The 144,179-nt window shown below is 38.0% G+C and overlaps 2 protein-coding genes and 7 long non-coding RNA genes across 20 annotated transcripts in view; 2 read left to right on the top strand and 7 right to left on the bottom strand.

Annotated features, from left to right (window-relative positions):
- Positions 1–1,032, top strand: part of LOC106088325 (uncharacterized) — a 1,230-nt gene extending 198 nt beyond the window's left edge. The window contains exons 1-2 of the long non-coding RNA XR_001221421.2: positions 1–103; positions 174–1,032. The exon at positions 1–103 is cut by the window's left edge and continues 198 nt beyond it. This is a non-coding gene — a long non-coding RNA (uncharacterized LOC106088325). The remainder of the gene's footprint in view (positions 104–173) is intronic.
- A 7,296-nt stretch (positions 1,033–8,328) lies between these two features.
- On the bottom strand, positions 8,329–9,722 carry LOC106088326 (uncharacterized). Its single transcript, XR_001221422.2, has 3 exons — positions 9,631–9,722; positions 9,474–9,564; positions 8,329–9,303 (listed from the first exon to the last, which is right to left on the bottom strand). It is a non-coding gene; the product is annotated as an uncharacterized LOC106088326 (long non-coding RNA).
- A 29,001-nt stretch (positions 9,723–38,723) lies between these two features.
- LOC106095751 (uncharacterized) lies at positions 38,724–45,749 on the bottom strand. 5 transcript variants are annotated; one of them, XR_009397183.1, is made up of 8 exons: positions 45,539–45,749; positions 45,400–45,480; positions 45,232–45,332; positions 44,899–45,153; positions 43,931–44,112; positions 43,531–43,862; positions 38,996–39,177; positions 38,726–38,888 (listed from the first exon to the last, which is right to left on the bottom strand). It is a non-coding gene; the product is annotated as an uncharacterized LOC106095751 (long non-coding RNA). The 5 variants fall into 5 exon arrangements; XR_009397182.1 differs by having other exon boundaries at positions 38,724–39,177; positions 45,539–45,744; XR_009397181.1 differs by lacking the exons at positions 38,726–38,888; positions 38,996–39,177 and having other exon boundaries at positions 43,378–43,862; positions 44,899–45,132; positions 45,539–45,747.
- A 530-nt stretch (positions 45,750–46,279) lies between these two features.
- On the bottom strand, positions 46,280–49,582 carry LOC131995129 (uncharacterized). Of its 3 annotated transcripts, none has more exons than XR_009397177.1 (6): positions 49,500–49,582; positions 49,357–49,437; positions 49,188–49,288; positions 48,870–49,109; positions 47,902–48,083; positions 46,280–47,833 (listed from the first exon to the last, which is right to left on the bottom strand). It is a non-coding gene; the product is annotated as an uncharacterized LOC131995129 (long non-coding RNA). The 3 variants fall into 3 exon arrangements; XR_009397178.1 differs by having other exon boundaries at positions 48,870–49,088; positions 49,496–49,581; XR_009397176.1 differs by having other exon boundaries at positions 49,496–49,572.
- A 6,620-nt stretch (positions 49,583–56,202) lies between these two features.
- On the bottom strand, positions 56,203–77,666 carry LOC106095803 (DNA polymerase iota). Of its 6 annotated transcripts, none has more exons than XM_059362242.1 (4): positions 77,510–77,666; positions 58,782–59,763; positions 57,176–58,715; positions 56,203–57,046 (listed from the first exon to the last, which is right to left on the bottom strand). In XM_059362242.1, the coding sequence occupies exons 1-3, from the start codon at positions 77,524–77,526 to the stop codon at positions 57,366–57,368; spliced, it is 2,349 nt and encodes a 782-aa protein (XP_059218225.1). In that variant the 5' UTR covers positions 77,527–77,666; the 3' UTR covers positions 56,203–57,046; positions 57,176–57,365. The 6 variants fall into 6 exon arrangements, with proteins under 6 accessions (XP_059218225.1, XP_013118631.2, XP_013118634.2 ...); XM_013263177.2 differs by having other exon boundaries at positions 56,203–57,066; positions 77,510–77,631; XM_013263180.2 differs by lacking the exon at positions 77,510–77,666 and adding an exon at positions 65,939–65,957.
- Positions 65,924–133,052, top strand: LOC106095804 (uncharacterized). Its single transcript, XM_059362244.1, has 2 exons — positions 65,924–66,308; positions 132,616–133,052. Exons 1-2 carry the CDS (start codon positions 66,016–66,018, stop codon positions 132,932–132,934), a joined length of 612 nt encoding a protein of 203 aa, XP_059218227.1. The 5' UTR covers positions 65,924–66,015; the 3' UTR covers positions 132,935–133,052.
- Positions 70,929–72,075, bottom strand: LOC106095805 (uncharacterized). The gene is made up of 2 exons (XR_001222791.2): positions 71,524–72,075; positions 70,929–71,465 (listed from the first exon to the last, which is right to left on the bottom strand). It is a non-coding gene; the product is annotated as an uncharacterized LOC106095805 (long non-coding RNA).
- On the bottom strand, positions 77,785–78,412 carry LOC131994959 (uncharacterized). The gene is made up of 2 exons (XR_009397005.1): positions 78,244–78,412; positions 77,785–78,185 (listed from the first exon to the last, which is right to left on the bottom strand). It is a non-coding gene; the product is annotated as an uncharacterized LOC131994959 (long non-coding RNA).
- On the bottom strand, positions 103,303–103,728 carry LOC131994960 (uncharacterized). Its single transcript, XR_009397006.1, has 2 exons — positions 103,474–103,728; positions 103,303–103,411 (listed from the first exon to the last, which is right to left on the bottom strand). It is a non-coding gene; the product is annotated as an uncharacterized LOC131994960 (long non-coding RNA).
- Positions 133,053–144,179: the final 11,127 nt, after the last annotated feature.

Below are 144,179 nucleotides of genomic sequence, written 5' to 3'. Positions count from 1 at the left end.
AAAGTGGAAACTTATATACAGGTTCTAAACAGAACTTTAATTTAATCGATTGTGCTTGGTTGTGTGTTACATATACATAAGTTTTTGGTGCGTGCAAAACAATGTAAGTTTTATAAAACCACTTAAATGTAATTCATGTTTGTGAATGTGTTTTTTCTTTGTGTTCTTTAAAGGTATCGACAAATTCAAAGCTAACCGCAACTAAAGAGAAGAAAATACCGATTCCTCCCAGTATTGGCCTGGTGAAAGTCAGCCAAATTTATTTTATGCCAAAACATTGATCCTGTGGTAAAACCAGCCTTATCGTGGTTGAACCCGATTGACCCAAGGTGCCGAGAGAGCTCACTTATATTTGGCGAGGAAAACCGTGTAGAAAAATCTGAAATGGGACGAAATTAAATAACCTATAAATGTATGGACACAAGATAAAATAGTTATTCAATAAATCAGTTCCCACCAAAAAGTATCAATCGGCTATCGAACCGATTTATTTACAGTAAAATAAGAGAGGAATGCGCGCGAGCCCCTTGGTGATATCCAACTGAAAGAAAAATAAAAATGTTATAAAATTTTCTTTTTTTAATCCAAAGAAAAAAATATCGAAATGATTTGTGTCGTTATGTTAAGTTGTGATTGTTTGTAGCTAGTGTGTTAGTTTGTAAGTTCTTATTTTTTTCTTTTTTTGTGCGGATTTTTTAACGCCAGGAATTGAGTGAGTGTAAGGTTATCAAAGTATACGGAAGAATTCTAATGCTTTAGATTTCATTTATGAACTATATGATAATGTTCATTAAAAATAACCGAGCTCGTTTAGGCAGTAGTAAATATGAGTGAAGTGGCCAGATTTGTCAGTAACAGTAATCTCCCATTTCGTATGTGATTGGTAGTCTGATGTATTGTCTCACGTTAAAATAACAAAATGTGTTAAGAATTCCGTATTTGTTCTTTTAATATGTTTAAGGTTTTTGACCCTAAACGTCAATGAACTATACAAATAAATATTGTAAGTTTGATTGTTTATTATAATTTGAATTGATAAATGTTTTTCTGTGAAAAAGGAAGATCGGGTTGAAGGTTACAAATGAGGTGAGTTTTCGTGGATACGGGGACCTTTAGAAGATATTGTTTTAAGGGCATAATGGTCAAGATTGGGCAGCAAAGTGAGGGAACAAGCAACACCATCAGCCCTATTCTGAATAACAATTCCCTGGGAGTTTATTCCTTACTCCCTTTACCCCTATTCTGAATAACAATTTACTGGAATTTTTTCCCTAATCCCCTTTCCCTTATTCTAAACACATTTCGATCTCTCCCAGGGAAAAAGTAGCTATTCTGAATCGATATAAAAGGGAGAATGAGGCGATAAAACTTGGGAAAAATTCCCCTAAACAAATGAAAGGGAGTTAGGATAAAAAATTGTGAATTTTATGTTTTAAAAAAAAAATAAAAACTTATTACTTACGAACAATTTGAAATATATGGAACTTATTTTTCACTTTTTCATCAAAAACAAGTACAAATTTTGTTAGGTTCTCCCGGTTTAAATATGTCATGTACACACCATAGAAGATTTTCTTAAGTTTTTATTGTTTATATTTTTCATTGGCACTCCGTTCCGAGTCGGATACTTAAAGGAGGACCCTTATCATTGAGCTTAAAGTAGAATCGGGCGGCACTCAATGATGTGCAAGAAGTCTTCTGCCTGTTCCTTAATGGACTGTTGTTGTTGTAGCAGTTTATTGTGTACTATCTTTCGTCTGCTTGATTCTGTTGAGTGTCAAGACCCAGGAACTCCGCGACTAAGATGGGGTGCGTCCACAGGGATCTGGGTCTGAGTCGAGTGGGTCTGGCCGGGCAGTTAAACAGGTGACGTGTATCGTGCGGTCCCTGGTTACAATCGGGACATACATCTTGCACGTCGGCATCAATCCTAGCTCTGTGGGAATTGAGGCGGCTGCATCTGCCGGAACGTAATTGAGCCAGAACCACTCTGGTTTGCCGGGGGAGGTCGATTTCTTCGAATGCAATGGGTGGCGGTCGTTCTCCAAGGACTACATTCACCCGGTAGCCAATTAACGCGTCTGCTACCGTGTCTGCATGAATGTTGTTCAGACCCGCTTGATCTAGAGGTTCTCTCTTGTAGAGCTGGACCTCACGCTCTAGATCGTGTAGATCAACCTTAAGGCTTCTCGGCGGTGGGTATCTATCCACAAGATGATGATTTGGATGATTTCTGCGATAACAGCCCAAAAGGTATTGCTTAGACAGCATGTAGTTATGTCTTCGCACTGGTAGGATCTTTGTCTCCTGATGGAGGTGGTCCACATGAGAACTAAGGAGACAGCCCGTCGCAGTTCGGAGGGCGGCATTCTGACAGATCTGAATATTATTCCACTGCGTGTCACAAAGTTGACGAGACCACACACTGGCGCTGCATAACTTACCACAGACTGGCCAATTGCTTTGTACGTGGTCAACAAGGTTTCTTTGTCTGCACCCCAAGTGCTGCCAGCGAGTGACTTGAGGACCTTGTTTCTACTTTTGACTTTATTGCAGATTGCTGTGGCATGTGGGGAGAAAGTGTAGGAGCTGTCAAATGTGACGCCAAGTATTTTGGGACACTTGATGGTCGGAATCATTTCTCCATCGACCATCACAGTCAGCTCAGAATTCACCTCACGCGTATTTGTAGTGAACAGTGTGGCTGAAGATTTGGTGGCGGATATCTTCAGATTTCCCTGCAGCGAAATATGAGGCAAGCTCGTTGAGGTAGACGTTCAACCTATCGCAGATGTCATCAATGGGTGGGCGGCCTGATGCCATGATCGTACAGTCGTCCGCATATGATACGATCTCTATGCCGTCTGGAGGAGGTGGGATGGAGGATAGGTAGAGGTTAAACAGAGCCAGAGATATCACCCCACCTTGGGGAACTCCCTGTTTCACTCTACGGTGTTTTGACTTCTTATCCCTAAATTCCACAAATGACTGGCGGCCACACAGATAATTCGCGACCCAACGTTTCAGGCCTGGCTGGAGGGACGTGTTGGCGATGTCCTCAAATAATTTGGCATGGCTGACCGAGTCGAATGCCTTCGATAGGTGCCACGAGGACCGTCCTATCACATGGCCTGGGTTGATTGAAGCCACGGCAAATGTGTGTGGTGATGGCATGCAAACCTGTTGTTGTGCTGTGCAGTCTCCGAAATCCGTGGTGATGCTCGGCGAATGGAAATTCTCCTACGAGGCTCGGGAGGAGTAATGCCTCAAGCGCCTTAGCCACTGGTGAGAGAAGGGAGATCGGTCTGTACGACTCCCCCAAACTCGGGTCTTTACCAGGCTTCAGTAGCGGGATCACTCTGCCCATTTTCCAGACATCGGGAACTATAAGAGTGTTCAATGACAGGTTAAGGACAGTGGTAAGGTACTCAACTCCAGGTAAATCCAGATTCTTCAGCATCAATGTAGAGATTCCGTCGGGGCCCAACGCCTTGGAAGGTTTGGCGCCACGGATGACATTCGTAACTTCGCCCACGGTAAATTGTGATGGCTGTTCATCGGCTCGGAGACCACGAATGCGCCGAATGGCTCTCCTCCTTGCCCTGTCTCTCTCGGGATGCACAATAAATTGACGGTTGAACAACCTAGCGCATCTCTTCGGATCAGTCACGATTAACTCGCCAAAAGTGACAGAGGTCCTGTCGTCCCGTCTACCGGGGTTCGAGAGAGACTTAACAGTGGCCCACAATTTGCCTGCACCGGTGCCTAAGTTACATTGCTCCAAGTGTTCCAGGCACAAATTGCGCTTATGTTCGTTGACTACCCTGTTTATTTCCAGATTCAGCTCGCTGATTCTGGGGTTAGCGGGGTCCATAGCACGAATCCCATCACGCTCGTCTGCGAGTACCACTGCTTGCGCCGGGAAATTGGGTCGCACTTGCGGTATTCGACCGGCTGGTATAAACCGAGCGGCTGCTGCGTTGATGATGTCTCGGAATTTCCTCTCGGCCACAAGCACATCAGAGGGGGGTGGCAGTTCATTGAAGCGGCGATTGGTATACTCTCTGAAGCCAGTCCAATTGACCTTCTTGTAATTGATGAACGTCCGGCGCTCAGAGGTTATGAAGTCGGGTGGTCGGTCGTTGGTGAGGATTATGGGGAGGTGGTCTGACCCCAAAGAGATGACGGCTTGCCAGGATAGGGGATGCGATTGAGATGTCTGGCGAGCTGCTGCACCTCTTCGTAATCCTAGTGGGGGCATCCTCATTCACCGTGCAAAACGTGGAGCTATCTATCTGCTCTGCCAAAGCTATGCCACGCTGGTCGTTACCTAGGGGAGAATGCCATGACAAGTGATGTGCATTAAAATCCCCCAGAACCAGACGACTATGGCCAGATAGCAACCCACTTATGTCGGGGCTATAGGCCTGGCCATTAATCGGGACACAGCTACCAACCGGCGGTATATACACGTTGTATATCTCTATCTCGGCAGTACCAGACCTGACTGCTACCCCCATACATTCCATGTATGGGTCACTAGCGTCAAGCGCAGGCGAGATAGGTCTATACTGCACGGAATGGTGCATAACGAAGGCCAATCCCCCACCTCCTGTGGTTGCATAAATTGCCGTACGGGAGAGGTCGGGGGGGTCACATAGTCCGACGACGAGGACGCCAAAGGCGACGCTTGTGACCCACTGCTGGCTATGTTCGCACAGCACCTAGCGACATAGCCAGTATGACTGTACTCCCGTAGCGAAGTTAGGCCAGAGCAAGAACGGAAATGTACCCACTCCAAGCACCGGTTATACCTCACCGACACTGGCCGATGATGAAGGCAGTTCTGGCAAACGGAACAGAACCAGGGTCCGGGGTTCTTTTCAATCCCGGCACGGACCAGAAGCATACGGAGAAGGCACTCCGGGATGTGCCTCTCCCAAGACGAAAAAAGACGAACACGTACACTGAGGCGGCAGCCCTTGCCGATGAAGATTCCATCGGGTCAATCCGGTGCGTACAACCGGCTGCCATGGGATTGTTAATGGACTGTTAGTGGGCAATTATTTAAAGATACTTGGGCCCACATTTGGCAGCATTTACTCCACAGGAGTAAGAATAAGTCCATAAGCCGCTTTCCGGCAGCACTGTTTCCCAACCACCAAAAAAAGCGGCCGCCGCCCGAAAATGTCGATTAGATCTTCAAGTTCTAGTTCCATAAAAGCAGGCCTTTAGATAAAACGGCGTATCAGACAGACTACCACAGCATTCATTCGTGTGTTTGTATATTCCTTCATTTCTGTAAAATTTTATGCCTGACAGCGTAGGGAACCCCCCTGGATAAATATGCTACGACTGAACGAGACGGAACCCCACCATAGGGCCGCATTAAGCTGAGTATTCTGTTAAGCTCTTCAAGCAGAATGCTGTCAAACTCCATATAAAAAAACGTCGGCGAAAAGTTGGCTAATAGTAGGCGAAAAAGTAGTACACTGCTTATAGTGAGGAAAATGATAAAAAAAAAATCAATGTGGCAAGACTTTAAAGCATTGCGGGCATTGTTTTTGTATGTTTTATTTTCTTCATTTATTTGCGATAAAATAAATTATTGTAAATGGAGAAAACAATATGTGCAGATAAAAAAAGTTTTTGGGTATGGAAACAAAAACATTTGATTGCTGTCAAATTCCGCTCGCGGAACATTTACAAATTTCAGTGACTATTCCGAAAGCCGAATAGAATACCAACCCTAAGGCGGTTGCATAACAGATTATCAATTATCAAAAATGGAAACAACGTTGACTACGATTCATTTTAAAATATGTGTGTATATAAATTATATTGTTCATAATACTCTTTATAGACGGTGTCGCCGACAACCAAGATAGTCTCGAAAATGTTTTTTTTGTTTAGAAGAAATAATAGAAATATTTTTAGTAATATTGTTCATGTTTTATAAGCAACTAGCTGACCCGGGCCCGCTCCGCTGCACCTTCTTTTACTTTATATCGAACAAAAGTTTCCTTGGAATATTTATTTTCGACAATTAAAGACCTTTTAGTGAAATACCATGCTACAAAAATAGTATACGGCTGGACTAACAGTTTAACGATATAAGAGCCTCTATCTGAATCCCATATGATCTTTATTGGTCTACGAATTTAAGTTTGGATGTAAGGTGTACTCCATTCTTAAAATATTTAATTTCAGCCCGATATTCTATGATGTCTGATTTAGTGGTGTTTTCGGGGGAATGGTGGTCCCCCAGATACTTGGCCCTGAAAAAAAATCAGCATCGTGCTCTTCTCCCAAATACCATTTATTTAAACCCCATATTTCCATAGCCGGCAAATATGACCGGCTTGGGGGGTGTTTTGGGGGATGGGCTACAACTCAGTGAATTGGCCTTGAAAATATATATCGGATTCGTGTTCCACTTTAAAAACCCTCTTATTTGTGCCCCATATTGCAAAAGTCAGCAAATACTTACTATTTGGGTGGTGTTGTGGGGGTGGGGTGGCCCCATAGACACTTTTCCCGAATATTGATATCAAATTCGTGCTTTACTTCCAAAGACCTTTAATTTGAGCTCCATATTGCTATGGTCGTAAATTTGTCCCCTTCGGGGGTTGTTTTTGGGAAGAGGGCCCTCCAAACACTTGGTTCCATTTGAGGATATCAGATTAGAATTCGCCACTCAAATACCTTTTATTTAAGCCCCATATTCCCATGGTCAGTAAATAAGTTCAGTTTAGGGGGTGTTTTGGGGAAAAAAAAACGTGGTCCCACATTTGGATATTGGATTCGAATTCTACTCGTAAATGCCTTTCATTTGAGTCCCATATTGCCATGGTCGGCAAATATGTCCGATTTAGGGGTGTTTTGGGGGTTGGGGTGGTCCCCCTAGTACTTGGTCCGACAATTGGATATCAGATACGTTTTCTAATCCTAAATACCTTTCATTTGAGTCCCATATTGTCGTGATTGGTCTAAATATATGTTTGGTAATTTTTAGGGTGGGGCAGCCCCCCTAGGTACCCCATCCGAAATGTTGACACCAAATTTTTATTTTTAGGGTACAATATGAGAGCACACAAAATTTTGCTTAAATCGCACCACCCATCTCCGAGATCTGGCGTATCTGATAATTAGGGTAGAGGGTAGGGTCCGCTCCCCCTTCATATATCAAAAAATTTCAAGAAAATCGGTTCAGCCGTTTCTGAGTTTATAAGGAACACACAAACATACAAACAAGCAAACAAACCTACAAACAAACCTACAAACACAAATAGATTTTTATATTTAAGATTTAATTCAATGAAATAAAAAGTTTTTTATTAATGTGAAAAATATCAATTATTTATTTTTATTAGAGGCTGGAATTGTATTAGTTTTTTTGCGATATTTTTTGCTCACTAAGGCTAGTACAACGTTCTTTTTTACAAAAACAATTGCCGAAAATCGTTTTTTCGGTGGTTTGGCAAAGTTGATTTTTTTTTGGGTTTGTTTGGCCAAGATGTTGCCATTTACATATAAAAAAAATAATATGGCATCAAACAGTTTGTCAACTGCTTACGAGCTTGTGTACACACAAATATGAGTGTATGGGTCGTAATTAATATATAATGAAAAACAAAACAATTTAAATAGAGACAAATTTGTAAAAATAATTAGATTTTGTAGTATTTTCACTGTTATAAGTTAAATAAGCACAACTTTCCAAAAGCCTTTGCCTGCCTTTTCCACTTTTATCCAAATATTGTTGTTGTAACTGCAAGACCAAAAGCGCAGCACATTCTTTCACAAAACTTATAATTTTGTACATATTGATTGAGATGCATGTTGTGAATGAAAAATTAACACTTTATTTTTTTCCAACCAGAGTACATGTTAGCAACATCACTAACACTAACACGTTCATTTTGCGTTTATTTTGCGTAAGAACATGACTTGTTGCCCAGCGACTGTGGTTGTGTCTTCAATGGGCGTCCCGAAATGTAAACACAAACAAACACATTTTAGCATATTTTTCCGTTTATTTTTTTTATATGGAGTTTCAACGCGAAAACTGAATATAGTACCGGCCTTTACTTATGGTAAAATTTTAATAAAATAGTTATTTTATTAATATTATTTTCGTAATGCTTCAAAAAGTTAATGGCGAAAAAGGATTTTCAACGGTGAAAAACGAACATAGTACCAGCCATAAAACAGCAAAAAAGCTATCTAAAAGAAATGGCAAATTTGAAAAGAATGGTTTATTGAGTTTATCATAAATCCAAATTGCAAAGTTGTTAATCAATAATATAAATTCCTTTAAAGGTCCGATTTTAGCAAATTTTTTTATTGAATGTACAATTTTTTTTATTGAACAAAGTTTAAACAAAATAATATTTATAAATAACACGTCTACCTTCTGCCATGTCCTCAAATTTATTTCGTTTGGAATGTATCTTTCTCATTTGTTCACACCCTAATTTTTCTGTTTTATAATATTTCATCATAACACGTTTTAAAATATATTGTTTTAACTTAACAATTATTATTTAACAAATTATTTATAAGGATATAAGTAAAAACCACACTTTCTATTTTTCTTGATTTTTTTTTTGTCTACCCACGCCACTATGTGTTTGTATATGATAGAAACTAGACATATATTTGGCTCATTCGCACTTCTTCGCATTACAGAATGCAGAAATTAAAAATATGTTTAACGTATGCCTACAAAAAGAACGTGTTTGAATGTCAAAAACGATTGAAGCAATTAAAAGTTTGTTTATAAGTCAATTCCATGTTTAATCGGTAAAATTTAGGTCGATATTTTTTCTGTGTAGGTCACAGTGGAGCTATTATTGATATACCAGGGACACGTCGCTTCGGCCCTATAGATATCGTTCTGGATAAAGTCTAGTGCTAATTTCATTCGCTCGAAAATTGGCTTTTAATTGATTGCGAAAATTGAAGCATTCTAGTGAAAGGCCTAATACGAACAAAAGTCATTCAACGACACACAACGAAGGCTACAAAATAGGGACAGAGTGTCTGAGGCTCAGTTCCAAACCAGTTCCAAGCGCATAATCTGCTCCGTTTAATTTTTTTTGTATGAGATGGAACCCGTCGGTACATGATACGACGATCTGCCCAATAAGTCCGTTGATTTAAATTTTGAGGTATCAGAGTTGATTCTAAGTAGGCATAAACAATAGTTGATGCCGGCCCTGCGTTTGAGCAGAGAGAGAAGAAAGAATGAAAATTAGCATTTGGCGATTGTCTGTATTTGTCTGGCAGCCGTCCAAAGGCCTGAAGAAGAAAATAAACAAAATTTAAATTTCTAGTTATAATTACCACTAAAAAAACAATTCTTAGTTAAATAGAGATAGAAAATAACATACAAATTTATAGAAAAAAAGTGTGAGGAGAATTTGGTTTGGAAGTAATTGTTATAGTTGTTGTTTTTTTAGCTTACTGACCTAAGATTTTCCAAGCTAATAAAACATTAAGAATTATTGCTTTTTAATCCCAACGTTTCGTCCCTTTTTGCGTGACTTCATCAGGGGATCTCTATTTAAATAAATAAAAAAATATAAATATAGTAAAACGTACAATATTACCTTTAAGATGCATTACATTGGTTTCACACTAAATTAGAAACACGACTTAAAAGCTAATATCACAGTTCTTTTACAATATTGCAATTCCACAACTGGCGCTTATGTTGTCTGTGTCCTCTTTTTGGTTCATCGTTCTTCAAATGCTTTTGCTGCTTCCTATCATCAATCACTTTTTTTCTTTTCGCTTTTCGTCCAATATTATTACATTGTCAAAGTCGGGTGATTTGCCTGTACTCGGATAGTGTTGTGATAGTGCTATTATTACTTTTTGTTTTTCAATGGCTGTCTTATGTTCTTCCATCCTTATGCCCAAAGTTTTAATTCTTAATGTGTTATGAGCTTAGAAAATCTAAGGTCAATAACCCAAAAAAAAAAAAACAACAACAGTAATGGTTTCGCGTTTAATAATGCTTAAGGTAACCAAGGAGATTAACAAATTCGCTGCGTTTTTGTTGTAGTTTGATTCTGCAGTAAACGAAGGGGCATATAACATGTTGCAAGAGAGCTCTTTTAAGAGAGTAAATAATTCGCCCTACCTTACATAAAGTTAGCGAAAAAAATCAATATTCACCAGTATTGTTCTTTATTTGTTTTTTTTTGTGTTTTGCTATTGTAACTATAGTTTAAGGAGTAAATATCAACAGCCTTATTCACTGAACGTTGTGTATTATTTTAAAGCTTCATAGAGTGTAGCATACAACGCTAGGTCTAGTAAACCCCAAGATGGTCTGAAATGTTTGAGCTGAAATCAGCAGCACGCAGCTAGCTTCCGGCTTCTGTCTCGTCGGCAATGGGGAGGTTCTTTAAGGCTGAAAACTCAAACTATGGGATGTCTACACTATATTATTTTAAAAGTGTGCGTGCGAAAGATAGAAGAGAGGGAGAGAGAAATAGAGAGAGGAAAGTAAAAAAAAAGGGGGAATTTTCAAGAGAGGGTTTTGTCTACCACCGATGCAGAGATGTTCACATCGTAATACGCCCGCCCATCCATGACCAGGACTAAAACCCAAAGTTATATCATATTTATCCATTGGTCCCACTGTACCTACCCTTCAAATGTTTGTAGCCCCGGAATCACAAAACGGAAATTTAGCTAATATTCATTATGTTGTTTATTAAACAAAATCCAAAATAATCCATTAAAATTCTAGAAAAAGCTAACTTGAACTTTCACATAACCTTAATCCTAAACAGCATTAATAAATTCATTAAAACAATTTCCAGATAATTAACGTTCATTGTGGCCTAGACCAAATCTAATTCAAGTAACAATAATTATTTAGATAGCAACTAGTCCAATAATAATTTAGGCAACAATGATTCTAAAAACAACTATCCCTTTACTTTAAAAACAGGAAACAAAACTAAAAGGCTAACAGCCTAGCTAAATGACAAATAAACCTAACCGGTGTATGTGCAATTTCAAAGAAAAAAAAAAGCTGAAAGAAATATATCCCATTCGGATATCATGGGGTTAATTTAAATCAAATGTGCATGCAAAATTTAAATATAAAAGAAAATGTAAAAGAAAAGTTAATGGCAAAAACTTTAATTAAGAATGAAAATCCATTTAATATTTCATTCTGGTTCGGGGATATGAACCTGCGACCCACTGTGCCGTGGTGGATTACATTCGAAATGCATTGGATGTATGTATGTAGCTTTAATCAGAATTATTTCTCTGTATGGTACATTAAAGTGCACCAAGTGCTTCCTCTTCCTCCCATATACTGCCTTACCCACGAGAGTTACCAAACAAATATCATACAAACCAAAATGGAATTATTTAAAAAAAACAAAAATTATTGATCTAATTAATTAATTAGACAAAAAAAATAAATTTTGAAAAGCAAAATTAAATGACCGAACCCGGGCTCGATCCCACGACCTCTCACTTCAGAGTCAGCGACCCCCACCACTGAGCCAACCAACCACTTGATGGGATGATGGCTAAGCGGCCATTTGATCACTTTGAATGATATTTGCTTAGTTACACCAAAAAAACAAGGTGAATACCACGTTGAACTTCGGTGGGTATTAAAATCTAATCAAAAAGGGTGTTTAATTACTCACTTTGAAAAATGTCCCCCGTTGAAAGATCTTTCAAGTGTTCCGGTTCCGGGATATTTTCCAACACAGCGATTCCAAGGAGGTATTTAAAAGCGGATATGGACAGGAAATTGGTGAAATCAGCAACAAAGCACTTACACACTCACGCATTCAATGTCTACGTTTTTTTTTCCTTTTTTTTTGTCTTTAACCACTGTCTTTTACTTTCTTTTTAAAAAAAAATTTTAATTTTTAGCACAACAGTTTTAGCTAATTTTCTTTATTTTATTTGTCTCTAGACTTTTTCTTTTTACCATTGAAATTGCACAACACTTACAAAAGTTTGAGTTCTAATTTTTTTCTATCAATATTTATAGCTATTTTTACTTTAAATAATACTTTTTTTTTTTTTTTTTGTTTTTTTTTTTTAGACAAAAAACTTTCCGAATTAATTCAATTTTTCCTTTTTACTGTTTTCTTATGGTCTTTGGGTTTCTTTCGAAATATGTATGTTCTTTTTTTTTCCTCCCCGAAACCGTTTTCTTTTATGTATATACGTACATAATTTTTTTTGTTACAATAAAATGGACAAAAATTTTTTTTTTTTTACAGGTTTTTAACCAATTTTGATATATTCTCTTTAAAAATTTTAGTTCTGGACCTTTGAGAGACTTAGTCAACAAAATTTTACACTTTCTAAAACACTTCTTGGTCTGGTAACCAGACGCAGGGCCAAGTTTTCACAATCTTCACAAATTACTCGATGAAATGCCCAAAAGCCGTCGGCGAATTTCTCCCAAATTCATCATCGAAAGGATATGCGGGTTTGTCGATGAGGGTTTCCCGTTCCCAAAAAAAAGAATCGGCCTTTGATGGTCCAAACAGCTAACATCAATCTCAAACAAAGCTAGTCCAGCCAGGCGAATGGGGATCAACCAAAAAAAAGGTTAAAAGTTCCAAAAAAAAATTGCAGCAGGAGCAGTCAAGATGCAATAGTAAAAGGCTCCAATAAGTGCAGCAGAAAAAAAAATATATTGCTGAAGCAAAAAAAAATCAAAAAGAAAAAAAACAACAAAAAATAGAATCTAAAAAAAATCATTAGCGACGGGATTCAATAGTCTCACCCCTTAAATGGCTCCAGAAAATTTATTGAAATAGACAATTTCACTGAGCCTAACTTCTATTTATAAAATAAAAAGCCTTGGAAATAATGCGCTAATTCAGCTAATTTTTGTTAAATTGTTGCGGGAACTGCGTATACGGATACGTACTAAAAACCAATACAAAAATAAAACCTTCCTCAACACAATCAAGCCAATGCTAATATGGATCTCAAGGCCCAGATCAAGCCCCACGGAGGTCCTATACAAGCACTTGGAGAAAAACCACAACTCCGACAGACCCACCCACACTATAGGAATAGCCTAGCGGTTAGTGACGTCGCCTTGCAATCCGGAAGCCCAGGTTCGAATCCCGGACCGGTCGAAATAAATTTTATTGTTCTAACGCCTGATGTTATTCAAACGCGTGAAAAAAAAATAAAAAAAATAGAAAATAAGAAAAAATAGAACAAAATTTGTAGCTAAATTGTAGCAAAAAAAATATAAAGCAGAAAGCAGAAAACCAGCGACAAGTCACCCTACAATCCCCCCCACCAAAATCAGGTTTGGGGGTTTCATAGAAGACCACAAAGCTGACAATGCCTGGAGCTGATTGGAATTTCTCTTACATACGAAGGTCCTTTGCATGATAAATACCAATTTTCTTCCCACTTAAGTCCTCTATTTCGTAGTAGCACGTTCCTATCTTCTTCCGGACTCTAGCTTTTAAAAATGGTGGTGCCAATTTGGAGTTATACCCCTTTTCAAAACAGCTTTGAGAAAAATTTCTCCTGTAGACCTCTTGACCTACAATGAAGTTAACAAGCCTAGATCGCAAATTGTAATTACGTTCATTCTGCTGCCGCCGTTTCTCCATATTTTTAGAAGCTCTATCTCTGATTATATCGAAGTTATCTCCACGATCAAATTTAATAGCCCTGTCTTCTAGCATCTCCAGTTTTCTGAGCAAAGAATAGGTATGCCCATGAGTTACCATGTGTTGACCGAAAGCCATAAAGTAAGGTGTAGTGCCTATCGAAGTGTGTATCGAAGAACGTAAAGAGGAAGCGATGCTGCTGAGGTACTCATCCCAATTACTTTGATCGTGTTTCAAGTAAGCCCTTATTGCGGACAGAACTGAACGGTTGACCCGCTCAGAGGCATTCGATTGGGGCGAATGAACAGCCGTAAAAACATGACGGATTCCGAAACTTGAAAGAAATTTGGAAAAATTACTCGACTTAAATTGGGACCCATTATCTGAAACAATTGTTTCAGGCGTTCCAAATACATGAAAAATCTTCTGCTCCAGATACTTGGTAACCACATCAGTGGTGAACTTCTTAACGGGTTCTAAAAAACAGAATTTGGACAAATGATCGACGGTAATAAAAATACCAACCTTTCCAGACTTCGATCTAGGGTAAGGACCCTAAAAGTCTATAAACAGCTTTTGAAAACATCTTTCCGTTTCCGGTGTCTTTCCCATCGGTGGACGCATAACGATGTTCGGGTGTTTAGTTCCCTTGCAAATTTCACACTTATTAACGAAGTTCCGAACGTCATTTACTAGATTCGGCCAAAAATAAAATCTTCGAATTCTTTCCAACATTTTGTTTATGCCGCAATGAGACGATATGGGGTCGTTATGCGCTTTAATTAACAAGTCGTTAACCATTTCCTTGGGTATCCATAATTTCCAGGCGAAGTTATCCTGTAACTGCTCTCCGGTGCAGTGCTCCGCGCGTCTATAAAGGTAACCGTCAATAACTCTCAGATCCGGTGTCTTTACAATCGTCTTATTGACCGTTTCCAACAACCCGAGGTAATGTTCGCTCTTGAAGTGAGGCGATTCTAGATCGACAAATAATCCGGACCCATCTAAAGCCGTAGTCTCAATTCCGGACAGATCCTCCGTGTTGGCACGGGATAGTGCATCTGGAACTACATTTCTGCTACCTTTACGATGCTCTATATTGAATCTAAAGCCCTGAAGTCTCAAAGCCCATCTTGCCAACCGAGAATTGAGGTCAGTTTGGGACATGAGCCACTTCAATGACGCATGGTCAGTGATCACTGTGAACTCATATCCTTCCACATACGCTCTAAACTTTTTAATGCTTAGCACGGCGGCTAAACATTCCTGTTCGGTGACAGAGTATTTGCGTTGGGCTTGATTGAGCTTCTTCGACTTGAAGGCGATGGGAAACTCGTCGCCCTCCGCAGTTTTTTGCACCAGCACGCCTCCTATACCAGTACTGCTAGCATCACAGTGTATGTAAAACGGCTGTGAGAAGTCAGGACTATGCAGCACTGGGGCAGTGGACAAAATGGACTTTAATTCATCGAAAGCTAATTGCGCATTATCGCACCATACAAATCTACGATTAGTTTTGAGCAAATCAGTTAAAGGAGAGGTAATAGAAGCGTAGTTCCTAATGAACTTCCGGTACCAACCGGACATACCCAGAAACCGTCTTATTTGTCGGACCGAACGCGGCGGTGGAAATTCAACAATGGCAGATATTTTGTCAGGATCTATTCGTATTACCCCGTTTCCTACGACGTGGCCAAGGTATTTGACTTCGGGAACGCAAAATTTCGACTTTTCAATATTAATAGTCAAGCCCGCCGACCGAATTCTATCCGCCACTTCCTTTAAAACTTCCATATGCCGATCGAAGGAGTCAGAGATTATCAATAAGTCATCCAGATAAACAAACACTTCCGTTCTCAAATGCGCCGGTATCACCTTGTCCATCAACCTTGACATGGTCTGTGGCGCGTTACAAAGGCCAAAGGGCATGACCTTGAAGTGGTACAAGGGACGGCCAGGAACGGTAAATGCTGTTTTATCTTTCGACGACTTATCGAGGGGAATTTGCCAGAACGCATCTTTGAGGTCCAAGCTCGTTATGTACTCGGCGCGAGGAAGTCTACTCAGGATGCCGTCTATGTGGGGCAAAGGATAAGCATCCTTGACCGTCACTGAGTTTACCTTCCTGCTATCCAAGCACAAACGAACTTTCCCAGGCTTGCGAACTAGCACCATTGGCGAAGACCAGGCACTTTCCGATTCTTCGATGAGGTCCATCTCTAACATCCTATCGATTTCGGCATAAATAAGTTTTTCTATGGCTGGTGAAACCGGAAAGTGTCGTTGTTTAATCGGAGCTACGTCTCCAACGTCTATAACATGCGATATGACATTTGTTCGGCCCAAACCTTGCTTCGAAAACGATGGAAAGCTATTAATGGTAGATTGCAAACGACCACGTTCAATATCTGTCAAAGTTCCTAAGGTAGAAATCTCCGAAAGAACCGGTGAAAACAATCGGGTATTAATTTCCGATACGAGACCCATAGGTAATAAATCAAAAGCGCGCCAAAAATCGATGCCTAAGTACAAATCTTGCGACAGACCGGGAACAATATATAGTTTAATTGGCTTGGAAAGGCCTCTAAAAGAAATGGGGGTACTGATGACACCAGAAACAGGCTGACATTTGTCAGCTGTCTTTACAAAAGAGCTAAATTTCTTAATATCCTTACTTGACTGTAAAGCGTATAATGCAGCATTTGAACCTAAGCAACTAACAGAAGCTCCTGTGTCTAAAAGGCCGTTAATCATCTTACCAAGCAGTTCAACTTGCGCGTAAGGTCTTATATCATTAGGTTTGTCATATATGGAACTTAGCAGCAAATGCCGCGTATGATTAATTTGTCGCCAAAAATTCCTCATATGTCCGGTGGACCTCACTCTTCTAACAGATCTAACTGCCTTACCAAAAATTTCGGCTCTTTTCGCATTATATTCCGCTAAGCGGACATGAAATGGTTTAAAATATGTTGGGGGATGTGGAGAAGATTTAGGTGGCGAACTGAGTTTTGAATCAGAAACAGAACGTAAAACTTTAACATTGTTGTTCGGGACTAAATCGCATTTTCCAGTCGGACTAATTGGACTATCATTCAGAGTTGTCAAAATAGAAGGTGTAGAATTGGGTTTAAGATCAGGTTGATTGTCGACAGTATTAACAGGGCTTAATCTGTGCTCGCACAAGGATTCTTTAGGGGTTTGCACGCAACTTTCGGTGCATTCGCTGAAGAGTTTTTTGAACTACAAACAGAACACTTTGGTCTATAAACATTTGAAGCACCGCATCCGTAGCAAAACACCCTGCGATCTTCCATACAATCGTGGTAGCGGTGCCCAGTTTTCTGGCAATTCCAACAAACCAGAGAAATAGCAGAAACCTGCTCCTCATTTTCCTCAGAAGATTCCAAAGGGGCATCCAAAATCTCGTTAATTTTGCCGCGATGGCCAACTGGTTTAGAAAAAGTCTGTTTCCTGGCAACATCTTGCATGAAAAACTCCCTACGGCGACAAATTTCACGTAAATGAGAAACAGAAGAAATGTGTAAATTGAGAATTTCATGTTGAATCTCCGGCAGAAGATTCCTTCTTAAAATTTCGACTAAAACATTCTCAGATAAAGGTTCAGTTAATTTATCGGCAATGCTAACAATGGCCTCATAAAAGGTGTCAAAGGACTCACCAGACCGCTGCTTCCGGTCCCCAATCATCTCACGGAAGTCGACATCGGTGCGAGTGTCACGGTACTGTTTCCGTAAAGCCCTGCATAAATCCGGCCAACGAATCCTAGAAACCGACCTGTGGTACCGCCAGTAAAAATCACTAGCCTTAGCATCAAAAAGGGTAGAAATATGGCCACAAAGTAAGTCAAAATCACCATTCAGGGTTTGATTTGTCAATGCCTCAACTCTATATAAGAAATTGTCGATGGACATGCCATTAGAATCACCTGTAAATTTAATTCGCCAATTAAGAATAATATGTCCAGCCTTATCTGGACGTAAAGAAACATACGAATGGGATGATGGTTGTCGATCAGACGTAGGACCATGCCTCCTATCCTGGGAATGATTCAAAGGATTACCCCTATTATCGTCATTGTTATTCTCTGGCAAACCTAATAACCTTTCAATGGTTCGAACTTCAACAGGGGTTGAGGGTGGAGGAAAAACATGTCGGGACGAAATATTGTCCTGGGGAACAGTATTCAACCTACTAAAGCCTGCAGCCAAATTAGTCTCGATGAGACTCGACAATCTTTGACTAACAGTCGCCAACAGCTCATCATGCTGTGCCCTCACTGCCTCTTCAACCATGCTCCTAATTGGATCAGTCTGACCGGCATCAAAATTCTGGGAAGTAGACGGGTTATCACCCTGATTCATTACAGTCGCAGCTACATCTGCTTCCTCATTACTGTGAGGAGAAGTCGTATTTTGAATCCCAGCTCGAGAAGAATCAAATTCCCTAGCTCTTTGTGTCTGTGACCTGGTACCCATGGGTGATGGAGCAATTCCTGCATGTGCCGCTGTGGACATACTAAGTGAAGTCAAAACGGTGTCACAAACAGGGCAATTGGGGCACGTCTTAGTGTGATTTGTGAGACATGACTTATGAAATACGTGTCCACAAGCTGTAGTGTAAGAATAGGCCGCCTTAGCCACCGATGTACAACATATGCCGCACTCTGGATGACGACCAGTGTTCGACAAATCTTCCGAACTATGACGTAAAGGCATTATAAAAACCAAAATGTACGCAAAAAAAAAGTTATAGTATTGATCGACCTTCACTATTCGAATCCGACTACAAATTCTAAGTAACTGCCACAATATTTCGACTTCGTTCAAAGATAAATAAAAAATATACAGTAAAACCACCAAGAAATAGCTCTTTCCTGATCCCGGGGAAATCAAAAAAATTTTGAAGGGTATAAAAAAAGTAGAAAAATCACCAATCTCTTAAAATTCAGAAGAAATAGAAAAGAAGAAGCAAGAGTTGAGTTTAGACGGTACTAATTTGAACTTAAGACAAATAGTCTATTCCGGACTAAACTAAAAGAATATTTAGGGTATCAACATCATTAACAGCACCCTAACCGGTCTGGCACTAGCAAAAAAAAAAAAAAGTCCAATGACAGCATTTCCAGATTAAAGAGAAGTCAATGTTGAAAATACAAAGGGATAGATTGGGGGATGAGTTGCGAATAGGTCGGCCTGACAATATCTTTCAAATCCATAGACAGCTTCCAAACCTATACAACAACCAACCGATAGATATAAACTGAAAAAAAAAGATCTCTAGAGGGAAAATGAAATATAGTTAAGGACCCACACTGCCTATTTGGAATAAAACCCAAAGATGGAAAAAAAAATAATGAATAATTTGTGTGTCGGGCCCCACGTTGGGCGCCAAAATATAATGTAGCATACAACGCTAGGTCTAGTAAACCCCAAGATGGTCTGAAATGTTTGAGCTGAAATCAGCAGCACGCAGCTAGCTTCCGGCTTCTGTCTCGTCGGCAATGGGGAGGTTCTTTAAGGCTGAAAACTCAAACTATGGGATGTCTACACTATATTATTTTAAAAGTGTGCGTGCGAAAGATAGAAGAGAGGGAGAGAGAAATAGAGAGAGGAAAGTAAAAAAAAAAAGGGGGAATTTTCAAGAGAGGGTTTTGTCTACCACCGATGCAGAGATGTTCACATCGTAATACGCCCGCCCATCCATGACCAGGACTAAAACCCAAAGTTATATCATATTTATCCATTGGTCCCACTGTACCTACCCTTCAAATGTTTGTAGCCCCGGAATCACAAAACGGAAATTTAGCTAATATTCATTATGTTGTTTATTAAACAAAATCCAAAATAATCCATTAAAATTCTAGAAAAAGCTAACTTGAACTTTCACATAACCTTAATCCTAAACAGCATTAATAAATTCATTAAAACAATTTCCAGATAATTAACGTTCATTGTGGCCTAGACCAAATCTAATTCAAGTAACAATAATTATTTAGATAGCAACTAGTCCAATAATAATTTAGGCAACAATGATTCTAAAAACAACTATCCCTTTACTTTAAAAACAGGAAACAAAACTAAAAGGCTAACAGCCTAGCTAAATGACAAATAAACCTAACCGGTGTATGTGCAATTTCAAAGAAAAAAAAAAGCTGAAAGAAATATATCCCATTCGGATATCATGGGGTTAATTTAAATCAAATGTGCATGCAAAATTTAAATATAAAAGAAAATGTAAAAGAAAAGTTAATGGCAAAAACTTTAATTAAGAATGAAAATCCATTTAATATTTCATTCTGGTTCGGGGATATGAACCTGCGACCCACTGTGCCGTGGTGGATTACATTCGAAATGCATTGGATGTATGTATGTAGCTTTAATCAGAATTATTTCTCTGTATGGTACATTAAAGTGCACCAAGTGCTTCCTCTTCCTCCCATATACTGCCTTACCCACGAGAGTTACCAAACAAATATCATCCAAACCAAAATGGAATTATTTAAAAAAACAAAAATTATTGATCTAATTAATTAATTAGACAAAAAAAATAAATTTTGAAAAGAAAAATTAAATGACCGAACCCGGGCTCGATCCCACGACCTCTCACTTCAGAGTCAGCGACCCTCACCACTGAGCCAACCAACCACTTGATGGGATGATGGCTAAGCGGCCATTTGATCACTTTGAATGATATTTGCTTAGTTACACCAAAAAAACAAGGTGAATACCACGTTGAACTTCGGTGGGTATTAAAATCTAATCAAAAAGGGTGTTTAATTACTCACTTTGAAAAATGTCCCCCGTTGAAAGATCTTTCAAGTGTTCCGGTTCCGGGATATTTTCCAACACAGCGATTCCAAGGAGGTATTTAAAAGCGGATATGGACAGGAAATTGGTGAAATCAGCAACAAAGCACTTACACACTCACGCATTCAATGTCTATGTTTTTTTTCCCTTTTTTTTTTGTCTTTAACCACTGTCTTTTACTTTCTTTTTAAAAAAAATTTTAATTTTTAGCACAACAGTTTTAGCTAATTTTCTTTATTTTATTTGTCTCTAGACTTTTTCTTTTTACCATTGAAATTGCACAACACTTACAAAAGTTTGAGTTCTAATTTTTTTCTATCAATATTTATAGCTATTTTTACTTTAAATAATACTTTTTTTTTTTTTTTTGCTTTTTTTTTTAGACAAAAACTTGCCGAATTAATTCAATTTTTCCTTTTTACTGTTTTCTTATGGTCTTTGGGTTTCTTTCGAAATATGTATGTTCTTTTTTTTTTTCCTCCCCGAAACCGTTTTCTTTTATGTATATACGTGCATAATTTTTTTTTGTTACAATAAAATGGACAAAATTTTTTTTTTTTTACAGGTTTTTAACCAATTTTGATATATTCTCTTTAAAAATTTTAGTTCTGGACCTTTGAGAGACTTAGTCAACAAAATTTTACACTTTCTAAAACACTTCTTGGTCTGGTAACCAGACGCAGGGCCAAGTTTTCACAATCTTCACAAATTACTCGATGAAATGCCCAAAAGCCGTCGGCGAATTTCTCCCAAATTCATCATCGAAAGGATATGCGGGTTTGTCGATGAGGGTTTCCCGTTCCCAAAAAAAAGAATCGGCCTTTGATGGTCCAAACAGCTAACATCAATCTCAAACAAAGCTAGTCCAGCCAGGCGAATGGGGATCAACCAAAAAAAAGGTTAAAAGTTCCAAAAAAAAATTGCAGCAGGAGCAGTCAAGATGCAATAGTAAAAGGCTCCAATAAGTGCAGCAGAAAAAAAATATATTGCTGAAGCAAAAAAAAATCAAAAAGAAAAAAAAAGCAAAAAAAAAACAACAAAAAAATAGAATCTAAAAAAAATCATTAGCGACGGGATTCAATAGTCTCACCCCTTAAATGGCTCCAGAAAATTTATTGAAATAGACAATTTCACTGAGCCTAACTTCTATTTATAAAATAAAAAGCCTTGGAAATAATGCGCTAATTCAGCTAATTTTCGTTAAATTGTTGCGGGAACTGCGTATACGGATACGTACTAAAAACCAATACAAAAATAAATCCTTCCTCAACACAATCAAGCCAATGCTAATATGGATCTCAAGGCCCAGATCAAGCCCCACGGAGGTCCTAAAAGCACTTGGAGAAAAACCACAACTCCGACAGACCCACCCACACTATAGGAATAGCCTAGCGGTTAGTGACGTCGCCTTGCAATCCGGAAGCCCAGGTTCGAATCCCGGACCGGTCGAAATAAATTTTATTGTTCTAACGCCTGATGTTATTCAAACGCGTGAAAAAAAAAAATAAAAAAAATAGAAAATAAGAAAAAATAGAACAAAATTTGTAGCTAAATTGTAGCAAAAAAAATATAAAGCAGAAAGCAGAAAACCAGCGACAAGTCACCCTACAAGAGCTATGTGAATAAGGCCGGAAATTAAAGTTTTTAAATTTTAAAACCATAAATTTCTATAAATTTTAATATGTCATAAAGTTTAATAGAACAAAATACGTGTTGGGAATTTTGTGAATTCGAGCAGAGTAATGAGGTGAATGTGTGAGTTTATGTGTGTGGTGGGTATGGAGTCCAAAATGATCGTAAGTGAAGGGCTTTTTGGACCATGATTGTGTGGGCTAGAGTGACATCATTCCACCAAGATCTCTGTGTCGATCTTTTCCTGTTGTTGTGAGTTAAGAATTCTTTTGTTTTGATTGTGAAAATTTCCCCTCTTTCAATGTCAGTGCTTTTGGTTTAATATTGGCGGATTGAGACTCATATCCACTGAGATCGTTAACAATCAGCCGAATTACCATACTGAACGCCGGAAACGCACATAATAAGGACCGCAGACTTTACAACAGAGGACGTAGTAAAAAAGCGGAAGTTTACTGGGATGCGTACTATGCAGGAAAATGCTCCAACGTCTCGTCATCTTCTCCGCATGCCCTACACATGCTATCTCTTGCTGCACCGATTTTAAGTGAGTTTGAACTCCTATGTGTCCCGTCATGATACCAATAGCTATGCTGACATCCTTCTTGCTTCCTTTCAGTAATAGCCTCGTCTTCTCACGATCTGGATCCCTCATAGGATTTTCGCCGTCCGTCCGACCGTTTCGCTGCTCCACAGGGTTGCATGTACATTCATCGCACATGCCCTTACCTCGGACTTATGGCCCCTTACTCCGTTATGGCCCGATACCCAAACGATGCGAATTTTGCCATCCTCAGAGAAGGCGTTAATCTCCTTACACTGCAAGACCGTTCGTGACCTTACCGTCTTGGTTGTTATTGCCCTATTGGCAATTTTACTGTCCGTAAAGATGTTTACGTTCTCGCATTAGTACACTACCTTATCCGTGATAACCCCGATCTCCGCCTGTAGGACCGTATTATAGTCAGGCAGTCTATAGTAGATCTCAGTCTCTGGGCACTCAATGTAGACCCCAGGCCAACTCCGTCCTCTTACTTTGATTCATCCGTGTAACATGATCTTCTAGGTGGCAATACAAGGGTTCCGTCAATTAAAGACTGTGCCGTTGGCAGCATTGTCTCGCACTCGACCTCAAGGTTCATCCCAGGTATCCCATTGGAAACTCTCCAGTGCCCTATTGGGCGTGGTCGTCGTCGCTCCACCTATGCCAAGAAAACAAGTTCTCTGAACCTGTTGTATGGCCCTTCTGTTGCACTTTTTTCCTGAATGTAACACTTCCAATTCAGTTTCCTGTCCAAGATCACACCTTAGTATTTGATCTTGTCAGATATCGAAATCCTCTTATTTGAGCATTTCGCTGGATATCCTACTCTTAATCATAGTATCTACAATACGTTCCATGGTTTTGAGTAGAAAGGACGAACGGCTTATGGATCTGTAGGCCTTTTGTGCCACAAAACTTGCCTTGCCGGGCTTGGGTATAAATTACACTCTTGCCTCCTGCCGGCTTTCGGAGTATAAGCAAGTACCTGGCACGCTGTGAAAATATTGGCCAGCTAGAGTGCCAGATAGTCTGCCTCTATCTGTAGTAACGCCGGAAATATTCCATCAGGTCCGGGTGACTGAAATGGTTTTAAGCTCCTCAAGGATTCGTTCGCTATAAATCGGTAATTATAAACATTCGATAACATCATTATTCCATAATTCCGGTGTCTCCGTGAGTCCCGTCGTTTTCGTCAAAAGCCTCAACATGTCCTCCGTTGTTCGTTCAGTTGGACATGAGTTTTTAAGAGAAACTTTCTTTATTTTGGCGTCGTCATTAACGAAATTGAAATTTTCGCAGAAAAGCTTCCAGCAAGCACGTTTCGCCACTCTGTTAATTTTATTGTATTCCTTCCAATAAACGTGTTTACGACGTGTTCTGTTAAAAAGACTTCGAACCTCTTTCCCAATATTGCGAATCTTTCGGTCATCCAGGTTTTTCTTGGGCTTATCTCCTTTCCCGAAGAGGAAAACTATCTTCAAAGGACCCCACCAGTGCAATCGTAATCCTGTTGACATTTTCGCCAATATCTTCTATGCTTGGCCTTTGTGGGCTGCGGGATGTTCATCTTTCTCACCAGATCAACTTTGCGCCTTCCCAGGGTGCGTGGATACCTCTGACGAGCTTTTTGATGGCATTAATACATTCCGCCGACAAAAAACGCAGCGTAAAGATTTTCCCTCTATACTCGCAGCTCATCATTTTTATGGATAGACCCTCTTCGAACATGTGTGGGACGCTGTGTCCCACACAAGTTCGAAAATCCGTTCGTTGACCAGATCCTCCACTTGGGGCAGATGATTTGGTGGATGACTTGGGACCGATGATCTGGTGCAATCCTACCGGATGCACAGCCAATTTTGATGACTGCATCATCTGTGTTGTGCTTTCTTGCCACTCTGGCTTCTTACAATTTTCAGCAACCATCTTTCCCTTCCGTGATGACTGTGACATCCTTTTGGAAGTCACAGTCCTCCATGAAGACTCATAGCCCGATTTTCCCAGAGTACTTGAAAGCGGGGAGCTTTTTTTCTTCTTCAGCGTTTTAGCAGTGTTATGTTGATCTGATTCTTTTTCTATCTTCCGTAGAAGTGTTGGGATGTCAGTTCTATCCCTTCCAGTATCCTGTTTTTCGCCTGATTGCGCTGCCGGTACATACCCCCCTGCCTCCTTCGTCTTGTCCCGGATCGGTTCTTGATCTGCTTGTGAGCTTAGCAAAGCCATCGCTCACTTCTGCCGTCATCCCGCTGCCCTCATCTCTTGATTCGGCTGCGATGACTGTTTCCTTGAAAATGTCGTCTGAAGTCGGAAACACCACCTTTACTTAAAGGCTGGGAACGAACTGTGCATCCCTCAGGTTTATCCGTCTCTTCCTCATCTTTTAGTCTGACGACTGGTTGTGCGCTTGAAGCATTACTCTCGACTACACGTGCCAAGGCATCCTCACCTATAGGAGGGGAGAACAAGAGATCCCATTTCTAGCCTACCCCAAAAATGCTTTAAAATTTTTCGTAATATGAAGTATCTATTCCGAGATACGGATAATTTTTTCTTTGAGGAGCGAAATGAAAACACGTCCGCTCCACTCAACGCCTGCAATAATGTATGGGAATAATATAATTTAGATGAGAAGCAAATATAAACTGTGAATGAACACATTTCGAACCGAACACTGATTTTGGTAATAAAATTCAATGATTTGCAAGCGTTGCTCGTTAGTAAGTCTATTCATGATGAAATGTCAAAGCATACTGAGCATCTTTCTCTTTGACACCATGTCTGAAATCCCACGTGATCTGTCAAATACTAATGCATGAAAATCCTAACCTCATAAAAATCACCCTTTATATATATTAAAGGGAGGGCAAGGAAAGGCAAACGGGATTAGAAGTCAAGGCAGACATCGGGAAGCCAAGGAAATATCGGTGAGTAGAGTGGAAAAGTGGTCAGCAATATAGATAAAGTGTAAAGACAAAAGTGACTTTGCTCACGAATCCGTGGTAATAACCGTCAAGTACCGTTTGACTGAACATTGCACATGCGTGATGCTGCCCCGTATAGCTCCAATTTTGCTCCGATAGCAAGTGCATTTCCGTAGTCACTGAGCCATAAAATTCCGTGCAACCTCCGATTTTCACCTGTTCATCAGTGTACTTTTGTGGTTACTGCATCATAAAGATCCGGGAAAGTTCTGTAAAGCGATCGCCGGCAAACAGTGTGCTTTGGTTGTCTCTGCACCGCTAAAGCCCCTTTAACCAGCGACACGTTACACGAGTTTATTTAGTAGTCGTTGAAATACGAGTAGATCTAATAAATTACAGCAATTTGTATAATTGACAGTGACAGGTGTGATAGAACTACAAATAACAAACAATGTAAAAAAAAGACTCCTATTAAAATTTGCATCTTCTTAATTACAAAACTCCCACGTTTTCTCCTGGTAGCAAATATGTACAAGAATATACTTTAGGTTGTTAGGTTTAAGTGGCAGTCTGCCATCAGGCTTACTTAGGCGTTTCCGTCCATTGTGATACCACAGGAACAGAAGATGGGAGATGCCTTCTATTTGCTACCATTGAACCATCCAGATCGCTTTAAAAAGCCAAACAAATCGCGAGTGTTCACATCTGCTAATTAAGACTGTAGAGTGCGCTTGTAGATGTGTTATTCAATTTCCGGTGTTTCGATGTGTGCGTAAGACATGTATATGTCTTACTTTCTCGACCTTTTCTTTCGACCACAAACCTTTTTTTTTGTTTATACTCCACTGTGGGAGCGAGGCAGGTATAGAGTGCTTCGCCGCTGCAGTTGCTTATATTGTATTGGGTTGCCCAAAAAGTAATTGCGGATTTTTCATATAGTCGGCGTTGACAAATTTTTTCACAGCTTGTGACTCTGTAATTGCATTCTTTCTTCTGTCAGTTATTAGCTGTTACTTTTAGCTTGCTTTAGAAAAAAAGTGTAAAAAAGTATATTTGATTAAAGTTCATTCTAAGTTTTATTAAAAATGCATTACTTTCTTTTAAAAAATCCGCAATTACTTTTTGGGCAACCCAATAGTTGCATTTGTATGCATAAAGTTGCTGCCAAGATACACAGGACATTAGCACGGTGTTAAGATATCCGCTTAGTAATCAGGGGGCCAAGGTTCAAATCTCGGTCAAGGTAGTTTTTTTCTATATTTTTAAATTATTTTTTTGTACTAAAATTTGACGAATTATTCCCCATTTCCAGTGCAAATGGAAATATGGATAATGTATCTGGCTGAGAGTTTGTTTCACATTTTGCAGGTGTATAGTAGTATGTTTCGTATAGTGTTCGTACCATTCCAAAGATCTTACCGGCCGTGTTGGTTACATGATCGTTCTAAGTAAGTCGATCGTTGAAAGTTATTCCAATTTTTTTTGCTTTATCGACTACCTAAATTTGTTGGTTGCCAATGAGAATTTTCTGAGCGGCTTGGAGTTTTATGGATTTCCTGACAATTACGATACATATGGATTTACCTGGGCTTAAATGCAGTTTGTTGGTTAGTGCCCAGTTGTATATTCTTTCCATATAGTTGGAAAGTACAGTTGTGGTAAATCTGGACATCATCAGCATACATATGGATACGTGAATACTGAAGTTGCTGGGGACGGTAATTAATATACATAGAGAAAATAAGCGGGCCTAAAATATATCCTTGAGGTACGCCTTTGTGAACTGATAGGGGTGAGGAAGCAGTATAAAGTAATTTCATAGCAGTGGTAGAAAAAATAAATTGTTCACGGAGTTCAAGGCTCAAAATTTTATGATCCACACAGTCAAATGCCTTTGATTGACCTAGTAGAACAAGGAATGTTATTTGGTTGTTGTCCATGTTACTTCTTATATTGTCAGCCACATCTAACAGGGCTGTAATACGGCTATCTTTAGGCCGAAAGCCAGACTCTTTATGAGTCAGAATTTTGTTTTCGTGCAAGAATTCACTGACTTGTGTATGCATAAGATTTTCAAACACTTTAAAAAATACGGCAATATCGCGATAGGTAGGGAACTGCCGGTGGAATTACCTTTTGGTACGTGTATTATCTTAGCATGTTTCCATGCACTTGGATACTGGCTTGTAATAAGTATAGTATTAAATATGTGGATGATGTGACGTAGCATTATAATAAGCATAAAATTATAATTAATATAGAGATTCGATTTATAGGTGTAAGGATGTTGGGCCAGGAAAATAATTGTTTAACTTGCTGATGTCATCAATTAGAGCAAGTTCATCAGAAGGAGCGTCGGATCTTGGAGCTATCGGCTCCATGCAGTTGGGGCGCTGGGCCAGTAACCCGCCCGGAAAATTATGGAAAACAATGGAATAGTAAAAACGGACCCCCAACGTTGACGACCCACGCAAACGAAAAAAGGACCATGATTTGCGGATCTGCACCTGGAATGTCCGCACTCTCTATGGAGAAGGTGCAGTATACGCGCTGGCGGATGTATTAGCTAAGCACAAGGCAGATATTACCGCCTTACTCTGAGACATCTTGTCTCCAGCTTTACTCTAGTGTATGAGAGGCTAGCTACAATCCGCATAAAAGCCAAATTCTTCAACATTTGTGCTCATGCACGACGGAAGACAAGGACGAGCAGAACAAGGATATTTTCCTTGACCGCTGCCCCGCCCATGATATTTAAATCGTTCTGGGAGATTTTAATGCGAAGATAGGGAAGGAAGACATTTTTGGTCCAACAGTCGGAAAGTTTAGCCTCCACGAGATAACGTCCAGTAATGGGTTGAGGCTGATAGATTTCGCCGCGGCAAAAATCATGGTAGTTAGTAGCACAAAGCCACATGGCTGTCACCCGATCAAAACCGAGGAACCAATTTGATCACGTTGTGATAGATGGAAGGCATTCATCCAACGTGTTAGATGTACGATCGATCCGTGGAGCGAGAATCGATTAGGATCATTACCTTGTAGCAGCTAAGATTTCCGTTTGAACATCGCGAGGAAAGTACGATCTGACACTGCACGGAGGCTCGACGTTGAAAAGCTGCAAACACAACAGATAGCAATGGCATACTCCACTCGACTGAACCAATTGCTTGATGAAAGCACTCCTTGTTCAGATGATACAATGGCGCACTGGCAAACCATTGCCCACTCAAAGAAAAATGCAGCGATATCCGTACTCGCGGAACGAAAGCCTCCCCCAAGAAACCCATGGTGCGACCAAGAGTGTCGAGATGCTACTGAAGCCAAGAATGCGGCATACAGAGCAAGAAAAAGGAAATGGAAATACGTGAGTGTGAGTGTGAGTGAATTGAGATGTACAGGAGTCAGAATGAAGTCCGGAAACTCTACCAAAGAACTAAACATGAAACCGATGGCTTTTTGCAGGCACATCCTCCTGCAGAGACAAAGAAGAAAATCTGGTAACTGGCAAAGATAGCATGCTGAGGATATGGAAAGAACATTTTACCCAACTGCTAGGTTCCTACGTTGGCGGCGAAGAGGATACCGCAGAACTAATCCCTGAGGATGGTATAGAATGTTTACCTCCTAGTCAGGATGAGGTTCAAGTAGCAGTGACCCGACTAAAGAACAACAAGGCAGTAGGAGCCGACGGGTTACCCGCTGAACTATTTAAGGCCGGAGGCGACACGCTGATAAGGCGCATGCATGCCACCACGAGGTTTCAAACAAGGAGACAGCCTATTGTGTGATCTCTTTAATATCCTGTTGGAGAAGATTATGCGAGATGCAGATTTGAATAGATATGGCACACTAATCAGAGGACACATGCTACTCGCTTATGCCGACGAATTCGACATCATAGGTCGGTCACTGGAAGTAGTAACTGCTGTCTTTGAAAGAATCGAAAGAGTCATTGAAAATGGGTCTGGCAGTAAATGAAGATGAGACGAAGTGAATGGTTTCAACTCCCAAAACGCCTTGTACAACCGAACAGATAAAGAAAATGGAGAAAATTGGGAACCACAACTTTGAGAGACTCAGTAATTTTATCTACCTCGGCACCGCCATAATCGAATGACACCAGTTTGAGGCTGCGTTGGCTAGGTCATATTGTCAGAATAGATGAGTAAGCTCCAGCAAAGAAGTCTTTTTAAGGTAAACACAGTGGTACACGCAAACCGGGAAGACCAAAAGCCCGATAGAAAGATCAAGTGGTGGGAGACACCCCGAAACTTGGTGTCAGAGATTTTAAAATGAGCGCAGAAGATCGGGGCACTTCGAACGCTACTCTATGTTCGGCCAGTGGAACAGATGTTCTGTCATAGCCAATTAAAGAAAGTAAGTAGGTCATCAGAAGGATACGCTTTTAAATAAAGAGTGATTATTTAGCTATTATCATTTTAGCACAGCTCACGCACGTTTAGTGTTTTGTTTCACGGTCAAACATCTTTAGTTTGGTCTATAATTTAACAATGAATCGTCTTACAAACGAACAACGCTTGCAAGTTATTGAATTTTATAATTAAAATGAGTGCTCCGTTCAGACATTTCATCGCGCGCTTCTTGCAATTGACGACTAAGCTCATTTTAGGCTCAATGGGTACGTAAGTAAGCATAATTGTCGATTTTGGAGTGAAGATCAGCCAAAACCATTGCAAGAGCTAACAGTACTTCCAGAAAAAGACGCAGTTTAGTGCGGTTTATAAGCTGGTGATATCATTGGACCGTACTTCTTCAAAGATGATGCGAATCGTAACGCAACTGTGAATGTTGAGCGCTACCCTGAGATGATATCCAATTTTTTTCCCAAAATGCAAGAGCTTGACTTGCATGACATGTGGTTTCAACAAGACGGTGACACATGCCACACAACAATGGATTTATTGTGAGGCGTGTTCGGTAAACATTTAACCGGTCCTTAACGTGAAATAGTTAAGAACCGGTTAAATGGCCTCTTGGATCGTGCGATTTAACGTCTTTAGACAATTTTTTGTAGGGCTATGATAAAGCTCATATCTAGGCAGACAAGCCCGCTTCAATTGGCGCATTGAAAGACAACATTGAAGCATTTATTCGTGAGATGCCGGCCCAAATGTTGGAAAGGGTATGCCAAAATTGGTCTAAGATGGACCATTGAGGGCAGTCACGATCAACATTTGCATGAAATAATCGTCAAATATTAAATTATATGGAATGTACTTCGGTTCAAATAAAGATTTCATGCATTTTTTGAAATATATTTGAGTTCTTTAAAAACTTTCCTAAAGCTCTTAACTATCACCCTTTTCAAATACATGTTTCTTGCCTTATGACATGCCACTTTTTATGTATCATTGGTACTTCATTATGTGTGTCAAAATTGCCAATTTACATTCCCATCGCCGTTTTTGCTATCACGCTAGCATGTTATTTTTTATGATATAACATAAAAATGTGAGCAAAAGCTGATTTTTTTTCTACAAATTGCTAAAGTTGTCAAAACAATTTGATTTGGGGTTGCCTTCATTTAACTTAGAACCATCAGGGCTATTAGACGTTTTATGGTTTTGTAAACTGGAATTTCAACGTTTAAAGCCGTACATATTCTGTTTAACTCTTCCTGGAAATTTTCATTATCGTAGCACGGAATACAATTTTTTCTTAAATCACACTAAACAGCAAAATTTTCTTGCCTGTTTATTTGCGACTTAATCGCTTTCAGTTCTCCCTTCATATTAAATGAGTTTTCACATCATGTTTCGATTTTAAGAATATGTAAGGTTGCGTATGTTGCGTGGATTAAAAGAAGAGCGAAGAGAAATAAAAACACCAGGTTTGAAGTTTTGAATTAGGCGTTTTTATTGTAGTAAATAATAATGTTACCTTTTAAACAATTGGATGTTTTTCGTGCGCCATATTTTGAACGAGTGTCAACATAAAAAACAAAAACAAACGAACGATCAGGACGGGGAAGGCGCAAAGGATGTAATAACGAGGAGTTAATAAGATTTGCAGTATGCAAATATACCTGAGGAATCTATCAACTATGATTTGAACTTAAACAAATACTCTAATTTATTTTGTTTATACCTTATTTATTATTTGTGTTCGTTTATCAATAACAATTAAGAGATTAGGTTCAAATCATCTATTCTCTTATTTATTTCAGAAAATATTTTAAATCCACTCGCTTTTACTATATGTTTGATTGTTTCAGTTGGTTTTTCGAAGCGTGGGTCTATAATTTGAATAAAACGAAAGGGAGAATCGGATTGTATAGGCGAAGAGTTTGAAATACCAGAGAGTTTTCAGCAGAAGTTCCATTCATTTTGCCGGTTGATTCTATTTATGCACCCAGCGAGTTTCTCCTGAGTTTACTCCAAACAAGAATTTTTGTTGTTTGTTTTAGTTTAGTTTATCTTCCGCACTCTCGGATTTATTTTGTGCTTTTTATGTTTTTGAGTTGATGAATGTTCAATTATGTATATTTTGTTTCGGGTTTGATTTGTGTTTATTAAAGTCACATATTAATAGTGCACACAATGAATTAAAGGTGTATTTTGTATTGAGAAATATTTTGCGTTCAGTTATTATAAATGGCAAAAATACCTTTTTCAACGGTGCTTATAAAACACGCCCACTCTCTCGAAAATTTCTTTTTTTCTTTAACTATGCGAAGTTATACAAGAGAAGGATAAAAAAGAAGTAAAAGATGATAACAAGTTTTAATGTAAAAGTGTGTGACAGGGTTGTAATCAGTATGGCCCGATTTTTCATACAACAACACCTCTAATAGCTGGCTACACAGATGTAAGCCCAGCGCCATTGCGCATTTGCAATGCTTCTCTTTCGTGACTCGTTTTGTGAGAAAATTCGCTGCCATGGTCTCCGATGTTTCATGTTTCGAAAATATTGTGTCGAACATGTATATATTTCGAACTAGCGTGGTATGGGTCTGTCGTAGCCATGTTTAAAGCACAGGTTCAAAGCTCAGTGGCAATTATATGTGTATGGATCACATTGTAAGTAGCGGTCTCAAAAAATGCATTATTTTTTTCTCTAATTTGTTATGACTGTAATTTTTTTACCTGCAATTGTTTTTTGTAGCTTGGAAAAGTCCTGTTACAACTTCAGGTAAACACTTGAATTCAGTTTCGCGCCGCCTTTTAAACAGAATCGTTCGACCTGCACTCCCAAGTGCTTTCAGTGTTAGTTAACGACAAGTGATCAAACGTATACATATCTATACATAACCCTAATCGTTACTTAGAAAGAAAATACATAGTTAACGAACAATAAACATGAACAGCGTTAAAACAAACTTTTTTGTAGATATAAACAATAAGTGACAAAAACACCTACATGACTCTCAACGAACATTGAATTAAACAAGAAGTGCGGGTCACAACAACAACAAAGAAGTGCGGGACTAGATATAAAGATGCGTCTTATAGTAGCAACTCAAAAGCATTACTTCGTCGATGAGTACAATGCATTAACCCAAAAGAAACGACCTGGTAGCAGCCTTTTACCATTCAATCCATTCATAGAGGAGAAAAGGAGTAATTAGAGCCAATGGTCGTCCTGTTCAATCACCAGCACTTACCTATAGCGAAAGACATCCAAACCTTATACCTCATGAATCAGGTTTTGCTCATTTATTAGTAGAATTTGTCTATAAGATTACGCTACATGGCGGAAATCAACTCATGACCCGAGTCATTCGAGCTGGATTCTGGATATTCAGACTTAATACATTAGTAAAAAGATAATATACCATTGCCGAACGTTCACATTATATCGTCATCAGACCCAATCTCAAATCATGTTACCACCAGAACGTACCACCCTGACTAGACCCTCGCAAACGCAGGAGTAGATTTCGCAGGACCCTTTAGTATCAGAAATTTCAAAGGCAGAGCTGGTCTTGTTACAAAAGGGTACGTTTGCATATTCGTATGGTTTTCTATTAAAGCCGTACACTTTGAACCCACCAGCGATTTATCGACCCAGTCTTTCTTAGCAGCCTTAGCTAGATTTATAGGAAGACGTGGCTGCCCAGCGAAAATCTTCTCCGATAATGGCACACATTTTGTCTAGTCAGAACGTACCCTTCGCAAACACAGGAGTAGATTTCGCAGGACCCTTTAGTATCAGAAATTTCAGAGGCAGAGCTTGTCTGGTTACAAAAGGGTACGTTTGCATATTCGTATGTGTTTCTACTAAAGCCGTACACCTTGAACCCACTAGCGACTTATTTACCCAGTCTTTCTTAGCAGCCTTAGCTAGATTAATAGGAAGACGTGGCTTCCCAGCGAAAATCTTCTCCGATAATGGCACAAATTTTGTCTAGTCAGAACGTACCACCCTGACTAGACCCTTCGCAAACACAGGAGTAGATTTCGCAGGACCCTTTAGTATCAGAAATTTCAGAGGCAGAGCTTGTCTTGTTACAAAAGGGGACGCTTGCATATTATTTACCCAGTCTTTCTTAGCAGCCTTAGCTAGATTTTTAGGAAGACGTGGCTGCCCAGCAAAAATCTTCTCCGATAATGGCACAAATTTTGTAGGAACTGCAAAGCTTATAAGAAAAGACATAATCCAATTTATGAAATCACTTCAAGATCACGCCACATAACCTAATATTCACCAAAACCTAGAGCAGAGATTTATTCGTCCAGGGGCACCCTATATGGGTAATCTATGGGAGGCCGGAGTGAAATCTTTTAAGACCCATTTGAAAAAGATCATACCGCGGCCTCTCAACCCATCCAGCGAAGATCCAGCCGATCTATCACCCTTGACCCCCGCCCACTTCATAGAAGGCACATCAATGCAGACTCCCGCAGAACCCGATCTATCAAGCGAAAATATTGTGAACCGTTGGAAAAGACTACGAATCATTTCACAAAACTTTTGTATGAGATGGAAGGTAGAATATTTAAACGAGCTACACCGTCGTTATAAGTGGCAGCGACAGCTAGCAAACCTTGCCGAACATGATCTAGTAGTTATCAAAGAAGAGAGACTAGCCCCCAATTGGTCGAAATTAGGTCGTAGACCCATAACGAAAATTGTTTTCCAAAAATCAACAGCCTTTCACAGGCACACAATAAAAATACGGTACTCACGAGAATTTAATTTCAGAAAATGGCAGGATATCTCCCTAGACCCGAATCTTCACCGACCCGATCACGACTCAATGACCACTTGCATTACGGCATCGCTTGCCCCAACAGGTCTGCATCCCGGCATCGTCACCCGAACTGGCAGTTCTCATGTGGGCTGTGCCAGGAGGACCAACATGAAAATGGAGGCCACCGTGGCGCAGAGGTTAGCATGTCCGCCTATGACGCTGAACACCTAGGCTCGAAACCTGGCGAGACCATCAGAAAAAATGTTCAGCGGTGGTTTTCCCCTCCTAATGCTGGCAACATTTGTGGGGTACTATGCCATGTAAAACTGCTCTCCAAAAATGTGTCGTACTGCGGCATGCCGTTTTGAATCGGACTGCACTCATTGATATGTGAGAAGTTTGCCCCTGTTCCTTGGTGGAAAAGTCCTGTTACTTGAGTTTCGCGACGCCTTTAAAACTCCCCCAAGTGCTTTCAGTGTTAGTTAACGACAAGTGATCAAACATATACATATCTACACATAACCCTAATCGTTACTTAGAAAGAAAATACAAAGTTAACGAACAATAAACGTGAACAGCATTAAAACGAACCTTTTTTTTGTAGATATAAACTAATAAGTGACTCAAACACCTACATGAATTAAACAAGAAGTGCGGGCCACATCAACAGAAACAACAAGTGCCACCAAACCCATCAACATTAAATTATAACAAAAATAACTTATATGAACTTATACTTACTATTGCCTCTTTCCCCATTTGAATTCTATCTAAATCTATTGCCAAAACCCCTTGAAATAAAACCTACCTTAAACCTAATATTGCTTATTTTCCCTTTTTTATACCTTATATCTAAATTGCACAAAACCCCTACCAACAAAAATGAAATAAATGAAAACATTGAATTTACAAATCGAATTACAAACAACATATATGAAAAGGTAAAACAAAAATATAGTTTAATCCCTAAACAGCACTTTTGTTGTCATAATAAATTAATATGCCGTCATTCCAAGCGCCAGGGAACATCTCATGTTGAACTTGCCAAAGGCAATCGCCTTCCTGTACAGCAGCTTCCATTGCCATGTATGCGGCTTCTGTGGTCGAAAGACCCTCTGTAGTTTGTCGCTAACCCACTGTAGTTTGTTCCAGCATATGACGCCATGGTGAATAAACACGTACCATATGCACGATCATTTCTCCGACACGACACGACACCAGCGTAGCCAGCATCATGATATCCAAGCCAAGATATATTAATTTACAGGTAGTGGCAGTTGCCCAACAGCAAAATATTGAGTGCACTATCGGTCAAAATCAGTGATTAGTACAACTCTGATTTTGAGTATTTTACTAATTTGCGCCATTTTTCGTTGTTTGTGCATTGTATGGTTCTTAACTATAACACACACACACAACCAAAACTCGTTGACAGATGGTGCACTTGGCGAGAAAAAATTGTACTCGGCTGTTTACGGTCAATTAGTTTTGTCATGATCCAAGCATTCCTAAATTTGCATCTTTCTTGTAGGTAGTACTCGTGTTAATTGTACCCTTAAGGTACCAAAAGTCACGCTTCACAGCGGCCCAATGCGACTTATCATAGTTATTGTTGAAATTACTCATGTAATTCACAGCGTAAACTTTGTCTAGTATTGTTCCTTGAACCAAATAATGAAGACAGCCAAAAGCTTCTTGATATGGGATGTTATCAGGACATTTCGAATCAGACTTAGCATTTAAATCAAGGAGTGTTGAAACCGGGTTGCAGTCATTCTTTATGAAACGTTTTAGAAATACCTCGGCATAAATTGACTGATCAATATAAATCTCACCTTTATCTCAGTTTCTTTTTCTTTTCGACTCTCCCAATTCCTTCATAGAAAAAATATTTAACAATTATGCCTTCACAATTAATTTAAATGGTGTGTTGTTTGTGAAAATCAAAAAATCATCAACATAAACGGAGATGATGAATATTTTGGTGCCACTTATATCAAAATAAATGCATGGAACCAACTTCGATTGCTTTAGTTGAAAATTCTTTAAAGCACAATCAAACTTCTTATTCCACTGTTTACTATTGTTTTGCTGCACATTCTCTCTGGTGTCTCCATAATTATTTGTTCTTCCAAATCACCTTTCAGAAAGGCCGTCACTGCATCCATCTGCTCAATATCGAGATCATATTTGGCCGCTGTCAACAACAAATAGCGTACTGGTTTAAAACGCCCGATTAGCGAATATGTCTCCTGAATTGTCGTCGCGGTTCTTCTTGAACGCCCATTATTTTTTTATTATTGACTAGGTTGGTGAGAGCTGAATGACCCTCATACTGCCAGGGTATCCAGAAAATTAACTTCTTCTTCCATTTAATGCGGCAGTGATGCATTAAGTGTCAAAATACACGATTTCATGTACAAAATTCGAACCACGCCAAGTAGATTATAATCCGAATACAGAGTTATGTGTAACTGTAATCTACCACTATGCAATATGTAATCTACCAATATGCAACCATAAGCTGCACACCGACCCAGCTGTTCGCGGCTGCTCTTAACGAAATATAAATGCAAATTCAACCGTAGATTATTGTTATAGTCAACCAGTTATTATTGTTCATTAATGACTTGTATTCGATATCCATCGCTTGCCTCCACTGTTTACCATCACTGGCAATTCATGCTTCATCCGTTGAGGACCTTCGTGTTGAAAAATGCAATTCTTCAAACCAATCAACACGCCAAAAATCAAACAATCCAAAAAATCAACACGCAAAATTTAAACAATTTTCAACTTTGACGACTTTAAGCATTATCTACATGTGAGAGCACTGTATAACGCTCTTTCAAGTGTCAGAGTTGAAATTTTCTTAACTTTACCGTGTGGCTTTCGTGGGATTAGTGTGCAGAGTTGCATTTTTGCAATGCGACACTTGAAAACAAAGCTCAACGTGCTCATTCTGTTTTGTCCTTAAGAGGTCAAAAAGACAGTCAGTCTTCAATAAAAATAAATAATAGTCATCCTTTCGAACAGGCTTTAGAGTGCGAGCTGAACGACGTACGCCACCATTTTCATTCATTGCCAATTCGATTTCGACTTTACTTTGCTCAAGAGGATCATAAAATATTGTACCAGCGAACTTCAGCGTTAGGCGTTTTTGCAGTAGACGCCTTATTTTTAGAGGTGTTTGCGACGTACCTATTTCTGGAGATCGTCATTTTATTCTGCCGACGCCGCTGTTCGTATCGATCGAGACGATGGATTAGTTCATCAACCGTGTTAGGGCCTTCTATGTCCGAACTGTCATCAATCGTTTGAATTGAAATGAAATAGCAGACACAAGATTCGTGTGGTTTCAAGTGAATGTGGTACACTTGAGGACGTTTAGCAGTCTGGCCTTTAATTCGTCATATGATAATAGGCCCACATTGTCGACATACCTTTTTGCTGTTCCTTCCAGTCTGCGACGCAATCCAACACATTTTTCTTTTTCGTTAAACTTATAAATAGCTGCATAGTCGTCGTACAGCATTAACCATTTCCTAACGTCGATCATGTGCAGCCTATGTATATACCCAGCGCCACCTTTACGGCACTAATATGACTCCAGCGACACCTGCTGTCTATGTCTGGCCCCCATCAGGAAGAGAGAGAGATAACCAGCTGATACCAACCTGTCATTATGGCTGCCCCATATGTTTTGTTGGTGCCGCCTGGAAGACCTACTTCATGATGGAGGTCAAGCTGACTAGAGCTCTCAAAATTAAGAGTCCTTTTTGGTTTGGATTCGGCAGAGAAAAGGAGTTGGAATTGGCGTCTACACAACCAAGAAAAAAAAAACGAACATCAAAGTTTTAAAATTGCTTTATTAGACTTTTGTGGTTAGATGTACAAAAAGAAAAAGGCTTAAGTTTAATTAAGTGAAAAATTTAAAGAAACGTTAAAGAATAATAAACAATTATAAAGCCTTAAAAGCTAAAGCAAAATAAAAATAAAATAAACAAAGCTTGAAATGTTTAAGTGATTGAAAGTCAAAGGGCAAAGAATAAAAAGTTGAACGGTTTGAAAAGCCTAAGTACAAAAGAAATAAATAAATTGAAAAACTGAAATGAAAGAAAAGTTATTAAGATCTGAAATGAAAGAGAAGTTAAACAAAAAACCCTGAAAATAATTAAAAAGAACTCAATAATAAAAAACCAAAAAGGAAGAATTGTTATGTTATGTATAATAAAAATAAATATATAAAGTTAACCGAAAACTAAAATTACCAAACGCCTAACATAAGTGTCTCCACCTCCGCTGTCTATCGTGGGAACATCCGACTACTGGGTGACATCGTAGGCACTGGTCAGCCGACAGTGCGCCAGGTTCCCCTTTCTTCTTACGTACATTTACGGGATACATTCCAGGACTCCTACGGACGGACAGAACTTGTAGACAGTTTGCTCTCCTACGAATACAAGAAAGAAAAGTTAATTTATTATTAAAGCGGCTAGACAGACAAAAACTATATAGTTTTTTAAAGGACTGAAACGTGTCTTAGTGCCCACTGAAAGCGGATCAAGGCGGTAAGTGTAAGCGAGGACAATTCCAGTATGATTACTTAAATTTATGTGTGAAGCTGTTTTTCTGTTCCATCCAGAGCTGGTTTAAATTTGGTTTTTTTTTGTCAACTGTCTCTGGACATGGTGTGTTGGACAGAAAATATGGGCACCGCTGCCGTCTAGTTCATAACATAATTACCAGATAGTGTACCGTATACAGCTGAGTACAATTTTTCCTCGCGAAGTGCACTATCTGTCAAAGAGTTACGAAAAATTCAAAACACTCAAAATGAGAGTTGCACTAATCCCTGATTTTAACAGATAGTGCACTCAATATTTTGTTGTTGGGCAACTATCACTACCTGTAAATCTTGGTCTAGCTCTGCCAAGTAAATACGTTATATACTTAATTTGCTTTGTTCGTCTAACTCCAACTCACGGATTCTTAACCTGTGTATTTCCCCTTCCTCAGAAAGCAATGATTGATTTCTGCTTGTATTGCCACTGTCGACTAGAGCACTAGTAAGTGTGTCGGCTTCTTGGCCACTGACGGCGGGGTGTGTTTCATATAATCGGCCTGTCCAGGGATGGATTTGTTAGCAGCATATTTAATGACATCAGAATGTAATTTAATGGCAGCGGGCACGGAAATAACGGCAGTGGATTCGGTGGCGGTAGAATTGTTGTCTATGGGTTCGGTGTTAGCGGGTTTGATGGCAGTGGCAGCAGTATTGATGACCATGAAGTCAGTGTCATCGGTTTCAATGGCAGTTGCAGCAGGCTTGATGGGCGCACATTTGGTGGCAGCGGATTTGACGACAGGGGACTCTTTGGCAGGAGAATTGATGTCCACAGATTAGATGTCAGAGGGTTTGATGGCAGTGACTGCAGGATTGATGATCATGGATTCAGTATCATCGGTTTCAATGGAAATTCAATTCCAGCGGCAGTCGTAAATCGATTCTTATCTCTCGATATGTAAGAAATCTTGTAATTTTCTCCGTTTCAAAATGTATAGGTAAATAAGTTGCACTCCACACCTGATATTTGTAGTGATCCCTCTTTCGATAACTGAGTTGTTTGTAATAAATAAAACGAGTGGTCGTTGTTCAATACAAAATCACAAACAATTTTTTTATTAGCGGAAACAGCATTGCTCTGCCATCTTAGAGTTGTCATACTATATACAGATCTATATTACATTACCATATTGCTACAATCTATTATACACAGTCGTACCCACTACAACAATTCTGCTGACTTTATGTTTACCCAAATTCATTTGCTCCTCTCTTAAGGCTGGTACTATATTCGCTTTTCATTCTGATATATAATACTAAAAACTACATGGTTGAAAATAAAATTACATTACAGAGTTGTGCTTCAAGTTAATTAAAATTTATCGATATCTAATCATGCGAACAGCTAAGAACAATTTTTTATTCTTGTTTTGATTTTTGCAATAAACCTAAGTGTCAAATGCTTTTTAACTCAGATATGATTTTCTAAGATATTTAAACAATGCTTTATTTGATATGATATTCCACACATATGCAACAAAACAGAGTTATAATGATGAAAATACCACCTTAAAACACATTTAAACAAGATGAATTGTAAACAACATTTATTTCTAAAACCATTTTGACATTTGCATTTACGGCATTTGTCAATTAAGGTGGTTTTCTTGGGAGTTAAGACACTACTTTGCGTACGGCAACACAGAATGACACTCGATTTCAGTCGTCAGGTCGAACCCTGGACTTTGTGCTGATCAGACATTCTTTTTTCTACTGCGTGATATTTTTACAGTTTTTACTGCTAATTTATCAATACTATCTCTCCAGACATCCTATTGCATAACTGCAACGCGATGCCAGGATCCCTGCCCCCCGACATGGATTGTGATGTCGTGGAAGAAGTGGCCTCAACTTCAAAGGTGCTTAAGCCGGCGAAGCCAATTCAAAACAACAATAAATCTACAAGCCCGCAAAATGAGCGCAAAAGACAAAAGCTTGAAAACCCTAATTTGCCGCAAAATGTCGACTTATCGCAACTTAATAAAAATCATTTGAACAATCTACCGAATGATCAAAACAAATTCGCAGTACTAGGTGTTTTGAGTGACAAGTACAAGCCAAACCAAGCAAACGACTGATTCTAAGATTGCAGCTGAACCTAAAAGGAAAACTTGGTGCCCTCCTATTTTCCTATATGACGTCAACGTAAAAGAGTTAGTGGATGATCTGCGCTCCAAGATCCCTGATAGCTCTTTTAAGGTAAAAACGTTAACAGAAATAAAAGCAAACTATACTTCACTGACGTAGCTACACATACTTCCATGATGGCTATTCTTCGTGCTAAAAACATCCAGTCTCACTCCTTTACTCCGAAGGAACTGAGACAAGAGTCAATAGTCATACGTGGTCTACATTCCGAAACTGAGACTGACCAAATCCTTGCCGAACTGGAGGCTGTAGTTCCTGAAACTGTTGCTACTGTTTCAAAATTCAAAACTCCTGCTTCAATAAAAAACAATGTAGACACTGGCTTGTTTTTAATTTCCTTAAAACCTGGTAAGAAAATTGGCGACGTATCTAACATACGTGGAATTCTTAACCAAATTGTTACATGGGAAAAACCGAAAAGAAAAGGAGAGCTACAATGTCATCGTTGCCAAAAATGGGGCCATATATCGCGTAATTGCAATGCGATGTATACTTGCGTCAAGTGTGACAAGCAACATGAACCTGGGGAATGTGCCCGAGTAAGGACAGATACCTCAGAACCATTCTGCGCAAATTGCAAACAACCGGGTCATCCAGCAAACTGGAAAGGATGCCCCATTTTTAAGAAGTATATGGCTGCTCGTTGAGAGAGGATAAATAAGGCGATACAAACGAACTCCATTGCAAAAAACAACGTGAGTAAAGCAATAAATATTCCATCTAGTTGTCTTGAAAAACCCTTCGCAAGTCTTTTCCAAACAACTACCCAAACCGAAAAAATCGTCTATCATTGATCAATTCCTTAGTCTTGCCAATTTCTTCTTGGAACCTGAGGAATTATCAATCGAACAGGAAATCAGTATATTCCTAATGGATTATCAAACTATGTCAAAGGCTGAGGCAAAAACTGAGTTTTTGCGTCTTTTCAAAAAAGTTAAATCTAATGATCCATAGATCATTAAATCTGCTCACTTTCAATGTAAGGTCACTTGTAGACCGAAGCCGTCAAATTGAACTTCGTAACATTCTTATGAACAACAAAATTGATATTGGTCTAGTCCAAGAAAGCCATTTGCGCAGAATCAGGAATGTGAAAATTAATGAATACAACTTTATTTATGATGGCTCGCCATTGGGTGTAGCCATTCTAGTTAAGAACAATATTAAGTATAATAGGATTGTGGTTTCAGATCTTGGAATGCACTCTGCCTTTATACAAATCGACTCGCTTTCTAACAACACACAAAAGAAAATCATAATTGGCTCTATTTACTTTCCATGTAACTATGCTGCGCAGAGACTACAGGCAGATCTTGATAGACTGTTGGATTTGCTTTCTAGATATGATGGATTCATTTTAGGAGGGGACCTAAATTCTAAAAGTTTATCTTGGGGTGACAGTACTGAGAACTCTAATGGCAAAGTCCTTCATGCCTGGCTGTTAGACCATGCATTGGATGTGGTTCGCCTCTGTGACTCCTCTCCCTCATATCCGAATGGCCCATCATTTCTGGACCATTTCCTTGTCAGCCCGAATCTCATCAATCCATTAGACTTGAATTACAAGGTCTCAACTCTCTCCACTTTTTCGGATCATTTCCCACCCAAAATGGAATTGAGTTTAATCTCATCGGAAATACTTACGTAATCGCCGCGAATGTACACTTCTTATAAAGACACCAACTGGCACAATTTTCGCAATGATATAGACGTCTCAACATTAAATATTATGCCACCTGTAAACAGAAATCTGGAGACTAATGAAATTGATGACTTCATTGCAGAATTCAACAACGTTGTCATTTCTGTTCATGATGCCCATTCGCGAAGAATTCCTCTAAGAAAAGATCATTTTCCACTATCAGAGAAAGTTAAAAATTCTTTAAAATAAAGCACAATTGGCAGAAAGATCTCAAAAAGATCTTTCACAGAACCGGCCATAGACAAAGTCAGGAGTATATTATTCTTTCGAAACAAATACAGCTTCTGAAAACAATAATAAAAGAACTGGTAAACATTGAGCATACACACCATTTCAATAAAAAAGTAAAGAACATCAAGCCATGACCCACGGCTTTTAAAGAAATCTACAACATAGTTGGAAGGTCGAAGTCTTTCCTTTGTCATAGTATTTCGCACGACAACACTTTAATTTTCAACCGACCGGAGATTGCTGAAAAATTCCTAGTATCGTATGAGGCAACTTTTAGCCAGACAACTCCAGTCATAGATTTTGACTCAAGGGTGGCTGACTTCCTTTCTCCAACACCTCGCCAAATATATACATTCAGCGACAGCTTCCCGGCAGTCCAAAATCCTGATACCCTCCATTTTACTAGTGTCGATAAGATTAAAGGAGTAATCTGCAATATAAACAATAAGAAGTCAAGCGGGGTTGACGGAATTTCTAATTTCATCCTTCGACAATTACCTTTATCGTCTCTGCAGTTCCTCGAATGCATTTTTAATAACTGCATAAACTTGGGTTACTTTCCATTGGGGTGGAAAATGGCCAATATAATCCCCATAAAGAAGAAGCCAAGCAGCAAAACGGTGGCGGAATATCGGCCTATCTCCTTGCTTTCAAATGTCGGCAAAATATTTGAGCATATCCTAAAAGAAAAAATTTAAAACGATTTCATTATTAATCCCATTTCAAATTATCAGTTTGGGTTCAAAAAATTCCACTCTACCCAACATGCACTTTTAAAATTTCATACGGATATTATTCAAAACCTAAGGGCTCAATCGTGTACAATCGCCATTGCGCTGGACATCGAGAAGGCTTTTGACTCTGCATGTCATAAAGTAATATTGTACAAAATGGTGGAACTTGATATGGATCCTTACTTAGTAAAGACTCTCAACAGTTTCTTCACAAATCGTCAGTTTACGGTTCAAATTCAGGACACAATTTCGTCACAGGGCCAAGCTCTGAGTGGAGTTCCTCAAGGAAGCGTGCTGGCGCCCTTATTATTTAACCTCCTCTTATGCGACTTCCCCCATATCTGCCAGGACTCACAAGCCATCCTTTATGCTGATGACTGCATGATTTATGCTCATCATTCCTCACCTCAAGAAGCGTTAAATATAGCATTAACACATTTTAACTTAATAAACGGCTTCTACAGAAAATGGGGAATCAAAATAAATGCAGCGAAATCAGAAGCCATCTGCATCAGGAATGCCTCGGGAAAATGTCCGAGGAATGTAGTACCAGAAAGCAAACGACTTAATCTCTCACTGGAGGGCACCAATATTCAATTTAAAACGTCAATTAAGTACCTAGGCATTAACTTCAGCAACCTAATGAAATTTAATAAACACGCAAGGGCCACTCTACAAAAGGCAAAAAAATAGCAGGGTACTTTTCATCCCTATTTAACAACAAGTACTTACCACAAAATACCAAACTGCTTTTATATAAAGTGGCCATTAGGACTGTGCTGCTTTATGGATTCCCAACTTGGTTCTCCATCTCACCAGTAGTTGCTATGGAGATGGAAATCTTTGAACGCAAAGTCCTGAGAAAGTGCGTCAACAAAAACTACCAGAATCCAACGAAAAGATACTCCAACGCTTCCATATATGATGCTGCAAATATCCAACCACTGCGAATATGCGATGCATCACCTAAAAAGTTTCAGTGAGAAACTTTTAAACCACGAAAACTCACTTTTGTCCGATGTTTTTAATGCAGAAAAAAACATACACTGGTCTGAATCTACTTACTTGTCGCCAATTGCCATTCTCAACGAAAATATTAGCCATAATACAGATCAAAACGCCTTAACACAATTTTACGTAAAGACGTCGCCCGGCTCTCATAGGGGCTAAGGGGAAAATGCAATATTAATTACCTCTTTTCTTTATTCATATTTTAATATGTATTTTACGAACCACATTCACCTAGTTTTTGTAGTTTAATTTCACTTATGTACCTGAGATTAGAGGACGACTCTTGTTTTTTTTTCCTTTAATCTATTAATAATTATAATTATTCTTTAATATTAAGCCGCAGACAATAATTATTACTCACTTACACATCTCGCCTGTGATATCGTGCTTTGCACATTCATTAATGAAAACATATGCTGTGTTTTAGTACATGTATAATCGTATACATATGTCATAGTCTCTTTGTTAACAGACTCGTTGTTATTTATTATAAGTGTTATCTAGTTGTAGTTGTATTATTTATTTTAACAGACACTTAGCTCTGAATGAAAATGTTAAGACCGCGAGCAACCTTGTCTCACTCAATCTCATTGTATGTTCATACATGTATACTCTCTCAAATAGCAAGAAGCTTATATACAACATAATCGAAATTTAGAACAAGACATATATAGTTCTAAGGTTTAGCTGTTAACCGTTCGTTAAGCATTTAATGTCAAAGTAAGAAGAAGACTCAATAAAGAATTTACTTTACTTTACTTCAGTCGTCAAAGTTAAAATTTGTTCCACTTTTGCGAGTTGCATTTTTGGCCTTAAGAAGGATAAGTCCAATGTTCACTTGCCCAGCTGATGAAATATTGCAATTCAGAGTTGTATCCAAACACACTCTTATGCCACAGGGTTTATTTTGATTTTAAAGTTTTTACAACATTTTGTTTATTTTTTCACATTTTTGATGTTTTAATTTATAATTTACACGTTTGTTATAACATCATCTAATTTTTTGGTTGCTACTCGTGACAATGCAACAAAAAAAGTAGAATGCCAATTGACAGTGTACACAGAAAAATATAGACCTCAATTTCACAGATTAAACACGGCATTGACTTATAAAAATTTTTCATCAAGGCTTTAATTGCTTTATTTTTAATATAGGAATTCGATATGTTTTTATCACGGCAAGTATTTGCAAAATAAGGCATACGTTGAATATAATTTTACTTTTACGAATTAAATTGTTGTTTAATAGTATAAATTGTTTATACTATACAAGATTATATTGTGTTCCCTTTCCCACACATAAGTGTGAATGAGTCAAATATATATCTAGCTTCTATCACATACAGACGCTAAAATAAAAAAAAATATCAAGAAAATCAGATATGTGGTTTTTATCTCTACATAAAATGTAAACAAATTCATTGCAAATTCATATTAAGTATTTGTGGATGCATAAATTAGCCATTCTAGTTAAGAACAATATTAAGTATCTGCACTCTGCCTTTATACAAATCGACTCGCTTTCTAACAACACACAGAAGAAAATCATAATTGGCTCTATTTACTTTCCATGTAACTATGCTGCGCAGAGACTACAGGCAGATCTTGATAGACTGTTGGATTTGCTTTCTAGATATGATGGATTCATTTTAGGAGGGGACCTAAATTCTAAAAGTTTATCTTGGGGTGACAGTACTGAGAACTCTAATGGCAAAGTCCTTCATGCCTGGCTGTTAGACCATGCATTGGATGTGGTTCGCCTCTGTGACTCCTCTCCCTCATATCCGAATGGCCCATCATTTCTGGACCATTTCCTTGTCAGCCCGAATCTCATCAATCCATTAGACTTGAATTACAAGGTCTCAACTCTCTCCACTTTTTCGGATCATTTCCCACTCAAAATGGAATTGAGTCTAATCTCATCGGAAATACTTACGTAATCGCCGCGAATGTACACTTCTTATAAAGACACCAACTGGCACAATTTTCGCAATGATATAGACGTCTCAACATTAAATATTATGCCACCTGTAAACAGAAATCTGGAGACTAATGAAATTGATGACTTCATTGCAGAATTCAACAACGTTGTCATTTCTGTTCATGATGCCCATTCGCGAAGAATTCCTCTAAGAAAAGATCATTTTCCACTATCAGAGAAAGTTAAAAAGTTCTTTAAAATAAAGCACAATTGGCAGAAAGATCTCAAAAAGATCTTTCACAGAACCGGCCATAGACAAAGTCAGGAGTATATTATTCTTTCGAAACAAATACAGCTTCTGAAAACAATAATAAAAGAACTGGTAAACATTGAGCATACACACCATTTCAATAAAAAAGTAAAGAACATCAAGCCATGACCCACGGCTTTTAAAGAAATCTACAACATAGTTGGAAGGTCGAAGTCTTTCCTTTGTCATAGTATTTCGCACGACAACACTTTAATTTTCAACCGACCGGAGATTGCTGAAAAATTCCTAGTATCGTATGAGGCAACTTTTAGCCAGACAACTCCAGTCATAGATTTTGACTCAAGGGTGGCTGACTTCCTTTCTCCAACACCTCGCCAAATATATACATTCAGCGACAGCTTCCCGGCAGTCCAAAATCCTGATACCCTCCATTTTACTAGTGTCGATAAGATTAAAGGAGTAATCTGCAATATAAACAATAAGAAGTCAAGCGGGGTTGACGGAATTTCTAATTTCATCCTTCGACAATTACCTTTATCGTCTCTGCAGTTCCTCGAATGCATTTTTAATAACTGCATAAACTTGGGTTACTTTCCATTGGGGTGGAAAATGGCCAATATAATCCCCATAAAGAAGAAGCCAAGCAGCAAAACGGTGGCGGAATATCGGCCTATCTCCTTGCTTTCAAATGTCGGCAAAATATTTGAGCATATCCTGAAAGAAAAAATTGAAAACGATTTCATTATTAATCCCATTTCAAATTATCAGTTTGGGTTCAAAAAATTCCACTCTACCCAACATGCACTTTTAAAATTTCATACGGATATTATTCAAAACCTAAGGGCTCAATCGTGTACAATCGCCATTGCGCTGGACATCGAGAAGGCTTTTGACTGTGCATGTCATAAAGCAATTTTGTACAAAATGGTGGAACTTGATATGGATCCTTACTTAGTAAAGACTCTCAACAGTTTCTTCACAAATCGTCAGTTTACGGTTCAAATTCAGGACACAATTTCGTCACAGGGCCAAGCTCTGAGTGGAGTTCCTCAAGGAAGCGTGCTGGCGCCCTTATTATTTAACCTCCTCTTATACGACTTCCCCCATATCTGCCAGGACTCACAAGCCATCCTTTATGCTGATGACTGCATGATTTATGCTCATCATTCCTCACCTCAAGAAGCGTTAAATATAGCATTAACACATTTTAACTTAATAAACGGCTTCTACAGAAAATGTGGAATCAAAATAAATGCAGCGAAATCAGAAGCCATCTGCATCAGGAATGCCTCGGGAAAATGTCCGAGGAATGTAGTACCAGAAAGCAAACGACTTAATCTCTCACTGGAGGGCACCAATATTCCATTTAAAACGTCAATTAAGTACCTAGGCATTAACTTCAGCAACCTAATGAAATTTAATAAACACGCAAGGGCCACTCTACAAAAGGCAAAAAAATAGCAGGGTACTTTTCATCCCTATTTAACAACAAGTACTTACCACAAAATACCAAACTGCTTTTATATAAAGTGGCCATCAGGACTGTGCTGCTTTATGGATTCCCAACTTGGTTCTCCATCTCACCAGTAGTTGCTATGGAGATGGAAATCTTTGAACGCAAAGTCCTGAGAAAGGGCGTCAACAAAAACTACCAGAATCCAACGAAAAGATACTCCAACGCTGCAAATATCCAACCACTGCGAATATGCGATGCATCACCTAAAAAGTTTCAGTGAGAAACTTTTAAACCACGAAAACTCACTTTTGTCCGATGTTTTTAATGCAGAAAAAAACATACACTGGTCCGAATCTACTTACTTGTCGCCAATTGCCATTCTCAACGAAAATATTAGCCATAATACAGATCAAAACGCCTTAACACAATTTTACGTAAAGACGTCGCCCGGCTCTCATAGGGGCTAAGGGGGAAGATGCAATATTAATTACCTCTTTTCTTTATTCATATTTTAATATGTATTTTACGAACCACATTCACCTAGTTTTTGTAGTTTAATTTCACTTATGTACCTGAGATTAGAGGACGACTCTTGTTTTTTTTTCCTTTAATCTATTAATAATTATAATTATTCTTTAATATTAAGCCGCAGACAATAATTATTACTCACTTACACATCTCGCCTGTGATATCGTGCTTTGCACATTCATTAATGAAAACATATGCTGTGTTTTAGTACATGTATAATCGTATACATATGTCATAGTCTCTGTGTTAACAGACTCGTTGTTATTTATTATAAGTGTTATCTAGTTGTAGTTGTAAAGGGTGATTTTTTTGAGGTTAGGATTTTCATGCATTAGTATTTGACAGATCACGTGGGATTTCAGACATGGTGTCAAAGAGAAAGATGCTCAGTATGCTTTGACATTTCATCATGAATAGACTTACTAACGAGCAACGCTTGCAAATCATTGAATTTTATTACCAAAATCAGTGTTCGGTTCGAAATGTGTTCATTCACCGTAACGTTGCGTCCAACAGCATCTTTGAAAAAATACGGTCCAATGATTCCACCAGCGTACAAACCACACCAAACAGTGCATTTTGCGGGATGCATGGGCAGTTCTTGAACGGCTTTTGGTTGCTCTTCACTCCAAATGCGGCAATTTTGCTTATTTACGTAGCCATTCAACCAGAAATGAGCCTCATCGCTGAACGGTGAATGAACACATTTCGAACCGAACACTGATTTTGGTAATAAAATTCAATGATTTGCAAGCGTTGCTCGTTAGTAAGTCTATTCATGATGAAATGTCAAAGCATACTGAGCATCTTTCTCTTTGACACCATGTCTGAAATCCCACGTGATCTGTCAAATACTAATGCATGAAAATCCTAACCTCAAAAAAATCACCCTTTATTATTTATTTTAACAGACACTTAGCTCTGAATGAAAATGTTAAGACCGTGAGCAAGCCTTGTCTCACTCAATCTCATTGTATGTTCATACATGTATACTCTCTCAAATAGCAAGAAGCTTATATACAACATAATCGAAATTTAGAACAAGACATATATAGTTCTAAGGTTTAGCTGTTAACCGTTCGTTAAGCATTTAATGTCAAAGTAAGAAGAAGACTCAATAAAGAATTTACTTTACTTTACTTCAGTCGTCAAAGTTAAAATTTGTTCCACTTTTGCGAGTTGCATTTTTGGCCTTAAGAAGGATAAGTCCAATGTTCACTTGCCCAGCTGATGAAATATTGCAATTCAGAGTTGTATCCAAACACACTCTTATGCCACAGGGTTTATTTTGATTTTAAAGTTTTTACAACATTTTGTTTATTTTTTCACATTTTTGATGTTTTAATTTATAATTTACACGTTTGTTATAACATCATCTAATTTTTTGGTTGCTACTCGTGACAATGCAACAAAAAAAGTAGAATGCCAATTGACAGTGTACACAGAAAAATATAGACCTCAATTTCACAGATTAAACACGGCATTGACTTATAAAAATTTTTCATCAGGCTTTAATTGCTTTATTTTTAATATAGGAATTCGATATGTTTTTATCACGGCAAGTATTTGCAAAATAAGGCATACGTTGAATATAATTTTACTTTCACGAATTAAATTGTTGTTTAATAGTACAAATTGTTTATACTATACAAGATGTTCCCTTTCCCACACATAAGTGTGAATGAGTCAAATATATATCTAGCTTCTATCACATACAGACGCTAAAATAAAAAAATATCAAGAAAATCAGAAATGTGGTTTTTATCTCTACATAAAATGTAAACAAATTCATATTAAGTATTTGTGGATGCATAAATTAGAAAGAAGTTGTAAATAAATATACTTGTAATATATCGTTGTTTTTTATTTTATTTTTCATTTTTTTTAAATAATTCGCCCATGCTTTGGTGGGCATTTTCAAGAAAATCTAACATAATACAAAATATATAAATATATATATCATACTTTAACTAACATAAATGTTGAGTAACGAAAATACAAACAAAAAACTAAAAGCTATGCGACCATCTTCGACGGCCGTTGTCTGTTTTGATACTGTAGTGCAGCAGTCTGTTTGCTTTGTATTTCATACGTCTAGTTGTTGTTGTATTGATGATATGTAACGTTTCCAACGTCAGCCTCTTGTTGTAATATATCTCGTTATCTATGACTCTCACTCTCTCTAAGTCTGGCTCATGTTGTTCTGCAGCACAGTGTTCTGCTAGTGCTGCTTTTTGGTGAGTATTTTTGGCTCTTAATTTAATATTTTATTTATGTCCTGCTATTCTAGTTTTCAATTTATTGTTGCTTGTTCCAACATAGATCATTGGACAAACAATAGTCCCATTGACGTTGCATTTTATTTCATAAACTATATTTGATTTTTCCATTTTGTCAATCTTAGATTTTGTGTTTGTGAATAGTGATCCAAGGTTATTTGTCGTTTTGTGTGCAATCTTGTAATTATTTTCATCTACGCAATTTGAGTGTTCAAACCTTTCCGACAATTTTGAGACATAAGTGACGGATTTGAAATATGTTGGTTCTTTTTCGTTTACCGTGATAACTACCCTTTCCTTTGGGTAAGAGTAGTTTCATAGTAGTTTTAACACCCTTCCCTTTAGGAAAGGGTAGTTTTAATACCCTTGCCTTTGGGTAAGAGTAGTTTTACTACCCTTCCCTTTGAGAAAAGGGTATTTTTAGTACCCTTCCCTTTTGGGAGAGAGTAGTTTCAGTACCCTTCGCTTTAGGAAAGGGTAGTTTTAGTACCCTCCTCTTTGGGAAAGTTATTAATTGCTTGAGTTATTTTACACATTGAAATCCGATTTTTGTCTGTATCATGGTAATTGATTGGCAAATATTCATTCGTTGAACATATTTTTAATTGTACGAATTAAATTTCACACATATGTAATGCGAAGAAGTGCAAATGAGCCAAATATATGTCTAGTTCCTATTATAGTCAGACACATGTGATGTGGGTAGATAAAATAATTTATAAAATAATAACTGTTAACTAAAAACAATATATTTTTTAAAAGTGTTATCCTGAAATAAGTTCATTCCAAACGAAACAAATTTGAGGACATGGTGGAAGTAGACGAGGTATTTATGAATATTATTTTATTTTAATATGTTTTTATCCCTATATTGTCTTGGAAAATTTGGATTTTTGAGTTTGTCATAAATCCAAATAATAAAATTGTTAATTAATAACACAAATTCAAGCGAATTTTTTAATTGAATGAACAAATTTCTTAACTGAACCACGTTTTTCATTTTTTCTGTGCAGACAAAGGGAGGTGAAGGAGATTCATACCACTTATACACAGGGTTTGAATTCTTACATGTCTGAAAGCTCTAATATTGTGTGCCATGGTGAAAATACTCCAATATAATGTTCAGTCGCTAAACAGGAATAAGAATGCGGTGGAGTTCTTTTTAAAAATTGTGCATTTGATATTGTTGTGCTATCAGAGATTTTCTCTTTTAATAAACTTCAACCTTGTACAACAAAGGCCAAGGATTTGGAAATGGCTATCAATGATTCCAGACTGAAATGTTTGAACAACGGGGGTTGTACGTTTAGGAGGAATGCTGAGATTGAAGGATCTGTTCTTGATTTAACCCTTCTAAGTGCAGATTTGACTGGTGTATGAGAGGCTTACCTGGGAGGTAGCAGACACTTCCCTATAACCGTTGAGTTAAATGCATTTGGAGTAAAAAATGTGAAATTCCTTTCCAAGATGAAGCTTATGGAGTAGCTGAGGAATCTTGAATTGGAGCCAGATATTTCCCACATCAAGAAAACAATAATGGGCGAGGTAGCGTATGCTATAAATGATATAAAGGCAGTTGGCAGCGACAAAAAGGCCAGAAAAACCCAGCTAACTCCGAACACGAAAATGCTTGGAAATTTATTAACAATGTCAGAGGCAGAGGTAATCCTCAGAGAGTCATGTAGAATGAGAAGAATAATAAGGCATATCTTGATCTTTTAAGGAACCAGGTGGTGGTGTTTAGGACCAGAATATAAATATTACTTTGGTGGAAAAACATGAGTCTACTGATCCTCTTGAATTTGAGGAGGTGGGCATGATGGTGTTACTTATGCCATGCTTAAAGCCTTGCCAGGAATACTTAAGCGAGTTATTCTGACAACATTAACAATGCATTTCTCAATAATTCAATCTGTTACAACTAGAGAATCATCAAAGTGGTTCCAATACCTAAGCCGAACAAGGACATCAACAGCTTCCGAAACAAACAAGACAAGCAGGAGAGAAACATGAAGAGGCAAACAAAACAAAATCATATCAAAAATATGTATTTTAATGTAGAGAAATGGGGAAAAAAAATCCCTAAGACCAGGATTTGAATTTCTTGACGATTTTTCAATGCTAGACTATTTGCTTTAACTGTGACTGTGAAAGATAAGCAAGCAAAAGCAACAGCTAAAGCAAATAAAAAATATATTTAACTTGACTTCCTAAACAAACAGTTAAATCATTCAAAGTAAGCCAAGCAATATGAACTTGTTAACAGTGTGTATTCAGTTATATTATGGTGTGTTCTGTGATTCACTTTCACTTTTCACTTCAAATCAATTTGTTGTTATTTCGCAAACAAAAAGCCCAAATTAATTCTTTGTTGTAAGATCCTTTTTTGGTTTTTGGCAGATAATTTCAATGTTATGTCCTTCTATAGGGACTTTCATTCCGCTCTTCAGAACTTGAGAAGCAAGTTTGTCCTTTTTTGGAATAAATGCAGGAGTTTGAACTTGACTTTTAACCCTGAGAAATGTCACACCATGTATTTTGCAAAATCAAGCAACAAAACTATTAATCTGGCAAGGACCATTATAGCACAGTTGCTGCTAATATTCACGGGAGGGTGAACATGCTGTCTGACGTCCATAAGCGGAGGTTTATATCCAAGGATTGCTCTGAACGTTTACAGACGTCTGGTAAGGTCAAAGCTGGAATATTCCAGAACATCCATGACCATTTTCCGCAATATGTAATAAGAAGGTCGCGAAACTGCAGAACAGTATGCTAAGGAGATGTCTTGGGGTAACGAGGTCCACACTTGTTCATAACATATATGCTCTGGCTCATGAGTTGCCTCCTGATCAGAGGGCTGCCGTTGGTGCAATCCGCCACCGTGCCATCAAGCTGATCGTCGTATTGCCAACACACGCAAACAAATTTGTGTGCGTGTGTGTAAACGTGTGCGTGCATGAGCGGAGAATATGCGAGAAAGAAGATAACAACAAAGAGAACGCAAACAAAAATGTGATATCTTAATACCGTCAAACCTGGCCGGCTGTTAATAGCTGTTCGCGTGAGACCACTTTTTTAAATTCGCCTTGCTAACTGCTAAGGAACTTCTTAGGGTTAACGCGAATGACTATAGGTTATATAATATTGTGGTAGACAACCCTAGGGTGAAGTCAAGCTACAGCCAAATTTGTTATTAGTTCAAGGTAATCTTCGACAGCATAGGGTACATCTCCCAGCTATGCCATATAATCTGGGTTCCAAGCCATTGCGGAATTGACTTAAATGAAATCGTGGATGAAATAGCTAAGTTGGACGCAGAATGATGTGTACCATTGGATGTAATGCTTTCTCATAGTGAGGCTCTAAATTCTATTAAGAATAGATTGTGGATGAATTAGAACTCTGCCTTTAATGCTATTTTGAGGGACAACGGGAATTTTGTCCATCAAACTGATGGATAATGTCATTAAAAGCCATGGTTTCTCAAAAAGTTCTGCGGTCCTGTAGATTAACAGGCTTTATAAAGGACATACTGTTGACAAGCGTTACCTACACATGTTAAGAGCCACCTCCACACCAAGACAGGCGGTGGAAACCTGACTCGACATAACACGACATCTTTGAGTGTGTTAAGTTTGAAATTCATTGGAAAATCTATGAATTTTTTGATTGCCGCAATAACTACGAAAGTATTCTAAAACTAGGAATATGGATTTGCATATATCGCCCGTTTTATTTATAATAATCACTAGTCATTGATTTTGACAGATAGTGCACATGATTTTTTGTTGTTGGCCAACTGCTCCTACCTGTTAAATTTTGTCTTAGTTTTTCCTTTATAAAATCAGCTGAAGATACCTAAAATCCGCATTTAATGAGCAGTGTAAACGGGGTTTAATTCGCTTTGCAGCTGCTGTACTGCGTAATAACATAACACTCATCACTGATTTTGGCAGACAGTGTACTCAATATTTTGTTGTTGGGCAACTGCCACTACGTGTAAATGAATATATCTTGCCTTGCAAGGACTTTCCAGAAGGATTTTAACAAAAATAAGAAATGAGACAATAAAACCATTTTTTTGCTATTACCTAAAAAAGTAATCAGTGTAAAATATAGCGAAAAGCGAACTTAGTACATCCATTCCAGCGAAATCGGATAATAAATGCGGCTGTTTTGGTCTTATCGGCAGATCAATCTATATGGCAGTTATATCCAAATAAAGTCCCATTAGGCCCAAACACCTGCGTATGAAAAAATATAGTTCTGTCCCAAATTTCAGCCTAATATCCCAATTCTTGACGGATTCTGGGCAGACATCATTAAATCATCTTTGAATTTTACAACGATCAAGAATATAGGAATATATATTTTAGTGTCGCAAATGGATTTTTCCATTTGTTATAAACAGAATGACTAAATGAATACGCATCCTATCTTATGGTAGTGGTTATAAAAATACAATTTCGATAAAAATCTATCAAAATCGAAATGGGTCGTCTCTCCGTCCAAACCCTTAACATTGAAAGTACATCCTACCAAATTTGGTAGAAAAATCCCAAAACGATAACGCTGGCCACAAGATCAAAAGATTTATGATTATAAATGTGAAGAATATAAATTAAAACAAACAAAATGTGAAAAAAACAATAAAATATAAAAAAAATTACAATCCAAACAAAGCATTTGACGTTCTTTTGGGATTTGGATACAACTCTGGAATTGGAAAATTCCAGCTGGGCAAGTGACCTAGCCTTCTTAAGTGAACCCTGGTACAAAGCAATTGGTCGGTCAGTGGTAAGTTATCTTGTTGTTCTTATAACCACATTTGTATGTGGAGGTGATGATCCTCGTCAATATCCATATGTAAGCATGCTCGTTCCGGTCCATAGGACCGATCGCTGCGGTAGCGTGATGGCCATTGATTATTTAAAGGCGCCAAGATCTCGCACTGTCGTTTCGAGTATGATGGGCACTCAGTGTTTAAGCATGAGCTTGTGCCGGCCAGCTTCTCACTGCGACTCTCCACTCGATACCGCTGATAGTTCGCGACAGCACTTGCAGCTACTCCGTATATGGAGCATCATACTATCCCATCTAAGCTTTTCGTAATGACGCTGAACACTACACAAATTGAAACTGAGAGTTTCAACCCGTCTGGTGCTCATAGCCATCCCGTGCCGGAAGTGGTAAGTTAAGCTGCTCCAATGTGGTCTCGAACTGTGAAAGGCTGTCTTCTCAATTCTTACGTGAACCACCTTCATCAGGAGACAAAGATCCTACCCCTGAGAAGTCAAATACAAGCTTTCTAAGCAACACCTGAGCTGTTATGGCAGGGACCAACCAAATCTTCATCTTGTATTGTAGATAGGCATCCACCGCCCAAAAGACCGAAGGTGGATCTTCATGATCTAGAGCGAGAGGTTTAGCGCTACAAGAAAGAAACTTTTGATCAATCGGGTCTGGACAACATTCATGCAGAAACGGTGAATAGCTATCGCGTTAATGTTGTCCTTGGACACGATTTCCGCATATCATACCTGAAGAAATTGACATTCCCCGGCAAACCAGAATTTTTCTAGGGTGTTTTAAAATTCATTTATTTGCGAAATATTTTAGAAATTGACGTACATAAAAACGTAAAAAATATGTGACAGGATTCTTTTTTATTTAATAACAATAGGCATATGTGTTTCAAGTGCATGCAAAAAATTAAAAATAATGCAAAGATCACTTATTTCTCAAAAAGTACCTATAAAGAGTATTTTTTTGAGTACAGTTCGGATTAACGATACCATTGGAAGATTGAGTTTGTGATGTAGGAAGTGTACTAGCACTACCTTGTGAAGATGAAAGCGGTGATTTCGTACCATTTGCAACAGCGGCAGCTGCTGCGGCCAATGAGCTTCGCCATGAGGCAATTAGTTCGTTTTGCACTTCTACTGGAAGTTCGTTGAAAACTTGTGGATCAACGCCTGCGGGGCACGGAATGTTCGAGGTATTCCCTGTTAAGTTTTGTGGTTTATTCGATACCTGTTTTGCAGCACTTACATCGGATCCACTGTCACTATATTCATCCATTGTGGAAATGTCTGGCGACTGCAAAGAGGCAGCGCGTTGACGTGAAAATATTAAAGCATTTGCTCTGAAATCTTCTAAATTATCTCGTAAATCTAAAGATGCCGGAGAAAACAAACGTTGAGTGGCACCAGATTCTTGTGCAGTTAATGTTATAGTTGAAGGGGAATTATTTCGATTCTGATTATCAGAGGTACTAGAAAACGACGTTGAAATTGGAGAACATGTGACTGTTGGAAAGTCTCTATCACTATCTCTGGAATTCAGCCTGAGATCACAAACTCTCAACTTGCTGGGCGATGCAACATCTGCAGCTGTATCACACGTTGAGTTAGGTATAGCAGCGCTACCAAAGCAACGTCGTTTATTGATAAGCAAACGGCTTATCCTGCTTTTCTTTGGCGAAGGTTCAACTTCGGTTTCAGAGAAATCAGAAAAGTCCGAATTAGTTGCTCCTGATTCTGATCCATTATCTATTAGCATGGGTATGGGAGATGCCGCAGCAGTACGTCGACGATAAAACTGGTCACTGGGTTGAAATGTAGTAGGCGAAGATCGAAAGGCTTCATTATCGTTGTTAGATGCAAGTTTTGAAATTACACCTTGAGTGCAATCTGTAGCAGCACCAACATCAGTATTTGTTAGTGACGTAATGGATTGTACTTCTAAATCGGTCTTTTTAATAAGAAAATTTGCTATTGAAGAAGACCCCACTTTGCGTTGTTGGAATTTTGAAAACGCCAAACCTATGAGTGTTATATTAAATGGTTTGTTGAGATCAACAACGCGTTCAAATAGTCGCATAATAATTTTCAAGAGTTTTTCTTGAGATCCATCCGCGAGTATCACCTTTGGGGCTCCACTATCAGAACAAGGGAATGATTTAAATAGCGACGGGAGTATATTGGCTTGTTTGGTTTCGCGATGGCTGCTCTTCTTTTGAACATCAAATTTTCGCAGGACCACTTTAATACATATTGGTATCCTACCATCCTCAGCAACCTATAATTTGCCAAAAACACAATTAGCATTAGTACAATCAATTAAAAAATTAAATTTCTGTAATACTTGTTCCATCAACCGAAGCAAGAGTAACCGAAATCGTTCCTCAACTTCAGTTCTAACCGAAATTGGTTTGCAGGAATCCTCTAGTCCTATTGATTTGGGCTTTCCAGTAGGACGCACGGCGGAATTATCTCGGCCAAATGCAAGATCTTTGAGTTTTAATGCCGTTTCGTAACCAAATTTCTTTTTCAAAAAATCCATGTCACATCTTTGTAGTTCTTCGATATTTGCAACTCCACTTTCCAGTAATAGAGATTCTGTTTTCTGACCAATGCCAGTAATGCGGCTCAACTCAAATAACTCCCTCATGAACTGTTCCGCATGGGAAGATACGAGTACAGATTGTTTGTTTGGCTTATTTTGAGAACCAACAAGCTTAGCCAAAAGCTTGTTGTACGATATTCCAGCGCAACATGTAAGCCCCAATTTAATTTTCAACTCTTCTCTGATTTCTGCAGCAATTTGTGCGCCAATGGTAAGGCGATGTGCACATCCACATCGGCACGCATTCAAAGTTGTCCCATCTGCCGGGTATATGTGACCAGTAACGGTAGGAATGTCAGTTTCATCATTGTTTAATTGTATTTTTTGCTGTTCGCGTTTTGCAACTAGCAAAGACACATCCATAAAATTTTCGTCAAATCCCAATTTTTCCACCAATGGTGTATAATTTAGCAGTATTTCAAAAATTTTCTGAGACATCTGGCGATAAGGAGTTAGGTCTTCGCCAGGAACCAACACTATATCCGGGCAGAGCCGTTTAGCTTCCGTTATAAGCATAAGTTTTTTAACGCCCTGCGCCCTTGCAATATAATTGCAAGTAACAACAATATTTTTCTGCTGAACTCCCAATGGCCGCACTTGCAATGATGGTTCTTTTATTTCTTCCACTTGTGCGTAGAAGTAATCCATATCCAAGTGAATAATAGTTCGTTGATGAGGCTCATTTTTTTGGAGCACACTCGAAAAGTCCATTGTCTTTTGGCTGTAATGGAAAAAATATTGAAAATCACTGTGTATATTCAAATAACAATATGAAATTGACGTTGGTCGGTGCTAGTGATGTACAAACCACGAGCTACCTAAAACTTAATTTATGATGCATAAAACCAAATAAAAATGTTTAAAATCCATCCATCCATTCTAATGCAAATGTCTTACTAGTGGTTAAAAACATACAATTTGTTTTTTCATAAGCATAGTATTTAGTATCGTATAAACGCTTCCACACATCTCTAATTGCGTCTTACGGACGCAATATATATGTACATACAAGCATCTGATGTTATTTTGTATTAAAATTGAGAAAACAATAACTTGGTATACAACACATTAGTCAAATATTTAGTCTATCTCCTTACATAAAAATAAATACTAACTTCAATATATATACATAAAATAGATTTATTTTCTACAATTAGCTATGACCACTATGGCAAACAAACTCCACCACACCATAAATTTGACATTTTGGATTTCATAATCTAAATCAGAGCGTGACAGAAATTGGAGCCAATATACACTAAACAAAAGCCAAGGTAGATCACTTAAAGTACTTTCGTACCAAGAAAATTTTTTCTTTGGAAAAAATTTATTGAATTTAAATGTGCACATTTTAATTTCTTTTCTTACCTTTTTAACAAATTTCATCATTTTATTTTTATAATTTTTATCAAATACTGTTAACACCCTACTACCAGTAAAATACACATATTATAATTATAATATTTAAAATCTTGTTGTGTGTGTAACCAAAACAAATAAACAAAACAACAAATTTATTAGCAGCTTATCATTACAAACATTTCTTTTTGGAATTTGTCATTCTTTTTTTGTATTTTGTCTTTAGTATTTTTTTTTTTTTTTTTTGTAATTGTGCCTTTAGATTATTTTTTGAGAATTTTTTACTGTAATTTCGTCTTAAAGCCTAGTACTGACTTCATTCACAGACAGACTCTTATTTTGTTAACACATACAAAAGTCAAATAACACACAACAGCTACAACAATATTGAAGCATGGTTGATTAGGCCCATTTTGTGAGCAATTAATTACATTTGCAATTAAAATTGTACGAAATTTCTTTAGATGTAGCGACAGTCTCTACCATTTTGCTCATAGAACTCAGTACCATGACATAACTACCAGGTAGTATACGGTAAACAGCTGGGTACAATTTTTTCTTGCGAAGTGCACTCTCTGTCAACGAGTTTTGGTGTTGTGTCTGTCTGTCAACAAAAAATAACACGATTTTGTAACACACTCAAAATCAGAGTTGCATCAATCACTGACTTTGACAGATAGTGAACACAATATTTTGTTGTTGGGCAACAGCCACTACATGTACATTAATATATCATGCTCAGTACCACTTGTACGGGATGTGTTCGCATTATCTTCGTCACCATTTTTATAGAGCATTTTGATAGTTGTTCGTGTGAAAAGTCGCAGTCAGTACTAGGCATAACATAATTACCAGGTAGTGTACCGTAAACAGCTGAGTACAATTTTTTCTCCCGAAGTGCACCATCAGTCAAAGTGTTTGGGTTGCGTGTGTATTAGGTTAAGAACTATATCACACACAAACAACGAAAAATGGCGCGAACTAGTAACATACTCAAAATCAGAGTTGTACCAATCACTGATTTTGACAGATAGTGTACTCAATATTTTTTGTTGGGCAACTGCCGCTACCTGTACATGAATATATCTTGGTGCTAAGTACCTAGTACTAATTTCATTCGCACGAAAAGTGTCGGTTAGTTGGTTACGAAGTATGCCGCTTATATTAGACGACATTAAACAAACAAAAATCATACAAAGCCACACAACAAAAGCAAATACGTTGAAACAGAGTTGTTTGTGACCCAGTTCGTTATCGATCAATTACCTTTGCAACAAATTGAAGCGAGCTTTTTGTCTTGGCGCAGCGACATGTCCCTGGTATTTTACGAAATGTGTTCGCATTTTCTTTTTTACTATTTGTATTTATAATGCGTTTTGACAGTTGTTTGGACGAAAAGTCGAAGTCAGAACAAGGCTTAAGGGTATAGAATATTTGTTACTCGAAAGCGGCGAAAATGGAAATTGTACAAATAGGGAAAATCTACATCAAAAACATGATAGTCCGTTGTGTGGAAAACGACCATGTACCATGCCTGTTAGGCAAAGAACATTTCATTTGAGCTACGTACCTGTAAATCATAATCTCGGTAACGGTTTGGTAACGAAAAATTCGCTTCGGATATGACAATGCATTTCTTATGGTAATGAGGATTTTTCAGAGGTGCATACTGCCCTAACGAATTAAAATATATGTTTTGATGGGTCTGTGCAACATGAAATAAAGTGGTTTGCAAAAAAGTTAATTTTAGTATATATGCACTTTGCCAGCCAAAAAGGTTTAAAACTCGTCTAACCAAAAATTTCGCTAGAGGTGCCCCTCAAAAAAAGGCCATGTGTATTAAAATTAATCATATTTACGTGATTTTTCGAACATCTTCCAGCTCTAGATCATATTTAATGCTTTCTAATGAAAGAATAGCATAGCAAAGAACTTATGTTATCAAAACACTTTCACTGGCTTTGTTAAGTAAAGTATTGTAAACAAACTGTGTTTTGATTGGTAGTAAACGTCTACAGTAAAAACTTAACAATGCATTTTGGAAGTCAGCCATTTATTATAAAGTTGCTAAGAACTTTAATAAAAACCCAGAAACATTTTTTTGTAAAAAAAAAATTACTTATAATTTTTTGGTTTTGTTGTTGTCTCTGGATGAGTGTTAGATTTAGTCAACGTTAAAATCGAAGTATCCAAGCATCGAATATCAACACAAAAGAAAAATATGTAGTTTTTTAAATAATTTTTTTTTTTTGGAGATCTTAATTGTTATTTTTTTATGAAATTGAATAAATATTTTGCGTTTTTCCTCTGTTTGCATTGTCATTGTAATAGAATGATGGCACCACATGATTTCATTTTTTTTTAAGGTAAGTATCATGGTACAAAAGGAGGTAGTGTCATTAGCACAACAACAAAAAAATACCCCAAATGAAGCTACCTTGATTGGCAAATGACGTATATGCTAATGTCAAATTGATATTTAGAAATAATTGTCGTTTTATCATAGCATATCCTTCAAATTTGTTTTTAAGTTGTACTTGCATCACCATAACAGTGCTTTGTTGCTTATGTGTGGAATATCGTTTTAAGATCTAAGAAAAAAATCACATCTGTGTTAACAACAATTTGACATTTAGATTAATTGCTAAATCAAAACAAAAATAAAGAAATACTACTCTGATGTTCCCATGACCTCACCTCATAAGTGCATCCTGATAGGTATCAAGACATACTAACCCAGGTAGTGTACAGCAAACAGTTGAGTACAATTTTTTCTCTCGAAGTTCGAATTATAGCCAAGAAGTCAAACACACACAACCAACGAAAAATGGCGCAAACTGGTAACACACCTTTGACAGATAAAGCTCTAAATTTTTTGTTCTTGGTCAACTGCTCTACCTGTTAAATTTATCTTGGTATGTATTAAGATCTTTCATTGTGGAAGGTTTTCACAAATCATAGTTTCATTAAGCCCCTATTACCCTAGTAGTGCCGCCTGGAAGATCATGTTACACGGATTGATCAAAACTAGGTGACAGAGTGGGCCTGGGAGACTTCATCGAGAACCCAGGGACTGAGATCTGTTTTAGACTGGCCATAATACGGTCCTGCAGGCGGAGATCCGGGCAATCACCGACAGTAATCTGGCCATCAGGGCGATAACAAAAAAGACGATAGGTAACAAACAGGATGGCACGATCCGCATCGTTTGAGTGCCGGGCAATAGAGAAGTAAGGTGGAATGGAAGAGCAGATGATTTGGCGGTGAAGGCCAGAGGACTGCCGTCAATAAGCTTGATTAACCCAAAGCCTTTCGGGTCGACACAGTCCGAGCTAAGGGAGTGGGCGACAAATGCGCATGCAACATTGTGGAACAGCGAAACGGTCCGTAGGACAGCGAAAATCCTATGGGGAGATCCAGATCGTGAAAATACTATGCTATTACTGAAAGGAAGTAAGAAGGAGGTCATTATAGCTATTGGTATCATAACGGGACACATAGGACTACGAGCTCACTTATGTAAAATCCGTGCGACATGTGTAAGGCATGCGGGGAAGATGATGAGACGTTGGAGCATTTCCTTTGTCATTGCCCGGCTTTCGCGTCTAAGAGATACCGGCACTTAGTGGAAACACAATACCAGACATGAACCAACCAACCACAAAAAATTAGTATTTTGTAAGTAGCACGGAAATTCTAACTTAAAATTTTCTTTTTAGAGGTTACTTTATAGTTTTTAGAGCGCACAACAAGCCGATTACTGGCTTAGGTGTATGTCCATAGTGGCATGGGGCGGATTAATATCTGCACCCTCCTTTCAACCTAACCTAAATTTAGTCTTCATTATTATCTTTCAATTCTTTATTATTGTATTTTATTTAAAATTAATGTTTTTGCAGGCATTAACGTCAGTATCTCCTATGGCTAGTAAATTCAACCAGGACATAATACTTTTATTAAAATTATTTCATGAGTAACAGGGGTGAGCAGATGCCGGTACTTAAGTGGGGACACAATCCAGACATGAACATGGGTAGAGTAGGCGACGGTTAAATACCCAAAAGGTTTTTACCCGTTAAATTGGGTAAATACCTGGGTATTTACCCATTTATACCCAAAAGCTGGCTGTTTATAATTTTGCAGATATCTTGGGTATACAAATATTTTCCAATAAAAGTTTGATGATTTCGTTTTTTTGTGTATAAATCTGACCGTCTGATCTCATAAAACCGGATTTTAGTTATATATAGCCGCTATATAGACCGATTTCCAGATTTAAAGTCTTGAGGCATTAAATTGGTAATTTTTCATCCGATTTTGATGAAATTTGGCACAGTGACTTCTGGTAGACACCCAACCATTTCTGTGTAAGGTTTATATACAAAGAATACGAAATCCTCAAAAATTGTTTGGAAAAATTTTTTATGTCCAATAATTTTTATATTGGAAAAATTATGACTACCCGATAAAGTTATTTATTGGGTATTTACCCAATAAATATCCAAGCGTTGGGTATTTACCCGGTAGAAAATCATCTCTAAACATGGGCCATGTTATGGAAAACAGTTAAGGGGTATCAAGTAGCACATAATTCCTTTCTTAAATTTTCTTTTTCAAAATTGTTTTATAGTATGCGCATAGTGGCATGGGCCAAATTAAAATCCGAAATTTTGCGAACACAAACAAAGACATGTGTTTGTGTGTAGAAAGTGTGCAAACGCGAGCAGAGAAATGGCGCGAAAGAAAATATCAACAAAGAGAATGCAAACAAAAATCTGGCATCTTAAAATCGTCTAATCTTGCCGGCTGCTAACAGCTGTTCGCGTTAGACAATCTTTTAAACCCGCCTTGCAATCGTTGTTTATTTCAATGTCAATGAACGCAAATGGGAATATAATATTTTTTTATAGCATATTGGTGCAAATTGATTAACCATCCGAAGTTTAACTAACCCTTCAATGAATGTCAAATTTCAACTCAGTGAAGAACTTAGTACCGCAAATAAATATATTTTCACAGATTTTTGAAACTACCATGACATAATTACCAGGTAGTGTACCGTAAGCAGCTGAGTACAATTTTTTCTCGCTGAGTACACTCTCTGTCAACAATTTTCGGTTGTGTGTGTGTGTATTATAGTTAAGAACCATAATACAACAAACAACGAAAAATGGCCCGAACTAGTAACATAAACAAAGTCAGAGTTGCACCAATCACTGATTTTGAGAGATAGTGCACTCAATCTTTTGTTGTTGGGCAACTGCCTCTACCTGTAAATGAGTATATCTTGATAACTAACAGGTAGTGTACCGTAAACTGCTGAGTACATTTTTTTCTCGCGAGTTTTAGTTGTGTGTGTGTATTATAATTGGGAATCATTACACAAAAAGCGAAAAATGACGCGAATTAGTTTATAACCACTTTAAATCGAGATTATTTATTTTGCAATGTATATGATGTTTGAGGACTCAGATTTATGTTCTTGCCCTGGTAACCAACCTTCTAAGTGTACCCTAATACCAAATGCGATGGCTTACCAACGAAAACACGCCTTATGTCATTTATTGTAAACAACAGATTTGCTTTTACTGTAAAATTCAAATAGTTCTGCAAAATGAAAAAAACATGGGTTAAACGTGAGAACATATTCTATGTGCCATTCTACAAACAAAAGTCCAAATTGTTTTTTCTATGCATATTTTTCCTGGGCATAATATTTTTTATTTACCAAGCTGTTACTATAAGTGATTTGCCACCATCTTGGTCATTGGAGAGCACGTTAGAAGATCTGCGTAAAAAACATAAACAAATGCAAGCGTCGCTGGGTCAAAAACAAACGGATAATGATTCTGGGGGAGGAGACAGGGATCCAAACACTTCCACGGATTCATCTATAAAGATTATAAGGTTGGTATTTCCTTTTAAATATAACGCAAATGAGATGAAGATTGTTCAAGTCCTGTACTAAGGCTTTCGCTTTTCGCGATACATTTCACCGATTAATTTTTTAGATAATAGATTTAAAAGCAAAACAACTTGCCGATTTCAATCAGTACGACATTCCCCCATAACTTATGGTAAAATTTTAATAAAATTGTTATTTTATCATTGTTATTTGTGTAGTTTTTGAAAAAAGTAATCACGAAAGAATGGGGTTTCAACGGTGAAATATGAACATAGCTGTTGTTGTTGTAGCAGTTTTTTGTGTTCTATATTTCGTCTGCTTGATTCTGTTGAGTGTCAAGATCCAGGAACACTGGGACTAAGATGGTGTGCGTCCATGGATCTGGGTCTGAGTCGATTGTGTCTGGCCAGAGAGTTAAACAGGTGACGTGCATCGTGTGGTCCCTGGTCACAATCGGGACATACACCTTGCATGTCGGTATCAATCCTTGCTCTGTAGGAGTTGAGGCGGCTGCATCTGCCGGATCGTAATTGAGACAGAACTACTCTGGTTTGCCGGGAGAGGTCAATTTCTTCAGGCGCAATGGGAGGCGGTCGTTCTCCAAGGACTACATTCACTCGGTAGCTATTTACCGCATCTGCTACCGTGTCTGCATGAATGTTGTCTTTTCAAATTCAAATTTTGCCCATGAACATTCCACTAAGGAACAGGGGCAAACTTCTCACATATCAATGAATGCAGACCGATTCAAATTTTAAGCTCAATGATAAGGAGCCTCCTTTTTATAGCTGAGTCCGAACGTCGTGCCGCAGTGCGACACCTTTTTGGAGAGAAGTTTTACATGGCAAAGTACCTCACAAATGTTGCCAGCATTAGGAGGGGAAAACCACAGCTGAAAATTTTTTCTGATGTTCTCGCCAGGATTTGAACCTGGCGCTCAGCGTCATAGGCAGACATACTAACCTCTGCGCTACGATGGGCTCCATGAATACTGATCTAGAGGTTCTCTCTTGTAGTGCTGAAGCTCATGCTCTAGATCATGTATATCTACCTTAGGGCTTCTGAGCGGTGCATATCTATCCACAAGGTGATGATTTGGATGGTCTCTGCGATAACAGCCCAGAATATTTTGGGACACTTGATGGTCGGAATCATTTCTCCATCGCCCATCACAGTCAGCTAAGTATTCACCTCACGCGTATTATTTGTAGTGAACAATGTGGCTGAAGATTTGGTGGCAGATATCTTCGGATTTCTTGAAGTGAAATATGAGGCAAGTTCGTTGAGGTAGACGCGCAACCATTTGACGTTCAACGGGTAATGTGTGCGGCGATGGCATGCAAAGTTTTTGTGCTATGCAGTCTTCGAAATCCATGTTGATGCTCGGTGAATGGAAATTCTCCTACGAGGCTCGGGAGGTCTGTACGACTCCCCCAAAGTCGGGTTTTTTCCAGGCTTCAGTAGCGGGATCACTCTGCCCATTTTCCAGACATCGAGAACTATAAGAGTGTTCGAAGAGAGGTTGAGGACAGTAGTAAGGTTCTCAACTTCGGGTAAATCCAGATTCTTCAACATCAGTGTAGATATTGCGTCGGGGCCCAACACCGTGAACGATTTGGCGCCACGGATGACATTCGTAACTTCGCCTACTGTTGTTGTTGTTGTTGTTGTTGTAGCAGTTTATTGTGTACTATCTTTCGTCTGCTTGATTCTGTTGAGTGTCAAGACCCAGGAACTCTGCGACTAAGATGGGGTGCGTCCACAGCGATCTGGGTCTGAGTCGAGTGGGTCTGGCCGGGGAGTTAAACAGGTGACGTGTATCGTGCGGTCCCTGGTTACAATCGGGACACACATCTTGCACGTCGGCATCAATCCTAGCTCTGTGGGAATTGAGGCGGCTGCATCTGCCGGAACGTAATTGAGCCAGAACCACTCTGGTTTGCCGTGGGAGGTCGATTTCTTCGGATGCAATGGGTGGCGGTCGTTCTCCAAGGACTACATTCACCCGGTAGCCAATTAACGCGTCTGCTACCGTGTCTGCATGAATGTTGTTCAGACCCGCTTGATATGCCGCTTGATCTAGAGGTTCTCTCTTGTAGCGCTGAACCTCACGCTCTAGATCGTGTAGATCTACCTTAAGGCTTCTGGGCGGTGGGTATCTATCCACAAGATGATGATTTGGATGATTTCTGCGATAACAGCCCAAAAGGTATTGCTTAGACAGCATGTAGTTATGTCTTCGCACTGGTAGGATCTTTGTCTCCTGATGGAGGTGGTCCACATGAGAACTGAGGAGACAGCCCGTCGCAGTTCGGAGGGCGGCATTCTGACAGATCTGAATATTATTCCACTGCGTGTCATAAGAGCTGACGAGACCACACTGGCGCTGCATAACTTACCACAGACCGGCCAATTGCTTTGTACGTGGTCAACAAGGTTTCTTTGTCTGCACCCCAAGTGCTGCCAGCAAGTGACTTGAGGACCTTGTTTCTACTTTTGACTTTATTGCAGATTGCTGTGGCATGTGGGGAGAAAGTGTAGGAGCTGTCAAATGTGACGCCAAGTATTTTGGGACATTCGCCTACGGTAAATTGTGATGGCTCTCCATCGGCTCGGAGATCTGTCACGGTTACGTCGTCAAAAGTAACGGCTTGCCAGGATACTTCATTCAGGAGATCAGGAGATGCAATGAAAATGTCTGGCGAGCTGCTGCACCTCGTAATCCTAGTGGGGGCATCCTCATTTCCCATGCAAAACGTGGAGTCTTCAATCTGCTCTGCCTCGCTGGTCGTTTCCTAGGGGAGAATGCCATGAAGTGTGATGCGCATTAAAGTCCCCTAGAACCAGAGGACTATGGCCAAACACAACCCACTTATGTCGGGGTTGTAAGCTTGTACTTTAATCGGGACACAGCTACCAATCGGCGGTATGTATACGTTGTATAGCTCTATCTCGGCAGTACCGGATCTAACTGCTATCCCCATGCACTACATGTAGGCGTCACTAGCGCCAGGAGCAGGCGAGATGAGTCTATATTGCACGGAATGGTAGTACACTGTATCCGTGACAACTGTGCAAGCTGGAGGTGTTGGTCAGCTTTGTCTCCTGGATCGCTGCGACCAATATTTTCTTCCGACTCATAAAATTCACAATGGAAATTTTGGGGCTGGGATGCTGCTGTTGCATATATTGCCGCAGGGGAGAGGTCGGGGGGATCACATAGTCCGACAACGAGGACGCAGCCCTTGCCGATGAAGGATTCCATCGGATCAATGCGGTGCGTATAACCAGCTGCCATGGTATTGATGAACATAGTACCAGCCATTAGCGTCAAACAATTATCCGACTAACAGCAATCATGCGATTTATCGAGTCAAAAATATTAATTAAAGAACTCAGCTATATACCTTCAAAAACAGCATCAAATGCAAACTTGTGCAAGAAGATTCCGTTAATGAACAGCGGTCATATCAATGAGTGCTGTACGATTATAGTTTTAGCTTAATGTTTTTCAAAAGTAGTGGGACATGTTAGCTAAACCCATTTGAAAAGCAAACAATTTTTTATTACTATTCTGGTTCACGTCAGTGTGAGTTATTATAGTATTATTGCATCTTGTAGTCGCAAAATGTATTTTCTGACGCTAAGTATGAAAATATAATAATAGCCAGTCCATTAGCGAAGCCAGTTCAGCTGTCTGGGGGCCGTTTGAATAGCAATAAAATTACCAAAAATAATGAAATTTTTTCATTTCTGGGGAAGAGGCCTTTCTACGCATTTGAGCCGGCCTGGAAACATATATATCCTCAAACCTAAAGTGGTTGGATGTGATGCCAATGCACATCAACAGATATGATTACGTACAGAGTGCGCCAGAGAAACTTACTTATTTGAAAGATCAATACAACAAAAGTGCATCAGTTATTGTTTTAATGTTTGCCTCATGCAGAAACTTTCTTAGAGAAGAAGTGGGTTGACTTGACACAATTTTTCTTCTTAAAAAAAATTACGAGAGGGGGGAAAGTTTTAAGAGGATGTTGTATTTTGATGTCCTCTCCATTTTTTCTTTTCACAAGAATGAAATTTTGGGACACATACTTCGGTTTCCACCAAAATATATAGTTGTACCACGATGTGGATAAAAACCTATGAACCTGCGAAGTTTAATATAGTGATTTGCATTATGGATACCGAGAAAGAATCGTAATATAGTAATTTGAATTATGGAATACGGAGAATGAATCGAAAATGGGAAAATGAAAACAAGAAAAACATTAAGTAGGATAAGGCCGGGGTTTAAAAAATCGGGGTTTCCAAGTTTATAAATTTTTTTTATTTTTAGTATGTGTTCCACACTTACAAACAAAATATTTTATTTAAAAACAAAACATTAATACAATTTTTTTCAATGAAAAAAGAAAGAATGTTGTTATACAATTGATCTTATAAGGCAATTCTGTTAAAAGATTTTCAATAAAATTGTTATTAATTTTTTTTTAGAAAATTTCATGAAAATATTTTCTTCAAGGAGACGATCAATAATATTTTGTTTAAAAAAAACCTCAAAGCTTTTATCATTAGAAAAATGTAACTGCAATTTGTTCTTAAGAAAAAATCTTTAATTTGGTTTTAGAGAAAATTCCATCGTTGACCGCAGGCCTGTTGTATTTGCTGGATTCTGGTGCTTAACAAAATCAAAGTAAAATATTCACTCTTGACAAATAAAGAATTTGGTGAAGCAAATTGTAGACTAGTGTATATATTGCGGTTATTCTTAATATCCTAGCAATTGATGCAGAAGGTAGCCATGACGCCCTTCTGACGATACGCTCTCAATTATGTTATAATTGTCCTTTTTGTTTTGGGTCCTCTTAAGAAACGTCAAGAATTTATATATGCATGTCAAAATTTTCTTTATATTACTCTATTTATTCCATAATCTTGACAAGAGCTTGGAATGGTTGATTATCGTTTTGTGGCGTATACGTGTTGGTCAACAATAAAATTTTCGGCGACAATCATTCGCAATGGTGTGCCTAAAACCGCCAAAGGCCAGACTGGTGGTGTTTTGGAGATGCTATTTCCTTTTATCGCTCTCGCGGAAAAAAACTTTAAATAAAAAATTCTTGGGAGGAATTAGAGGTAAACGCTCCCAATTCCTGAAAACGGAAAACTTGTCTCTAAATTTTAAAATAATAATATGTCCAATATATTTACCTCCCAGAAATATATAATGGCTTCCAATTTATTATACGCAGTCCGAGCCACAGCGAAATTGCCAATTCAAAAAATAATAATTTCTTCGAGAAAAACCAAAAATTATTTGACACAAAAAAATATCTTGCCTTTTAATCAACTAAATAAACAGCCTGAAGTTTTCTTTCAAATGAAAAAATATTTTCAGTACATACTCGTACAAATCAATTGAAAACAAAAGCCTATTCGATAAGAAAATTTATCTAACATACATAGTAGATTCGAACTGGAGTGGAACACTTCTTACAATTCACCGCCTCCCAAAATCAGGCTTTGTGAGTTATAATTTCCAAAGACTGATCAACCTTTCTAGGACCATATATCCTTTGCATGATAAATTCCTGTGTTACCACTTTCTACATCTCGAAGTTCATAATTTACCTGTCCTATACGTCGAAGCACCTCCGCATTTATACCAACCGGAGCTAATTTACTATTAAAATATGATGCTCTGGAACTCTGAGTAAAGGTGAGTCTCATTTAACAGTTGAAGTCTTCTCAGTATCTCGTAGTCTTTTCCATGTAAAATCATTGATTGGCCAAAGACAATTGGGTACGGTGTCTTTCCAGTTGTCTGGTGAATACTATTTCTTAACGCGCTATTTATACTATTCAGATAAACGTCCCAGTCTCGTTGATCATGCCGAATATATGATCGCAACGCTTCGTTTATCGAACGATTCACACGCTCACTGGCGTTGGCTTGAGGACTGTGAACAGCTGTGAAAATATGCTTAACACCATATTTCATCCTTACTTCGGAATTGTGTTCCATTATCAGTAAGTACCGTTTCGGGTACACCGAAACAATTGAAAACTTCCTTATGCAAATAATCAATTATCTCCTTTGATGCAAACTTACGCAGCGGTCTCAAAAAAGTAAATTTAGAAAAATGATCCAAAATTATCAATATTCCAATAAATGCTTTCCTAGTCCTGGGAAGTGGTCCTATAAAATCTTTGAAACGGGTGCTCCGTCTGAACGAACTGTCCCAATGGAGGTCTCACAGTTGTCGTTGGGGTCTTTGACGTCTTACACAAGTCACAATTCTGAACATATTCCCATACGTCAGTGCGTAACCTAGGCCAATAAAAATACCGCTTTACCCTTTCTAGGGTTTTAAAATTTCCTCCATGCGCTGAATTAGGCAAATTATGTGCAGTGTAAATCACATCTTTTCTCAGTTCAGATGGCACAAAAAGTTTCCAAGAATTAGATTCCACGGAATGACCCTCAGAAAATTTGGTGCGTTTATAAATAAATTTGTCAAAGATTTTAAAATCTGGTAAATCATTCTTTTCCAATTCTGTTCTCAATTCCGAATATTCAGTGGACTCAAATGCTTTAGAGTCAAGGTCGATCCCTGGTAATATTTCCAAATCAATTTCTTCGATAAAGTCCTCGCCTTCATGAATAACATATCGGGTACGGCATTCTCTTTTCCACTGCGGTGTTCGATGGTGAAATCAAAATGTTGCAATTTCAAAGACCATCTGGCTAAACGAATACGCAAGCCATTTAAGGCTTGCGTGGTCTGTAACAACTTTAAACTCTTGCATCTCGATGTATGCCCTAAACTTCTGAACAGCTAACACGACCGCCAAGCATTCAAGCTCTGTAATGGTGTAATTCCTTTGTGCCTTGTTCAGTTTTTTCGACATGTACGCAATAGGTCGTTCATTCCCGTATTTATCTTTTTGAGCCAAAACAGCTCCAACCCCATAGGTGCTAGCGCCGCACTGAAGAATAAAGGGTTCATTGTAATTTGGGTGAATCATTACCGGTGTACTTGTCATTTTATCCTTTAATTCATCAAAAGCAGCTTGTGCTTCATCTGACCACTTATATTGTCTTTTCTTTTCAGTAGTTCTGTTAATGGGTACATAACTGTAGAGAAATTGCGTATAAAAAGCCTGTACCAACTCGTCATACCCAAGAATCTTTTAAGTTCCTTGATTGTTTTGGGAGGCGGAATTTCCTTTATCGCACGCACTTTCTCCTCATCAACTTGCAAAGTTCCATTTCCAACAATGTAGTCGAGATACTTTACTCTGGATAATCCAAATCTACTTTTACTCACATTTATAGTGAGACATGCCTTACGAAGATGTGTAGCGACTTCCATCAAATGTTTCAGTTGTTCGTCAAAATCCTTGGAGACAACGAGCAAGTCGTCTAAATATACAAAGTCGTGTGATCGCAAATTGTACGGAATAACTTGATTCATAAGCCTACACAATGTCTTCGGCGCATTGCACAGTCCGAATGACATTCTTGTAAATTGATAGATTGGCCGATTCGGTGCTGTGAACGCTGTTTTCGACTTGGAACCTTCCTCCAGTTTGACTTGCCAAACGGCATCCTTCAAGCCAATTTTCGAGATACAGTATACTGGTGGAAGTCTCGCCAGCAGCCCATCAATATTTGGAATAGCATATGCATCATTTACAGTGGCCAAGTTTAGTTTTCTACTGTCCACGCACATTCTTACCTTTTCTGGTTTCACAACGACCACTACCAGAGATGACCATGGGGAACTCGGTGCGTCCTCAATAACACCCAATGCGATCATTCTGTCCAATTCTTTGCAAAGCAGTTTCTCCACAGTAGGCGAAATAGGGTAATATCGTTGTTTCACAGGTTTGGCGTCTCCAGTGTCTATAACATGTTCAATTAATGTCGTACAACCAAGACCCTCAACTTCGGAATCTGGAAAGACTGACACTACCTTATCAAGCCTCCTTTGTTGTTCGTCCGTAAGAACAAGTTTGTCTGGGCTTGTCTGAGTACAAGAAATTTCTCCTATAGAAGGTACTGAAAATTTCAAGCCGAATGCGTTCCAAAAGTCGTATCCACATATGATATTTTGTTGTATGGAAGGTACTACCAAAAATTCTATCGACTTAACCTGACCTTGAAATTTAATCTCAATGGTAACTGTTCCCAACACGTACTGACTCTTACCGTCCGCTGTATTAACCTTGCCAATACATTTACAATATCCGTTCCATTCCTGTACCTTGTCGGTAAGTTCACCGCCAATTACACTCCTATTGGCACCACTGTCTATTAGTGCTAGATAATTATCGTCATGAATCCTTAAATTTATAAATGGTCTACTGTCTGACTCAAGGTCAATGATTGGAGATATCATACACAATTTTTATGACTTCATTTTTGAATAGTATTGTCGGATGCGTCTGGATGATCTAATTTTTCCTTTGCTCCCGTTAAAAATTCTTGCTCGAACTTCCTGGTATTTCTTCAAACGTAAATGGTATGGTCTCTGCAGTGGATGTACTGGTCGAGCGTCATTGTCATTTTCATCCACAGGCTTTCGAAAGGAGTTTTCATGATGTCCGCTCTCCTACTGACGAACATCCCTCTGCCCGTTTCCCTACTTCCTACCTGTGCCCTTCGGACAAGTCGGTTTGTAATTGTCCTTGAGACCGCATCCGTAGCAGAAAATAATCCTAGGTTCCATGCAGTCAAAGAAAGTATGACCTTTTCTATCTCAGTTCCAGCATCTCATGTCGCCCTTAACTGCTGCACACAAAATTTCGTTGGAATCTTCGTTTTCTATATCCGCCTTTTCTTCATGTTGTTCTTCTATTTCAAAGACCTTCCCCTTTGAAAATATCTTTTGTTCTAACTCTATTGTGTCCTTCATGAATTGAAACCTTCATGTTCCCTTACTGCCGCTCGCAACTCCGACACTGATGCCATACTTAAATGCAAAAGTTCGTGTCGAATTTCTGTACGTAAATTGCGTAGAAGAATTACACACAAGTCAGCGTATGAAATAGGTTCCCTTAGGCGATCTGTCATTGCATGTATCGTGTCTAAATACTCATCGAAGGCTTCGTAAGGTCTTTGGTTACGCTTACGTATATCCTCCACTACGTCAAAATCAGAGTAGTCGACTTTATATTGTTTTCTCAAAGCATTAGTAAGAGAAGGCCAGTCTATGTGTTCATTCTGGCGATGATACCGCCAGTACCATTCTAAAGCTTTACCTTCGAATAAACTATATGCATGTTTGCACAAGAGTTCAAAGTCTCCTTTAAAATTAGTTGTAGCCAAAATATTAATTCTATATAAAAATTCATCTATTGGCATCTGATTGTCAAATCCAGAAAATTTCAACCTCCAGTTACGAATTATATTGTGAATTTTCTCCGTTAAGAATGGCTCACTAAAATTGTCCGAACCAATCGGGATAGAAGAAGAATGTCTGCCGTTATCAACTACAGAGGGTCTATCCGGTCTATTTTGTACATTTCTCACGTCAGGGTTTATATTCAAATTCGAATTGAAATTCTGAACTACCATATGTAGTTCCAAAGAAACGAGATTTGTAATTTCACTTCGAAAGTTGTCTAAAGATTCGGAAATCATTTGTTTATATCCAATGTCAGCATCGCCAGATCTGTCTACAATACTATTTGCATTTGGGGTATTTACACGCCTTCTTGCAGTAGCACCTCGTGTGTTACGTGCAACTGCATCATTACCACTCATATCAATCGTAAAACTAATATTCGTCGGTTCTTCAATTTCCAACAAATTTTCACGACTTCGCGTCAATGGCGTATTTAAAATATATTAAACAACAAAATAACAATAAATTAATCCACTACTAAACTCAGTCTTATCATTAGCACAATCATAAAAAAATTAAATATTTACCAGTACTACTAAATGAAAAACAAACTAAAAACATAGTACATAAACAAATTACTTTACAGGTGTGTTAAACAAGATTTCTCCCATAAAATATAATTCCCAAATCAAGCAATTCGCCTAAATTATACTCCATTCTCAAAATGCTAATGTGAGTCAAAGTCCGAAATAATACCCAAACCTTTAAATCTCTAACACTGCAAGTCAAATATGTAATTTAGTAAGATAGAAAACCAAAAAACAACTTTTAGAAGTCTGTGAGTAAGTCATCGATAGTTTCCAATAACAAAAATTTCAATCAAAATAACAAACAACAACAAATGTCAGAACATTTTCGTATGGTGTAGAAACCAGAGGCTAACACAAAGCTTCTAATATCCATGTACGCAAATATCTAACCAAAAATAAAATAAATAAAAAAAAGAAAAGATAGAATATCAAAGTCAGTCCACATTATCACGGAAAAGATAGAATTAAATTTACTTTGGGTCATCAGCTAATGCGAGTGAAAGTACAAAACTTCAAGATGTTTCCTTTATAACAGCGAGAGTTGGCTTTTGCCGATGCCGACGCCCCACGTTGGGCGCCATTTAATTTTATGTAACGGCCGAACTTAGAAGAGTATTTCCCAGACCTAGTGCTACCTTTATGTACCGGCCGTGCTCAGGGGTTTGGGGTGGTAATCTTTGACTAGGGAAAATACATCCTGCACGCTACTAAATGAAAACTTAGGTAGCTAAACCCTACATAACGGAGACCGACTTTGATACGGGAAGAAATAGAAGTGATAGGAAAGATATCAACAGTACTGATTGGCAAAGAGGACAAGATGTCGGCGCCTCTTGCGTTCTACACCCACCCTTCCAATGTTATCCATTTTAATGTTCTTGGATAACCCACGTTGATGGCGCTAACCCAACACTGAGTTCCTCGTGGGAATAAAAAAAAAAAACTGAATTCATATTTGTAACGAAACTTACAAAATCAAAGAGTTAATTATCAGTTAAAAAAATATTAAAATGTGTAAGTTTATAAAATTAATGATTTTAAGATCTAATATATGTCAATAGAAATGTAAAAAAAGGTTTAAGAATTGAAAATTAAATTAAAATTATTATTTTTAAGGTGTAATCAAAATGAAACCGGAGTAAGAGAAAAATTATGATATAAGGAAGCCATTAATGGGCAAATAAATAGTGTAGTGCAGTATAAAAGTAGTGAGTGAATATTTAAGCCAAGCAAAAAAAAACTTATCTGACTTACCAGAACATTATATCCATCGTTGACCGCAGGCCTGTTGTCTTTGCTGGATTCTGGTACTTAACAAAATCAAACTAAAATATGTATTGGGTTGCTCAGAAAGTAATTGCGGATTTTTCATATAGTCGGCGTTGACAAATCAGCTGTTACTTTTAGCTTGCTTTAGAAAAAAAGTGTAAAAAAAGTATATTTGATTAAAGTTTTATTAAAAATGCATTTACTTTCTTTTAAAAAATCCGCAATTACTTTTTGGGCAACCCAATATTTGGTGAAACAAATTGTAGACTAGTGTATTTATTGCGGTTATTCTTAATATCCTAGCAATTGATGGAGAAGGTAACCATGACGCCCTTCTGATGATACGCTCTCAATTATATTGTTCTTTTTTGTTTTGGGTCCTCTTAAGAAACGTCAAGAATTTATATATGTATGTCAAAATTTTGCTCTATTTATTCCATAATCTTGACAAGAGCTTGGAATGGTTGATTATCGTTTTCTGGTGTATACGTGTTGGTCAACAATAAAATTTACGCCGACAATCATTCGCAATGGTGCGCCTAAACCGCCAAAGATCAGACTGGTGGTGTTTTGGAGATGCTATTTTCTTTTATCTCTCTCGCGGAAAAAAACTTTAAATAAAAAATCCTTGGGAAGAATTAGAGATAAACGCTCCCAATTCCTGAAAAAGAAAATCTTGTCTCTAAATTTTAAAATAATAATATGTCCAATATATTTACCTTCCAGAAATACATAAAAGCTTCCAATTTATTATACGCAGTCCGAGCCACAGATAAATTGTCAATTCAAAAAATAAATTTCTTTGAGAAAACCAAAAATTATTTGACACAAAAAAATATCTTGCCTGTTAATCAATGATATAAACAGCCTGAAGTTTTCTTTCAAATGAAAAAATATTTTCTGTACATACTCGTACAAATCAATTGAAAACAAAAGCCTAGTCGATAAGAAAATTTATCTAACATGCAGAGTAGCTTCGACCTGGAGTGGAACACTTCTTACAGAGTGGCGTTAAAATACCCCCTTGTGATGAGCCTTGTGCAACTTTCTTTCTTTTAGTCGCCAAAGCCGGGCAATGACATAGGAAATGCTCCAACCTCTCATCATCTTCCCCACATGCCCCACACATGCCATCACTTGCGCACCGTTTTTGCTTAATTGAGCTCGTTGTCCCATGTGTCCCGTTGTGATACCAATAGCTATACTGACCTCATTCTTATTTCCTCTTATAATAGCCTCGTCCTCTCACGGTCCGTGTCACCCTATTGGATTTTCGCCGTCCTACTGATTTTTTCGCTATTCGACATGCGCGTTCGTACCACGCCCTTAACTCGGACTGCGTCGACCCGAGAGGCTTCGGGTTAACCAAGTTTATTGACGACAGTTCTCTGGCCTTCACTGCCAAATTATCTGCTTTCTTATTTCCCCTTATTCTGTTATGGCCCGACATCCAAACGATGCGGATTGCGCCATCCTCAGAGAAGGCGTTAATCTCCTTACACTCCAAGAATGTTTGTGACCATACCTTCCCGGTTGTTATTGCCCTTATGGCCATTTTACTGTCGTTAGTACCACAACACCTCCCGCATTCCGTGACTGCCCGGATCTGCACCTGCAGGACCGTATTATGGTCAGTCTAAAACAGTTCTCAGTCCCTGGGTTCTCAATGAAGACTCGCTGGCCCACTCTGTCTCCTAGCTTTGATCCACCCGTGTAACATGATATTCCAGACGACAATACTTGGGTTCCGTCAGTTCAAGACTGTGCCGCTGGCAGCAGTGCCTCACACTCGACCTCAAGTGTCGTCTCAGGTATCCGATCGGAAACATCTTCCCTTCCTACCATCGCCTCGATTTTACCGCGATGGTATGAGCTGCTCCCATCCTTAAGCAGTCAATGGGTTCGATATATAGAATAGTCTCCAGTGCCCTAGTGGGCGTGGTCCTCATTACTCCGATTAAACCAAGACAACACGTTCTATGAACCCGTTGTATGTTACACTTTTCCTCCATAGCAGTTCACTAAACTACTGAGGCGTATGTAAGTATTGGTCTAATCACGCTTCTCTGGAGCCAGTGGACTATCCTTGAATTCAGGCCCCATTTCGACGCTACAGCCCGTCTACATAGTGCTCTACATCTGAAAGCCTTCTCAGTACGCTCCTGAATGTGACATTTCCAATTAAGTTTCCTGTCCAAGATCACTCCTAAGTATTGGACCTTGTTAGATATCGAAATCGTATTATTAAGGAAATGTGGTGCCCTAAATTGGCCCACCTTCGCCTTCCTCGTAAACAGGCATATTTCAGTCTTCTCTGAGTCCCCTATCCTTACCCCTAAGAAATATTAACATTGTCCGCATAGAAACGGGTTCAAATCCGTAGTAAGTTCTTTGTGGAAAGGCGATAAAATGCCCCCTGTTGCGTGCCCTGTACCACTTTATTCCTTATATTTATGTCATGGGACCCGCAATTTATCCACCTGTTCCGTAGCACATGGTTTATCCAGTCTCTAAGGACCGGGTCCACCCGATACTGGTCTAAGGATTGGAGCAATGTTACGGTCCGCACATTGTTAAACGCACCCTGTCAATCCAAACCGCCAAAGTGTACGTGTTGTCAACGAAGGATTCTTCTATTGTATGCACAACCTCGTGCAGCGCGGCCTCCACTGACTTTCCCTTGGGATAGGCATGCTGTTTTTGTATTTGAGTAGCTCGCTGGATGTCCTACTCTTTATCATGGTACCTACTCTACGTTCCATCGTTTTGAGTAGAAAGGAGGTAAGGCTTATAGATCTTTAGGCCTTTGGTGTCGCATAACTTGCCTTGCCGGTCTTGTGTATAAATACCACCCTAGCCTCGTGCCTGGCTTTCGGAGAATATGCAAGTTATAGGCACGCTGTGAAAATAGTGGTCAGATGGGGCGCCAGATAGTCTGCCTCCTTTTGTAGTAACGCCGGAAAAATTCCATCAGGTCCGGGTGACGAATCTTGTGGAAAATGCGTTTTCATCAAAAGCCTCAACATGTCCTCCGTTATCTCTGCTCTCACTCCTCATGTCGCCTACAACGTTTCAGTTTGGACATGGGTTTTTGGGAGAAACTTTTTCATCTTGGCGGCGTCGTTAGCGCTATCGAACTGTTCACAGAGCAGCTTCCAGGAGGCACATTTTGCCGCACTGGTATTCTTATTGAATTCCTTGAGCCGTGTGTAATACAAATACAAATTTTTTGCCCATGAACATTCCACTAAGGGACAGGGGCAAACTTCTCACATATCAATGAGTGCAGTCCGATTCAAGTTTTTAAGCTCAATGATAAGGGACCTCCTTGTTATAACCGAGTCCGAATGGAGTGCCGTAGTGCGACACCTCTTTGGAGAGAAGTTTTACATGGCATAGTACCTCACAAATGTTGCCAGCATTAGGAGGGGAAAACCGCCGATGAAAATTTTTTTGATGGTCCCGCCACGATTCGAAACCAGGCGTTCAGCGTCATAGGCGGACATGCTAACCTCTGCGCTACGGTGGCCGTGTGTAATACACATCCCAATAAACTTTCGCTTTTTTAGGACGTGCTCCTTTAAAAAGTCTGCGGACTTTCCCAATATTGCGAATCTCCCCGGACATCCAAGGTTTTTCTTGGGCTGATTTCCTTTCCAGAAGAGGATAACTAACATCGTAGGACCCCACCAGTGCAGTCGTAATCCAGTTGACATTTTCGTCAATGTCTTCTATGCTTGGACAATCTTAATTGTCTTGCCCAAGTCTTCATCTGAGTAGCCTTCCGAATTTTGTTCAGTTAGTTTTCAACTTATTCCGGAAGCTCATCGGATTCGGCGCCGGCCGTGCTATTTTGATGTTGCGATGGTCAGAGGAAGAGTCTTCCATGGGACCGTCCAATGCTGAACCTCACCGATTAGATTTTCCGAACATAACGTCACATCTAATACCTTCTTCCTATTACTTATTAAGTGTTACTAGGTCGTTAGTATTCAAGAACTCTACCAGGGCTAGGTAGAGTTCTTGACCCACGAAATGTGGGGAGAGTTTGTATCGCACATTAATAGTACATCGTTTCCTGTCTGTTTTGCTTTACTTACCAGACGTTGGAGCTTCGACGTGGGTGCGGGGTGGGAGAGTCAAAAGGCAGATAAAGTGATGTTGTCCCTGCCACTGCATGGCCTGATGTCTTAATATGAGAATTTCTGCCCATTCTAGCCTTCGCAATCGTGATAAAGACATCCCTGCTCCCGTAGTGCGCCGTGGCTTTAGTCCTTTAGTCCGTCGCAAATTTACTATGCCGTCCTTTGATGAAGATCGTCGCCTTTGTGAGCAGGGGGATATCCATCTTTCTCACCAGGTCGAGCTTTGCGCCCTCCCAGGGGGCGTGGATACCTCTGACGAGCTGTTTGACGGTATCAATACAATCTGCCGACGCAAAACGCAGCGTTAAGATTTCCCATCTATACTCACAGCTTATTATTTGTATGGGTGGACCCTCTACAGAGTTCCACACATGTTCGAAAATACGATTGTTAACCAGATGCTCCACTTAGGACCGATGATCTGGTGTAATCCTACCGGATGCACTACCGATATTGATGACTGCATAAGTCAGCTCATATCTGCTGTGCTTCATTGCCACTCTGGCGTAACCATTTTCAGCGACCATCTTCCCCTTCCGTGATGGCTGTGGCTTTCGTTTGGAAGTCACAGTCCTCCTAGAAGACTTTGGGGCCATGTGCGCTTCCTTCGTTCCTGTTTCGACTTTGTCTACCTCCGAAGAACACTGTCTGGAGTCTCCATTGCGGGATGGCTGGCTTCATTTTCCCAGAGTACTTGAAAGCGGGGAGCTCCTTTTCTTCTTCAGCATTTTAGCAGTGTTATGCTCTTCGGGAGATCTGATTCTTTTTCCAGCAATCGCAATCGACAAAATTTAACAACAAAAATTATCCTAAGATTTACTATATACTAAGCGTAAGGCCAGAAAAAGGTGGCAGAATAACAAACCCCCGAAAATAGGAGGACTTTTAACCAAATGTGCACAAAGCTAAAAAAATTAAAAATATAGAAAACATTAACATGTCAGACTATGTAAGCTGAACACTTTGCAGCTTATTATTGAAATGTTTTAACGAACCACCTAGGCAGGCAGCAGAGGAAAATATTACTATGGTTCACAAAAAGATTTTCATACCATTGAAGTAGTAACATTTGGTGAACTAAACAGAATCTTCTACAGCCACATTTGCAGACGATGCTGCAATATTAGCATGTGGAAAAACTGAAGAAATTGCCACAGGTAAGTTGAAAAGAGCTCTAGCAAATGTTGTAACTTGGTCACAAAAATGGAGAATTCAATTAAATGAAAGCATGTCAATCCATATGCTTTTCACTAATGAAAACAATTTATATCCATCACCATCAATAACAGCAATATATTTGGGCATGACTCTAGATACAAAAATTAGATAGAAAGAGCATGCAAAGAAAAAAGTTATAAAAAAATAAACTTAAGGTGAAATAACTGAACTGGATTTTTTTGTTTTTTACACTGGTGAGAAAAAAAAAATAATTTTGCTGTGCCAATCGACCATTTTTTCTAACACTGGCAAATTTTCACGCTTGTCAAAAATCAAAAATAAACAAAATGTTCGCCACATAGTAATACAGGAAAAATCGATTAAATAATCGGGTATGACCTTGGTTTCGTTTCGCAGGCCAATGTGAAATGAGGTGACCCGTATGATAAACATCACAAAAAAAAACTGAAACCATTTTAAAAAAAATATGGCGAAAGAAATGTGAATTCCTCCTTATACTGAAAATTCACCATTAAATCACAAAACAACTGTTGAATAACCACTTTTGGGTTGTTTTTTATTTGTGTCATTAGTTTTTGCGCCAAAAAATCAATTTCCAACAATTTTAAAATAAATTACAAGTCCAATGTTTTTTTTTCTTTCGTTTTTTTAGCGCGAGAAGCAATTACTTCACGAAAAATGAATGCAATTGCAAATTTGGTTCTATTTTTTTTCTTTTGTTTACATTAAATTGGTAAAGTTTAAAGTTTATCAACAAAATTTTAAGCAATTGAATTTTCTAGCATCTAGTGCAAATCACTATGTGAAACTCCATAAATTCCCGATTTACATATATATTTATAAAGATATGGAAACTCTTTATCCAATCTCAACCAAATGAATAAAAGCTTTTACTCAATTGGATAATTAGTCTCCATCTTAGCGTTTATTTCATGAACGATTCTAGCTGAAATCAAATCAAATCAATAAACGACGGCGCCATCATTTCAATAAACTACTAACACAAAACTGTACTTCTGTCCATTATTGTTAAATAACAATATTTTAGAATCCCGTTGCCAATGATAATAAACAATAATTTTACTTATTTTATACCAAATAAGTCGTTTAAATTTAGTGACGTCTGCCAACAATGTAGTCGGCTAAGTTATGCCGCACGCAAATTGGTTACCAAAACGCAAATGAATTTACAATTACTGACAAGGGACTTTGCTCAATGAAACGTCAAAATTTGCTGTGCTCTTAAAAATCTTACTGACCCCTGGGCTACTCAAAAATTATTCACCACACTTAACGTCATATTTTTACTATCCTACAACTTTACTACCATTAGACACACAGCCTTACTCAGCAAAACCTTAATAATTATATATTGCCTGATGAGGTTTTATCTCAGTCGTAATAAATGAATTATAAGAAAAAAATAAATTGCAGATAAAACATGTAATATATTGTTTTTAGTAAAGTTAATATTTATTTTCTTAAATATATTTTCTAAAAGAAAGAAAAATATTTGCCTTTCCTTTATAATAAGGGGCCTTCTATTTATAGCCGAGTCCGAACGGCGTGCCGCAGTGCGACACCTCTTTGGAGAGAAGTTTTACATGGCGTAGTACCTCACAAATGTTGCCAGCATTAGGAGGGGAAAACCACCGCTAAAGATTTTGTTGTGATGGTCTCGCAAAATCTTTGAACAGAATAATAATATCTACCACCATGTGCCTGCATGTGATAGAAAATAGACATACATATATTTGGCTCATTCGCAACAGAACGCAGAAATAGATACTCAGAGTTTGTATTATTCAATAACAATTTAATTCGTACAATTCAAAATATGTTTTACGTATGCCTTCTTTACCAATCACTAGTCATGATAAAAAAACGGATTTCAATTTAAAAAATAATTAGAGAAATTAACACCTTGTTTGAAAAGGTTTTTATAAGCCAATACCATGTATAATTGGTAAAATTTAGATCTATATTTTTTCTGTGTAAAACATGAAATTGATATAACATAGTTTATATCTTTGCAATTTGCGTACAATATCACGAAATTTAAATCCACATGTGTTATCTACGATCCTCAGCTCTGGTTTCCATGTCAATATAATCTCTACACAAAAAATTATAATCTTCATTTAATTTAAAAATTTTTATATTCAATTAAAAATTCTGCTGGAATCGGTCCTATAAACAAATTTGTTGTTGCTGTAACTACATTTTCATGTGGAGGTGGTGATCCTCTTCAAGCTCCTGTAGGTGAGCAAGTTCCTTCCGGTCCAAAGGATCGATCCCTGCAGGAACAGGGTGGAACATGGATATTTAAAGGCGCCAATAATCCCCTTAGGTGTCCGAAGTGGCATGGGGCGGATTAATATCTGCACCCTCTTTTCAACTTAACCTATCCTAACTAAGGCACTCAGTACTTGTGCAAGAACCGGTGCCACCGGCCTCCCACTGAGACTCTCCGCTCGATATCGTTGATTGTACCGCGATTGCCACTATCCGTAACCTGTGGACGCACCCGGTAGCTCGCAGATAAGCTTCTCGTGACAGCAATGAACACCACACAGTGTGGTGCTCACAGCTATCCCGTGCCACATTTGTATTATTAATAAACTATTTTGCAATTTGCATTTATGACAAGCTGAACAATTCAATTAAAGCGGTTATCAACTCAATAAACCAATTTATTGGAAAATTGTTTATTTTTTAAAAACAATTTTAACTGACCTTATTAATATAAATAATTGATATTTTTCCCATAAATACAACTATTTGGGTTTCGTTGCTTCACAAAGTCTTTTAGTTTATAAATTTTTGCGTGGACACTAAGTAGGTAAAAAAAACAAGTCAACTTTTTCAACCCTGATTGCGTTTTTTACTGCTGTCAATGAGGCTTCAACCCAAAGTCATTAAATGAGCAATATGCACAGGTAGATGGAATATTAGCAAATGAATTGGATTGTACGTCGTCCACTTGGGTAGTTACCTTACGTCTCATGCAATTTTCATTGCCATTGCCATCTCTGTAAAGTGTGTAAAGAAGAAATTGTTTTTATATTAAAAAAATCGTATTAAATACCAACCTTAGAATTTCGTACATAATATCTCGAAGTATTCAGCCACTTGAAAGATATATTAAGACAGTTGTGTTTTTGTTGGTCAATTTAAAGACGCTTAATTTATACATGAACAACTAAATATTCCAATACAATAGGGCACCATAAATGTACATAAATACATATCTAATTTAATTTCTACCACGGTTTCCATTTTCAGGCGCTTCTCGCACGTATAACTCTTCTATTTATATTTTCACATTCTCGATTTTTCTGTTATGCGATCTTCCAATCCACAATATAATTTTTTTTTACTTTTAACTTATTGAGTTCTATGAAGAGGTAAATGTATTTTTCACCTCCTATATGTTTTTTTGGCAAATTTATTTTCGTCTATCCACGCTAATAGAAATATATTTTACCCATTTGCACTTCTATTCGTATTACATGTGTTGGAAAGAGTACACAATACCATCTTGCTTTTTGTAGAAACAGATACATACCGCATATGCCACAATTTTAATTCGTGAAATTAAAAATTTGTTAAACGCTAGTCTCTTAACCAATCAGTCCTGATTCAATGTAAAATAGAATTTCAATGAAAAAAATAATCAAAGCAATTAATCAATTTTGTAAAAATTTTTTAATAAGTCAATACCATGTTTGGTAAAATTAAGTCAATAGTTTTTGTGTGTATATACATTGGTAAAAATATTATACAAATAATATTTATAAATACCAGGTTTACGTTATACAGTGTCCCCCAAATTGTTGTGTTTGGAATTTATCCATTCTATTTGATCACCTCCTGTTTTTTCTGCTTTACATTATTTCAGGCCACCGTAGATCAGAGGTTAGCATGTCTGCCTATGACGCTGAAAGTCTGGGTTCAAATCCTGGCGATACAATCAGAAACATTTTTCAGCGGTCCTGATAATGGCGATATCGGTCCTAATACTGGCGACATTTGTGAGGTACTGTGCCATTTGATATGGTAGCCATGTAAAAACTTCTCTCCAAAGAGGTGTCGCACTGCGGATCGCCGTTCGGACTCGGCTATAAAAGGGAGGTCCATTACCATTGAGCTAAACTTGCATTGGGCAGCACTTACTAATATGTGAGAAGTTTGCACCTGTTCATTAGTGGAATGTTCATGGGCAAATTTGAATTTAATAAATAGTATTTTATGAAGAGATAAAAAACACTTTCTATTTTTCTCGATATTTTTTGTCTTGCCAGGCCACTTTGAATCTGTATGTGATAGAGCTAGACAAATATTTGACTCATTCGCACTTTTCACATTACGTATATGTGACCTTTTATCCGTATCGGGTGTTTTGTTTTTCACCTCACTTGCACGAAAACGCCCCTTTCACAGAATCGCATAAGACGACAACTTCGGGAAATTCCATACTTTTTAATTTATTATTTGGACATGATATAACGATGAGGTAGCATATAGCAAACAGCTGAGTACATTTTTTTTCTTGCGAAAAATTCTCAACGATTTTTCATAACATTCTGTTGTATGTGTGCATTATAGCTGAGAACGATACACACACACACACAACGAAAAATGGCGCGAAATAGTAACATACTCGAACTCAGTGTTGCATAATAGTTGGACATGACATAATTACCAGTTAATGTACCGTAAACAGCTGAGTACAACTTTTTCTGTATTATAGTTGAGATCTATAACACACAAACAACGAAAATTGGCGCGAACTGGTAACATATTCAAAATCAGAGTTGTACTTATCACTGATTTTGAGATAGTGCACTCAATATTTTTTTGTTGTTGTTCGCGCCATTTTTCCTTGTTTGTGTGTATGGTTCTTAACTATAATGCTCACACACACAACCAAAACTCGTTGACAGATAGTGCACTTCGCGAAAAAATTGTACTCAGCTGTTTACGGTACATTATGTCATGGTATTTGGAGTGCATTTTTCAAAGTCGCGCAATCATAGACAACGTGTACGACGCTGCCACAAGTCTCATGCCGTTAAAATTGTTGTTTATAATATAACGCTTTGTTTGTAATGTATCGCTCTGGACGAATGCAAAATATAAAAATAATTATTTTGAATAAAGGATGAGTAACTAGCCATAAATTTAAATTTAATTTTTTTTTCTCATTATGTTGTTTTGTTTAAGTTCAAAGATATGTTGTTAAAATCGATTTGAAAATAATAAAAATAATTTTCTCAAAGATCTGCAACGCCATAGTTTCGAAATCACTGCATACCAGCTGTTTTAATCCCACACCTAAATACTAAAGGGTCTATCACACTATATGTTCTTGTCTTATGACATGCCACTTTTTATGTATCATTGGTATTTCAATATGTGTGTCGAAATTGTCAATTAATATACAAATCATCATTTTTGCTATCACACTAGAATGTTATTTTTGTATGACATAACCTAAAAATGTGAGCAAAACCTGATTTTTTATGGCCGCAAATTGATGTTTGAATCATAAAGTTGTGAATACAATTTAATTGGTTGTTTCTTTATATTTTTGTCAGAAAAAAAGAGCACTGCTCTAATTGAAAACAGTGCTATTTTGAAAAGTGATTTTCATGTGTTAGTTTCATTCGTTCACATGTAGTGTGCCACTTTAACAATAACATGTCACAAGACAAGAACATGTAGTCTAACGGCAACTTGAACAAACCAAATATTGACGAAATTTGTGCCGTTTTGTTGAAGATGATTTAATTTGACATTAAAATGATGGTTTTGTAAAAATATAGCTGAAACAACCAGCTATTATAACTTTGAAGAACTGGGCTAATTACGATCCAAATCGGCCTATAACCAGATATAGCTCACATATTTTAGCAGAATCCATAGTTGTGGGTTCCCAAGATTCCACCCGGCCGAACTTACGATTTTACTGGTTTTACTTAAGGCAGTAGGATTATTTCAACAAACATACCGACGTGTTTGTCTAGATCCCCAATACTTAATGACGATCTAGTACGTTGTAGAGTTGAAAATGTATATAATGTCATTTGATGTGTTCAAATGGAATGTCAAAATGGCCAACTGTTCGGCAGTGGCCATTTTGTGCTAGGTTTTGGAAATAATTTTCTTGAGTAACAACACTGGTACGTTATGAAACATACGGAATGCAATGTGTAAGGGGTGTTTTATTTAATCATTGCGCGGATTTTCTCGCTTAGTTTGTGTGGAGAAAATTACTATCCCCGATTAGCTAAGCGGGCTAGTATTGAATGATAATACCAAAAGAGGGAATGGCAAAATTTCTTAGGATTTCAATAAAATCACATTAATGAACTCCGAAAAACATTTATTTAATATCAAAATTATTATTTTTTGTTTTCTTGATATTTGATTATTTCGGATGTGTCAGTGCTGCCAACGGTAAAGTACAAATCATTTAGCGGGAAGGGCGTTTTATTTATCCATAAGCTAGCGAATACGCTACACTAAAAAAAGTGATCCAATGATTGAGTTAAAATAAACTACTTTTGAATAAAGTTAAACTTCTTATAGCGCTAAAGACATTTGTATTAGTTTTTAGTTAATGTAGATCTAAAATACAATTACATCAAATGAATTTCGTTTTGGTTCAACGTTAACTAAATGGATTCTTATTCTTAATTCAGTGAATATGATGAACAATCGTGAAAGAACTGAACTCAATACAATTGCTGAAATAAAATTTTCGAAATTTTTAATGTATGTAAATACATCGTAACAAACCTTTTGCAAAATCTCTGCTTATGTTCCGTTCAGTTTTTACTAATACGCGTGAAATAATTCATTTAATTGTAGATGTACAATTTATTCTCATATTAATCCTCTATTTTATTAATATATTTCGAATTTACACTTGGAAAATTTCGAATTTTCGCACTTGAAGTTTTCAATGGCTTTGGAATTTCAATATTTTCAATTTCAAATAAATAGTATAGGTTCCCTGAAGTTTCATTACGCCATATCCACAATATTTTATAGACTGTTGGAAAAAAATGAAAATGTTCAGTATGGATACATAGTTTAATTTTCAATCTAATACTTACCATGAAAGGTGTACGTCCGTCTGTAATTAGTAGTAGAAGTTGTTGTTGTTGTAGCAGTGTTATATACACTGTGGCGGCAGCCCTTGCCCATGAAGGAATCCATCGAGTCAATACGGTACGTACAACCGGCTGCCATGGGATTGTGATTAGTAGTACAAATCCTTTGCGTTAAAATATTCCATAGCTGAATAAATTGTAGACCGCATTTCAATTTTGAAAGTTCCTGCAAACAAAGCTAAATAAAAGCCAGAATACAATTTTAGTTCTTGTAATTTCTAATGCTTACCAACATTTCAGGCCATGTCACGCTGTATGTTCGGACTATTCTGAGCAGTAGTGATGAGAGCTATTATATATATTTTTTTCATAGCACCACTGCAGCATATTAAACTTCTTCCTGTAATTGTATTCGAGAAAGGAAAGCATTATTTGAATAGAAAAAGGAAATGGATATCGTGACTCACCAAACTTACCTTGGTAATTTTATTTAATTTTTTGCACTTCTTCATTTTTTTCTTGTTATCGTCCACGACTTTTCTTGGAGAATGCATACATCAGACTGAGCGTTGAATGCTGTTTGTACGACACGCGAATGGTTTGCATGATTTTCAGCTGTTACCTCTGTGTGTTGCTGACGTCTTTTCGTCGGCTTTGCAGATGCATTGCTCTGAATGGTTTATGACGCTGCACATGACGCTCAACTACCTATTGCATGTTTGTTTCTATTACGAACACAGACAGTTTCCAATAACAGCATAAAAGTATCACGTTTTTCAAACATAAAGGGGTCACAGGTAAATATATGGATTGTCTCATAGGCAGAGGAAAATGTAACAGCGGATTTGGCTTTTTATATAAGAATTTTTATCAGTAATAAACCTTTAAAGGTTTCCAAGGGCATTTTATTTAGGGTTTCTAACATGGATCTAATGTCCTACAGAAAGTGAAGTCACAAATCGAACGTTCTTTTTATGATATTCTAAGCTTTCAATCGGTTGATGATTGCATGACTGAGAAACACCGTGTTTAAAACGTATTTAGTTCTGAGAAGTTAATGAATTTAATCATCTCTGTTACAAAAACAGTCAGCCTAAGTTTATTTGTAACATAATTTTAAGTTAAAATATGTATTACTAATGAATTTATTCAAAAAAAACTCAAATTAGGCAAATTCATAAACTATTTTGAACGAATATTTATTCAATTCAAAGAATATAGGTTTAAGTAACGTTGTTTGCTATAGGAAAAAACTTGGTTAAGCAAAATGACTTCCTAAACCCAAGTTTATGGTATATTTGCTACTAATTACAAATGAGTGGAATTTACTAAAAATTTGCAATTTTTTCCTTGTTTTAATCTAAGTTTAACCAAATTCAGATAATTTGTTTGGAATACGTGTTTTACTTCATTTTATATGCACCATTTTTCTGAGTGTATTAAATATGTTAAAAAATACCATATAAATGTTAAATACTAAAGAAATGTTACAAAAACATGTTAAAATTTGTTACCCGGCAATATGCCCTTCGTCTTTTGTTGTCCATTGTATGTGCAAATGAAAAAAAAATGTTAAAGCATCATCAAGCAAACGGATGCATGATTGCTTTTTTTTTGTTGCGTGGAAAATACTTTACCGATACATTTTGGGAGAGTATACAATGTGAAAATTAAGTACCGCGGCATTTTGGAACATTACCCTTCGAATACCTAGCTACTAACATTTTGGAAGTCAGCCGACGTGATGCCGTGGTGTATGATATTCCACTATTGCCGTCCCTAATAGACTATTCCTATTTTGGGAGAAATTTGCCTATTCGAAGAATCAAATGTTATATCTGAAGAGGTCGATGGTAGATAAGAATAAGCAATGTGCAAGGATTGTGAAGAAGTGACAAGGCCTGAATAATTAAGTGACGAAGTCAAAGGCTTTATGAAATTTCCAACTTAGATACTTCCCGATGAAGAAGTTTATGATGGCGTTTACTACATTTCCCACAACTGTGTTTAATTACATATTTCTTTATATTATGAACGATAGTTAAACAATTGGTACAGGTTTTGTAAAGACGAAGTACAGAATAACGACTTTCAATCATCAACTTAAGAAATTCTGGGCAAAAGTGCACTGGATGACCTTTCTTGGGACAGAGAACGAGGAATTTGAAGGGCATAAAGTGGACTTTAGTTGGGACGTTTTCGAAAAGTGAGAACTTAATTTCTTCTCAGGTTTCTTCGACGAGTCAATACCTCGAATATCACAAAGGAACGTTAGGGTTTGAATCCTTTCCAAAAGAAAACGATCCAAATCTTAGCAGACAACGCAGATTTATTTGTCAGTATATGTTCCAATAATAAAACCGTATCTGTAGACAACCGCTGAATGCAATAATAAATACAAATATGGGATCCCATTCGTTTGTAGGACCCTCTTATATCGCCATAGCCGAAATACAATCATCAATGGATCTCTGAACACTTCAAACCTGAACAAGTCTCCGTATCCAAAACGGAAAATCGAATAAAAACTTCAATTGATTTTAATAAGAATTCTTACATTGTCAAGTATATCCGTTAAGGCTTTCCACGCTAAACTGAAGCTTCTGTAAGTCAAATGAAACTTCAAAACAATCACCCTTATTATGTGTGTCGTAATCATATTTTCGACTTCGACTACCTAAAATTAGAATTCAAATATCATTGGTATTATATGCAAAACGAGGTATTTGTTTTTTGAAATACATGATGCTTGCAAGTGCATATATCAAAATAGCAATCACCTCGATTTGTTTATAACACCGACGAAATAAAATCTTGCATTTTTGGCAGTCGTAGTCGAATAATCAAATTCGACATACATAATAAGGGCCAATATCTCTGGCCTCACCGCCAGTCTTCTTAAGCGAGTGAAACAATCTTTCGATATTGCTAAGGCGGTTGATGCTAATAAACACCGCTGAGAAAAAAATCACGGAACGTAGGAAAAGAAAGGAAATAGCCGTTGAAAACACCAATATAACGAGGAGACAGTTTAAACAGGACTATTTTCCATCGGTTCCCCGAGACTGCCCGAGGAGCACTACTTTGTTCCACCGTGCCTATAGATATTTTCCGCGGAGCTCGCAAACCATTAGGTTCCCAATTAATGGACGCAATACTATTTATTAATGCCGTGAAAGGTACCTCCCAGGAACCCAAAGATTGCAGAATTTGTTTATTTATTTTGCCGAAAAACCAATAAGCATCGCAAAATACACCGTTTTTACTTTTATTATATTGAAAAATACAATTAATAGACAAAAACTCGTAAATACTTTCAAAATAACGACCTATTATAGGGTGCACGGACTGTAAAATGCACTCGTATAGTTAACAACAGTAAATATAATTAGTAAATTATATCAAAATCAGCATTCAAAAGATAATTAAAAAAATAATAATGAATGTCCATAATACCGCACATAGGGTGCACAGGACGTGTAATTTTCGCTTTCCAACTTAAAAAAATCTTAAAATTTTCACTGAAGAAAAACGCTAAAAACTGACTAATGATGGTACATACTTCAAAAAATCGACGTTTTATTAAAATTAAATGATAAAAATATTTTTTCATTGGTAATCCCATATGTATGATTAGGAACATGTATGTATAACAAAATAAAGAGTCAAAAGTTGCTGAGTTTAACATAAAAAGGCAAGGAAATATTCCGTTCAAATTTTCACTGGACATATAATTGGGGACACTTATATTTTTCACGTGTATAGTAAATATGGGTATAATTTGTGTAACATAAATTTGCTTTTCCGGTTGTTCTGAAAGCTCAGCTAACCTAAATATTTAGTTGGGTTCCACTTTCGTGCTCTACAACTTTTTTTACGATCCTGGGAAAAATCAAGTAAAAATTTTAGTACATTATTGAATAACTCATAAAAATTTCTACTTATTTTTTCTCGCCAAAGCTATCCCTATACTTTTTAATGGGGTCTAATTTGATGATCTGAGAGAATCAGACCAATAAATCTTTATTTTTAGTAGAAAACCCAGGGTTTAACGCCCCGCCCTAACCTCAAAAAATGGACCCGTGTTTCAGTTAAAATGAATTACTTTTCAATAAAATTTAACTTCATGTCGCGCTAAAGAAATTTTTATTCGATTTCAGTTTATGTAGTTGTTAAAAATAGCGAAATTGTATGAACTTCTGGTAAGTTTAACGATAACAGCAACAGGTTATTTCATCCAAAAAGACTGTGTTTGCAGTCTCTGCTAAAACAACCGTCGAAGATGTCTCTTTCAACATACAATCGAAATAAATGCGGAAGCCGATTTAAATCTTTTAAACCCTTCGGCGGGTGAGAAGGTCCCTGGGGTCCCTTTTTCATTTTCAAACTGAAATTATCCCTTGATGCTCCATGGGAAGTATACCCGACCCACACATGCATTCCAAGGTAATTTTATCTAGTATCGCTTAAAACAGCTTTCAAAGCGATCCGACCAATAGTTTACTTTCAATTGAGTTTAAATGTATTTAGTACGTGAACGTGGGACCTTGTTTTAAAATTTCAAGAAATCGTTAATAAATGCACTGTCTTTTGGCTTAATTTCTGGGACCACTAGGAACCACACATGATCCCTTTACCATTTCCGCTCGCTCATCACCGAAGACATATCGTACATCATAACGCGCTGTCCAATATATAAAGCTGCATTTTCATTAGATCGTATGAAGTGCATAAAGCAATTAGATTCGACAATGGAAATACGCGACTGCAGCGACTAATCAAAAACAAAACTGCGGCTATTGATGATATTTGGCAAATGTTGCTCTCTAACTTGGCAGCAGCTTACACTCCGCATGATGCAGTGATCAATAATGAATTTAATTCATTTGGTAAATTACACAATTTAATATTTTTAACCATACATCCGACATTTCTTTATCATCTTCCAGCCACTTATCCAGAGAATCGATTCCATCCTATCCTAAACATTACAATTTCTTTCCCAAAACAAATTTCTCCTAAATATCCCTGCGCTAGAAAAGAATATTGCTACGCTAAAACTAATTTTAGTAATCTCAAATCCCTGCTTTCCGCCACTTATTGGGATAACGTTTTATAATCTGATAATGCTGATAAAAATACATCAAAATTGTATTTTATTCTACAGGATTGCTTTGCTAAATCAGTCCCTCGAATTGTTGCAGGTGATAGATCTGAACAAGATATTTATCGAAACTGAAAAAAAAGAATAAACTGTATAAGAAATTTAAAAAATCGGAAAATACACTAGATTTCTCAAACTATTTATTAGCAAGATCAAAGTAAAATATGGAGAACAAGTTAGCTCATCGTAAATGCAAAATTGCAAATTTTGCCCATGAACATTCCACTAAAGAACAGGGGCAAACTTCTTACATATCAATGAGTACAGTCCGATTCAAGTTTAAGCTCAATGATAAGGGGCCTCCTTTTTATAGCCGAGTTCGAACGGCGTGCCGCAGTGCGACACCTTTTTGGAGAGAAGTTTAACATGGCATAGTACCTCACAAATGTTGCCAGCATTAGGAGGGGAAAACCACAGCTGGAAATTTTTTCTGATGGTCTCGCCAGGATTCGAACCCAGGCGTTCAGCGTCATAGGCGGACATGCTAACCTCTACGGTGGCCTACGGAAATGAAAACGGACTTAAACAAATTTGTTAATTCTAAAGGCCGCTTTAGTGGTTTACCCGACTTTTTTAAATATGATTCAATGTCAGCGGACACGGATTTGGATATCTCAAACATTTTCGCTGATTTTTAGCGACTACTTATTCTGATAAACATTACACACGCTACTATGAATATCTGTATATAACTAGAAATTCTATAAATATGGATATTCCATTGATAGATGAAGACACTATAGAACAAAACTTTAGGTCAATAAAATCTTCTTGCAGGTCCGAATGGCGTCCCGGCTAGCGTTTTGAAACAGTCCGGTATTCCGCAAGGTAGCCGTATAAGCTCGATCTTGTTTTGTCTTTTTATTAATGGCTTACCTACAATAATAAAGCATTGTAATGTTTTGATGTTTGCCGATGATGTGAAAATCTGTAGGTCTTTTAATGACCCAGATGATCAGTATTAACTTCAGTCCGACCTTGATCTCTTTTATGAATAACGCAATATTAACATTATGCGACTGAATATTTCCATATGCAAAATAATTCGTTTTTCGAGACGAAAACCTTTCAATACAAATTATTTTATCGCGTCCGATGAGCTTGAATCACTCGATTCATTTCAAGGTCTTGGGCTACTTATGGATCCCTGTTTAAACTTTCGTCACCATATCTCTATGGCAGTTAATGAAGCTTACGGTGACCTTGGTTAAATTTTCACTGTAAATAAATCTAAGCATCTTAGCTTAGGCTCGACTTCAAGGTTCATCTCGAGTGCGACGCACTGCTGCCACCGGCACAGTCTTGGATTGACAGAACCCTAGTATTGCCATCTGGAAGTTCACGGATGGATCAAAGCTAGAGGACAGAGTGGGACTGGGGGTTTACATTGAAAACCCAGGCACTGACATCTGTTTTAGACTGCCTGAGCATAGTACGGTCCTGCAGGCGGAGATCCGGGCGATCACGGAATGCGTCAAGTGGTGTGGTGCTAACGCGAGGACGTCGAGTCTGAACATCTTTACTGACAGTTAAATTACCATAAGGGCAATAACAACCAGGACGGTAAGGTCACGAACTGTCTTGCAGTGTAAGAAGGAGATTAACGCCTTCTCTGAGGGTAGAAAACCCCGAATCGTTTAGGTGCCCGGCCATATCGGAGTAAGGGGAAATGAAAGGGCAGACGATTTGGCGGTGAAGGCCAGAGGACTACCGTCAATAAACTTGGTTATCCCGAAGCCTTTCGGGTCGACACAGTCCGAGTTAAGGGAGTGGGGGACGAATGCGCATGCAACATTGTGGAACAGCGAAACGGTCGGTAGGACAGCGAAAATCATATGGGGGATCCAGATCGTGAGAAGTCGAGGCTATTACTGAAAGGAAGCAAGAAGGAGGTCAGTATGGCTATTGGTATCATAACGGGACACATAGGACTACGAACTCACTTATGTAAAATCGGTGCGGCAAGTGATAGCATGTGTAGGGCATGCGGGGAAGATGATGAGACGTTGGAGCATTTCTTTTGTCATTGCCCGGCTTTCGCGTCCAACAGATACCGGTACTTAGGTGGAGACACAATATCAGACATGAACCAACTTAGGGGAGTGGTTCATGTCTGATATTGCCGATTACTAGCTTAGGTGTATGTCCATAGTGTCATGGGGCGGATTTATATCTGCATCGTCTTTCTAACCTAACCTAACCTAGCTTTAAAAAAAATTATCATTTTCAGCTATAACTTTATTTGTGTATTGGCATTCAAATATACTACTAAATTTCCCAGGAATATTCCATTAAACAACAGGGCATAATTCTTTCCTATATAGGTGAGTGCAGTCCGATTAATGTTTGACCTTAATGATAAGGGGCCTCCTTTTTTATCGCGAGTCCGAACGGCGGGCCGCATAGCGACACCATTAAGTAGCGGATAACCACCGCTGTAGATAAGTCGTCAAGGATTATAACCCTTACCGCCATATTTAGAAGTTCCATAGATTGGTTAAGATTTTCCAGGTCCACACTATTTTGAAGATGCAGAATTTTATTGTTATAATTTATTATCAGTATGATACATACTTATCAAGAAAATATGTAGCTGTATTTTCGATTTTTATTACATGTATAAAATCCATTGGTGCATAAAAAATCATTTCCAAGTTCTATATTACAAATGACTGAAAACGCAGTTAAATGAAAGAAGTCAGACTTGTACTATGTACACATGAAAGATGTCAGACTTGTACTAGTGTCGTGCGTACATCGTAGACACGTTTTCGCGGTATATTCGATATAAGTACGACCTAGCAATGTATGGCCCTTGAAACCTCCACACCTAATATGGCCGGTGAGTTATTTTAACCAAATGATGAAACGCGTGCTGTAGTGGTTGGCAGATTCTCCGGCTTTCCTTTTCCATTGCAAAAATCTCCAATCGTTGGGCTGGTCTCAAAAGAGACACAAACGAAACAACAAATAAAATTGGTGCAAATATTGTACGTTTTATTGCTTACCGGACCATGTCAATGAACTGAGAAATAGTGATAATCATTATATCCATTTTCTTTTAGTTTTATTCTTAGATAATAAATAAAACATTATTTGAATATGAAAAGTTATCACTAACGGAATTAAACTCAAAGTATTGCATATATCCCGTTTACTCTTATTAACTACAATTGAAAAAGTGATTCAAATTGTTTGAAATATTCACTTGTACTTGCACTGAAAATACTTACGTGCGTTTCCATAAGTAGGAGAAGGAGGTAGGAACTCTCCTTGTGGTTGGCATTGATCAAGTCTCCGTGACGAGTATGGCTAAGACTAAAAGCGTGGCACACTACGGGAGCAAGGCTGTCTTTTTCACTATTGGGAAGTCTAGAATAGGCAGAAATCCTCATATTGAGACCTTGCAGTAGCAGATGACTCAATACCGCCCAACGAACAGGGGGCTGACTACGAGTCAATCACCGCCTCTCTCAAGACTAGGATAAGCAATGATCCTAATACTAAAATATTAGGGAGCGTAGTGGCGAGAGACCCAATACAGCCTAACAAACCCGACGACGGACCTATCACCGACTTTAATATTCGGAATACTAGGATAGATAAAGATTCTAATATTGAAACATTAGGCAGCGCAGCGACAAGAGTGTATATGTAGCCTAACGAACAGGGAGCCGACGATGGTGCTATCAGCCACTCCCAATGAGCCCATTTACTTAAGATTCGGAAGACGAAGATAGGCAAAGATCCTTTTATTGAAAAATCAGGCAGTACAGGGAATGGAAACTCAATGGATGGATAGGCAAAGAACCTAACACGATGACATCAGGCAGTGCAGTGACAGGAAAGTCAATGCAGTCTAAAGAACAGGGAACAGACAATATGATCATCACCTACTCCCAAGATACCCATCTACTGTAGGACCAATGATTGAGGTAATCCAATCTGATGGAGAAAGTCAGCATGTGCAAGATTCATATTTCCTTAATTCAGAAGCCATGGACGACCCGGAACAAAGTTTCTGGACTGGACCATATCAATTACCAATTATTCTATGCTCACGCTAGTACTCGGTCGAGGACCTGCGTTATTTCTCATAAAAATTTGAATTATATATTTTCCCGAGAGTTGTCAACGTCGGATGCAATAGTGGTGAGACAGGGAGACGGTGGATCATACCTGGCATTATTTTATTTGCTTTTCGACTCTTCGACACCGCCACCCACGTCGGAGCTGCAACGGCTGGTGACAGACGGGAAACGAGGTACTAATAGGGTGCGATGCGAACTCTCACCAACACTAATAAGCGGACCAGCCCTGGCAGAGTTCTTGAATGCTAACGATCCAATAATAATTAATATTGGTAATACCGCTACCTTTGTTGATAGGATTAGGGAGGAGATATTAGATGTGACGATATGTTCGGAAAATCTAATTGATAAGGTTCAGGATTGGAGGGTCACCATGGAACACTCTTTCTCTGACCATCACTACTATGTGACTGGGCTAGACCCAGAGGTCTCAATGTTAACGCAGAGAAGACTGAAATATGCCTGTTTACGAGGAAGACGAAGGTCGACCAATTTAACGCACCACGTTTCCTCAATAAGACGATTTCGATATCTGACGAGGTCAAATACTTAGGAGTGATCTTGGACAGGAAACTGAATTGGAGGTGTCACATTCAGGAGAGTACTGAGAAGGCTCACAGATGTTGGCAACTATGTAGACGGGCCGTAGGTTCTAAATGGGACCTGAATCCTAGGGTAGTCCTTAAGACTTAAGGCGATAGGAGAATGGATTGAGGATGCGAGCTGCTCATACCATCGCGGTATAATCGAGGCGACGATAGGAAACCTGGAAGGAAGGGAAGAGGTTTCCGATCGGATAACAGAGATGAACCCTGAGGTCGAGTGGGAGGTTCTGGTGCCAGCAACACAGTCTCGTATTGACGGAACCCTAGTATTGCCATCTGGAAGATGGCAGATAACGTTACAAGGATGGATCAAAACTAGAGGGATGGATCAACAACTAGTGGGTCTAGGGGTCTACATTGAGAACCCAGAGACTGAGATCTGTTTTAGATTGCCCGACCATAATTCGGTCCTGCAGGTGTAGATCCGGGCGATCACGGAATGCATGAGTTGGTGTGTTGCTAACTCGAAGACGTCGAGTGTAACCATCTTTACGGAAAATAAAATTGTCATAAGGGTAAAGTCACGAACAGTCTTGAAGTGTAAGAAGGAGATTTACGCCTTCTCTGAGGATGGCAAAATCTGCATTGTTTGGGTGCCGGACCACAGCGGAATAAGGGGGAATGGAAGGCAGACGATTTGGCGGTGAAGGCTAGAGGACTACCGTCAATAAAATTGGTTAACCCGAAGCCTTCCGGCGTGGTTAGGGGCGTGGGCGACGAATGCACATGCAACCCTGTGGAACGGCGAAACGGTCGGTAGGACGGCGAAAATCCTATGGGGGGATCCAGATCGTGAGAAGACGAGGCAATTACTGAAAGGAAGTAAGAAGGAGGTCAGTATAGCTATTGGTATTACGACGGGTTACATAGCACTACGAGCTCACTTATGTAAAATCGGTGCGGCAAGGGAAATCATGTGTAGGGCATGCGTGGAGGATGATGAGACGTTGGAGCATTTCCTTTTTCATTGCCCGGCTTTCGCGTCTTATAGATACTGGCACTTAGAAGGGGACACTATACCAGACATGAACCAATTTCGGGCAGTGGTTTGGAAAACAATTAAGAATTTTGTAAGTAGCACGGAATTCCTAACTTAGATTTTCTTTTTCGAGGTTGCTATTTTTGTATTTAGAGCGTACAAGCCGTTTACTGGCTTAGGTGTATGTCCATAGCGGCATGGACGGATTAATATCTGCACCCTCTTTTCACCTAAAGTAAACTTAACTGGATTTTCGAGGTTACTATTTTTGTATTTAGAACGCACAACAAGCCGATTATTGGCTTAGGTATATGTCCACAGCGGCATGGGCATATTAATATCTGCACCCTCTTCAACTTAATTTGATTTTTTTAGCATATTGTTTCACTTCCTCTCTCTCCTCTCTCTCTCTCCCACTTGTATACAAATTTTAATTATTTAACGGAATATAAGTAGGGCATGCGGGGAAAATGATACGTTGGAGAATATCCTATGTCATTGCCTGGCTTTCGCGGCTAACAGATATCGGTACTTAGGTGGGGACACAATACCAGACATAAACCAACACTAGGGGTGTTATATGCAAAACAATTAAGGATTTTGTAAGTAGCATGGAATTCCTGACTTAGATTTTCTTTTTCGAGGTTATTTTTTAGTATTTAGAGCGCACAACAAGCCGATTACTGGCTTAGATGTATGTTCATATTGGTTATAGCTGATGTGTTATCGAGATCGCGTGCAATATTTCAAGGCCCTAGGTGGTCCGCCTCTTAGCAGGCCTCTAAAGTTGATCACCTCGGTATTTCGAAATATTTTTCTGTCCTCCAAATACTTATTTGTAGTTCGATTTTCAAAATTTTTTTTTGTATACCGACATACAACCCCACACTATTTTTGAACCACCACCATGCGAAACTGTTGCACTTACATTATTTATTTTCAGTGATTCCCAAATTATTTTTTTTGGCAGAGTTCGCTTCTTTATACACGACTTAATTTATTGAGAAACAACGAAACTTTTGTCATGAGTTAATGCATGGGTTGTCTAACAAAGGAATATTTTATTTATTGCTAAAGATGTGTGCAATTATTTAGAATTTGAAAATTTTCCTTGTTTTATGCTAAATTCAACAAAATTATATTAAAATTGACTCACTTATTTGTAATAAGTTTTTCTTATTAATTCTAAGAACCACTTTTGTCTGAATGTAGGTTCGTTTCCCCTACACTGCCATGTAATGATCCGCAAATGATTTATATCATTTTCCATTACTTCTTTATGCAGTTGATGATCCATTATTTGGGTTTACTGAACCTTAAGAATCTTAAGAACAACCCAAAAGATCAATTTAATAGCCTGTTTGTCTATCTCGAAACGAATTTTTCGCATCACTCAAAGGTTTGTTTAAACTGCAATTCGAGCAAAAAGGGAAGAATTTCGAAGAATAAACAGATTCATCAAAGTCAAAAGCGCTAATAACTCATCAAAAATTAATACTAAAGACCGTCTATACGACGAATATAGATCGAAAAAGGAGGCCAGACGAACAAAAAGCAATCGTTCGACATCGACAAACAGGCTATAAGTTACAAAAACTACACCCCAAGGTGTATTTAATAGTTTTTTTAATTATTATATTAAATATTTTTTGTGAACTTGATATGTCAAAATCTGTAAACAGGGCGAAGAAAATTCAATTCCCCCCGACATTTAAAATTTTCGGCAAATTGGTTTCGACCAATCAGAATAAGAAGAAATAAGTTTATTAATTTTTGGGTGTCAAGAAACACATATTTAAATATGTTCAAAATACCAATTACCTCCAGAGGCTTTACCCACAAAACTGGCTGCAACATTGTGGTCCGATATGTGTGGTGTTTATTGCTGTCACGAGAAGCTGAGTTGCGAGCTATCGTTTAGAGTGGATATAATATGCTGCCAAAATACTAGGTAACTTGGTATGTTTAGGGGACCTCTGCTAGATGTGATGCTGCTGCCGCTCTCACTATTGAATGTCCTGAAAAGCCATTGCATTGTCAGGACTTTGACCTTGCGCTGGTCAGATGGCGGATCTAAGCTTGATTTGTGGGGATGAGGAGTCATAGACGATTGAGCACCTATTGTGAGAATACCTTGAAATTGGGAGAGTAGATGCAGGATAATGGCTACACAAATTTTATTTTCCTCTCCAAATTATCTTCATGCAAAAGTCCTTTCGCCATTTTTGACTACTATAGCTTTAAATTTCATATTGGAGGGAGCTTCTCCAGACCTCCTGGCCGTTTTGTCATACATGTTGGCTCCTAATCGTCTCCATTTTAATGTCTGACATTGTAATTGACGTAAATTATATCAGTGTTCTTCAGCCATTTCTGAATATTTCGGGGGCGACACAGTAGACCTAAGTTCCCTGAATGAAACTTATGGTGAATGAGGTTCCTAGACGCGCGCCATTATGTGCCCTAAGTTAAAAAACCATAACAGCAGCAAACATCAATTATAAATTATTTATTGAAGTTTATATTTTTATACGGCGAATTTAAAATTGAGTTGACATATCAAATTCACTCCTGATAAATACGCCTTGGGCTTGTTGTGCGCTCTAAAAATTAAAAAGTAATCTCGAAAAAGACAATTTTAAGTTAGGAATTCCGTGCTACTTACAAATTCCTTGTTTTCCATACCACTCCTCAATGTTGGTTCATGTCTGGTATCGTGTCCCCACCTAAGTACCGGTATCTGTTAGCTGCAAGAGCTGGGCAATGACATAAAAAATGCTCTAACGTCTCATCATTTTCCCCACATGCTATCACTTGCCGCACCGATTTTGCACAAGTGAGCTCGTAGTCATATGTGTCCCGCTATGACACCAAAAGCTATACTAAAGAAATATTCTCCAACAAATTTTACAAGATGTTTCAAAATAAAGTATACATGTTGATAAAAAAATTTTAAGGAAATTGAAACATGTCTGTTTGTGCTTTATTTTTTCGGTCTTCAAATCTTACTAAGATTCTATTGCAGGATTTTGTCCGGCTTTAGACCATTGTTTAATGCTTAATAATAGCAAAAAACATTCAAAAGTCGGCAAAAGTGTGATGTTGCTAGAAACATTTAAATGGCTATCCGTATCGCGATTTTTATTTCGACCAAGAAATATCATCAGCGGACGATGTCAAAGCCTCTAAAAAATACTTTGGGTGTTAAAAGGATTTGACTCCTTTAAGTCGCCAGGCACTGATGATGTATCACTGGTTGAACTGCAAGCTGTGTCCCATTGGCCTAGGGAGATATATTCTGCTTGCATCAGCATGTCGTACATACCTGTGGGCGATCGACGTGCGAAGAACAAGTGTTTGCAAACATCTTTTGCAAACTCTAGTTCTTCGCAAGTCGATCGCCCTACGGTTGATGCTGCCGGTACTGTTTTGTGTTTGGGCAGTGATCTACACCACATGCGACGTGCCTTTCGTTTGGTTTCATAATTCTTTACGTATAAGATTTTGTACAATATTTTTGTTTGTTTCTCTTTCGAGACGAGCTCAATGATCGGAGATACAAATGGAAAAGGAAAGCCAAAGATAGCAACACACACCAACCACTGTGGGAGCGTTTCATCTTAGGTTAGGAGACTTTTCAACGATATTAGGTTTGCACAATATACAAAATTTGAGGGTTAGTATTCTATTCTGCTTTCGAAATAGCTGCAGAAATTTTAATTGTTTCGCGAGCGAAATTTAAGAGCAATCAAATGTTTTTGTTTCCTTACCAAAGCACTTTTTTTATCTGCACTTTTTGTTTTCTCTATTTAATATATTTTATCGGGAATAAATAAAGGAAAACGAACCATTGGAACCAATAAAACAAACAAAAATGTTGCCAGCAACAGATTCAAGTGTTTTCAGATTCCGGTGTCTGCGTGAGTCCCGTCGTATCATTTGGAAAATGCGTTTTTATCAAAAGCTTCAGTTCGAACATTGGTTTTTGAGAGAAATTTCATCTTGGTGGCGTCATTCATTCTAACGACCTGGTCGCAGAAATGCTCCCGGGAGGCACGTTTTACCGCTCAGGTTATCTTATTGTATTCCTTGAGCCGTTTGTAATAACATCCCAATATACTTCCGCATTTTTACGACTTGCTCGGTTGTAAAGTCTGGGGACCTCTTTCCCATTGTTACCCAAGTCTTCCTCTGAATAGTCTTCCGAATTTTGGCCAGTTGGTTTTCAATTTATTATGGATATTTGTCGGATTCGGCGCTGGCCTTGCTATTCTAAACCTAATGAAGCGATGGTCAGAGAAGCAGTGCTCCATGGAGACACTCCAATCCTGAACCTTATCGATTAGATTTTCTGAACATTTTTGTACCCACCACCGAAGGATGGGGGTATATTCATTTTGTCATTCGTCATGGTTTTCGAAATTTGGGACAGTGAGTTGTGTTAGACCCCTCGACATCCTTCGTTAGTTTGGATATAGCTGCCATATAGACCGATCTCCCGATTTAAGGTTTTGGGCGCATAAAAGGCGCATTTATTGTCCAATTTTGCCGAAATTTGAGACAGTGAGTTGCGTTAGGCTCTTCGACGTCCTTCATCAATTTGGTCCTGATCGGTCCAGATTTGGATATAGCTGCCATATAGACCGATCTCTCGGTTTTAGGTTTTGGGGCCATAAAAAGCGCATTTATTGTCCGATTTTACCGAAATTTGGGACAGGGAGTTGCGTTAGGCTCTTCAATGTCCTTCTTCAATTTGGCCAAGATCGGAGCAGATTTAAATATAGCTGCCATATAGATCGATCTCTCGATTTAAGGTTTTGGGCCCATAAGAGCGCGTTTATTGTCCGATTTCGCCGAGATTTGGGACAGTTCGTTGTGTTAGCCTTTTCAACATCCGTGTCGCATATGGTTCACATCGGTTTATTTTTAGTTATAGCATCTAAAAAGACCAATATTTTGTTATACACAACTGAACAATGACTTGTAACGATTAGTATTTGGCCCAAATCAGAACATATTTCGATATAACTGCTATGGAACATAAGGTATGCAATTTACACCGAATTTTAATGAAAGGTGGTTTACATATATACCCGAGGTGGTGGGTATCTAAAGTGCGGCCCGGCCGATCTTAACGCCTTTTTACTTGTTTACATCTAAAACCTCCTACCTTATCCTATTAACAAAGGTAGGTGTGTCACCAATATTAAGTGTTATTCTTCCAGGGCTTGACCCCGCTTATTAATGTTGGTACTGCCCCCTGAAATGTGGTGAGAGTTCACATCGCACCCTATTAGTATCTCACTTTCGGTCTGTTTTGCTTTCCTCCTCAACCGTTGCAACTCCGACGTGGTGGTATTGTCGGATAGTCGAAAGGCAGAAATAATTGATGCCAGGTACACTGAGCAAATGAAAAACTATTTGTACTTTGAATTAAAAAAATTGCTGAAATCGGAACTATAAAGGAAATTGTATTATTGATTAACAGCTCTGCAATTTGGCTTTACGACAAGCTCAAAATCTAAGTAAAGTGGTTAGAAACTCATTAACCAATTTATTTGAAATTTGCGATATCTTTTAAATAACGTTTTTACTGTTTTAATAATATCAAATATTGCGAATAAAATATGAAATATATTGCTTAAAAATATTTATATTTTTTCTTAATGGTCCCAGGGGTCTTAAAAAAACAAAAAAATTCGATTCTACAATATTTTGAGCTTCTCTTCGTTGTCGACGACACCGTCTGCAAAGAGTATTATAAACAATATAATTTATATATACATATTTAAAATGAATAGTAATAGATTCCAATCTTAACATTTTGCGTGCAATACCACGAAATTTAGATCCACATGTATTGTCTTGCATCATCAGCGCCCAAGTCAATATAATCTTTTTATGAATAATAAACTATTAAAATAAGATATTAATAATATGTATTTATAAATACCACGTTTACATTCTATAATGTCCTCCAATTTGTTGCGTTTGGAATATATTCATTCTATGTATAAACATCCGATATTTTTGTGCATTACGCTATTTGAACGCTATATATTTCACAATAATTTTGTTTTAGAGGGTGATGGGCTGATGGCACCATTAACCGTACTTCTTCAAAGATGATGCGAATCGCAACTGTGAATGGTAAGCGCTACCGTGAGATGATGACCAACGTTTTTGCCCAAAATGCAAGAGCTTTACTTGCATGACATGTGGTTTCAACAAGGCGGTGCCACCGCCTAGATCGTGCGATTTAACACCTTTAGACTATTTTTTCGGTGTCATGTTAAAGCTCATGTCTATACAGACAAGCCCACTTCAATTGACGCATTGGAAGACAACATTGAAGCATTTACAGCTCTTAAAAATCACCCTTTACTTAAAAAATATAAAAAAAAATTTAATTTTATACAGAGATTGCACACTTCTAAATTTCCTGTTTTTTTTTGTCTACTGTTCGTTAGCCTGTGTTGGGTCTCTCGTCTCTGCACTGCCTGGTGTTTTAGTATTAGAATCTTTGCTTTTCCTAGTCTTCTCAATATTGAAAGTGTGAGTGATTGTCTCGTCGTCGTCCCCTTGTTCGTTGGGCGGTATTAAGTGTCCTGCCACTGCACCCCTGATGGCTCAATATGAGGACATTTGCCTACCCTAGTCTTACATATACTTAGTCGATTTGGCCGTCAGTGAAGTTTTTTTATACCCTCCACCATAAGATGGGGGGTATACTAATTTCGTCATTCTGTTTGTAACTACTCGAAATATTCGTCTGAGACCCCATAAAGTATATATATTCTTGATCGTCGTGAAATGTCGATCTAGCCATGTCCGTCCGTCCGTCCGTCTGTCTGTCGAAAGCACGCTAACTTCCGAAGGAGTAAAGCTAGCCGCTTGAAATTTTGCACAAATACTTCCTATTAGTGTAGGTCGGTTGGTATTGTAAATGGGCCATATCGGTCCATGTTTTGATATAGCTGCCATATAAACCGATCTTGGGTCTGGACTTCTTGAGCCTCTAGAGTGCGCAATTCTTATCCGATTGGGATGAAATGCACGGCGTGTTTTGTTATGATATGCAACAACTGTGTCAAGTATGGTTCAAATCAGTTTATAATCTGATATAGCTGTCATATAAACAGATCTGGGGACTTGACTTCTTGAGCTTCTAGAGGGCGCAATTATTATCCGATTTGGCTGAAATTTTGCAAGACGTTTTGTATTGTTACTTTCAACAACTATGTCAAATAAGGTACAAGTCGGTTCATAACCTCATATAGCTGTCATATAAACCGATCTGGGACCTTGACTTCTTGAGCCTCTAGAGGTCGCAATTATTATCCGATTTGCCTGAAATTTTGTACGACGGATTCTCTCATGACCATTCACATACGTTTTTATTATGGTCTGAATCGGTCTATAGCCCGATACAGTTCCCATATAAATCAATCTCTCTATATTACTTCTTGAGGCCACAAAGGGCGCAATTCTTATTCCAATTGGCTGACATTTTACACAGGTCTCCAACCTATAAATTTAATTGTGGTCCAAACTGGACCATATCTTGATATCGCTCTAATAGCAGAGCAAATCTTTTCTTATATCATTTTTTTGCCTAAAAAGAGAAGCCGGGAAAAGAACTCGACAAATGCGATCCATGGTGGAGGGTATATAAGATTCAGCCCGGCCGAACTTAGCACGCTTTTACTTGTTTTTAATTTTAAAGTTTTTTGCCTGTTAGGGCGAAGATCATTAAATTTTACAATTTTTGTTTGTTTCTTTTCGTGACGAGCTCAATGATTGGAGATTTTCTTTGCAAATGGAAAAGGAAAGGCAGAGATAGCAACACACACCAACCACTATGGGACACGTTTCGTCTTTGTTTAGAAGACTTTTCAACCATATTAGGTGTGATGGTTTCAAGGGCCGTGCGTTGGTATGTGGTGTTGTATTTGAATCGAATTACTTGCGAAAATGCCTCTATGATACAATTGCCACTTTAACCACGCTCGACAAACCTGTTTATTAGCTGTACTTTTTCCCAATGCATGTGTTTTTGTGTAATGACACATTTTTTTTCTGTGATAATTACACTACCTCCGTGGTACACATGATTCTGTGCATCTGTTGGAAGTTGTATTGATGGCTTCGAACGCTAGACAACGGCTTTCGCTGTTGCTCAGTGTTCCCAGGATCGAATCCCGGCCGAACTCTGCCGATTTTTTTTTCATTTAATGATCTCAAGTTTTTAAAAAGAAGTAAAATTGTCTTTTCTATTATGAGCATCTCTTCATTGCCGAAGACACCGTCTGTTATAAATATTACGTAAAAAATAGTTTATATACATATTTAAAATGATTTGTAATACATACCAATCTTATCATTTTGTGTACAATACCATGAAACCTAAATCCACATGTTTTAACTTCTGTCCTCAGCGCTGTTTTACAACTCGATATAGGCTGTGTTTTATTTTAGTACGGGATAGACTAGGTCAAAAATAAAATGTAAAAAAGTTTCCAGTGCCAGTCTGTATGGTTGTCATGAGGTGATAACGCCATTTTCCAAACTGTCAAAACAATACGAGGTAGAAAGTGTAAATAATTGTAAAATTTATAAATAAAATAAAAAAATCAAACAAAATGTATTAAGATTTGTGCACGCAATTTTATAAATTATTGGTTTTAATTTTATGTTGCCATTTACAATAGAGGACTTCTGAGGATAAGTGTGGTCTTATTTGTGAAAAACATGTTATGGCAATCCTGACGACAGATGTTCTACAAAAGCCTGCACTGGTAATTTATCCAGAACTTCGTCGTTCGTTGGATAGATGTCATTTTCATACAAATTTCATTGCACTGCCCTATATAGTAATAAAATAAAACACAGCTATTATCTATTTATGGAAAATAAAATATTAAAATTAGATACTATTATCTTATATATAAAAATCAATTTGTGTTTGTTTGTATGTTCCTTATAGACTCAGAAACGGCTGAACCGATTTTCTTGAAATTTTCACAGATGGTGTATAATGATCCCGTGGTGGAAATAGGGTACTATATGTTTTGATATCTGAAGGGGGCGGATCCTTCCCCTTACCCTAATTTTCAGAAACCCTATATCTCGGAGATGGGTGGTGCGATTTAAGCGAAATTTTGTGTGCTCTCTTATAGTACACTAAAAGTAAAAATTTGGTATCCGAATTTCGGATGGGGTATCAGGGGGGCCGCCCCACCCTAAAACCTACAAAACATAAATTTAGACCAATCAAGAAAATATGGGACTCAAATGAAAGGTATTTAGGATAAGAAAACGTATCTGATATCCAATTGTCAGACCAAGTGTTAGGGGTAACCCCCCAAACCCCCAAAACACCCCTAAATCGGACATATTTACCGACCATGGCAATATGGGACTCAAATGAAAGGTATTTGCGAATAGAATACGAATCTAATATCCAAATCTGGGACCACGTTTCTGGGGGGGTTCCCCAAAACACCCCCAAACAGGACTTATTTACTGACCATGGGATTATGGGGCTTAAATAAAAGGTATTTGAGTGTAGAATTTGAATCTGATATGCAAATATGGGACCAAGTATTTGGGGGGCCGACTCTCACCAAAAACATCCCCCAAAGGGGACACATATATGACCATAGCAATATGGGGCTCAAATAAAAGGTGTTTGGGACTAAAGCACGAATCCGGACATATTTGCTGACTTTTGCAATAAGGAGTTTAAATGAGATTAGAAAACGAATTTGATATCCAATTTTGTGGCCAATGGCAACATGGGGTTCAAATAAATGATATATAGATTTATGAGAATAGAGCACGGTATTTTGGAGTAGAATACGAATTTTATATCCAAATGTAGGGCATCACCCCTTCTCCAAAACACCCCCAAAGGCCTAAAATTTTTCGACCATGCCAATATGTGGCTCAAATGAAAGGTATTTGAGATTAGAAAACGAATTTGATAACCTATTTTGGGGTCCTTTTTTGGGGACGCCTCATCGTGTAAACTCCCTTAATCCAATGGCAATATAGCGTTTAAATAAATGGTATTTGAAAGAAGAGCACGATGCTGACATTTTTTCGGGGCCAAGTGTCTGGGGGAGCACCTCACCCCCGAAAACACCCCTAAATCATGAGAATATCGAGGCTGAAATAAAGTATTTTAAGAATGGAGTACACCTTATATCTAAACTTAAATTCGTAGACCAATAAAGATCATATGGGCTTCAGATAAAGCCACTTATATTGTTAAACTGTTAGTCAAGCGATATACTATTTTCGTAACATGGTATTTCACTAAAAGATCTTTAATTGTCGAAAATAAATATTCCAAGGAAACTTTTGTTCCATATAAAGTAAAACAAGTAAAAAGGCGTTAAGTTCGGCCGGGCCGAACTTTGGATACCCACTACCTCGGGTATATATGTAAACCACCTTTCATCACAATCCGGTGAAAATTGCATACCTTTTGTCCCATAACAGTTATATCGAAATATGTTCCGATTTGGACCAAATACTAATAAGTACAGTAGCTTTGTCTAAAAATAAACCGATATGAACCATATTCGACACGGATGTCGAAAAGGCTAACATAAGCCACTATGTCAAATTTCAGTGAAATCGCCTTTTATGGGGCCAAGACTTTAAATTGAGATGTCGGCCCATATGGCAGCTATATCCAAATCTGAACCGATCTGGGCCAAATTGCATAAGTATATCGAGGGGCTTAACACGACTCACTGTCTCAAATTTCAGCGACATCGGACAATAAATGCGCCTTTTATGGCCCCAAAACCTAAAACCGAGAGTTCGGTCTATATGGCAGCTATATCCAAATCTGGACCGATCTGTGCCATATTGCAAATGCCTCTCAATGGGCTTAACATAACTCACTGTCCCAAATTTCGGCGACATCGGATAATAAATGCGCCTTTTATGGGCCCAAAACTTTAAATCAAGAAATCGGTCTATATGGCAGCTATATCCAAATCTGATCCGATCTGGGCCAAATCGAAGATAGATGTCGAAGGGCCTAACATAACTCACTGTCCCAAATTTCGTCAAAATCGGATAATAAATGTGGCTTTTATGGGTCTTAGACCCAAAATTGGAGGATCGGTCTATATGGCAGCTATAACTAAATCTGGACCGATCTGAGCCAAATTGGCGAAGGACGTCGAAGGGCCTCAAACAAAAATTTTTCCCAAATTTCAGCCAAATCGGATAATAAATGTGGCTTTTATGGGCCTGACACCCTAAATAGGAGGATCGGTCTATATGGCAGCTATATCCAAATCTGGACCGATCTGGGCCAAATTGAAGAAGGATGTCAAAGGGCTCAACACAACTTACTGTCCCAAATTTCAGCAAAATCGGATAATAAATGTGGCTTTTATGGGCCCACGACCCTAAATCGGCAGATTGGTCTATATGGCAGCTATATCCAAATCTGGACCGATATAGGCCAAATTGACGAAGGATGTCGAAGGGCCTAACACAACTCACGGTCCCAAATTTCAGCAAAATCGGATAATAAATGTGGCTTTTACGGGAATAAGACCCTAAATCGGCGGATCGGTCTATATGGGGGCTATATCAAGATATAGTCCGATATAGCCCATCTTCGAACTTAACCTGCTTATGGACAAAAAATGAATCTGTGCAAAGTTTCAGCTCAATATCTCTATTTTTAAAGACTAGCGTGATTTCAACAGACAGATGGACAGACGGACGGACATGTCTAGATCGTCTAAGATTTTTACGTTGATCAAGAATATATATACTTTATAGGGTCGGAAATGGATATTTCGATGTGTTGCAAACGGAATGACAAAATGAATATACCCCCATCCTTCGGTGGTGGGTATAAAAAGGCGCAGCGGAGCGGGCCCGGGTCAGCTAGTTATTTATAAATACAAAGTTTATTTTCTACAATGTCATCCAAATTGTTGCGTTTGGAAATTATCCATTCTATTTGTTCACAATCTGATTTTGTCTGCTTTACACTATTTCAGCGTAACTTGATTCACTATAAATTTCTTTTACTTCAAAATTAATTAATAAATTATATTTTTGGAGAGAAAAAGACCGCACTATTTCTTTTTTTTTTTGTCTAGCCACGCCACTTTGTGTCTGCAGATAGAGTGCGTGTGTCTTTGTGATAAAAGCAAGGCATATATGTTTTATTTATATTTGTTTATTTACTAGTCTATCGGATTGGCTAGCTTATGGATAAATAAAACGCTCTTCCTACTCAACTCATCGTATTTTAAAAGCAACAAATTGTTTTATTGAGTTGGTAACCATTTTAAATCAATTATTCAGTTTGTCATAAACGCAAATTACAAAATGGTTTATTATTAAAAAAATTAGTTTATATGACCAATTTCGCAACATTTTTACAGGCTTCCTATGTATCGATGTTATATGAAATAATTAATAAATATACTTCTACTTAATTTCCCATGAACATTCCATTAATTGGATGTACAAATTTCTTAATTAAACCAGGACATTAATTTTTTGTGTTTAGTGAGCGAGTACACGGCAGAAAATTTTCAACGATGAATTCATTAAATGTTGGGAAAGAAATTGGCTGGGATTTTTTTTTTGTACTCTATTAGCGCAAACTGGGATGCAGTACTTTAATCGGGTGCTTCCAATCTCGTTTATAGAGTTGCAATAAAGTATGCAATAAATATTTCGATTTTCTCTAAATATTAAAAAAGAAACGGAAGTGTGAGTGATTTGAAGGACTAAAAACTGGTTTTTAACCAAGTTTGAAAGACGACAGACTTCTTCATACATGTTTCAAATGTACATATAAGTGTATGTTTCCTTTATTAACAATTTAGGTATTGAATTCTAATTGATTTTGTTAAAATAATTACAAATATTAAGATTCCATTGCAGGATATTGTCCGGCTTTAGACCATTGTTTAATGCTTTCTATTTAAAGAATAGTATAGCAAAAAACATTTAAAAGTCATCATTTTCAGTCGTAGGTCTTAGTGAAGGTTTTTGTAATTGAAAATAGGACCGCGTCTCAAAATAGCTCAATATTTTCTACATATTTTTAAGCAAATACTTTACTGCTTCTGCGAAGCGCTTTTTTATTCTTTGATTAAGATTCATTAGGGAAGCGCATTCAACTGGGACATTTCTTTATGATATTATCATTGTTTAAAGCAGTAAAAATCACGAGTTTAACAAATAGAATCGATAAATTCCAAACGGAAGATCTAGATTTACCATAGATAACCCAAAACGCTAAGATTGGTATTTATTACGATTCATTTTAAATATGTATATAATTTAATTTATTTTTGATCATCTGAACATTAAAAAAAGATCATAATGAAAATGACAAACTTTCTTCGTGTTTAGAAGCCTAAGACCAATAAAAAAATATATATTCTTTTTAAGCAATATATTTCATGTTTTATCCGCAATTTAATCCAATGAAATAAAAAGTTTTTTTTGTTAATGTGAAAAATTTCAATTATATATTTTTATTACATTGTAGAAACGTTATTTTAAAGAAAGAGCAATATTCAAATGAATTGGTTTAATGAGATAATAACCACCTTAATTAGATGTTGGAGCTACTCATAAGTCCAATTGCAAAATTGTTAATCAATAATACAAATTCGTTTAAAGGTCCGATTTCAGCAAATTATTCAATTAGTTAATCAATTAATTTACTAATTTTTTAATTTAATTTGATAAATAAATTTTTAACTGCACGATTTAAAATTGTTACTTAATATCATAAACGGTATGCATCTTTTTGCGATCCCTTTCACACATATGTAATCCGAACAGAAGTGAAAGTGTGCCAAATATATAAACGCATACAACAAATTTTGCGAACCCGTATGGTAATTCAAGAAAACATGTGGATTAAGGAAAATTTATTTCCAAAAAAAAAATCCAAATAGTGGGAAAAGTGATTTGTAATATATTGTAATTCACATAAATGAAAAAATTGGATAAAAAATGGAGAAAACAATTAAAAAAAAATATATAATATATTTATTTATGCATATTAATGCATCCAATTTTTTTGTGTTGGATTATTTATTTATCGAAATATAAAAATTGACAGAAGCACAACGTCCTAACAGCACCCATTCATGTGGATCTATACTTCGAACCATTTCACGATTCATTTCAATGTAAAAATAATTTCTTAATTATACACTTTATAGAGACAATTGTGTCCCTTTGCGGATATTCCTACCTGTAAACTTTGGATGAACCCACATACTCCATTCAATAAACACAACAATAAAACAGAAAGCAATCACGGCCGACTTACATTTTGGGTCATATTTTATCTATTGCACTGTATATAGGAGTCTTTGGGCATGCCAAATTAAACATATTTTGTCATACAAATAAAATTAATATATGAAAATTACTTTTTAAAATAGCACATGCAATTTTTTGGTTTGGTTTCTGACAAAAACATAAATAAATCAGCTGTTTTTGTTGACAGTCGAAAAAAAATTATAATTTAACCTCTTTAACAATTTTTGCACATTCAAAATCAGATATGCTCACAAATTTTAGGTTATGTCATACGAATATAACATGTGATAACAAAAATTATGAATTGTATGTAAATTGAGAATTTGGCAAACATTTACATTACATGTGAATACAAAAAGGTGCATGTCATAAGACAACTACATGCCGTGTAAAAGCGGCTTTAACAATGAGATCTATATAGTTGTAGCATTACGACCGTCTCCGCTTGTAAAAATTATTAGTTTTCGATTTAATAACATTGTAGTATAATATTACAATTATTTAATATTTACAATTATTTACTTTAATAGGCATGCGACGAAGATGATAAGACGTTGGAGCATTTCCTATGTCATTGCCCGGCTTTCGCGGTTAACATACACCGACACTTGGGTGGGTACACAATACAAGACATGAATCAACTTAGGGTCGTGGTATGGAAAACAATTAAGGATTTTGTAAGTAACACGCAATTCCTAACATAGGTTTTCGTTTCCGAGGTTATTTTTTAGTATCTAGAGCGCACAACAAGCTGATTATTGGCTTAGGAGTATGTACATAGCGGCATAGGGCGGATTAATATCCACACCCTCTTTTTAACCTAACCTAAGAAAAATATTTCTATACAAATTGATTTATTGAATTGATAACCGTTTTAATTGAATTATCCAGCTTTTCAACGCATTGCTTTATGAACATTATCATATCATACATGAACTTTTTATGTTTAAGCAACCATTATTATTAATTGATTGCGAAAAATCGCACTCTGCAAGCAAAATAAAAAATTAATTTTTTTTCTAAAATACCATTAACTGATTGTTTCTAGCAGCGCACAGCAGCATCTATTTTGATTTTTTTGTTACCTTAGTTTTAGAAGCAAGTTGAAGCTGTGAGAGACATACGTGTTTTTTTATTTGCTCTGCACTTTTATTTCAATTTATGTATAAATCATTAAATTTATCTCGCGATATTGGCAATATATAAAATAGTGTCTATCAGTGTAACAATACAAACATAAGATCAAAACAAGTAAAAGCGTGCTAAGTTCGGCCGGGCCGAATCTTATATACCCTCCACCATGGATCGCATTTGTCGACTTCTTTTCCCGGCATCTCTTCTTAGGCAAAAAAGGATATAAGAAAAGAGTTGCTCTGCTATTAAAACGATATAAAGATATGGTCCGGTTCGGACCACAATTAAATTATATGTTGGAGACCTGTGTAAAATTTCAGCCAATTCGTATAAGAATTGCGCCCATTGGGGCTCACGAAATAAAATAGAGAGAACGATTTATATGGGATCTGTATCGGGCTATAGACCGATTCAGACCATAATAAACACCTTTGTTGATGGTCATGAGAGGATCCGTCGTACAAAATTTCAGGCATATCGGATAATAATTGCGACTTCTAGGGGTCAAGAAGTCAAGATCCCAGATCGGTTTATATGGCAGCTATATCAGGTTATGAACCGATTTGAACCTTATTTGACACAGTTGTTGAAAGTAAAAATAAAATACGTCATGCAAAATTTCAGCCAAATCGGATAGGAATTGCGCCCTCTAGAAGCTCAAGAAGTCAAATCCCCAGATCTGTTTATATGAGAGCTATATCAGGTTATGGACCGATTTCAACCATACTTGGCACAGTTGTTGGATATCATAACGAAATACTTGGTGCAAAAATTCATTCAAATCGGATAAGAATTGCGCCCTCTAGAGGCTCAAGAAATCAAGACCCAAGATCGGTTTATATGGCAGCTATATCAGGTTTTGGACCGATTTGAACCATACTTGGCACAGTTGTTGGATATCGTAACAAAACACGTCGTGCAAAATTTCATTCCAATCGGATAAGAATTGCGCACTCTAGAGGCTCAAGAAGTCAAGACCCAAGATCGATTTATATGGCAGCTATATCAGGTTATGGACCGATTTGAACCATACTTGGCACAGTTGTTGGATATCATAACAAAACACGTCGTGCAAAATTTCATTCTGATCGGATAAGAATTGCGCACGCTAGAGGCTCAAGAAGTCAAGACCCAAGATCGGTTTATATGGCAGCTATATCAGGTTATGGACCGATTTGAACTACACTTGACACAGTTGTTGGATATCATAACAAAACACGTCGTGCAAAATTTCATTCCAATCGGATAAGAATTGCGCACTCTAGAGGCTCAAGAAGTCAAGACCCAAGATCGGTTTATATGGCAGCTATATCAAAACATGGACCGATATGACCCATTTACAATACCAAACGACCTACACTAATAAGAAGTATTTGTGCAAAATTTCAAGCGGCTAGCTTTACTCCTTCGGAAGTTAGCGTGCTTTCGACAGGCAGACGGACGGACGGACATGGCTAGATCGACATAAAATTTCACGACGATCAAGAATATATATACTTTATGGGGTCTCAGACGAATATTTCGAGTAGTTACAAACAGAATGACGAAATTAGTATACCCCCCATCTTATGGTGGAGGGTATAATAAAAATGTCAAATCAAGATGAGTGTGAAAACCACAACCAAATACTCTCTGTAATAAATTGAACAAATCGCAAAGGTCAAAAGGGGCAGAGAGGATTCACGTCTGCCAGAAAACACGCCAAAAACCGCAATGAACTTTCGAAAGAGAGGAGAGAGTTGTCTCACATACCAACAAGAGAGTCGACGAAATTGAGGGCAAGCAGGTAAGCATGCAAGAACGTCAACTGCAAACCGAAGAAACAATAAAAACATTGTTTGAAAGAATTTCTTTGGTAGAGACGGAATGCAAAAAAAAAAATCAAGAGCATGGAAGATGAAATAATTTCATTGAAATCACAATTACGAGGACAAAAAATTTATCTGTTGCATGCGATCTGGGTGCAAATGACATCCCCTACAATAAATCTGAAAACTTGTACAATGTATTCGATAATACCTGCAACGTTTTAATTTAACCTATTCCCCAATAGAAAGACATCTATCGAATGCAAAGTAAAAACAAACATCTAAAGGACACAACAATAATAATTCAAATGATCACACCTTATATGAAAAATAATTACTTTTTCGCAAATTAAAAGAAACCTTAAACCTCTGCTACTTCTGCAGCATATCGGAGAGAAAGCAAACCCTACGTTAACCCGCAACAAATGGAAAGCCTTGCTCATCGGGACAGTTTTTTTGTCCATCCTCTCAATCACTAGCTGATCATATATTTTTTATTTTTAAATATATTTTTTATTTTACGTTATTTCTCCCAAATCAGCAGAAATTGAAGGATTAAATAGATTATTGAAAAGAAATTGCAAGACAACAGATGGATTTGATCACAGACAGCATGCCGTGGTACTGCACTGAAGAATATGATTTGGATTATGGCCAAGCAGAAGCGTGGTTTAAACTGCCACATCTACTCAGACAAACTGATGAATTTAGACTTATATTTTAAATCTCAGAAGTTGATATTATTTATGTGTCCGAAACTTGGTCCAACACCACTATTACAGATAGCGTGATTGGTGCATATGGCTTTAAAGTTTTTAGAAACGACAGATGTTCCTTAGGAGTGTAAGGTTATTCGAAAATCAGACACGAATGAGAAATTAGAGTCAATATTTCTGGAAGCAATTTTAAATTCACATATGTTGCTTCTTGGATGTATTTAAGGCCAAAAAAAAATGTATACCGTACGATCCAATAGTGAGCACTTTACTTGATATAACAGTAAATTATGATGAAATTATGCTTGGTGGTGATCTGAATTCGAATATTCTGCGAGAAACTACACATATAGACTCTTTAAATACAATATGAATGCAATCAGTGAATTCAACCACCTACACATATCGCTGCAACCACAAATGATTAGGTTAGGTTGAAAAGAAGGTGCTGATATCAATCCGGCCATGCCACTTTGGACATACATCTAAGCCTGTAATCGTCTTGTTGTGCGTTCTGAATAATAAAAAGTAACTTCGAAAAAGCAAATCTAAGTAAGGAATTCTGTGTTACTTACAAAATCACTAATTGTTTTCCATACCGCGTCTTATGTTTATTCATGTCTGGTTTTGTGACCCCACCTAAGTACTGGCGTCTGTTAGCAGCGAAAGCCGGACGATGACATAGAAAATGCTCCAATGTCTCATCACCCTCCCCACATGCTATCACTTGCTGCACCGATTTTGCCTAAAAGAGCTCGTAGTGTCCTGTTATGATACCGAAAGTTATACTAATCTTCTTACTTCCGTTCAGTAATAGCCTGGTCTTCTGATCATCCGGATCTCCCTGTAGAATTTTCGTCGTCGTACCGGCCGTTTCGCTGTTCCACAGTGTTACATGCGTTCGTCGCCCATGCCCTTTACTCGGACTGTGTCGACTCGAAAGGCTTCGGCTTAACCAAGTTTACTGGCGGAAGTCCTCTGGCTTTTACTGCCAAATTGCCTGGCCTCTCATTACCCCTTAATCCGCTGTGACTCGGCAACCAAACGATGCTGATCGTGCCATCCTCAGAGAAGGCGTTAATCTCCTTCTTACACTACAAGACTGTTCGTGACCTTACCGTCCTGGGCCGAATTACCGCATACGTGATCGAGTGCGCTTTCGTATCGAATACAATTTCATTTCGTGTTTAATGGATATTACTAGCTTGCGACAATTAGAGAAGCCGTTGAGTAGAGCGGATGTGTTTTCATTTCTCTCCTCAAAGAAAAATTTCCGTATGTCGGAATAGGTAATACCTATTACGAAAAAATTTTAAAACCTTTTTGGTGTAGGTTCAAAATGAACTCCAAAGATCCTAAAGCTACGGTGGTGGCGTGAGACCGCAGCATATTTGTCCTCCCCTCCTATAGTTGTAGGTGCCATGGCATCTGTAGTCGAGAGTAATCCTTCAAGCGCACATCTAGTCGTCAACCGAATCGAGAACATGGGCAGTGGGTTGACGAAAGAGGTGAGCGATGGCTTTGCTAAGCTCACAAACAGACCGGGAAAGCTATACGGGGCACGACGAAGGAGACAGAGGAGTATATACCGGCAGCGCAATCTGGCGAAATTGCAGGTTGCTCGAAGGCATAAAGCTGACATTCCAAGCACTTCTACGGAAGCTGGAAAGAGAATCAGATCTCGTGAAGAGCATAACACTGCTAAAATACTGAAGAAGAGCTCCGCGCTTTAAAGTACTCTGGGAAGACCAAGACCGAACATGAATTGAACTCTGAAGGAGGTCCACCCATACGAATTATGCGCTGTGAGTATAGAGGGGACATCTTTTCGCTGGGCTTTGCTTCAGCGGAATGTGTTGATACCGTCAAAAAACTCGTTGGAAGTATCCATACTCCCTGGGGCGCAAAACTCGACCTTCTGAGTAAGATGGACATCCCACAGATTACAAAGGCGCCGGTCTTCATCAAGGATGTGGGCGTCGGAATCGCGACGGAACGCATGATGGAAGTCTTAAACAAGCAAAATCAGGATTTGGCCGTATTAAAATGGGAGGAGAGGCAGGGCATTGATCAAGTCTCCGTGACAAGTTTGGCTAAGACTAAAGGCATCGTGTACTACGGATCCATGGCCGTCCTTTTCAAGATTGGGAAGACAAAGATAGGCAACTATCCTCATATTGAGCAGGCGGTGCAGTGACGGAACACTCAATACCGCCTAACGGACAGGAGGCCGACGACGAAATAATCACCAACTCTCTCCGTATTGGGAAGACTAGGATAAGTAAAGGTCCTAATACTAAAACATCTGGCAGTGCAGGGGCGAGAGACCCAATACAGCCCAACGAATAGAGACCCGACGACGGAACTATTACCGAGTTTCTCGAGATTCGGAAGACTGGGATGGATAAAGATCCTGATGCTGAAACATAAGGCAGTGCAGTGACAGATAACTCAATACCACCTAACTAACAGGGAGCCGACGATGAGTCCATAACCTACTCCCAAGAAGCCCATTTACCCCAGATTTGGAAGACTGAATACTAACGACCTAAAAACACTTAATATTGGTAACGCCGCTACCTTTGTTAATAGGATTAGGGAAGAGATTTTAGAAGTGACAATATGTTCGGAAAATCTATTCGATGAGATTCAGGATTCTAGTGTCGAGTCGCCGAATCCGATAAGCTTCCGGAATAAGTTGAAAACCAACTGGACAAAATTTGGAAGACTACTCAGGAGAAGACTTGGGCAAGATAATTCAGATTGCCCAAGCATAGAAGACATTGACGATAATGTCAACAGGATTACGACTGCAATAGTGGATTTTTTCGAAGGTAGTTGTCCTCTTCAAGAAAGCAAATCAGCACAAGAAAAACCCTGGAATACCGGGAAGATTCTTAGTATATATGAAAAGAGGTCTGCAGACTTTTTAACAGAGCACCTTGTAAAAATGCAGAGGTTTACTGCAATGTATACTACATACGGCTCAAGGAATTCAATGTGAATACCAGAGCGGCAAAACGTGCCTACCGGAAGCTTCTCTGTGAACAGGTCGATAGCGCTAACGACGCCGCCAAGAATAAAAAAGTTCTCTCAAAAACCCATATCCAAACTGAAACGTTAGTAGACGACATGGGAGTGAGAGCAGAAACAACGGAGGACATGTTGACGCTTTTGATAAAAACGCATTTTCCACAGGATACAACGGGACTCACGGAGACACCGGAATCTTGGAATAATGAGGTTGATCGAAGGTTCATTATAACGTAATTTATGGCCAATGAAGCCTTGGGGAGCTTCAAATCATTGAAGTCACCCGGACTTGATGGAATATTTCCGGCGTTACTATAAAAGGAGACCGACTACACAGAAAAATATAGATCTAAATTTGACCGATTAAACATGGTATTGACTTTTAAAATTTAATTATTGTTGACATTGAAAAACTTTTTTTTGTATCATGGCATGTGATTGGTAAAGAAGGCATACGTTAAACACATTTTTAATTGTACGAATTAAATTGTTATTTAATAATAAAAATTGTGAATACTTATTTTTGTGTTCTGTTGTGTCCTCTTTCACACATATGTAATGCGAAGAAGTGTGAATGAGCCAAATATACGTTTAGTTTCTATCATATACAAACACATAGTGGTGGGGGTTGATAAAAAAATCAAGAAAAATAGAAAGTATGGTTTCTATTTATCCCTTAATAAAATAAATTATTTAATAATAATTGTTAAGTAAAACAATGTATGTTAAAAAGTGTTATACTCAAATAGCGTTTATGAATGTTATTTTATTTTAATATGTTGTTATCCCTATAGAGACTATATTAGTTTGGAAAACGATGGATTGGTATTTATTACTATTCACTTTAATATGTATATAAATTATTTTGTTCATTATACTTTTTATAGACGGTATCCACGACAATGAAGAGAGGCTTATAAAGGAAAGGCAATTTTTTTCTTTTTTTAGAAAATATAAATAAAATATAAAATATTTTAAAGCAATATACTACATGTTTTATCCGCAATTTAATTCAATAAAATAAAAAGTTCTTGATTAATGCAAAAAATATCAATTATTTCCTTTCATTAAATTGGAATTTTAAGCTTGTCATAAATCCAAATTAAAAAATTGTTAATCAATAATACAAATTCGTTTATAGGTCCGATTCCAGTGAATTTTTTATTTGAATTTTTCTTTATTTAACAATGTCTTTAGTTTTTTCCGCGTATCTGGCTCCTCATCTGGCCACTATTCAAGTCAAGTTATGTGACACCAACGGCCTTCAGGCCTATAAGCCTTACGTCCTTTCTACTCAAAACCATGGAACGTATTTGTGGATACCATGATAAAGTAGGACATCCAGTGAACTGATCAAACACAAATAGCATGCCTATGTCAAGGGAAGGTCGGTGGAGTCCGCCCTGCACGAGGTTGTGCATACAATAGAAGAATGCCAAGACATACATGTTGGCGGTTTTCATTGACTTCGAGGGAGCGTTTAATAATGTGCAGAACGACACATTGATCAAATCCTTAGACCAGTACCGGATGGACTAGTTCCTTTGAGATTGAATAAACCGTATGCTAAGGAACAGGTGGATAAATTGGGGGTCCCATGACATAAGCATAAGGGAAAAAGTGTCACAGGACACGCCACAGGAGGACATTTTATCGCCACTCCTTTGGATGACAACCATAAATTACCTATTACGGATGCTGACTGAGGAGGGGTTTGACCCCGTCTGCTATGCAGACGACGTATAATACTTCTTAGGGGCAAGGATCGGAACCAGCTATACTGAAGGGCCGAAAGGGTCTTGCATATGGCATATAACTGGGCTAGACCCAGGGGTCTCTGTGCTAACCCAGAGAAGACAGAAATATGCCTGTTCACGAGGAAAACGAAGGTGAGCCAATTTGACGTTCAACGTTTTCTCAATAAAACGATTTCGAAATCGGACAAGGTCAAATACTTAGGAGTGATCTTGGATAAGAAACTTAATTGGAAGTGTCACATTCAGGAGCGTACTTAGAAGGTTCACAGATGTTGAGCACTATGTATACGGGCGGTGTAGTCGAAATGGGACCTGAATTCGAGGATAGTCCACTGGCTCTAGAGAAGCGTGATTAGACCAATACTTACTCACGTCTCAGTAGTTAGTGGACTGCTTTGGAGAAAAAGTTCAACATAAGGACCATACAACAGGTTAAAAAAAAATGTTGGCTTGGTATAGGCGGCGCGATGAGGACCACACCCACTAGGGCACTGAAGACAATTCTAGATATCCGACCCATTGACATACAGTTTAATTGTGAGGCAGCCACTGCGGCTATGAGATATAAGGCATTAGAGAATAGATTAAGGATGAGTGCAACTAATACCATCGCGGTATAATCGAGGCGATGTTAGGCAAACTGGAAGGAAGGGAAGAGGTTTCCAATCAGATACCTGAGATGAACTTTGGGGTCGAGTGCGAGACACTGGTACCATCGAAACAATCTTGGAATGACGGTACCCTACTATTGCCATATGGAAGATCATGTTACACGGATGGATCAAAGCTAGGAGACAGAATGGGGCTGAGGTCTACATTAAAAACCGAAGGACTGAGATCTGTTTTAGACTGCTTAACCATAATACAGTCCTGCAGACGGAGATCCGGGTAATGACGGAATGTGTGAGGTGTTGTTGTGCTAACGCGAGGACGTCGAGTGTGAACACCTTTTCGGACAGTAAAATGGCCAAAAGGACAATAACAACCAGGAGGTAATATCACGAACAAATTTGGAATGTCAGATGGAGATTAACGCCTTTACTGAGGACGGCCCAATCCACATCGTTTCGGTGCCGGGCCATAACGGAGTAAGGGGGAATGAAAGGGCAGATGATTTGGCGGTGAAGGCCAGAGAACTGCCGTCAATAAACTTTTAACCTTTTGGGTCTTAGGCGCATAAAAGCCACATTTATTATCCGATTTTGCTGAAATTTAAGACAGCGAGTTGCGTTAGGCCCTTCGACATCCTTTGTCAATTTGGCTCAGATCGGTCCAGATTTGGATATAGCTGCCATATAGACCGATCCTCCGATTTAGGGTCTTAGGCTCATAAAAGCCACATTTATTATCCGATTTTGCTGAAATTTGGGACAGTGAGCTGTGTGAGGCCCTTCGATATCCTTCGTCAATTTGGCTCAGATTGGTTCAGATTGGTTCAGATTTAGATATAGCTGCCATTTATACCGATCCTGCGATGTAGGGTCTTAGGCCCATAAAAGCCACATTTATTATTCGATTTTGCTGAAATTTGGGACAGTGAGTTGTGTTAGGCCTTTCGACATCTTTCTTCAATTTGGCCCTGATCGGTTCAGATTTCAGATTTCTCTCGGTTTTAGGTTTTGGGGCCATAAAAGGCGCATTTATTGTCCGATTTCGCCGAACTTTGGGACAGTGCGTTGTGTAAGTCTCTTCGATGTTCTTTTTCAATTTGGCCCAGATCGGTTCAGATTTGATTATAGCTGCCCTATAGACCGATCTCTCGATTTAAGGTTTTGGGTCCATAAAAGGCGCATTTATTGTCCGATTTTGCCGAAATTTGGGACGGTGCGTTGTGTGCTGCCATGTAGACCCATATCTCGATTTAAAGTCTTGGCCCCATAAAGGCGCATTTATAATCCGATTTCACTGAAATTTGACGCAGTGACTTATGTTAGGCTTTTCGACATCCGTGTCGTGTATGGTCCAGATCGGTTTATTTTTAGATATAGCTACTAAAAAGACCAATATTTTGTTATACACAATTGAACAATGACTTGTACTTATTAGTATTTGGTCAAAATCGGAACATATTTCGATATAACTGCTATGGCCCGGCCGAACTTAATGCTTGTTCAAGGTTACTTTTAATTTTTAGAGCGCACAACAAGCCGATTACTGGCTAAGGTGTATGTCCATAGTGACATTAGCGGATTAATACCTGCACCCTCTTTTCAACCTAACCTAACCTAATGGATGTTATATATACTTGTATGTCCTAGTTTTTATAAATAATGCTCCATTCAAAACATTCGCGTTATTAAATTTCAAAAAATACCGTTCAAGAAAGAGATACATAATTCGCAATACAGATTTCGAACAATTTTACTCGTGCACGTATGCGGTAATTCGGTCCCTGGTTGTTATTGCCCTGATGGGCAATAAAGATTTTCACACTTGACGTCTGTAAAGATTTTCGTTAATCACTCCGTGGTCACTCGTATATCCGCCTGCTGAACCGTATTGTGGTCAGGCTGTCGAAAACATATCTCAGTCCCTGATTTGTCAATGTAGACCCCTAGGCCAACTATATCCTCTAGCTTCAACCCATCTATTTAACATGAACTTCCAGTTGGCAATGACAGAGTTCCGTAAATCCAAGACTGTGCCGTTGGCAGCAGTGCCTCGCACTCAACATCAAGTGTCGTCTCTGGTATCCGATCGGAAACCTTTGCCACTCTTTCCAGGCTTCCTATCGTCGCCCCGATTATACAGCGATAGTATGCACGCCCTATTCTCTATCCTTTCTTCCTTCGCCTTAAGTCTCCTGTAGAACCAGTAGACTATACTCGGATTTAGGCCCCATTTCGAGCCTACCGCCTGTCTACATAATGACCAACATCTGTGAGTTTGATCGGTACGCTACTGAATGTGAAACTTTTCGTTCAGTTGAGGAAACGTGCGTCAAATTGGCCAACCTTCGTCTTCTTCACAAACGGTCATATTTCGATCTTCTCTGGATTAACGTTGAGACCCCTAGGTCTAGCCCAGTCATATGACATCTGCAAACCCTCTTCGGCCCTTCTACATAGCTGGTTCGGACCCTTACCCTTTGAACCCGTCTACAATGCAGACGATGTTATAATACTTCATAACATCGTCTGCATTGTAGACGGGTTCAAATTCATCCTTAGTCCGCATCCATAATAGGTGGCATACGTTGTGCAGTTTTCTCCTTTATATTTATGCTATGGGACCCACAATTTATCCACCTGTTCCTTAGCATATGGTTTATACTGTCCTTAAGGATTGGGTCCACCCGGTACTGGTTTAAGAATTGGATGGATCTGTTGGTCCGGATATTGTTAAAAGCCCCCTCGAAGTCAATATCGTGCAGGGCAGTTTGTTTGTATTTGATCAGTTCGCTGGATGTACTTTTCATGGTATCCACAATACGTTCCATGGTTTTAAGACTAAGAGGTCTGTAGGCCTTTGATGTGCCAGGGCGCCAGATAGTCATCCTCCTTCTGTAGTAATTCCGGAAATATTCCATCAGTTCCGGGTGACTTAAATGTTGGAAGCTTCTCAAGGCTTCCTTTACCATAAGTTCCGTTATGGTAAGACTTCAGTCAGCCTCATTTTTCTAAAATTCGTATTTCTCTGTGAGTCCCATCGTATCCTGTGCAAAATGCGCTTTCATCAAAGCCTCAACATATCCCCCGTTTTCTTTGCTCCCGCTCCCATGTCGTCTACAAACGTTTCAGTTTGGGTTTTTGGCAGAAGCTTTTTCATCCAGGCGGCGTCATTAAAGCTATCGATCTCTTCGCAGAAAGCTTCCAGGAGGCACACTTTGCTGCCCTAATGATCTTATTGCCTCTGTTGTAAAGATTACGAACCTCTTTTCCAATGTTACTAATCTCACCGGTCATCCAGGGTTTTCCTTGGGCTGATTTCCTTTCTCGAGGAGGACCACTTTTTTCGAAAGACCCCGCTATTGCAGGCGTTATCCCGTAGATCATTGTCAATGGCTTTTATGCTTGGACAATCTAAATAATCGAATTTTGTCCAGTTGGTTATCAACTTTTTACGGAAGCTTATCGGATTCGGCGCTGACCGTGCTGTTCAAAACCTAATGTAACGATGGTCAGAGAAGGAGTGCTCCATGGAAACCCTTAAATCCTGAATCTCATAGATTTAATTTTACGAACATATTTTCACATCTAAAACCTCTCCCCTAATCTTATTAGCTTAGGAAGCGGTGTTATTAATATTAAATGTTATTAGGTCGATAGTATTCAAGAATTCTGCTAGCTATTGGCCCCGCTTGTTAATGTTGGTACTACCTCACGAATTGTGGTGAGAGTTCGCATGGTACCCTCTTAGAACCTCATTTCTGTCTGTTTTGCTTTCCTCACAAGCCGTTGCAGCTCTAATGTGGGGGGCGGTTTCGGAGAGTCGAAAGACAGCTAAAGTGATGCCAGGTATGCTCCGCTCTCTCCCGACATTGACAACCCTTGAATAAAATTTATAATTTAATTTTAATATTAAGACAAATAACGCAGGTCCTCGGCCGAGTACCAGTGTGAGCATAGAATAATTGGTAGTTGATATGCTGCAGTCCAGTAACATTATTCCGGGTCGTCCATGGCTCCTGAATTAAGTCAATATGAATCTTGCCCTTGCTGATTATCTTCATCAGAGCGCGAGTAGCTGTCTCGCTCCGGTGAAGGTTTATCTGGATGACCTCAATCATTGGTCCTCCATTAGATGGGCTTCTTGGGAGTAGGTTATGGTCTCATCGTCTGTTTCCAGTTCTTTAGGCTGCATTGAGACTTCTGTCGCTGCCATGTCTGATGTTTCAATAGTAGGATCTTTGCATATTCTAGTTTTCCGAATCTTGAGAAAGTCGGTAATGGTTCCATCGTCGGCTCACTGTTCATTAGGATGTATAGAGTCTACCGTCCCTACACTGCTAGATGTTCTAATATTAGGATCGTTGCCTATCCTTGTCTTTCAAATCTTGAGTAAATTGGGTTCTAGGGAGTGGGTGATGGTCTCACCGTCGCCTCCCTGTTATTTAGGCTTCATTAAGTTTCCCGTCACTGCATTGCCTGATGTTTCAATATTAGGACGTTTGCATATCCTTGTCATCCGAATTTTGAGAAAGTAGGTGATGGTAGGATTAGTTATCTTGATCCCAAAACCTTCAAACGAATATTGACCCATCTCAATCCTACCTTTTCTGTCCAAAATATCTGAACGGGTTGTCCATTAACAGATATATTAGTATTAAAATGAACATAATCTTCTTTCAAATAGACAGTGCGGTTTTCGAGCAAAACATAGCTGTATAACCGCACTTACCGATGTCATCACCGAGGAAGTGAAATCATGTTTGGGCGATGAAATGTTTTCCTGTCTTGTTTTACCAGATCAATCCAAAGCATTTGATTGTGCTCAACTTTTCAAACACTGCAACCAATCTAATATCAAACTACCTGGAGGATTGTGTCCACTCAGTCGTGAATAAAAAATCTCTACACTATTACACAGGATTCACTGAATAAGGTTAAGCCAAGCGATCAGCCGATATACTTTTTTTTTAATATTTGGCAGTACTTGGCATTGAGGATGTCAACTTGTTCTCTTTTTACATTCATTCTTTGTTTACGTTTTCTCCTATATGATGACATTTTCAATCGTCAGATTTGACATCCTTAATGATGTTTATGGGGCCTATCCACTTTGTGTTTTTGCATGTGACCTAACCTTCTATTAGTGAATCCTGACTATTACATAAAAAGCAGGGCGTTCCTCAAGAATCCATTTTGGGACCCCTTTTTTTGTATGAACATAAATGAACTACTGACTAGACTAAAATAGAAATTCAAATAGCCAAGTCTATGCAGATGATGTACAAATTTATTTGAGTTGCCCAAAGAGTGAACTATGCCATGGAATAGAGAAGCTAAACACAACTACACATAAATCCAAACAAAACAAATCTCATACTTTTGTTCAAACCGCTGCCAGGAAGTCGTGTGCGAATACCCCATGCAAATTCAGAATACCGCTATCAAACAGGTACATAAAGCAAAAAATCTTGGTGTATTGAACAATCAAACACTAACCTGGAAGGACCACATTATATCAGTGACTGGCAAAATATTCGAAATGTTAAGAACACTCTACAAAACCTTATACACGCCAGACAACGTCAGATCTTTAATAGCGATATCGTATCTTGTATCCTATATGGCTGTTAACTTTTAGCCAATATGACTTGAAAAACAAAAATCGGCTAAAAATTGCACACAACAAATGAATGTGTTTCTTCGTTCACAAAAATTAGCATGGTATTACTTTTTAGATTTACTAAATATTAGAACACTATTAATGGTGCATCAGCTAGTATACAGCAATAGTGCGATTCTCTAAATCGTTACCGACAGAATTAAGGCCATTTGTCGGTAAGTGCTATTCTGCATTAAAATTTTACCGAAAATTGACGGTATGAACTTTCGGTAACTACCGAAAATTATCGGCAAGTTAACACCCAAAAAATAGTAGTCGTTAAGTCCAACCGACAATATTTAGAAATTTTAAAATTAAAATTTTAAAGAGAAACAAGTTACAGAGCGTTATGTTCGGTCGGGCCGAATCTTATATACTCCTACTGGCACAGTACAAATTTTATCAGTATTAGTAGGCAATAACCATCGCTGAAAATTTGTGTGATGTTCCCGCCAAGATTCGAAGCCAGACGTACAGCGTCGTTGGCTAAACTCTGCACCACGGTGGTCTCCATCGCCATGGGTATGTTTACAAAAATTGTGGGCTCAATAATAGAGTAGGACCATATTCCCAATGAATGTGAATGGGTCTTATATAAGTCATTGTACATCAAATTCACCGAAGTCGGGGGAAAATAATGGCATTCAACATGAACAATTAAGTGATCAACATATTTTTTTATTTAAAGTATTTCAAAAGAGAAAAGGTTAAGGTTGGTACTATATTCGGATTTCGCGGCGTAACTCCATATAGGAATAAGCGGAAAATATTGATGAAAAGTGTTTGTTTCGCTATATCCTCATTTTCATCTAGGGAACATTTACATTTCACGACGCCCAAAAGGAGCACAACCATAATCGTTGCGCAAAAAGTCGTGTTCTTACGTAAAAAAATGCGATCGCCAAACTTCTAATTGTTGTTAGTGTTAGTGGTCTTGCTCTCATGTACTTACTCGGGGTGCAAAAAATTAAGTATTTGTGGATGCATAAATTGGAAAGAATTTGTAAATAAATATGCTTCTAAAATAAATAAAAAAATTTTCTTTCACAGCAAGCTATTGCAATAAATCTGTACGAAGTTATAACGATTGTGAAAGATAGTGTTGTGCTTTTGGACTTGCAATTACAACAACATTATTTTGACACAATTAAAAGATACCGCCAAAGGCTTTTGGAAAGTTGAGCTTATTTAACTTATACTAATGAAAATACTACAAAATCTAATTAGATTTACAAATAAAAGCTGCATTAGTTTCTTTTTAAATACAATAGTTGTTGTAACTATTTATTAATTTCCACACACTCACATTTGTGTATACACATGCATGTAAGCAGCTGATAAATTTATTGGTGCCATATTAATTATACCCACCATCGAAGGATAGGGGTATATTAATTTTTTCATTCCGTTTGCTACACATCGAAATATCCATTTCGGACCCTATAAAGTAATTATAATCTTAATCAGCGTAAAAATCTACGATGATCTAGCCATGTCTGTCCGTCTGTCTGTTGAAATCACGCTATAGTCTTTAACAAGTAAAAAGGCGTTAAGTTCGCCTAGGCCGAACTTTGGATACCCACCACCTCGGGAATATATGTAAACCACGTTTCGTCAAAATCCGGTGAAAAAATATCGGTCTATATGGCAGCTGTATCCAAATTTGGACCGATCTGAGAAAAATTGAAGAAGAATGTCGTAGGGCCTAACACAAGTCACTGTCCCAAATTTCGGCGACATCGGATAATAAATGCGCCTTTTATGGACCCAAAACCTTAAATTGAGAAATTGGTCCATATGGCAGCTATATGCAAATCTGGACCGATCTGGGCCACATTGAAGAAGGATTTCGAAGGGCCTAACTATAGTACCTTTAGACAGAAAATATGCCACGGAATCAATGAGACTTCCCCAGTGCCAGTTTCGGGGTAGAAGTAAAACAATTTATTAAGAAGAAACAAAGTGTTAAAATATTGATCATACTTACACCGAGTGGGCGACGTATGAACCACGAGCTGTATGAGCTGTATGACGACGATAGCATAGTTACACGCATCAAAATACAACGGCTGCGTTGGCAAGGTCATGTTGTCAGAATGGATGAAGAAGCTCCAGCAAAGAAGTCTTTTGAAGGCAAACACGGTGGTACACGCAAACCGGGAAGACCAAAAGCCCGATGAAAAGATCAAGTTGTGGGAGACACCTCGAAACTTGGTGTCAGAGATTTTAGAGTGACGACGTCAGTTCGATAAAAATAAAATTTAGAGAATCGTACCACAGATCTTCCGAAAATCTCTACAGCAACCTCAATGTTTGAAGATCTAGAAGATGGACATTTTTCTACAATGCTAATTTCTCTGGAACTCCCTGCCTCCTCCAGTTAAATTTTTTGGCAACGCCATCAAATTTAGGAGTGCTTTATATACAAATTTTTAATTTTTTCCCCATTTTTGCCTTAACGCCTTATGTCAAGAAACTTATTTACTTGGTCAATTATTTAAATTTTCCTATATTTTTCTGATAACGACTTTTATTAACGCAATTTTATTTATTTCAACTTTAGTAACAATGTATTTTTACCAACAAAAGTTCACATACTTTAGTTATAAGATTCAAAACCTTGTTGTGAAACTAAAAACAAATTTTTACCACTGGTGAAACCGAGCACACTACCAAATCGGCTACTAAGGCTCATATGTTAAAAATAAACATGATAAACCTAAAAAATCAATTTTTTACATTTCTTTTTCAGAGGAATAAGACTTTTTGACTTCGATTCGTATAAGCCGAACTTTGAAGGAAATTTTCGTTGCTTGGATGGAAGCTTGGAGATACCCTTCGAGCGGGTGAACGACGATTATTGTGATTGTCCAAACGATGGTAGCGATGAACCGAGTACAAATGCCTGCAGTAACGGTAGATTTTTTTGCAAGTTTCAAAAACGACATATAACGGGAAGAGGACGTGACATTTTTATCTTAAGTAGTCGAGTAAATGATTTTATCTGTGATTGTTGCGACGGAAGTGACGAATGGCTTGGCATCACATGTCAAAATAATTGTTTACCATAATTATTTTTAAAACAAATATTAGCTATAAATTAAAGAGATAAACAAATTAAGCAATTTTACCAAATTATTATAATATAGCACTTATTATTTTATATAAATAAAATATTTTACTCTCGGATAGTTGTTGTACTATTTTTGGTTGTACGATTTCGGAACTGAGCTCCTATTTGTGTGGTGTTCATGAGATCCTCAGTTGAGAGCTTCCGAACGCGCCCACAAATTGCAGATAGTGGAATTAAGTGTCTGACATATACCCCAGATACGCCTGTGATACTCAATGGAAATAGAGTGTTATTGGCGCCTTTTAATATCCAATCGCATCATGTCCTTGCGGCGATCGGTTCATTATGTCGCCCTCGAAAAAAGATTCAGAAAGCTCAAAAAAACAGAACATGCTACGAAAATAGTATGTGTATATCGCTTGAGTGACGGTATAACAATATAAATGCCTTTATATAAATCCCATATGATCTTTATTGGTCTATGAATCATTCATTTAAGTTTGGATGTTAGATGTACCCCATTCTTAAAGGACTTTATTTGAGCCCGATATTCTCATATGGATTTTGGTAGTGGGAAGGGCCCACGGTTGTAGTTGGTGGGTTAAGGGGATGGTGTGGAACCCCAGAAACGTGGTCCCGAAAGTGGGTATGCATTTCATGCTCTACTCCCAAATAGCTTTCATTTGAGTCCTATATTGTCATGATCAGCAAATATGTATGTATGTCCAATTTAGTGTTGTTTTCAGGGGTGTGGTGGCCCCCCAGACACTTAGCCCTGAAAAAATATCAGCATCGTGCTCTACTCTCAAATACCATTTTTTTAATCCCCACGTTACCATTGGTCTAAGGGGAGTTAATGGGATGGAGCGTTCCTCAAACACTTAGCCCCAAAATTGGTTATCAAATTCATTTTCTAAACGCAATTACCTTTCATTTGAGCCACATATTGCCATGGTCGATAAATTTGTACTATTTGGGGGGTGTTTTGTGGAAGGGTCGGTGCCCTAAAATATATGGTCCCACATTTGGATATCAGATTTGTATTATACTCCCAAATACTTTTATTTGAGCCCCATATTGCGATGGTCAGAAAATAATTGCTGTTTATGGGTTGGGTTGGGTTGGTTGCAGATATACACATACAATTTTCGTAGTATTTCACTAAAAGGTATTTTATTGTCAAAAATAAATATTCAAAGTATAATTTTATTCCATATAAAGTAAAAGAAGGCGCAGCGGAGTTTACTCTCAGAAGTCGGCAAGTTCGGGGTTGCCACAGGAAGTGCTTGGAACGACACACTTTTGCGAGATGGTCATGGTTGTGGTAGTTCATTATCAATTGCTGGTGAATATCGAACTGAAGACGATTCATGATTTGAGACTATGAATAATAGTCTCAGACCTCGACGTTGTATCTTGTGTTGGCTGTGGTTCTTGACGTTCTTTTACCGGTTGTTCAGAATTATGGATGATGAAAGCCGGTTTCAGACGGTCGACGGATATGTTAACATCATGATAAGGGCATGATCATATATATGTGATCTGAAATTCTTTAAACTATTTCGAGTGGTCCAGTAGACCAAGAGGTTCCACTGGGATATGAAAGATTGTGAATGAAGTTCAACGTTTGTTGACGTAAGGATTCAGGAACGTTTATGCGAATATTTCCAGTCGAGATGTCATAATAAACTGGAGTTGAATCGAAATGTACCTTCAGCAGCTTCAAAGAATCGGCGCCATTTACAATAGATACCAACTCTTCGTCTGTCTCTTGGGCTGATTGGAGTTCTTTTAGAGAAACTGAAGCAGGCGTCGATATCACATTGATGCGAGAAAATGCGTCTACCACAGTGTTTTCAGGTCCTGATAAATATGTAATTTCAGTTATGGATTACGAGATAAAGTCTAAGTGCCTCAGTTGTCCAGGTGAAGCTTTCTCTGGTCTTTGAGAAAAAGCGTAGATTAAAGGTTTGTGATCGGTCCTTATCACAAAATGGCGAGCTCCGAGAACATGCTGAAAGTATTTTATTGCCTTTCAGAACTACTTAACTTCCGGGAAAAGAAACCAAGAGGCTACCACGCTCCATTATAGTTCTGTTCTAGAACGGCACCGGTTGCAATATCCGATACATCCGTAGTAAGAGCTAGGTCTTAGGTTGAAGCCGGATGCAAGCATGGTTGCATGAAGCGGGCTCTACTTACAAGCCAAAAATCCTCTCTCTTTCTCGGTGTTCAAGGGACTTTCCTATTATAATTCTTCTTCGTATCTTTGAGAAATTCGTTTAATGGTGCCTGAAATTGAGCAGCAAGAGTTATGCATAGACAATAAAAGTTTATCACACCAAGAAATCCATGAAGTTCACAAATCGTTTCAGACTTAGCATAGTTTTCGATTGCGGTTACTCAAAGGGTCGGAGGTTTCGAGCCATCGCCGTTGATGATATATCCAAGAAACTGAACCTCCGATTGACCAAAACAACATTTGCTAACATTTATTGTTAGTCCATGATAACGTAAACGTTGAAATGCCACTCACAAATGAGTCTCATGCTCCTCAACTGACGATGACATGACAATAATATCGTCTATGTAGCAATAAACATAGTCAAGGCCCCTTTAAACCGAATCCATAAATCTTTGAAATGTCAGGGTGGCATTTCGCAAACCAAATAGCATATACAAAAAAATAATTCAACAAGGCCAAAGGTGTACAATGTTGTGGGTAACAATAGGTTCAATAGCTGTCTTGCGAGCCAATGTCGTAGTTGGTATGTCAATGAATTCATCAATCAATTTTCTGAAGTATCCAGTTGATGTAGAAAGAATTGAAATGCTAAAAATACCAAGCATTCGAATTTTACCGCGGCTGCTGATTTTGGTCATATTATCGATAAGACATCTTCTTTTCAGATCAATCATCAAATTGTAATTAATTAACAAGTCGGTTCCCAATATTGGCGATTTGACTTCTGCAGTAATAAACGACCACTTGAATTCACGTCGAAGACTTACATAGGTCTAATTTGAAAACACAATGACCATAGGTTTGAATTTCGTGCCAATAGTTGCTGGAAGTTTCATGGTGGATTGCTTAAGCGTGGAGTTAATTAAATATCGTGGTAATACAGACACCACACCAAACAGAGAGAGTTTTCATACAGAATATACGTAAACGGTTTTCTTTAACAGGGTTATGGTTGTCACTGTCGCTGTATTGTTGTAATGAGTGCAATAAGGTTTGCAATGCTAAGCAGCGTCTCCAGACTTCTGGTGGCACCAGCGAAGTAAATTCTAACTTGCGTCTTTGTTGGCTCGGGCACTGCTTCGAGATCTTGATCGCACACGATTCTTACTTTTACTATTTTGTTGAATTTGTAGGCTATCAACTTTGTCGGCTTAATAACCTTGCGAATATCTGCCAAAGATACCTGAGAGTTTATGGCATCCACAGAACCATACATGTCAAACCGTGGGGAAACTGTTGTGGTAGCATGATATTGTTGGCGTCCATCATCTTGTCTGCCATTTTTGAAAGTTTATCTAAATCTTCTTTCTCCCATACTGCCAATAGCGGTCGAATCGAGTCTGTCATTTAAAACAAAAATAGCGTGCGAATAATGGCCTCATTACCATTGCTAGGTGCTAAACGTTTCATAATAGACAAGACCTCTGATGGTTCAAACCAGCGGTTTCTCCGAATTGAAGCAAACGCCGTAATTTGGATTCTGGATATTCAGCAACTCTCGAAATAGTACGTTGTTTTAAAAGAGTATACTTATTCACAGCCGGAGGATCCGTTACAATGTCTTCCACAGACGTTGAAATCAATTCCAATAACGTTGAAATCAGTTATATTTCAGACCGTATGTGAAATGCAGAAGTCACCAATATAGTTGTTGTTGCCAATAAAAGACTCAAGTTTAACTTAATAACCAACAACAAAATATTGAGTGCACTATCAGTCAAAATCAGTGATTAGTACAACTCCCATTTTGTGTATTTTACTAGTTGGCGCCATTTTTCGTTGTTTGTTTGTGTATGGTTCTTAACTATAATACACACACACAACCAAAACTCGTTGACAGATAGTGCACTTGGTGAGAAAAAAATGTACTCAACTGTCAACTCCCAAGCACTTAGGGAGTAATTTTATCTCGAATTACCGCCGCTACATTTGATATGAGAAATTACTCGCTGTATATGAAAGCGTCTCGTTGTCATTTTTAATATATGAACTATTCCTACAATTCGTTGCAAACTGTTTGTGTTCCCATATAAAAAAACTGGACGTGTGTGTGTTAACCCATGATTTTGCATGAGTCTGATGCAAAATGTACCCGAATACACGCATCGTACAACGTACACTCATCGAAATCCGAATGAATCTTCCTTTTATCTGATGGACTCATTTTATGCATCCACTCATCTCGTAATCTGCTTTAATCACTTCTCAATTGTCTCGTACAATGTTGTCTTTTTAAACGAAGAGATCAGTTCTTGAAATACGCTATGATTGTTAGTGTGTCTTGAAAGGAGATATGAATGGTCTTGCGCAGTCCTTTGGTACACATATACGTAAACAGCTGATAAATTAGTTAGTGCCATATGATTTGTATATGTAATTTTCAACACTTTGGCCAAAAAATTCTAAAAAAATCAAATGTAACCTTGTCATACCACCAAAAGAATGATTTTCGGATATTTTTCAAAACAAAAAAAAATAGTACCAGCCTTTATCTGAGAACGCGTATCGTAAACGTGTGAGCAAAGAGCAGTTGGTGAGTTGTAAGCAAATAAGTAGATAAATAAAGCATTCTTAAGTAAAGTAAATGTACCTGTCGAAACAATACAGGTGATGCAATGCCACAAATCATACGGTGCAATCCGCCATCTAATCCACAAAATGTTATGTCAAAAATTACATTGTTCTCAACACAACCAAAGAGAGCTGAGTTCGTGTGCAGGTAAAATACGAGAAAAGAGAAAGAATGGGGATGTTTGCTGCGAATGTAAACACAGAATTGATATCTGAATACCGTCAAACCGGCCGGCGGTTTTTAACTGTTCGAGTGAAACTATCTTTTTAGACCCACCTTGGTAATTGTTAACGAACTGTGTTTTATAATGGAAGTAAATCGTCTACAGTAAAAACGTAACAACACATAATGGAAGTCAGCCATTTATTTAATGCTTCCACGTTCCCATTCATTCACAGAGAAACTGCCTATTAAATTATTGCGCAATCCGACGTCTAACAACAACGACAACAGCGTTGGAGCAGAGTTGATTGGCGCCCTTTTCGTGAGCATTTAATTACATTTGCAATTAATTGAAGAACAATTTATCCTGACGCAGAGACATGTCGCTATTATTTTACTCATAGAACTCAATACTACAATACTACTACTACGGAATGTGTTCAAAATTTCTTCGTTGCCATTTTTTTATAATGCGTTTTGACAGTTGTTCAGGCGAAAAGTCGCAGTCAGTATTAGGTTTTAGTTTGAATGGAGTAAAATACTATCCCCGATTAGCTTAGCGGCTAATCTTATCGCTGCTTACTAGGGGTGTTATATTTACCCATTAAGGCCGGTACTTTATTCGGTTTTCGCGTTGAAACTCCATATAAATAAAAAATAAACGGAAAAATTTGTCGAAATGTGTTCGATTCGTTATAACTTGTTTTTTCATCTAGGGAAAATTTACATTTCGGGACGCCCATTGAAAGCACAACCACAGTCGCTGTGCAACAAGTTATTTTTTTACGCAAAATAAACGCTATCGCCAAACTTCTAATTGTAACTGGCAGCTTGTTAGTTTAGTGATGTTGCTCACATGTACTATGGTTGGAAAAAATAAACTGTTTGTGTGCATAAATAAGAAAGTATTTTTTTAATATAAGTAAATATACTCAAAAAAAATAAATTTTTCTTTCACTACATGCAACTCAATCAACCTGTACGAAACTTAGGGTTGTTGAAGAATGTGTTGCGATTTCGGTGGAAGATGCTGACAAAGGGTTTTGGAAAGTTATGCTTATTTAACTTATAACAGTGAAAATACTACAAAATCTAATTCTTTTTTCAAATAAATTCTGCATTTGTCTCTTTTTAAATTGCTTTGTGTTTCATTATATGTTAATTACGAAGGCGTGGGTTTTAATTGAAATTACAAAAACATACATGAATTTCAGTACGACCCATACACTCTTATTTGTGTGTACACATGCTCGTAAGCAGCTGATAAATTGTTTGATTTTTTATATGTAAATGGCAACATTTTGGCCAAAGAAACCCAAAAAATCAAACTTGTCAAACCACCGAAAGAACGATTTTCGGCCTTTAAGCGGATTTTCTCATTTAGTTTGTATGGAGAAAAATGCTATCACTGATTAGCTAAGTTGCAAACCCCCTTTTTAAATCCACCTTGCTTATTGCATTTTATTATAACATATGGTGTCATTATTCCATTTGAATGATAAAACTAAAAGAGGAAGAATGCAAAATATTTATTCGATTATTAAACGTTCTGGAACGGCAAAATCGCTTAAGATTTTAATAAAATCACATTTATGAACTCCGACAAACATTTATTTAAAATTAATTGTCTTATTTTGTTTGTTTTGTTGGTATTTGATTATTTTGGATGTGTGTCAAATGCTGTTGTAACTACATTTGCATCTGGAGATCCTCTCCAAGCATTTATCGGTCTACACGACCGATCGCAGTGGGAACATTATGGCCATTGGTCGTTTAAAGACGCAAATCACTGAGACTCTCCAGTCAATACAGCTGATTGTCCGCGACTGCCGTTGCAGCTAATCCGTATAGAGCATTCCACTATCCGAAACCTATGGACGCGCCGGGCAGGTCCTAACTAAATTTCTCGTGATAACGAAGAACACAACACAGATTCAATCTCAAAGTTCCAGTCGGTTTGATGCTCATGGCTATCCCGTGCCTTGCGGGAAGAGTTTTATTTTATAGAAAAACTATCGAATCCGGTACATAAAACAACCAAACTATCGCCATTTATTAAAACATGGTGTCATAATTCAATTTAAATGACAAAACTAAAAGAGGAAGAATGCAATATAGTTATTCAAAGATCAAACGTTCTGGAATGACAAAATTGCTTCCTCCGAGAAACATTTATTTAAAATTACTTTTTGTGTTTGCATTGTTGACATTTAATTATTTCGGATGTGTTTCAATACTGCCAACGTTAAAACTCAAAGTATTTAGCGAAAAGAGCGTTTTCTTTATCCATAATGGTTGTTATTCTACCCTGCTTTCGGAAAAGTGGCCGAATTTTTTAATCATTTCGCGAGCGAAATTCGTTTTTATACCCACCACCATAGGATAGGAGTATAATAATTTCGTCATTCTATTTGTAACATCTCGAAATATTCGTCTAAGACACCAAAAAGTACGTTATTCTTGATATCATGCCATTTTATGTCGATCCAGCTATGTCCGTCTGTCTGTCTGTTGGAAGCACACTAACTTTCGAAGTAATAAAGCTTGGATTTTTGCACAAATACTTCTTAGGGTAGGTCGGTTGGGATTGTAAATTGGTCACATCGGTTCTTGTTTGATATAGCTGCTAGATATATACTAGAGGGCGCAATTCTTGTCCGATATGGCTAAAGTGTTTTGTTATGTTTACATGAAGTCTTTTGTTATGACTTTCAACAGTTGTACTAAATATGATTTGAATCGGTCCCTAACCTGATATAGCTGCCATATAAACCAATGTAGAATATTGAGTTCTTGAGCCTCTAGATGGCGCTATTATTATTAGATTTGGCTGAAATTTTTCATGAAGTGTTTTGTTTTGTCTCGCAACAACTATGCCGAGTATGGTCTAAATCGGTTTATAACCTGATATAGCTCCCTATAAATCTATCTCCCGATTATACAAAGAGAACGTGCCTGAAAATGGCGTTGTTTGCTGTGAATGTAAACACAGAACTGACATCTTAATTCCTTCAAACAGCCGGCTGTTTTCAGCTGTTCGCGTGAGACCACCTTTATTGATCCACCTTGTTCGTACAGCTTCCCAAAGTCGTAAATCCCGTTTACACTGCTCTGTAAGTCCGGATTTAATTACCCTATCATCTGTGTCTCCTTTATAAAATCAGCTAATGAGAGCCTTTAATCCAGCAGTGTAAAAGGGGTTAAATTTACTAAAGCTGCCATAACAGTAGTGGAATTCAGTAAAGTGTTTTAACGAAACTCGTTTAATTAAAAAGCGATAACGGAACCACTTTTAACCATAGTCGACATTGTTAAAATCAGTTGTTTCGCTTACGAATAAAAATTCGTTAACTAAACGGCGGATAATAAGTTGGTGTTTACTTTAACGAAATAAATAAAGATAAAAATTTACGATGGCTTTAGAGTATTTTTCTCTTGTTTTTTTCTTAAACCATTTCAGATATGTGTGTGTGTGTGCAATCAATTAATAGGCGTGGTTCCGTGTGTTTCTTAATATAAAAAAATGTCCGCAAAAATTTTATACGAACAAATTCGTATTGATAGCACTTTCCCTAAATAATTGTATAGATTTTATTTAGATTTGTGATGTTTTTAACTTAATAAAAGAATGATTTCAGACAATGAGATGAATTATTTATTATTTTTGTCGATTCCTCTTTGAGTTTTTTGTTTTTTTTTTTTTTTGGGTAGAGTCGCCAGAGAGAAAAATTACATATGCGTTAGTGCAAACGATTTTTTTTCGGCAACTAAACGATGTTCGTTATTAGTTACTGAATTGCGGTACAGATGTGTCATATGAAATTTCAAAAACAGCAACTCTGAAAGTTGTACACATCGTGTGATACGTCCGGCAAATTTAATATGAAAAATGGATATTGAAATAAATATGCAACTTTTTCGAAAAATCAATCTTTTATTTCATCGAAAATACTTGTAGACACGTGTCTTTAAAAAAGTACAATACATATGAGAATACATGCCGATTAAAGCGATCTCTCATGGTACAATTAAAAGGCAGATTCATTAGCACAACAACAAAAATCTACCCCTAACGAAACTACATTGCGTGGAAAACGCTGTAAATTGAAATATCAATATGGTTTAGTTTTACAACTTATAATACTGGTTTGTTGCTTATGTGTGGAATATCGGATCAAATAGGAACATTCCCCTAAGATTTTAGAAAAAATCACAGCTGTGCTATCAAGCCTTTGGCATTTAGATTTACAGGAAAATCAAAACAAAAAAAAAAATTATTCAGCTGTTTGCATGACCTCACCTTATAAGTGCATCCTGACTCGCTCTATTCGTATATGACGTAAATACAGTGCTGCCAGACGCGAAGATTTTACGTAATTTTGACGATTTTATCCGAAATTTGGCACTTTGACGCTTGACGATTTTCGGTATAAATCCCTTTATAAGTTGACGATTTTTTCGGTATTTATTTGTACTATAATTGAACTCAAAATAAGGCTGGTAATGTACTGACCTAGTACCGACTTTATTCGCAGCGAAAATTTCGTGCGTTTTGACAGTTGTTCGTGTGTCAAAACAAAGTCAGTACTAGGTTTTATGGTTAAATTTAAATAAAATTTTTATTAAGTCATTGTTATTTGTATAACGTTTCAAAAAATAATCGCGATAAACATGGCTTTTCAACGGTGAAAAACGAACCTGCCAAAATCGCTGAAATTCAAAATTATTCCGCGAGCGAAACTTGGCAGCAATCAACAGTTTTTGTTTCCATACCAAAACACATTTTTTATCTGATCTTATTGTTTTCTCTATTAAATTTATATTTTTGCAAATAAATAATGAAAACCGAACCAATGACACCAATAAAACATACAAAAATTATGCCGGCAATTGTTTCAAGTGTTGCCATTTGGATTTCTTTGTCATTTTTTTCACTGTAAGTAGAGTAATACTTTTCCGCCCATTTTTAGCCAACATTTCGCCGACGTTTTTTTATATGGAATTTGACAGCATTCTAGTTGAAAAGCTGAACAGAATACCCAGCTTAAAGCATAGTACTAACTTCATACGCACGAAAACTGTCTATTAATTGTTTGCGAAATATGCAGCATTCTATTAGACGACAAAACACCAACAAAAGCCATACAAAGGCATACAACAAAAGCAAATACGTTGAAACAGAGTTGCTTGTGACCTTGTTCGGGAGGAATTAATTACCTTTTCAATTAATTGAATCGAAATTTGTGATGGCTGGTATTTTGCTCAAAGAACTCAGTGCCACTTCCGGGAAAAGTGCACACATTTTCTTGTGAAGTTGCTGCTCTACTTTCACAGGCCAAAAATACGGGCTTTATTGTACATGGAGAAATAGGTGCCAATAAAACTACTATAGTTAGCAAAAACCCCGCTCTGAGAGAGAATACCAAGTAACTGAAGTAAAGGGCACTACTTGAGTTTGCTCTGAGTTGCTTCTTCCATTTCAACGACAAGTGATCAATCTACGTAAGTTGGACTTGAACGCAACAAAACTATTATATTAATTCCCTCTAATAAGGAAAACGCTACGTACTTGAAGAGTGACATGACTCAAAAAAATGATTTTGCAGAAAACGCATTTTAAGGTATATAAATGTTACCACAAAAAATTTATTTTTGAGTTAAATATGCCACATGAGTGCAGACATTGTTTTGTTAATTTAACCAAATATATTATTATCCTTAGGGCGCAAGTTGTTGTTGTGTCCATACTTTTTCTTGTGACATTTATGTCAGGTTAGGTTTAAGCGGCAGTCTGCCATCAGACTCACTTAGACGTTTACGTCCATTGTGATATCACAGGAACAGAAGAAGAAAGATGCTGCCAGTGCGGGACACAAACGCAGAAGGTGTTCTATAGTCTCTTCATCTTCTTCGATGTCCTCACAGCTTCTGCAAAAGTCGTTACTGGAAACTTTCAGTCTGTCAGCATGTTTTCCGACTAGACAGTGACCTGTCATGACCGATACAATGACTGAGACGTCTATTCTAGCCAATGACAGTAAGGCAGTATACCTCTTCAAGTCTAGATTAGGCCACATAGTTATGGAATGCTCACAGCCCTCTCTTTGTGACTATCTATCATTCGTTTTCCTTCGGGCCTGGTCCTGAAAACTTAGCTTACATTTCCCTAGGTTCGCAGATTCCAAGGTCCCTGGAATGTGTAACGGAGTTCCTAGTCTCGCAAGCTCGTCCGGCTCAGGTAAGGTGTAATCCACATTGCCTAAA

Source organism: Stomoxys calcitrans, chromosome 2, assembly GCF_963082655.1.
Source record: "Stomoxys calcitrans chromosome 2, idStoCalc2.1, whole genome shotgun sequence".
Taxonomy (NCBI): Eukaryota; Metazoa; Arthropoda; class Insecta; order Diptera; family Muscidae; genus Stomoxys; species Stomoxys calcitrans.
The sequence above is the reverse complement of the archived record's forward strand: the minus strand, read 5'-3'. Positions and strand labels throughout refer to the sequence as shown.

Coding starts and splice junctions, on each gene's coding strand:
- LOC106095804 (XM_059362244.1), top strand. CDS start 66,016: ATGAAAAAAACATGGGTTAAACGTGAGAACATATTCTATGTGCCATTC. Junction 66,309..132,615: donor TCATCTATAAAGATTATAAG/GTTGGTATTTCC, acceptor TTTCTTTTTCAG/AGGAATAAGACTTTTTGACT.
- LOC106095803 (XM_059362242.1), bottom strand. Junction 58,716..58,781: donor TGCTTCGGTTGATGGAACAA/GTATTACAGAAA, acceptor GGCAAATTATAG/GTTGCTGAGGATGGTAGGAT.